We start from the raw sequence: 144,179 nt of genomic DNA, 5'->3' as shown, positions 1-144,179 counted from the left end.
TACTTCTATATTGAAATTGAGCTCTTGGTTTGTAATACCATTAAGAAAAAATGTCATCAAACAATGTGGAGTGGGTTTTAAAGTCACCATTTCAAGTATTTGGTTTTGAGCATTGACAGTCCCTGAAAGTATGGATAGGTTGTGTTCTCTGGATAACAAAGTGTCATTTTGATGCCCTTTTTGCTTTTGGATTTTCATTTAGTAAAGCAATGTATAAATTCAGTGATGTGTCTATTACCAATGGATCTTTTTTCCCAAGTCTCTTCTAATCAGAAGTGACAGTGGGTACCTTCTTCTATATTTCCTAAAAAGGCACACTTTTCATGATATTGTTTTTAATTTGTTCATCAAAACATAGAGCGTTGGCGTATTATCTTCTGTAGACCCCAAGGTGTTTTATTCGCTAAGCTTCTCTATCCCCATCACCAAAAGTGGGTGGTAATACACTATTTTGCCCTTGGGATAGTGTTGGAATAGGCTGCCTTTATGTGTATTATTTTCTTAGTCAATGAGCTTCGGAAGACAAAAGCTATCAGTCTGCTACTCAGTGACTTACTCCGACACAAAAATACCCTTAGGGGAACCACAGTGACTGGTGGAGTAGAAGGTATTACTTCATGTTTAGACTTTTCCAGTGAAAAGGAATTGGAAAGTTAAAGCTGTTGTAGCATGGGGGGCGTTCCAGGGGGAGTGCCACGATCAATTGGAAAAGGGAAATGTGAATTTGAAATAGCTATTTGGCTTTCCCACTCCAGTAACAGAAAATGTTAAAATTGTATCTGGTCTGAAGCATTCACAGTCACAATTGAATTTCGGTAGAGGTGTCTCACACAGTGCAAAAATGTAGGCAGTGTCGTCATTCCACCAGCCCTTTAATGAATCTGAAGGAGTTTCAGGGGCAACATATTGTCCCTAGAACGTGTATATAGATATATATATCTATACCCACACATATTTTTTTCCTCCCAAGGAAATGATCCCAAAGTGAGGGTCATTATTTTGTCAATATGAGTGCCCTTGGGATGTCAATGAAGTATTTTTTAATCCTCACCCCACTCCCTAATTTTTTTTAAAATGACTTTACAAAGTCAAAAGCAGTCTCTAATATGGTTGCACTGACAGTGTATAAGATTTGAAAAAGCTGTCACAGCATCAATCAAACGTCAACTCTACAGAAACTTTTCCATGTCAGTGAAAAGTTACCCATTAAGGCTCAGGATTTTCTGTTTGGGGAAAGCCTGCAAGTCACAGGGCATTCTCTATAGCTCCAATTCACTGTAATGGAGATCACTGAGGGATATTTTTGTCGTTGGGTCAATTTCCCATTGTACCTATTAAAAGTGAAGTCATAAATTTTTAAAAAAAGTTATTGAAATATGGCCGTCGCCTGGGGAACATGAAGGAGAAGAAAGGATACAAATGGATTTTTAAGAGATTGAAGATAATCTTATAATCAAGAAAAACAATGTATATTCTATATTTCTGTGATTTTTCTTTTACTCTTTTGTTATTTTTTTATTTTAGTTATTTATTTTTTTGAGGAAGTTTAGCCCTGAGATAACTGCTGCCAATCCTCCTCATTTTGCTGAGGAAGACTGGCCCTGAGCTAACATCCATGCCCATCTTCCTCTGCTTTATGTGTGGGATGCCTACCACAGCATGGCTTGCCAAGCGGTGCTGTGTCTGCACCCAGGATCTGAACCAGCGAACCCTGGGCCACCGAAATGGAACGTGTGCATTTAACCGCTGTGCCACCAGGCGGCCCCTGGAATCTTTTTAATGGTGGTAAATATCATAACATAAAATGTAACATTTTCACCGTGTAATGTGTACAATTCAGTGGCGTTAAATACATTCACATTGTTGGGCAACCGTCCATCCATGGAGCTCTTTCATCTTTCCAGTTTGAAACTCTGTTTCCATAAAGAACTCTTCGTTCCTCCCTCTGCTCAGGCCCTGGCAACCACGTTTCTAATTTCTGTCTATGAATTTGACTACTCAAGGAACCTCCTATAAATGGAACCACATTTTTTGTCCTTTGGCATCTGACTTATTTCACTTAGCATAATATCTTGAAGTTTCATCCATCTTGTGATTTTTTTCAAGATATTTGTTCTCAGTACTAAATGGTGAAGATTTTGCGATACAAAAACTCTTCTTCTTGAAACTGACTTTTTTCCCCAAGGCAGTATTAGAGGTTATTTAAGGCAATATTCAGTTAAATTTAAATCAGAAAAATTTATTAATCCCTACAGACAAATCACTGTCCTACGCCTTCCAGTATAGTAATAACAGCAACACTCCTTAGGGCTTTCTATGTGCTAGGCATAATTCTATTCAAACAAACTCTGCCTGGATTCGTTTATTTAATTCTTACAAGATCCCTACAAAAGTAGTCGATTATTTTCCTCCTTTTGTAGAGAGTAAACTGAGGCACAGGAAGGTTAAGTAACTTGCCTATGATCCTACAACAAGTCAGTAGTATAGCCAAGTGTTAAGCTCAGGCTATCTGGTTCCAGAGACAGTGGCTTAATCACTGTATTACGCTTCTTCTCATGCACCCTCGCACCAACAGGAGATGATACTTGAATTGGTTTGAGATGAGGTCTGAGCACTCACAGTGCTATAAAGCTCCTCAAATGATTCCAGCGTATAGTCAAGTTGAGAACTCCTGGAATAGAGCATAGGGAAATAATAGAAAACGAGCCTTGCCACCTGGCTGAATGGCCTTGAACATTAGTCTCCTCAGCGAAGCTTGGCCTTAATTTAGTTAGCACTGGAGGAATCACGGCCATTGAGGGGCGTTATATAAACAGGGTTTGTTTGAAGAAAGTTAATCTGGTAAAGTTCTCGGTTGCCAATTATCTCGTGGAACCTTATGGGAAGTCTTGCTGTTCTTGTTGACTTTGATCCGTGGAGAAGGCGCACCCTAACAGGGGAAAGTATGCACCAAAAAGGGAGATTTAAATATAGAACGGAGGGAATGATGCAGGGGAGAGACGATATCCAAAGCATAGGGCATCATGGCATGAGCCAGAATGGTGTTTCAGGACCATCCAAGAGGCAACAGAATGTATGAGAGGCATGGACCAATCAGATCAATTGACGAAATTCCTTGATTAATTCTTTAAAATTTATTTTTATGTTTTTGCAACTCAAATAAATTCTGGTGACTATCTTGCTTATATTATTCACTTTCTTCTCTCTCAAAATGCTATACTAAGTATCAGTATCTACAATCTCAGACATGTCACCTGTCTCATTTTCCTCCTTTGTAAAGTATGAAGTCTCAAGGGTCTCTAAGGGCATTTCTGCATTGACTTTATGCCTCTGAGATTTGGGGTTTATTCCTCTGGATTTTTAAACCCCTTACCTTGATGCAGAGCTCCAGGGGGCCTAAGGCCTGAGGAAGGGAGCTTTTTCAGAAGATAATGTTAGCACGTTAGAATTGGACAATAATGGAAGATAGAATCCTCGTTTCTCTTCTTGGTGAGACAGGCCTTGGTGATCTATCTTTTCCCTCTGTCACCCTAATTTAGGTCATTCCTATTGTGAGGCTTCTCAAATAGTACCTGTCTGGACACAAAATTTATGTTGAAGAAGCATTAATGCAAGCTCTTAATAAGATGAAGAACTTAACAGTATGCTGTTATCTGGGGATGATATATTTTATATACTCAAGACATGTTTAATTAGCTTTGCAAGAGTCAAATTGGCTTGGGCAATAACGAAGCTTTCTTTTTACGCCTTTCTATGAAATCTGCTATAATAACAGGCAATATATTCAAGAAATCTCGTTTCAGTTTTGGTGTATTTGTAAATCAGTCTCTCTCTCTCTCTCTGTTTCTGCAAAACTAATGTGTTTTGAAAATTCAGTTTTTGCTAAGGGTGGAAGGCAGGGAAGAGCTCCTTGAGAACTACACAATGAAAAAAATAATAGACCTGAGAGGTGTTAGAGCTCCTCAAATATTGAACATGCATCCTTTTGAAACAGAGTTACTAAATATTTAATATGCATTTACATCTACCAGCACTCAAGGGTTTTAAGACCTTTGATACTCACTCCCATTTTGCAGATGAGGACACTGACCAGAGTTCGAGTAATTTGCCCAAAGCTTTAAGTATTGGAGCCAAGACTCAAAATAAACCTTCTGCCCCAAATCTCTGCCTTCTTCCAACAGAAAGATCAAGTTTAATTTATGAAGGCCATTCCCCTACATAATGCATAAAGGAAAGGATGAAATCCACCAAGCCAGCAATACCTTTGAACTTCAGGGGGCGGATGGGGATTGTTTCTGGTGGGTCTACCCATCCAGAGCCGAGGAAGAAATGTAATGAGCATGAGGATTTTTAATTTTATCCCAAATCACTGAGATGTTTTCATGTTTGTGGTCTCACTTATTCTCTCAACATGCCTTTGAGGCAGCGGGGTTGGCCTTTTGATCTCAGTGTATTTTTGAGAGACTCTTGTCGAAGATCACACACAGAGTCAGTGTTGATGCACGGCCAGGAAAATGCTGCTCCCAACGTCCAACCAGGGCAAACAAGAAGTTTTATCAAAATCTTCAATAACTGATATTTTGATGGAGACAAGACTAACGAATGAAGCAGAAAAATGATGATTTGATCAAAAGTGGCAAAAAACGGAATGATGTCATCTGTTGTAACGTATTTTTTAAAAAAGGAAGGGAGCAATTTAGAAATCATTGGAAGAATAAAAATCTTAGCAAGAACAGTTATTTCCTTTGATAAAGACAGGTCTTTGGGTTGAAATTTTGATGTTTAAACTCCTGGAAAATGTCTGTTTTTTTTTTGTTTGTTTGAAAGAACTACAGGAGGTAAAATATGGGGAAAATCTCTTACAATGCATATTTCTATTTTAAGATATAGAGAGTTGCTACGTTGTTCATAAGGAAGACTAATTGGGATTACAGGAATGCATTGCTTCATTCACAAAGTGCCGCCAAATGTCTGCAGTGTAGTGAGAGAATTCAAGAATAGCGGGCTCAGAATTCCTTTACAAGTTAGGTATTTGACACACGTAAACTTATTTTCTTGCCTATTCCTGCTGAGTTCATTTCCTGGGTGTTTGAGCCTTTAGAAAGCTGAGTAAGCAGAAATAGGCTCAAATCTCTTTGTCTAGCAGTGAAAAACGATAGAGTAGTCTCCCCTTATCCACGGTTTCACTTCCCGCAGTTTCAGTTACCTGCGGTCAACAGTGGTCCAAAAATATTAAATGGAAAATTCCAGAAATAAACAATTCAGAAGTTTTAAGTTGTGCACCGTTGTGAGTAGCGTGACAAAATCTCGCGCCATCCTTCTCTGTCTGGCCCAGGACGTGAATCATCCCTTTGTCCAGTGTATCCGCACTGTATTCGTGACCCCCTCATTAGTCACTTAGCCATCTTGGTGATCAGATCGACTGTCGTGGTATTGCAGTGCTTGTGTTCAAGTAACCCTTGTCTTTCTTAATGGCTCTAAAGTGCAAGAGAAGTGATGCTGGCAATCTGGATACACCAAAGAGAAGCTGTAAAGTATTTCCTCTAAATGAAAAGCTGAAAGTTCTTGGCTTGATAAGGAAAGAAAAAAAAAATTATATGCTGTGGTTGCTAAGATCTATGGTAACTTTTATTACAGCATATTGTTACAATTGTTCTATTTTATTATTAGTTACAATTGTTAGTCTCTTGCTGGGCCTAATTTATAAATTAAACTTTATCGTAGGTACGTACGTATAGGAAAAAACATAGCCTATATAGGGTTCAGTACTACCCGTGTTTTCAGGCATCCACTGGGAGTCTTGGAACGTATCCCCAGTGGATGAGGGGGCACTACTGTGTAACAATAATTTGGGTAAGTTTTTAGAATGTATTCTATAGGCCTTTTACCTTTTCCAAAACATTTTTATTTATTTATTCCACAATCATTGAGCATTTCTCAGTGCAAACGTATTCCCATCAAGATTTAATCTAGATGCGGGGACAATAAACAATTGTCAAAGCACATACCAGTCTGGCTACCTGGAATGGTGGCATAGAAGGATTTAGAAGTTACATCTGAGCTTTCTAGGCAAGAGTCCCTCAATATGATACCTTCCATGGCCTCATGCATGGGGGGCATGGGGTAGCACATGAGTCAAATTATACCCTCAAGAAAATGTAGATGGAATAATGTGGTTGTGTGCTTATGAATCACGAGTGATATGCATGTAGTAATTTATAGAGGAGGTTAGAAGAGAAGCGTCTTTAATGGGATGAAATGCTCTGAAGAGATTAGTGGGGCTTGAAGAATAAGGAGTTTTGATGAGCAGGAGGGGTAGAGACCTTTAGTAAAGAGAATGCTAGTACAATATGCCAAATTAGGAACGTCTGGGGCAGTAACTTAACCAAAATAACTGAAGCCGAGCTCATTTTGGAAAAGCCTGGAAGTAATTTGGAAAGGTAGCTAATAATTCTAGCTACCAACCAGTGAGCGCTGACTCTATGCCTAGCTTTCCTCAGTGTTTTGCACGCCCTGCCTCTGATTCTCAGGATGATCTTGCAGGAGACACCATTATTAACCCTATCTTACAGACGAAGACTGTAAATCTCCAAGAGGTGATATCACTCACCCAAGTCACACAGCTGGTAAGTGGTAGAGTCAGATTTGAAGCCAGATCATTTTGACTCCAGAGTCCACACTCTTATACCCTCATGGGTTTTTTTTGTTGTTGTTGTGGGAGGATGAAACCAGACTTTGTAAGGTCTTAAATGTATGATTGTAAGGGTTTTTTTCAATTTTATTTGGCATATCAGATAATTCATCTTTTTTTTTTTTTGATGAGGAAGACTGGCCCTGAGCTAAGATCTGTTGCCAATCCTCCTCTTTTTGCTTTAGAAAGATTATCCTTGAGCTAACATCTGTCCCAATCTTCCTCCATTTTGTATGTGGGATGTTGCCACAGCCTGGCTGGATGAGTGGTGTGTAGGTTTGTGCCCGGGATCCAAATCTACAAGCCCTGGGCCACCGAAGCAGAGCATGCAAACTTAACCACTATACCACCAGGCTGGCCCCCTAATTCACCTTTTTCAAGTGTACAATTCCAAAAGTTTTTAGTAAACTTACCAAGCTGTGCAAACATCACTCTAAACCAGTTTTAGAACATTTTTATCATCCCAATATGATTGCTCATGTACATATTTACTTTTAATTCCTTTCCCCTGCCCCCATTCCCATTCCCACCAACTACTAATCTACTTCCTGTTGTTATAGTTCTGTCTTTTCTGGGTACTTCCTGTAAATGGAATCATATAATATAATCCTACAACATGTAGTCTTTTGTATCAAATTTCTTTTATTGATCATAATATTTTTGAGGTTCATCAGTGTTGTGACATGTGTCCATAGTTCACGCCTTTTTATTGCTAAATAGTATTCCATTGTAAGGATATACCACATTTTGCTTATCCATTCACCAGTTGATGCACATTTAGATTGTTTCCAGTTTCTGGCTCTTATGAATAATGCTGCTGAGAACATTCATGTCCAAATCTTTGTGTATACATATGTTGTTTTATTTTTAAAAATTTTTTTATTTATTTATTGTTTTTGAGATTAGCCCTGAGCTAACTACTGCCAGTCCTCCTCTTTTTGCTGAGGAAGCCTGTCCCTGAGCTAACATCCGTACCCATCTTCCTCTACTTTATATGTGGGACGCCTAGCACAGCATGGTGTGCCAAGCCGTGCCATGTCTGCACCTGGGATCTGAACTGGTGAACCCTGGGCTGCCGAGAAGCAGAACATGTGAACTTAACCACTGCACCACTGGGCCAGCCCATATGTTGTTTTTATTTTTCTTGGGTATATACCTAGAAGTGAAATTGCTGGGTTAAAAATTGTATTGTTTTATCTCTTGCATTTAAGTTTATGATACATTTTGAACTAATTTTTGTATATATTATGAGGTAAGTGTCTATGTTCTTTCCTTTTTGATTGTTTTTCTTTTTTTGCATATAGATCGCTTATTGTACTGTTTGTTAAAAAGGCTATCATTTCTCCAGTGAACTTCCTTGGTATGTTTGTTGAGTATCAATTAACCATAAATATAAGGATTCATTTCTGGATTCAGCTCTGTTCCTTTGATCTGTGTGTCTATCCTTATGCCAATACCACACGGTCTTGATAACTGTAGCTTTTTAGTAAATTTCAAAATTGGGAAGCAAAAGTCCTCCAACTTGGTCTTCTTTTCCAAAATTCCTTCACTATTCTAGATCTTTTCCATTTCCATATAGATTTTAGCATCAGCTAGTCAATTTTCAAAAACAAAAAAAGCTTGATGGAAATTTGAAAGAGATTGCATTGACTCATACGGTATTTGAATTTCTCCCTCTGACTTATTTCACTCAGCATAATACCCTCAAGGACCATCCATGTTGTCACAAATGGCCGTATTTCATCATTTCTTATGGCTGAGTAGTATTCCATTGTGTATATATACCACATCTTCTTTATCCATTCGTCCCTTGATGGGCACCTAGGTTGCTTCCAAATCTTGGCTATTGTGTATAATGCTGCAGTGAACATAAGGGTGGATGCGTCTTTCTGCTTTTACGTTTTCAAATTCTTTGGATACATACCAAGCAGTTGGATAGCTGGGACATATGGTAGATCTATTCTCAGTTTTCTGAGGATACTCCATACTGCTTTCCATAGTGGCTGCACCAGTTTGCACTCGCACCAGCAGTGAACAAGGGTTGCCATCTCTCCACATGTGAAAGGCATTCTTAATTTTATTTTTGGATTGTTCATTGTTTGTATGATGAAATAAAACTGATTTTTGTATATTAATCTTATATTTTCTGACTTTGCTGTACTTGTTTGTTAGTTCTAAATTTTTTGTGTATATGTAGATTCCTTAAGATTTTCTAAACACAGGACGTGTCATCTGCAAATACAGACAATTTTACTTCTTTCCAATCTGGATGCCTTTTATTTCTTTTTCTTGACTGATTGCACTGGCTAGAACTTCCAGTACAACATTGAAAAGAAGTTGTGAGAAGGCATTTGTACCTTGTTCCCAATTTTAGGGCACTTCCTTCAGTCGTTCACCATCAAGTTTGATATTCATTGTAGGTTTTTCAAAGATTCCCTTTGTCATATTAAGAAAGTTTCGTTCTATTCCAAACTTGTCAAAGTTGCCTGTGGCAATTTAAAAAGTGACAATTTTCTTTTAGACTCTTCTACACTGAGTACTCACCTAGAACAAAAATTTAGTAAGTTCTATATCATTGGGATTCAGAATTTGTACAAGTCTCTTAAGAGATTTTCTCTTCCTTCTCCTCCAGCGAAAGAGAATATTGGAAATAGGTAACTAGATATTATTGTATTTTGTGGATACTATTTGCTCTAGTTGACTTCTGAGCTAGCCTTATCTTACATATCAGCACTGTCCAACAGAAATATGAGATGAGTCTCAAATGTGAACTATGTAGGTAATCTCAAATTTTCTAGTAGTTAACATTAAAAAGGTAAAAAATGCAGGTAAAATTATTTTTAATAATATATTTTATTTAACCCAATATATCCAAAATATTATCATTTCCAATGTCATCAATATAAACATTCTTTCTTTTTTTGTACTCAGTCTTTGAAATCTGGTGTGTGTTTTACACTTATGGCCTATCTTAGTTTGGAATAGCCATGCTTCCAGTGCTCAATAGTCACATGTGGCTAGCAGCTACTGTATTCATTGGACAGTACAGCTCTATATACTTGCATATTAAACTGTAGTTAGCTAACAAATAAAATAAGTAGATCAGTGGAAACATAAATGGCTTGTTATTTGCTGCGTCGTAATAGGTACAGAATATACAGTCTGTGATTTTCGTATTTAAGTAACACTTGAGCACAACTCTAGCATCTTCTAATAGATGATCTTCTTGTGAAATGCCATAAACGACAATAAAGACCATGTTTTAATGCAGTATTTTCCAAAATGCAACTTAGTCCATATTTTCACAGCCTTTGGACATGATGAGCAATATACGGTCTTTTGAACAATACAAATCTAGTAAGATGCCTATGAGAACGTGGTGACTGAGAGATTGAGCTGAGAAAAATATGGCGGGAGTACTCCTTTCAACTTCCGCTTAGGAAACTCTGGATTTTCTCCTGCTAGGAGATCTATATCTCTTGGATATTTGTTCAACGAAATGCATCAGCTTTCTTGCCAGCATAAAGAGTGTTAGGGGAACAAATGGGCATCACAGAACCAGATGAACATCAGCACCGATTGCACTATGACACTCTAGCTGCTAAATCTTTCATGGTAATGGGCTGTGCTGGAGATGGCTGCTGCGATAGACTTCATGCTGGAAGACGTCTGTGGTCATTGCAGGTGGTGCTAATGTCGTCTTATCACTGAATTTGAAGGATCGCTGGTAATGAGAGTGGTTAGAGCTATTGATTTTGGACTACATCTGAATGTGAAAAAGACGATGGTTTTGAATCTGGGAGAGCCACTCTCTCAGGGAACAATACCACCCTCAAAGAAGCAGTTTTAAGCAGTGAAAAATAAAGCATTGTTTCTGTGCTCAAAGATGCGCTCCATGAAAGACCCATGTATTCTGAGTCAAGGGTAAAGAGTGCTCTCCTCATGCTTTTGTATTTCATCTTTGCGTGTCTTGGTTAGAGTACTAGTTCGCAGGCTAGAAGAGTTCAAGGGCACAGGTTCAGTCATCACACAGGCCAGTGAACTTCAGTATTTCCCAGCCACAGATGCTCTTCCTTCATCCAGCAGCTGTCTTGAATGAGTGCGTAGTTGGTCCCAAGGGAATTAAAGGAGACAGGGGTGATAGATAAGAACCATCCATCACCCCTATTGGCAAAACAACTCATAACCTATGAAGTGTGGGCCAGAAGTGGTACCTTTTAAAGAAAAACAGCACATAGAGCTTATGCCATCAGGAAGAGTCATATGCTTCTAAATTGGATCATGGTGAATTTTAAATGAAAGCATTCCTTGGCGCTAAGGCTGAGAGTGGATGCAAAGCCAGTAAACAAGGCAGCAGAAAAGATTAGCTCTTTGAAATATGGGACCATCAGTAGATCCTAAAAGAATACAAGCCGGTGTGATCAATGAGTGCAGATAAGAATGCTGTTAGACTTAGCATTGGTAGCCAACATCAGCACTAATGTTTCCATATCAATACTTATTTATAGCCCCTCTTTTTAACATTAGGCTTACTTAGAGTGTTCCCAATAGATAGCATCATTTCTGCTTGTACATCAATTTATTAGCACATTTCTTGTTATGTTTACAGTGAATTTTAATTTCCTGTACTATTCTAAAGGGGGTTGTTGATTATATTTTACCAAAAAACAACGGGTTACACGTGGCACTCAAACCAATGTCTTTGCTGATTCTTGATTGAAGTTCTCCAGCTGTTTTCTGTGTTTGCTAGTTTCCAATTCAATAGCTGTGTGTTTATCACTGACTATGCTAAAATTGCTCTAGTAACAGAAACCTTGTAGCAACAAGGTGCAGACATCAAGGTCCCTGTCCAGAAAGAGCTCAGTATCTAGCTGGCGAGGAAAACTCATTAAACAACTAAAATATAAAAGGAAAGTTGCTATCATGAAAAGTGGTTTTGCACACGTGTTTAATGTCAGAGATGTGGCGGAGAAAAGAAATTTTGGATAAACTTTTGGTTTTGCTTATATCGCTACCTATGAATAATCTTTCAAGGCAAAAATCCTTCTCAGTTTTTAAGATAGAAAATATCATTTGAAGAAGCTTAAAATAAACATAAGTATCAAATACACTATGAAGTCATTGAGTGAAGGCTATTCAGGCACAGCTTACAGGATATCAAAAAAAGCATACGATGTTTTATACAAGGAGAATTTGTGCCTTGTACTTCAAAAACTTTATGGATTTCAGAAAATGTTTGTATTTCTTATTTGGTATGATTTAGGGAAATATTTCTTTAACATCTCCTTTTCATATTGTGCAATTCACACTAGAGACATGACTATGAAATATTTACACATGATTTTTATTTGAAAAGAAGTAGCTGGTTGCTGCAGGAAAGCTTCATGGCGAAGATTCCTCGCTCTCAAAAGAAAATTGAAGCGAAATAAAAAGATTTCAAGGAGAGTTTAGAGAGGTTTTTTTTTTTTTTCCTTTTTCAAGAGGTAATTGATTTGCTCCCCCAAAGGGTCTTTCTAGAACTCTAGGTAGACAATGCTCTAACCTTGTCAGAAGAGGATAATAAATTTAGAGGTAGACTGGTTTGGAAGGAAAGGCTTAGAATGAACTACATTTTATAGAAACAGAGCGCCGAGGGTCTGTTGTTAGTTTATAGGGCCTTGATTGGATAGGTTATTGATTTTGGCTGCTGGCGATACGGTTCATGTTCAGAAGGTATCAAACTCGTGCTGAATAAAATAGAAGCAAACGCTTTAAAAAAAAGAAAACCCAGAAAGTAGCGAGACACTGGCTCGCAGAGCAGTTGTAGTTTTTCAAATGGAACGGGCAGCTGTGCCTTACTGCCTTTAGCCCTCTGGAAGCAGTTATGTGTATTAAATACTGGAATAACTTGATATTTTAAAAGCTTATATGCTCATCCAAGTAAAATGGTTTTAGAAGACTACCGGGAGTTTTTGTGATTTTATAGTTAAATCAATACCCAGATTTATGCCTTTTGGACAGAGAAACTTGAATTTAATTGAGAAAATGGATCTAATGAGGATAGACATATTTTGTGCAGATGTAGGAGAGTTTTTTTCCCCCTTATTATCTGAAAAATGAAACAGGTACTTTTGGTATGAAGATGAATACAGCTTTACAGGAAAAATGACAAATGTTCAGAAACTTTAAAAGAAGATTTGTGATATTATATAGAGGTTGCTTATTGTCTGGAATCTGAAGGAATAATTTTTTGTCTCCTTTAAATTTTTGAATTTAAGATTCATTAATTATACAGAAAAGCACATAATATTTTACTTTGTGCTGCACAATTAATGGCCATATGGTATTAAATTGGCAACCAGACTTTCAAAAATAACAATTTTAAGCAGAATCACTTGCAGTCTAGATTTTACCTTTTCTTATTATGTATTTATTGTGCTTCACACAGACATTTGTATTTTATTCACTAGCTAAACAGAGATAAAATTTAAAAAAATTTAAAGGACATTGCTAATTTTTTTAGAGCTGGCTATAAATAAAAATTCTCTAGATATTACTTTCTGTGTTCTCAGAAGTCTTCTTGGCATTTTCCAAGTGGAAGGAGAAACCCTATAAGAAAAATTAGCAACTGCAGAGATGTTTTGCTGATCTGCAATTTATTTTCCACTCACCCTGACTCTCCACAGTCTTTGACCACATTTTGCTTTGGGAAATATTCAAATTCACCATTCTTACACAAACAAAAATTCAATTTCATGGTGATTCTGTCTGTGTAATAAGTACGAGATTAGACCTTGAAATGCAATGAAGCAAATTCAACTTCTAGAAACATATGGACTCAAGTAACTTTAAGAAAAATCATTGGAGGGCAGAATTTGGCTCTGTGATATTTTAATGCAATGAAAGAGTTCCAGAAATAACTGCCTGCTTTCCTGCTGTCCAGAAAACATACGTTTAAAAAAAAAATTTCCCATGTTACTTTTCTCTATACTCCTTACAAATTAAGGAGTCTCTTCTCTCAGGATACTCTATGAACATTATAATTTTAAAAGTGGAATTTGTATATCAAAGCGTCAACGATGGACTCTCCTATGTTTTTCACAAGTGTCGAAAGCTGATCACTGGTAAATTTGGGTGTACCTAAGAGTTATCTCTCGAAGGTTAGCGGAAGCTTTACTTCATTGCTATATATTTCTGCTGGAAGATATTGTGAATAGAAGCTAAAAAAAATCTTCAGACATATCAAACCCATACTGTTCAGAGCATTTACAGGTTTTATGTATAATGCTATAAATAAAAATACACTTTCAAAATGGGCACTGAAGAAAATGGAAAATCTGAGTATTACTTTTGGCTGAAATAATTTTGAAAAAGCACCAAAAAACTGGACACTGGTGTAACTTAAAAACCACAGTCTTTGGGGGAGTTTTACTCCTAGTTTTTTACTCGAATATGAATGATCTTCATGAAAAAAAGAAAACATGAGAGATATTTATATTCTTCTACTATAACTTCATGTAGCGTATTAAGATTTTTATATCTGTTGTCCTTTGAACCTTTTCTATTCTTTTCAAAGAACATAATCGCTATCCCAGAAAATCAAAATAAGAATCAGTGGATATTCAAAATGAACGAATTTCCCACCCTCCACCATGAATTTTAGGAAGGCACGTGGCATGTTAGACAGAGATACAGAATTAAGTTGAAGACACTTCAAGTTGCAAGTTTCTGTATTTTAAAGCTCTATTGGAAGTAATTCGGTTTGTGCCAACAAGTGATTTGAAAAGGAAGCAACGACTTGGTCATTTTGTCTCCAGAAAGTAACCTGACCAGTTTACCATCTAAATGACAATGATTTAATCTGGACAGCTGATCTGATCCCTTAGAACTACGCTTACCATTACAGAGAGCTTTCTATTGTTTTGTTCAACTCAATTTTATTTTTTACATATTTTGCCTTTATTCAATAGGTAACCACAGGACAAGTGAAATATTCTTAAATTCCTTATATGCTAGTTAGTTATTGGAACTCAAACAGATTTTCTCCCGTAAGTTGTGACTTTGTTTCATGAATGGTCTTTTTTTTTTTTAGGTGACAGTCTCCTGTTGGCCATGGGGAGTTTTCTGCGTCATGCTGGAAAGATTTTATGGTCCCACCTGCATCCATGAGAAAGAGAAAACAAAGCTTCATTTTTAATTCCTTGGAAATTTCGTGCCATTAAGGAAACTGCTATTGCCAGCTTTCTCATGTTATTTAAAGGGGTAAAAATTTCGTTACACTAGTTTGCTTGTACGTGCTATTTTATTTTCTGGTAATTTGAAGAGATATACTATTTAATAACAATAAATTGCTTAGAAGATGTCAGACTCATGTTTGGGTGAGTGATGGCTTTGGGCTGCAAGTAAGGAATCTCAAATAAGAATGGCTTACATATAAAGAAGGAGGAAGGGCTAAAGATAAAGGCATACGCCTGTGGGAACTGTCCCTTATAAAGAAAACCAGGTTTTTCCTAAAAGCTCATTGAACAGAACCGTTTCTCATGGCCTATCACAGCCCAAAGGGCACCTGGGAAATTCAGAATTTGAACTAGGCACATTTACGATGCTGAACAAAATCTGAGGTCTTAATCTAAGGAAGGGAAGACTATCAGGGAGATGTATTCTCCATAGTAGTTATTTACTTGTTTATCTGTAATAAACATCAGTTCAGGTCAAATATTAGTTTTACGTCTAAGTTGTTTTTTTCTATATTGGAACTTGATAAAAGTTCTAAGAATTTTCTATTTTTAGTTAAGTTCACCTCATAGCATCCTCAGGAATTAATTTCATATTGGTTCTCTCCTACTGAAGATGATCCAGTGCTAGGCAGGGATTAGGAGGGTATATAAATTATTGCTTGCATACTTAACCACTAACAGTCTACTGCATTTTTCTTCTTGGATAAATATAAGCAGCTTAAATTTAGACTGATAGAGACATTATTACCCTATCGTATTAATGCATTGAGAGTTTAATAGATTGTAATACAAGCTACTGTTTCTTCAGCCATTTATTTTTCAGCATGGATTCCCCTTAAAATAGTCTCTGTTCTCTTTGTCACATGGCCTGTGTGATGCCGCATTAATCAATTCAGTTTAATTCTTAAAAACATTTATCGAATGCCTACGATTTGCTGTGGCTTTTCAAAATCCATTTTTAAAAATGGCTTTTGAATATTTCAAGGAATGGTGTAAAATTTGCCCAAATTTTTCACAGCAGTAAAAAACAAAATCCACTTTAACTAAAAAAGCAAATATATGTCATAACTTGTAAGTCACTTTGTGTAGGCATTGTATTATCTTTGACACCCCTGCCCCTAACCCTACTGCTGTGTGTGCTCTTAACACATAGTAGAATTTATATATGCTCAAATGGAATGATTCTTGCAAAACATTTTAAAATATTTTTCTATGAGTTGTTGTTGATTGCTCACAGTAATCATACGCCAAAATGACAAAGCCTGATACTTCTTAAAATTTGGCCTAATGTGTTTTCACTGTCTTGTTAATCACATTTGCCAGGTAAAAACTATATGTCTGTTTAATTTTGTTCTCTAAACAGAATACAAAAGAGGGTTATTATCCTGAATACTCATAAAGCTTTCTCCTTGAAGTGATATTTCCTTACTTTTTTTTCCTTCTTTCTTAAAGCCTCTACTTTAAGACACGGAGAAAAATCTTACAGGTACATGTGGAAAAGTAAGACACGATCACAGTTGAAAGTCAAAATAAGAAACAATTTTAGGCATTTGAGGTTCTAGGGAAATAATCTAACTGTATCCTAACATGTTAGCAAGTTCTGCAGTTATGTATCTGGGAATGCAGAATGGCTGGAAATTAGAATGGCTGATTTAAAAATTACAACAACAAAAGAAAAAAACAAAAAACAACACAAACTCCCCAGGAATGTTACTCAAGGCAAGAACCCCAAACAACATCCTCCCTTTGATTATTTGGGCCTTGTTTTTGTGAGTAAGATTGGCTCTGAGCTAACGTCTGTGCCAATCTTCCTCTGTTTTATGTTGGATGCCACCACAGTGTGGCTTGACAAGCAGTGCCAGGTCCGCGCCCAGGATCCAAACCTGCGAACTCGGGACCGCTAAAGCAGAGCATGCAAACTTAATCACTACGCCACTGGGCCAGCCCCTGGGTATTCTTTTTATGAGGTGCCCCATCCAGTTTAATCTCTCACATATTTCCTAGGTGATGAGTAGGTGCTGTTTTCTTTTTACTGAATTTCATATTTTTGGAGGAATTACATTAATTTGTGTTTGTTCTCCGGCTTAACCCAAACACCTGTACACCTGAGTGTTTATAAAGATGGTATAGAGCATGGTGAAAACAGAAATTGTTTATGGTAGGAAACTGCATTATTTCATCTCTTGGAAAAAGTCTAAATGGTAAATTTAATCAAATTTTATATCTTTTTAAGTATGTTTTAAAGAACTTAGGTGGCTGAATAGGGAAAGAAAAGTGTTAGTTCCCTTATGAAGCAGTTGTATCTGAAATCCAGGCTCAGACTCAAGCCAAAATGTACAGCATGTGCTTGTACAGCCTTGGAGAATGTACAGGAAGGCATGCAGAGGAGAGGAGCTGAGAAAGATACAATGTGGAGATAAGGAATCTTGGAAGTGGCTACAGATATTTAATAACTCTAGATTTAGGTAAATAGCCATTAATTGTAAGAAAAACAATTATGTGAGTTAGAGGTACTTCATGGTATCTAAAAAGAATTATTTTTTTCAACTCTTCTCAATAGCATATCTATTTTTCTTATAGAACCTAGTTTCATTGTGTTCATAAGCCTACAAATGAAAAATCTAGAAAAGGTTAATCCTCTATCCTTTCAATTATCTACTCAATTAGTATCAATGAGGTCTAAGATTTTTTAGGCTGCCATCTATGAAGAAGTAGCCACTGAACTGGAACCACTTTTAATTATAGATCATAAATCCTAAGTGGACATTCTAATTTCAAAATCATGAACCAGGCCAATTCTAACATATTTTTGTATTATAGCTTATTTCCCAAATTCTACACCCCCCCTTTCCTATATATATTATAATGTTTTTAAATTGAAATACATCTTAAAATCAATAGGGACACTTAATGCAGTAGTGTTCCTTTTATATCACAAAAGCTGGTGTTTAATTGGCTTAAGTATAAGGAAATTTGTTATCTCACTTAGAGAGTCTAGAGATGAATAGATTTGCTTTTTAGTTGACACAGTGGTTTAACAATATTAGGGACCTTAGTTCTTTTCATCTCTTCTCTGCCAATGCCATGAGTATAGATAGGCATTGATTTAATCATGGCCATCAATTGGCTGTCAATAACAACCAAGACACCTTACTTCCTGATTCATGCCAAATGAAAGTGAGAAAGAGTACTTCTCCCCTTAGCCTAATAGGTATGTCCTTTCTTTCAGTCTGACTGGGTCAGTTGAGATCACCTGGCCACCCTTGGACCAATTAGAGTTACCAGGGAAATGCCTCACATTGATTGGCTCATGTTTATCAGGCTCTAGACCTGAAGCTTCACCTGAGTCCCATGGATCACGTGACCCATATGAGAGACAAGAGGACGATGACTGAAATTAGAGTTCAAGGAGAGAGGTGGAAAGAAGAGATCTGGAAAGACAACTCATAGTGTCCACCTTAGGGAAGTGGATATTTGGGAGCCAACCCTGATCCACAAATGTAGTGCACTTAAATAAATAAGTAATAAATAAATAAAGGCTGAGACCTCATAGATATTATCCAAGGATTTGGATTTATCCTTTCTTTAGCCCCACTCCCTCTGCAATCTCCTCCAGAAACTCTGCCAAATGACTGGATAATGAATTTCTGATGAGGTGATAATGGTTTGGAAAGACAATACGATAGCCTTCTTCGGATTACTGCATTGTAATAAGGAACTCTTGGCATAAAACTCCCTTCTGATAGTGGTAAAAATTTGGGTCCTGGGTCCCGCTAGGAGAAAGTTAGTTTGAAGATGGGGTGCCTTGACGATTCATGGTTGCTCCTTACATGGGCCCCCAAAACACCTTTGCACATAGTAATTAGGCTTGACTTTTTATTGTTTGCCATTCAAGAGCACATTTCATCCAGAGACATTCCTGTCCCTGCTCCAAGACTCAAATTCAGCATAGTCCTCATACCCTCGTGCATTAGGGATTCACACTTCAGGTAAGAATTTGAGTTCACCGAATTCACCAAGACACAAAATATTTACAAATGGAATGGAAAAGACGTTCATTGCTTTCATCATGCCTTAATATATTTCCTTAGGTGAAATTTAGGAGTAGGCAAATCAGGGAGGTAGAGTTGGGGGTGTAGGGATCTTCAAACCATTTGCACTTCACAGCACTATACCTACAAAAGGCCATTTGGTAAAATTCTCATTGCTCAGGGGGAACTGGGGAGATGTGCTGGAAGGGAACCCTGTAAGTCTTGGTTATGCCAAAGTCATCAGAGAAGGAAGAAAAGCAGAAGTATCTTGTGTGGGTAACATGGACTCACTGTATATGATGATATCACCCTTTGAGAATTTAGCCTTAGCAATTGTTCATCAATGCCTTGGCCTGACATGATTTAAAAAATATTTCTGTAATGTGAAATTTGGAATTTTCTTCTTCTTTCCAACTCCCCCCAAAAGAGATGTTTTATGAATTGTCCTAAAGATAATTAAACAAAAGCTTTCATATCTGACCCCGACTTAAGCAACCTTCCAGACTAGTAATTCTCTATTTCTTCTGGAAAACATAACTCTGATCACTTGGAATGACTAAGCTATTCTAATACCCCTATCATTTAATATGTATACTAACAAGAGTCAGAATCAGCTGACTACATTCCCAAATCTGTTAGTGCCTAAGGTACTTGTTATATACGTAACTAATTAAATATTACATAAACTGATAAAATAAAAGCATGAAAAGATTTTTTTTCCCTAAAAACAAAGTTACATATTATGGAAAGGTTTGCTAAGGGCTTAAATTTAAAATTTCTCTCCAATTAGGTGGACAAGAAGACTAAAAAGGCCTGGGGGTTTGAGTACCATAAATATGTAGAAGAATTCTTCACACAGGTTTTTTTAAAGGATCTATAAGATCCTTGCTTTGAGAGCTAAGGCTGAAAACTTTAGGTTATGCACTAAGGAGGCAGGAAATGCAAGTAAAATGATGCCAGACTTCAACAAACAGCCACTTGTCCTTTGGCATTATCCTAAAAGATTAGGGAAAATATGGACATCTATGTATTCTCAGTGAAAAAAGTGTCTAAAGGGAATATGTCTTTTCTTCCACTCTTTTGCTTTTTCTGGACTTCTTTGTTTAAGAGATCAGCTTTTACTGTGATAATTTATATTTGTACATCTCTCTGACTAACCAAATCTCGCACTTCCCACTGGCAGTTCTTTCTGCATAGGGGGTGTCATCATTCACAATAGTTTGTTCAATCAGCATTTATTAAGCACCTACAAGGAACCAGTCTCTGGTCCAGAAGATGGGCAGACAAAGATGAAAAATACGTTGTTCTTGACTTCAAGAAGGTCATAGTCTAATGAAGAGAGAGATCTACAATAGGGTAAGTACAATGATAGATGTGTGCCTGCGGTGTAGTGAGACCTACAGGAGGGACACTAAGTTGTCGAAGGCTCCAGATGGACACTGTATAATATCTTGCCATTTGTTTTGACCCCTCTTGGATCTGAAAGAGTTTTGGTGGTCACAACCTGGTACGGTATCTGGTATTAACAATACTAACATTTACTGAGAGTTTCCCTTGCCCTTGACCATGTGCTAAGTGCTTTGCATGCATAATCCCATGTAGTCCTCACACTTACACCATGAGGAAGACCCCAGTATTATTCCCACTGTATAGAAGAAGTCACATAGGCAGAAAAGGTAATGCTGGAATTCACACCCACTTCTGTTTGTCTTTAAAATGTGTGCTCTAAAGTATCTACTATGGCACCTTGAGCAACTTTTAGTAGAAAGAGATCCTTATTTGTTCATGCTATAGCTTAAAAATTGTTTGAACATATGGGCAATATATGTGCGTGTTTGTATGTCTGCAAAATATACAGTTGGATGGTCTCTATATGTACTTGCTGTGAAAAATGTATGGTGTATGTATATATCTATAAACACTCCCTCCCCATATGCTGAGCTTTATAGTTAGCAAGATGAACCAGTTGGCCGGTACACATGCTGGCAGGGCCATCCTAGGAGCAGTTGCTGGGATGGATAGCACCCCCAATTGTCCTATTGTCTTATGAGGGCTCTTCAAAAACAGTTCCAGGCGCTTCTCCAATGCCAGCATTTTCGTAGCCAAAGGATATTTTCTGCTCTTCTCTTATGCTGGGGATGTGTGGAGGGAGGAGGGGGTATTAAAATAATTTTCTGCCCTAGGCTCTGATACACTTAAGACAGCCCTCTTCCTGGAATATATAAATGCCAGCAAATCAGCATTTCTTAAGCTGCAGTATCCTTCCTGGAAATCCTGTTAAAGGACATACCCTGGCTACTTGTCTCGGACTGAATGAGAATATAGTGAGCCTCATGATTTCCACGGCTGAGATATTAGCATAAATCTCCCACTAATGCACCTCTGCCTGTTAGTGGAAGAGTCACTGCAACCCAAAGAAATACATTACATCGAGAAGGGGCTGATGTTTCGCCACTGGGCCATGGCACCGTGCAGGAAGCATTTGCCGAGAGTTTCCAGCTCTGCAAATATGACTGGGGAGGCCTTTAGAATTCTTCCCTAATTGCGTCATGTGAAAAGATTAGATGCCTCCCTAGGAAAAATGATTTTTGAGTCGCTCATGGAGCGATAATAAGAACTTGACAGCAGATAGAGCAGTTTCATCCGATGTTTTTTCTTCTGACACCACACATCACAACAAGCTCATGAAGAAGGCAGGGTAATTACTCCCATTTTAAAGATGGGGATATTGAGGTACAGGAGATTAAGTGAGGATGAAATTTAGAACGTCTAAACTGGAAGGATTATCCGAATTCTTCTAGACCCATGGTGCCCACCCTTGCGGCTGCTCTCTGTTTTCTTTCCTTTCTCTCTTTCTCCCTCTCCCTTCCCAAACCCTCGCTCCCCTTCTTTTTAGAAGGGACATTTTTAGGCACGTAAATGTTGTCTGCAGCATTGTACTCAATACACTGTACTTTTGGTGTGTGTTGAGTGAATGTTAAGATGAATGGAAATGAGGTCATATGTGGGACCACGGTACCTAAGACAGAGAGAAGGAGAGTTGCTGGGGCTGCAAGGGAAGGGCTGCCCAGTATCTTGTCCACTCAACTGCCCTTGGCCGCCGCCCGGTCTCCACCAACCGGCCAAAACACCATCCTGAGTACCCGCCTAATGGCATCCAATACCTCGGTTTATTGAGGCCGACTTATTTGCTGAAGGCCAGTATCACTAGGACCTTTACCCACCAGCTCAGGGCTTTGCTTTTAAGCAAGTCTCTACTTGTAAATGAGAAGGACTGTGTCTCAGAGCTGGAGGAAAACTTAGAGCTCACTGAACCGCCTGGTGCGCGTTGGAATACCCTCTGTTATCTCTGAATGGGGCTAATGGGCTTCTGCTTGAACTCTTGGGCTAAAGCGACAGGCTGGCTATGTCCAGAAGTTTTTAGGGAAAAGCTCAAATCACAAGGAAGATGTACTTCTGGAGTGGATGGATGGCTATGGCAACAAGATGCTCAGCGGACCGTTTCAACAGTACTGAGGCCTTCATCGTCCTGCTTTTTGTTTTTCTCTCATCATGGAACAGATTTTTGTTGTTTTACTTAAGTTTGGTGTATTTGTGTGTGTATGTGCATGCAAGAAGAGAAAAGATGGATAAAGAGGAGAGAGTTTTGTATTTTGCTTTCTTTTGAGGGTCTGAGTGATGGAATAACGAACTGGAAGTCAGTTGTCTTTGATGATAAGTGATTTTGAATAAACTTAGATTTTAATCTTGGGTCTAAGAAATCTCAGTCAGATATCGTAACTGTTCTAAGCCCTAATTCTTCAAATGTAAAATGAGAGCAGTAATACCTTTTAATGTATTTTTTTAATGAAGATTGAACTAAACAATATATATGAATTCCTTAGGCCAGTGCCTAGCACATAACAAGTTCTCAGGTCAATGGGGACTATTCCAATAACAGTAATAAAAAAATTATAACAAAATAATAATCAAGTTGATAGTTATTAATATATATGTATATATTACATATAACATACACACTATATATAGGCAGTATATATAACACCTATATACATACTAATATAGGTGTTATATATACATATATATGTTATATAACAACTGGGCCTTAGAAAATAGATATCTAATACCTTAGCCTTTTTACAGTCCAGACTCTCCTTTACATACCTTTTATATACCTAAAAGGTGCTAAGAGAAACAAAGGCCTCCTCATCTAAATGGAGGTTTCAGGGGGGAAGAGACCCAAATCAGTGAGTTGAAGAGTGATTTGGAGCTAGCCAGACGAAGGAACAGCAAAAGCAAACGGCCTGCGGTAGAAAAGAACTCCTTGTGTTGGGGGAACTGACTGCGGTCCTGCTAAGGCTGGAAGCTTTGTGCAAAGATCATGGTGCAAATCATGGTGAAGAGCTTGGAACTCATCAGGGGAACAATGCATGAACCTTGAGGTATTAAGCAAGGAGGTGACCAAGTTGCAGTTTACATTTTTAGGACTTCGTTGGCACCATGATCCCACCAGCAGCTGCTGTCCTCTTGTTCCATTCCAATATGTAGAAGCCCAACGATGCTTCTGCCCTCTCTATCTATTGAAACACTCCCAGAGAGAAGGACTCCATTTTTTCACTCCTGATAAGGTAAAGTGGCTGATGAAGCTGTATATTTTGTCTTAAGAGAACATTTATATCTTAACAGAGATCCAAGTTGATGCCAAAGGAATGAATCTCTAAGTGTGATTTTTCTTGCATCAACCACTGCAAGAGCTGAAGGGGCTTCTCTTGGAGAGGAACATGGCCAGCCTAACAGTATTTGAGAGCTGAAAGACAACGAGACCAGGGATCACATCCAAGCCCTGCCTCCTAGGAGTGTGACTTGATTATACTTAACCTTCTTAACCCTCAGTTTTCTTGTCTATAAATAGGGACAATAAGAAACCTCACACCCCTACCTTGTTGAATTAACTGAGACGGCGCATGGGAGGAAACACACTCCTGGGCAACTCTTTATATTCGATACCACCGTGCAGGGTCCGAGGGGGAGCTCCCTTCCCATGAATTCTCCTTCTTTTGAAAACATTATCGCAAGGTTCCAGGATAATTTCAAATTGACTTTCTCATGATCTGTATCATGTCATCTATGTTTAGACATTTTCACACTTTCATCCGAAAACATTTTGGGTGTTCTTCCCTTAAGAAACATATACTTTCTTCCACACATATTTTTGCATGTTACAAACTGTCTCAACGTGCAAATTATTTCCTTGAAATAATTGGCAATTTGGTGTCGACGATGGGCAGGGGTGATTCATCTGAGAGTTCAAGAAAGAGAGATGAGACAGATAGCCGGGATGGGGCAGGGGAGGAGGTGGGCTTCAGAATCCACGGTGACGGACGATGGGATGAGATGAATGTCAAGGAGGCTCAGATGCTCCGAATTCCACTATCAAGATTGGCTAGAGGTCCTCATTTTGCCTTCAGAAGGGGGCCTGGGCAGGAACGAGTGTCTAATGGCGGTAACAAGTTTTTCAATTCCCATGGCATATGCCCTCAGAAAGCTTGCTTATCTCCCCAACACCCGCCCCGCACCCCCCTTCAAAAGGAAGGGGTAGGGGAGCTGAAAAACACTTGGCACAGGTGCAAGAAAGCTGAAAACGTCTGGCAGAGCTCACAGGCGTCTTTTTCCACTCGGCACCAAATGTTTTACAGTCTTCGTGAGCCCATATAGATCCTGGCTTCTGCCCAGTCGTTTGTTTGAAACTGTAGGCTCCGAGAAAAGGCTCCACACTGCAGCTGGCCTTTAAACCGTATTTTACGGCGGAGAGCGTTCAGGGTACAATTGGAATGAGGAGAGCTTGCCTTTGACGTTGGACGTAAAAGTAACAGATTGGAAAGGGGCGGAGCTAACGCTAAGGAATTGTTGGTCTGTTCATTTTCCCCACGAAGACTAAGCTTTTGGAAATTTCACCTCCATCTCAATGATTTCACAGGCTAATTTATAGTGAGGCCCCCAAATGTGACTTTAGCCCAATTTAGCTCAATTTTACTCAAACATAAATCTAACAGTTCCAAGTAATGGAGATGGCAGAGTGGTTCTCGGTGATGTAAATTTCTCGCTAATTTAGGACAATTGTGGCTTAGCTCCCACCTACATACAAGTTCATTATGAATGAACATTTAATAGTTAACGATTCGTCTTTCTCCCTCTCTGTAGCCTTTTTTGGTTCCTTATCAGGCTATGGCTCATAATTTCAAAGGACTAATAACTAATTGGTAACTATGTATTAATGATGCAAAAGAAAAAGACTCCAACATGAAAGTTAATCAAAACTGAAACTTGAACATGAAAAGTCCGTCTTACTCTGACAGTTTAGGGAAAAGCAGGGTTGAGTCCTCCTCAGGCCTCTGGATTTAAATAATGGTTATTCTTTATTGAATACTCGCTATGTGTCAGTCACTCTCCTAAACGCTTCCCACGCACTTTTTCATTTTATTATAACTATGAGGGATGAGTATGATCTCCATGTTCCTGGTGAGCAAACTGAGGCTTAGAAAATTTAAATGACTTGCCCAAAGAGATTATTATGAACATGCATTATAGATTTATTTGTCTGGTCCTTTTTAGTTTTTGGAAACCATGAACAAAATGTTCCACAATTCCCAGAGTGAGTGTGGCACCCACTTCTCTGTTCTCCGCGTTTACCCTGGAATGAAATTGCAAACAATCCCGATACCCCAGGGGTGAGGTGCTTCTCAGAGGTCAAGACTAATTTCTTTTTCAAACAGATGAATTATTGAATATGCGACTGAATCTCTGACAACGAATTAGCTAATATGGAAGTTTACAGGTTCTTTATTATTTGGGGAGCAGCTTTCTCTGAAAGCCAGCAGGTATCCAGTATACCCTAGGATGTCGGGATTGTGTGAAAAGCTGGGGGCCATCTTGAAACAAGCTAGTTATCACATAAGTGGCATAATGTGAATGAAACTCCCCAAAGTTGTGACTCCATTCTATTCTTACGAATTACATTAGTAAATAAATGAGCATTTTGCCAATTCTTAAATTGAGAGCAGTTAAAAGAAAAAATAATAAGAGCGTAGATATATACTTAGAGGCATGGAGAGGCTGAGGAGGGGAGAGCAAGTTGCATACCATGAAACAAAGAGAAAGATAAGAAAAGAGAGTGTCACTATTTCCCCGTGGCAGAATCAAAATCTTCTTTTGGATGTCATATTGAAAAGATTCCCAAATTTTAGTTCTGTGAGCTAAAGCAGATGGATGCTCCATGTTGGTGCAGATTCCTATTTGAAGCAGTGTGGTTACAAAGATGGGGTGGGTCATTTGATTTTCTCTGAAAAACTGTCTTGTACAATTATCTAAAAGAATTGCAATACCCAATGAAGTGCATCATCTGTATGCTTTAAAAACATTAAATAAATACTTCAACCAATGTTTCAAATACATTTGCCCTTAATAATAGGCAGGCTTCTTTATTTAATATATGTTTGGAAAATGCTGAGTTAAGTATATTTATACAGATTATTTTTACTGCAGGACTTCTCAGAGCCTTTAGTATGCCCTATGAGCCTCCAAGCAGGAGCAATATTATACCATTGATCTTAGAATGCTTCTTCCGCAAAGCATCTGCTTGAAATTCCTGTGCTGCCAAACAGCCTTAGGGAGATGCTGGAATACTATCGCTTAGCTAAAGAAGGGTTTCACTTTTTAAATTGTATTTAGAGTAATTGTGGCTAAGCCCCCACCTCTGTAGAAGTTCACTATGAATGAATTTTTTCACAGTTGACTCTTCTTCTTTTTTCCTCTCTTTAGTCCTCTTTGGTTTCTTATCATGCTTGTAGCACATAATTCCTAAGGATTAATAACTAATTAGATTTTTAGACAACCATAAATTAAAGATGGAAAAGAAGAAATGAAAACGGTAGGGTAAGTTAAAACTGAAATTTGGAGTCTCAGCTCCCACTGAATAATTTAGCTGTAAGCACTTGCTGGAATAACTATGTGCAATTATGTCACCTTTATGGGGAATCCTTGGGAAGAATCCTGAACAGGAGCCGGAGACACCTCTTGGCGCATTGTATTTTACTTCTCAAGTTGTCAGATGAGACTGATGCCTGGGGTCCTGTTCTGAAGCACGATGTGCCAGGTTTGCTGTGCCCTTGTCCTGGAGGACAGAACTGTCTACGCCAAAGGAGAATGGGAACACATGCAGATCCCCTGCTGAAGTCCTTTCTGATTCGACGTCTCCATCAATAAATGGCAGGAGAATTTGTTCTATTGTCTTCCAAACAGAAGTTATTTACTTTGAAGCTAATGAAACTTAAGCTTCCAGGATCCTTGCTTGTGCTGAGCCACTTTCAACGTGCTAATATGTTTTTGTAAAATTGCAAGGCCAGGATATTTTTGTATTCATGATTCTTAAAGAGGTTGTCCCAAGTTTTAAACATCAAGCCCCACAAATGTGGATCTGCCTTCATCCCAAAGAAAGCCTTAATTGGATTTTACCACCAAAGGGGGGGGCCATATTGAAATTTCACCCATGGCACACACCTAACCACAGGGAACATAATGAAAAGGCTCAGAACACCCCTTCCACCTGCTGGAAGGTTCACTTAAAGGTTTCATACAGGTGGTCAGCTGTAGCTGTGAATGTTCATTTTGTCTTTTCTCCCCTCTAATTATGGGGCCACACAATCTTCAGAGCCTAGAACTCTCCAGTAATTGAAATTTCCCACCCACCTCTAGACAGAGGATTGAAAACCTTGTAGAGAATATCTAGAGATAGTATAAGCTTTACAGGACAACGGAAAGCATGAAGAACCTCTGGGGTGTCTCTGGCACCTGCTTTTTGAAAACTCCCTTTTCGTGGCAAGTAAAAGAATCAAGTTTTGAGTCAGCCCTGATGGTCTAGTGGTTAAAGTTCGGCATGTTACACTGCGGCAGCCTGGGTTGAGTTCCCAGGCGTGGAACCACACCGCTCATCTGTCAGTAGCCATGCTGTGGTAGCAACTCGCATAGAAGAACTAGAAGGACTTACAACTAGAATATATACAACTATGTACTGGGACACTGGGGAGGAAAAAAGAGAGAGAAGATGGGCAACAGATGTTAGCTCAGGGTGAATCTTTCTCAGCAAAAAAATCCCAAAAAAGAATCAATTCTGGCAGATCCAGAACATAGCACCAAAAGTCAACTTACTTCTATTTTAAACTCTTCCATGGGACATTCAAGTAGGTGGTGCCATAGTCCTGACTCAATGATGCCAGGAGCTTGTGATACCACCTGCAGAGGCCCCTTCACTCCATCATCATCTCAGTACTCCCACCTGAAACACAGATAGATCCTTTCCTCATCACAAGGTATGTTATACAAAGCTTCGTATACTCTAATAAGCAGAGGATTTGTTAATACTACAGTTTTGCTTACCTTGTATGACCATATGTTCATCCATTGGAAAAGAAAAATCCTGATAATGTTCTCCTCGTATTCAATAATAAAATTTTTATTTGAAAAATAATAGTTTATTTTGACAAAACTAATAGTTTCCTAATAGTCAGAAGAGATTAAATTGGCAGTAGCGAGTTAGAGGATGGCTAGGAAGAAAATCAGAAACTGAACCTCTTGGCCCTTTCTTGGCTGAGTTGTGACATGATCGACACAGAAGAGCCCCTACGAAGCTTTCATGGGGTTATAAGAAACAAATGTCACCAATATGTTGAGCAAGTAGTATTTACGGCACACAATCATAAAAGCAACTTTATATTTGTCTCTCACCATCCTTTACATTTTTTCCACAGAGTGAGTTCTTCCCTGGCCCTTGGATGTAAACTCAGGGAGGCCCCATGACATCCTGTTTACTGTTCAGAACTAGACAACCTGTAAGTCATAAACACAGTCTCAATTCATAACTTTGACCAATAATACATAGTTCTGGTTCATTCAGCCAGTGTCTTCTCCCGCTCTAGTTGATGACTGCCGTGTGAACTGGCTGCTGGAGGAGAGGTATGTGGACCTTTTCTCTTTCTCCGGCTACCATTTTTCCTTCTGAACTCCTTTGCACACCGTGGTTGCTGACTCTCCCCAGGCTGAACAGGTTGAAGTGAGAGAGGAGGGGAAAGAAGATAAAAAGCTCCTAATTTGATTGATACCCTTGCAAGCTAGTGTCATCTCTGGATCTGGCATATATGTAAGGTGCCAGTTTCATTCATAGTGTCTTTTGTGGGTTCTTCAGAGACCCCATCATAGGGAATGTTTTCCCACCTGTAGTTTCTTTGACCTGGAAAAATTAACCCTATTTCTCCAGGATGTGGTGTTGCACACCTAATTTTGTTTTTGCTGAAGTCTCATACACACTTTGGGTGGCCCTATGAGACAGGACATGAGGTAGCTCTTGGACCAACTCTCTCCCATGTGCCTCACTCACATCTGAAACACCCACACAAATCCTTGCTCATGCTGACTTGGGAGGGCAGGCTTTCTCTGGGTGAAGGCCACTCTCCCTCACTCTGCTGCCCAAACGGCTCACCCTTCTGATTTCCTGAGTGGGAGTTGGTGCAGTCCATCTCTTTCCCATAAGACAAAGGGCACATGTCAAGCTCTCTGAGCGTTCACACTGATGCCCCTCTGATCAGGTTGAGGAGAAGGGCAGGCACTCCCACTGCCCTCCCTTTTTAAATCCCCAAAGTCTTGAATTGGCCAACCTGGCCTTCAACCACGGTCGTCTTATGGCTTAAGTGGTTAAGAACCAGGGCTTTGGAATCAGATAAACTCCTAAGTTCAAATCTCCACTCTGCCTCCTGTGACCTTGGTATTAGAAAGTTATTTAAATACTGCAAGTCTCACTTTCCTCATGAGAAAAATGGGCATGGTAATACCTTCCTCAGAGATTGTTGAGGAAATTCGATGAGATAATGCATGAAAGACTGCTCATACAGGGCTTGGCACAAAGTAAGTGCTGGTTAAATTTACCTACTGCAGTAAGTATTATCCTAATCTTGAAAGAGAAGGGTACAGTATCACAAGAGAAGGAAAAATAAAGAGATCCGGGAATTAGAGGTGCACACTGGCTGGAGAGTAACCAGGGAATAACGAAAAAGGTTGTCTTAAAAACTGGCTATGATGTGGAGCATTGCAGAGGTAAAGCACAGACATTCCTCATGTGTTATAGAAACAAATGAAGTGGGTAGTGATACTAATAATAATTATAGCTGAAATTTAGTGAAATTTACTGCATGTACTAAACCCACATTAAAGGTTTTGCTGAATTCTCTCTTTTACTTCTCACAAGGATCCATAGGGTAGGTATTATTAACCACATTTTATTGATGAGGGACCTGAGGCTCAGAGTGGTATAGTCAGGAACTCAACGCATTTAGGTAGTAAATACTTGGAGGCAGGATTTGAACTCATGAGGGTTTGTAGACCTTGACCTTCTTGTCTACTGTGACAGGCTAACATGAAGTCTTTTCATGGAATATACTTGCATTATAATAGTGTATTCTGGAGCAGGCATCTCCTAATAGCACAAACACCCCAAAGACTAGAAGGGAGAGTGCTTAAGACCGTGAATCTTTAGGATGCTCCTCTCGTCCAGAGTGCCTAGGAACTATTCGGCCCCCACTCACGGAGAAGCTAACCCTTCTAAGATAACATTAAACCAAAGGATGTCCTCTACTCTCCCACCTCCCTCTGCTCCTAGGGGGAACTTGAATGACTAATAGTTGCTGCATTTATGACAGATAAAACCAGAGAATTGACAGGGATTTTCCCTGTATAAATGGTATTAGTTATAAAATTTCTGCTCACTTGCTCTAGTGTTTCAAGGGGAATCCTGATCATGGCATTGGTCTCCCTCATGCAGAAAACCCTCAGCAAGGGCAGAGAGGGAAATTTCAGCCATGACCAATAATATATAGACTGGGTTCTAAGCCAATGCAAATGTGCTGAAAGTTCATCAGATGAATTTTCCCTGATTATTCCTATAGGACCAATCCAGCTATTGAGAAGTCAGTTTCCATTATTCTTCTCCATGCAGCAGAACTTGCCAGAGGCCTGGAATACAATTTAGGCTATAGTCTGATGGGATTTGCACTTCGTCCAACCCTGCAAAGTCACTCCTTGGCTATTATTTTTCACTCTATTGCAAATAGCAAGAGGCAGATGAAAAGGTAAAAAATATGTTGGTTGGAAGATACTTATTCTCGCCTACCTAGGTAATCAAGGGGAGACATCAGCTCCAGATTTGGTAAGTGATAACTCACATTTGACTTTAATACACTGTGATAAACTTTGAGGAATATATCTTTTAAAGCATAAAATGCTTTACCTCTGATTTAAAGTTTGGGGGATTGGTCCTGTACCACAGGCAAGTTAGATTTAGCATCTCTGGAAATTCCAGAGCAATTTTAAACCACTCTTTTTGATCACTTGCTGCAGCTCCAGCTTTCAAAGAGAATGAGATGTTTTGGGAATGAATTGTGATGGACTTATATGAAAATTTATATGACCGAGAATTGGATTTGTTCCCCTGGAATATTATAGATTATGTTTTATGTTGGAATTACATCAGTGTGCAGAGCAGCAGAAGGCTGGCTTAATGTAGCTAAAAATATACCTTGACTTTCCACTTGGAATAGAACTCCCCCCCTCCCCAACTCATTTCTTCCCTAATGAAAATAATGGCTTCATGACTCATATATGTGATAGACAGTAGGGAATATTTGAGTCTTAAAATAAGAAGAGTTTGAGAAAGGACTAATGGTCCTTTTCTAATTTCTTTCCCATCCATCTCTTTCCTCCTGTTTTCGCTGTCACCATCCTATTTCAGGCCTTCATCACCCCATGCCTTATTGCAAATGCTCCTTTGTCAGTCTCCAGTCTCTCCTTGCCTTAATTTGTCTTGTGCGCTGCTGCATGGTCAGTCTTTCTCCCACACAACTTTAATCGTATAATCCCCTGCTACTCCTCAGTGTCTTTTCATCTGCTCCTAAATCAACAGCAAACTAGCATTCAAGGCCCTTTCTAGATATGACTATTGCCTCTTCTTTCTCCCCCACAACCACTCACCCCACAACCACCACCTTAGTCCAGGCCTCTGCTAGGTCTTGCCTGGAGTTGGTCAATAGCCTTCTGACTGGCCACCTAATTGGTCTCCCTCTTGCTTTCATCTAACCTAGCGTTTCCTGGTATATTGTGCAAGTATCATTGGTGGCACGCACAGTGGCTTTTGGTGCTACGTAGACTCCTTTATTCTCCAAATTATTTCTAATACATTGCTGGTACATTATTGTAAAAATGTGACTAGGAGATAAAAACTATGAATTTAGGCATATTACTGCTTAAAATGAGAGTCATCAAAAATGTGAGCTAAGAGACAATTTCATGAGGTCTGTGGATCTGTTGAGCTCCTTCTCCAACATGTAGAACCCGGTCTCCACCTCACCTCCCAGGGGTAGTTCCCTAAATCACCTCCTGAGCTGAGTGGTTTACTGCCCTGCCCACATCAGCAATTATTTGATTGTAACAATGGCAGAGTGACAGCACTGGCACCATCCTGCCTTCTTGCCTTCCTCCCCCATTGCAGGGACCTGCACCCAGTATTGCAAAGCTGTGCAGAAGTGATTCGAAACGTTAATGCAGCTTTCCGAAGAGCCTCAATTACAAATGATGAGTAGCTTAGCTATTCGGAGACCCGTGTTCAATATTCTTATTTTATTTTTTTAAAAATTTACGGGAACTTGATATTAAATGAGGACTACATAGGCAGAAAGTGCTGAAAGAGGAAACAAAGAGGATGTTGGAGAGTGCTGAACCTAGTGAAAGCTCTGTATCCACAAAATAAGTTGTGGCTTTGTAAATTCACTCTAAGTACATTTGAGGAACAATAAACCATAAAAGAGGTTACTGTGACCTTGGTTTCTGCATAGCTTTTGAGATAAAAGGTCTAAGTATCAGAATGCATTTCGTTGACTGTAGTGTTGTTGACTGATTAAAAACAACTTACGCTCCTAGAACCTCTCGCGGAATGCTGATGAGGGGCTGGCCTGGGTGCTGTGTGCGGGATGGACTTTGAGGCAGAGATCAAAGTGGCTCTGCTAAAATGGAATGCTAAAAGGTAAGCCTTCAGAACCGTAGATGAATGGGGCAAAGCTAGTGACATAAAGATTAAATTGCAATACATTGACTTTGCATTTATTACTTATTGGCTACATATCTTAAAAGCATTTTGAAGATGTTTCCAATTCTAATCATTGCCCAGGATAACAACTTTTAAAACATTTGCTATCAGTGAGTGGTTTCCTTTGAATATAGTCATTATATTTTTCTGATTACTTTTGCTTTAGAAATGAATACTTGAACTTTATCTTGATTTGATCATTTTTCGTGCGTACAACTTTTAGACTTTGTGATTCAAAGCACGGGCTTTGGATTGTACAGATCTGAGTTCAAACCTTGTGACAATTGCTTATTTGGTGTGTGACCTTGGGCAAGTGATTTAATTTCTCTGTCTCTATTTCTCCTAGGAAAAGAGGAATAGTAATAGAACCTATTTCACAGGACTGTTTAGAGAATTGCAATAATGTAAATAAAGTACTTAATCAAATATTTTGTACTTGATATTTTTCTCATCTGTAAAATAAATAAGAATAATTTGGTGAAGGGTAGATGTTGGGTTCTCTGGTTCACTCCTAGCAGTGTAACAAGAGTGCACGGTGAAGTTGAGTGTTAGGAGGTGGTACTGCAATCCAGGTCCAAGAAATGCTCAGTCTGACCCTCCTACTCACCCCTTTTCCCCACAGAGCTTTGACAGAGGGAGCTTTATGGAAAGGAAAGTAGCTAGATAAGGGAAAATTCTCCCTTATAGCTGTGCCAGACCAACCAAGATGGGTCTTTCTGACCAAGACTGAATCAGAAAATGTGGTTTAGATGTCAAGGCCTAAGTGAGGACTTCTGCTTTCTACCCCTTGAATAAAGATAGCCCTTGGCTGAGGGGCCTTCTCAGTTGCCAACAGAGATGTGAAGCGGAGAGAAGGAGCCGTGGCCAACTTAGTCTAAGGCAGTAGGCCCTCTGTAAGCCTGGGACAGAAGGGAAAGTGAGAGCGTCCTGCTTCGGAGCTGCTGTTGAAGCCAGGCTCCCCCGACCTAAATTACACTGCGCTAAAATGTAGGGCAATGAACATCCTGACCTCTGAACAAAGAGATAAACAACTCCTCCTCTCTTGGAGGCAGGGAGGGAGTTGAAGGGTCGCCACTTCCATAAACTCCTTCTCAAATTGTGGAGTCTTTTGAACAAGGGCTGCTAGACTTAGCAAATAGAAATGTAGGACAACCAGCTCAATTTGAATTTCAGATAAGAGAGGAATCATTTTTGTAGCATCAGTATGTCACAGGCGATGGTTGAGACATGCTTATATTAAAATGTTATTTGTTGTTTATCTGAAATTCAAAGTTACCTGGGCATCCTTTATTTTATCTATTGATAAGGCAACCCTGTTGCCAACAGTTTTTTAAGGTCAGTTTGGTGATGGTTCATGGAGACTAATAGAAATACTTTCAGAACTCTTTCTTTGTTGTTAGAGGTTGTCCTGGGTATTGTAGGATGTTTAGTAGCATTCCTAGCTTCTACTCACTCAATGCTACTAGCATCCTCCCTCCTTCCATTGTGACAACCAAATATGTCTCCAGACATTGCCAAATGTCCCCTCCAGGAGGGAGTGGGCAAAATCACCCCTAATTGAGAACCATTACTTTAGACATAGTGGCAAAAGCAGGACTGTGAAGTCTATCAAGATGGTAGACCAGAAGGTGGCACTTTTATGCAAATAATGATGCAGGTCCTGCCCCTACCTCCACTCCTCACCCCCTCCCTACAGTCTGGGTTCCTTCCCAGTAATGTGAGGAGCTGTCTTCCTCTGTAGAGGAGCCCAATGATACAATTTTAGTCCCATGTTGACTATAATCACTAGAAAATCGTTCTGCATCCACTTTGCCTTTCTAAATAGCTCACATGAGGCTATATATGGCAAGTGTTTAGATTTTAACTCAGATATTTTCTTCAAAGAACACCCAACAAACAAGTACTTAGATTTCATCACAGGTCATCAGTTCGTGTGGCCTGGAGGAACTTAGCATGCGATGGGCAAAAGTCTTACAGTCAAACCAATTTACGTAAGTGTGCATATTATTCTTTTGCTCCATTTTATAGATGGAGTGATTTGAAGGCACTGGATAAAGAATTCTGTCCTCCTAACACTTCCACCTACACATTTATCCTTGAAAAAAATGCTAATTTTCCACCACATGATGTTTCCTATTTGTAAAATTTCTCTGCCTGAATATGTTTTCTTACTCCCTTGGAAAAAACTGTAGCGACTTTCACTATATTAACTTTGTCCAGCATTGATAATTAATTTTGAAGGCCTATCAGCTTATGTAGTGGGAAAATTTCATTAGCAAGTTAAATGTAACTTGATTTCTTTCCATATTTTGTAGTGTTTTAGAGAAGCAAGGGTTTTATAAAAATCCATTGAGCAAAGCAAAGACAATGTAACTATCTGGTTATATTGCTATGGGAAAAAAAAATCTCTGTTCTCCACTCCCTACAAAGGTTGTATATTCTCAAATCTCTTTTGTCTAGTCTACTTCCTTAAATAGGAATACTCTGTTCCCTAATAAGCTCACCTTAAAGAATAACATTATCTTTATTTGTAATCACAGGCCTTCATCATTGCCGGAAAAAAATTGAGCTTTCTCAGATTCTGATATTTATATTTAATCAATAACCACATTCCTTTTTCATCTGTCTTACCTCTGCAATTGTATTTTCCCAGCTGCGTGTGTTTTATTGTGTAAGAATTCAATTGAAAGAGCCATTCATGTTTGCAAAAAGGATGATGTTTTATTATTGGTTATAAAGAAAAGAAATTTCACACTTTGTATAACCGACCCTTTCTGTGATAGCATGGTGAATTCTGGAAGTGGGGAACAAGTTAATAGACCATGGAAAGAGAGGCCACAGAAAGACCTTGTAGTATTCTGACCACCTTATAAAATAGGACCTGGCAATTTTTACGTCTCTAATTGACAAGCATTCAAGTCACATTTGAAATGTATAATCTTTGCACAATTTAAGGGTATATAGACCAGAAAGAATAAGGGGATGATAGTCAAAATATTGAACACCAGTATGGCATGGCTTGACCAATGACACCAGATACCATATTATTGGGACAGGATTCCAGAGACTCTCTGCAGGTTCTTTTCATGGCTGAACCATGGGAAGGTGGGGTGGGTGCTTAGAGAGGGGCCAGGATCTCTGGAAGTATGGGGAAAGCACTAAGGAGGTTCAAGGTAGCAACTGTTTATGAGCCAGGCTAAGGGATTTAACATTTGAACCATTGGAACAGCCGTACCACTGTGTCCCAGCTGGACTAAGAAGTGGAGAACTATGGAGCAGTGCCCTGTAAGTTAGAAAGTTAGACCTCCAGTAAGAGTTCCCGACACTGCCATTAACTCACTAAACAGTCTTGGATAAGTCAGTTCCTGGGACCTCTATTTTCTCTTGTGAATAACGAGAATATTGGATAAGAACAGCCCTAGTTTCCCTTCCTTTCTGAGACTCTACTTTTTTTCCCTCCTAAGGATCTGCGAGTTCCATGCGTAGCATATAGAGCTGTCTGAGCTTCTGAAAAGCAGAGAGACTGCTTTCCAAAGGAGGGTGGGACACTCTCATGCTCTGTGGCTTGTGAATAATGATAGACAAGAAGCCGGCATTAACCACGGATGCACTGTGCTATCAGGAGCAAGACAGGAGCAGTTAGATACATTTTTAGAGGCAGTTTAAAAATATTTTTTTAAAGGTTACTAATTTTCAATGTTTGGAGGAATTTATTGCAGCACAGAAAAATGTGCTAGTTTGCTATAGAAACAAAACAAGTGTTTTTGCCTGAAATTACTAAAGTCAGGCAAAAACAGATATTTTGGAATTTGTCGTCGTTTGCCTAGATTGCAAAAAGTTCCTTCTAGTCTCTACTTCACTTTCATGTCCTTTGTTTTGATATTGATATCTTCTGCTTTTTTATATTCAATGAATATATTGAGATATCTCCATGGGAATATATAAGCACACATTAATGAGTAAAGTCATGCCTACCAAAAGTAGAGAAGATTCCAGAGTAACTTCAACCTACATGTGTTTTCCTCCCAAATTATTTGTTATAATTTGTTTGAGTTGAAAATCACTTTCCAAGTTTTTAATCAAATCTTTAAAAAACTGTTTTTGTAAGTATGAAGAAGTGCTTAACATAATTATGAATTACTTTAATTATCAGAAAAAGAAAACAAAATTATGCTTTTTGAAGCACATGCTGTATTAGGAAAGTCAGTGCTGAATACATCCCTGCACATGTATTTCTTTTGGGTGCCTATACAAATGATAAAGTTTAGTAAAATGAACTGATTCTGTTTTAATGTCCTCTTGCTTATTGTACCCAACAGAAATGAGGAAAATGAAGAATTGATTATCTGGGGTCATTTTCTTGAAACTTGCACATAATTCCCATTTATGCTCATTAGAATAAAGAAGAGCCTTTCTGTAACAAATTAAGAATATGCATAACCTGTTATGACATAGTCATAGAAGTATAATAATATGATCTAGAATTACAGTACTTTCTCGAAGTACATCATATTCAAAATTCACGGGAGATGTCTTAGAGACATCTGTTGTAATTACAGGAACATGGTTTCTAATTCATTTAATTCCCTTTCCTACCTAAACTGTACATATAAGTGAATTTTAAGAGACTGTATAAATAAATTTTTAATTACAAAATGATGTTATACAATACATTATTAATAATAACCAACAATGCATAATGTTTATGCATGAGTCCATTAGAAAGACAAGCTAATGTGTGTCAATTCTAAAAGAATGCACTAATTTGTCCTGAATTTGTGAATGAAGTTGAATCCATGATGCAAGCCAATGAGCGCAATAACAAGAGTGTTTAGCATGCTATTTGTAGTCAAGAAACATCTTGTACCTATGGCATTTAAGAGGTTTTTAAGATTTGTTCATCACGTGTGATCAAGATCTTATTTTTCAGCGAGCCATGCGGTTGTGGAATTTGGAATAAGACGGTTGAGTTGACAATACTAGCTTTCCTAGACAGGTGCAGAATAAAATGGTCGATAGCATCCAAAAAATGTGTACAGTCCTTACAGATCAGCACATGGAAATCACAGTCTCATTGCAATGCAATTTCCCTGTGCGGCCAAAGGGTCTGCCAGCACGTGGTTCCTTCGTGGCACTAGCGGTAACAGATTTCTGAAATCTCCATGGCCAGCTCCAGACACTCGCTGGTCTCGTGGCAAGATTCAAAAAGGCTGCAGTCCACATCACAGTTACAGTTACAATCATTCCGAGAGTGGCTTTCATCTGAGGTATGGTGATACCTGTGAGAGGGGCAGCACAGGTTGATACACACCGTTTCGCACGTATCCGGGAGCATCAGCAGACAGTCCCAAAACTGGCAAAACAGACAGGTGAGGATGAGAGAAGCGCACTCCTCTGTTTAAAGAAGAGGAAAGAAAATTAACAGGGGCACATACGGGGGTGTTGGGGAAGGGCAGGCGTGTGAGCTGGGATGCTTGATAACTTCATAGCCAACTCTTAATTATTTATCCGTATTAGGGGTTATGTACATCGCTAACCTCTCAAACTCCCCTCCCCCACACCAGCACTCACTCTACTTAAGTAATTGCTTTATTAACTTGCTGAGCATTTCCTATTGATTCTACATAATCTGGTTATTTAAAAAGTGCTGTCACTTTTCTAAACTCCTGTATTTACTTTGCCTGCAGAGGTGCTGGGAAGCCACACAATTAGCCACCTATCTGGAAAGCTTGCAACTGTCTGAAAAATCGCCAGTCCTCCCCAAGTGCAGGGAGCTTTCAGGAGCAATTAGAGTTGGGGACAAGGAGAGACTGTGCAAATTTCTGGCTTCTTGTCACAAGGCTTTCTTATTTGTTTGATGTGGATTCCCACAAATCTGCCACACCCAGATTCAAATGCAAGCGAAAAGCACATTTTGAAACCTAATATAAATGATTTTTTAAATAATCATATTTTTATTGTATTTTATTTTTAATCCCTGTCTCCTTTTTCCTCCAGTTATGTAAAACCTTGATTTTTATATTCAAGTTAAATGAATTATGTCATCATTTGCCTAAAAGGGTATAAATCTTATCAATCCTCTTTAAGAAAATTGGTTTAAAAATTTACTATGCACACTTGCAAAAATCTGAAAAGTATCTCTAAGGCATTGAAGGTAATTGGTAATTCAAGCCAAACAGCTGTGATGGGTTATAAATTATTGTATTTTTTGTTTCCATAAAGGGAATTAGTTAGAAGATGTAGCAGTTCTCTTGTTAAAATTATAACTTTTCTCTTTTTATTTTAAGTTAGCAAAGTCTCAGAAACTTGTGAAGGTTTTGTAAAGGGTGGCAAATGTTCCCATGATAGATCACCTAATTCAATAAAATCAGTATCCTAAAGATAGCCGATGGTCGAAGGTAACATTCTACCATGAATTGGAGCAAACTTTCTCCTCCTTGATAGGCTTATCAATTGATTAAAGTTAGATTTTCATAAGGATTTGTTTTTCTTCCCAGTAAGAATGTTTGCTTTTAGTTTTCGGACTTCAGTCGACTGAGACTGTGTGAGCCCATAGGAGAGACTTGCTCTCTGAGTCGTGTGGTAGGCTGTTCTAAGTGTTCTTAGAGCCCCATTGGTTTACTTCTAACAGTGTTTTCCAGAAAACGGTTTTTCTTTTATTATTCATATACTTGTTAATCTTTAAGAGAAGGGAGAACCTGGAAATTTGCTCTGAAAGGGAAAAAATGTTTTAAAGAAAGCCATTTTAATTTCTCTTAGAAACACTGTACAAAGGCCCAAAGCTAGACCTGAATGTAGGTAAACAGGAATCTTCCTTCCTCCCCCATCTCACCCTCCCTCCATCACTGCCTCTCACCCTCCTTTCCTTTCTTCCCAGTAAGATGGTGGTAAAGAACCACACCATGACTTTTACGACGACTTTAATTGCCATATATTGTTGCAGGTGCTGTGGCCATTACTCAGTATTTATAGTTTAGGCAGCATATCCCATAATACCTTTATGATGTATGTACTCATCTCTTTGCCAGACGGGGTGTATTTTATTCACTTGGAGCCAGCTTCTAGCATATGGCCAACTCACCCATATTTCATAAGTCGCCACAAGCCACCCACAAAAATTCAGGAGTGAGTGAGTACAGTACCTAGACTCTATTTTGCCTGTGCATTTCTGAAGAGAGCATGTTGGTGGTCAAAGATCGGGGGCATGAAGCCTCATCAAGTTTTACCAATGCCAAGACTGCTACTAGAGCAGCCCCTGGCAAGGAAGAGCTTCTCAGTAGAAAATATTTCAAGCAAATACTCCGTGATCCCTTAGGCTCCAGGCTCAAGAGACGTCCTCAGGCAGTGAGCATCTAAAAATGATGCCACTAGATTCTGTCCTTTGTAGAGGCGAGGTTGAGATTTTGGTTGGGAGGTTAAGCCGGGTTGGGTGCAGGGTGACTTGTGAGGATAGGAGCTGGTGTTTCCTCTCAGAGTGTGAAGAACCTGCTTGTAAAATGTCCTTACAATTTCCTGAGGGCATATAACCTTTTGGTTCAGTTCCTCTTGCCAAGGTCCCCTCAAGTTGGCCGGCTCTGGAGGGCTCCGCTTCTGATGTATACCCTAGATTTTATTTACCAAAAAATATTTTGGCCTAATCCTTTGGCCAAATTGGCATTTGTTTCCTTCCACTTCTGTATTTTGCACTTGAGAATAGAGCCCATTTTTTTTTCTGTTTATAAGTCAGTTCTTTTTATTTGGTTATAAAAGGTGGAGACTTTGCCCAAAAAAACACGGCCACATTAATGAATTGAAAACAGATTTTTCCAAACTTTCAAGTGTGTCCCATGCTTTTCCTAAAAGACAAATTAAATAATTCTACCCGAGCAGGCAAAACTGTTTTGCATATGGCCAATTTTTGTTTGCATAAAGGAACAGAAGCGGTTCGACGGAAAATCTTCAACTGTTTGAAAAGAGTGTTAGACTTCCCCTTCTCCTGAGAGGGTCTATTTTCCCTTGCCTGCACTATTTCTTGGGGCTTTAATGTTTAGTAAACAGGATATTTAAAGTCATAGCCCATGATTAGCACTCCTTCTGTCATACGAAAACGTATGCCGTGCGTCTAACCACCTGCTCCACATGTCGGCTGCAGTGTCTTCAAACATCCCCCACTTAGCAAGGCCCAATTGCATTATGAATCTCCCTAGCACCCCCATGGTCTGCAAACCTTGCCCTCCTCTGCTTTTCTCTTGGAAACAGCTCCTGAACACTCAGATGAATTTGGCAGAAAACTGGGACTCCTTCTTGTCATTTCTAATTCCTCATCCTACCCTCTCATCCAATTCTCAGCAGAGTTCTGCTGATTTGATTTCCAATTCCTACTTGGAATTCGTATTCTCTATCCACCTCCAGTGCCACCACCTTAGTTCGAGGCACCATCAGCCATCATCAGGGCAACAACCGTAGCCTCCTGTCTAAGATGCTGCTTCCGCATGAACCCATCTCAAATTCATGAGCACCTGTGATATTTTTAATCATAACTTAGAACCACTCACTCTCCCCTTAAAGTTGCAAATCCTTGCCCTAGCCAGCAAGACCCTGTGTGACCAGGTTCCTGCCTATGTCTCTGACTTCCTGTGCTACTCTCCTCCTTACTTGCTGCATTCTAGCCACACTGGCTAAATTTCAGCTCCTGGGATGGGCCTAGCTCAGGGCCTTTGCACATGCTCTATTTTGGCCTGCGTCGCATACTCTACCCTCACAACTTTACCTAACTCCTACTCAACCTTTGGGTCTTTAGCTTAAAACACCTTCCTCTAAATCACATCCTTGCTGAAACTCTCACAACGCTCTGCTTTATTTTTTCTTTGTAGCACTGACCACAGAATGATATTAAACTAGTTTATTTGTTTCTTCCCTACTAGAACCCTAGTTACAAGAAAACCATATATTTTGTTGAATGAATGAATAAATGAACAATAAGATATAAAGAAAGTGCTCTCCATTTTTTAGATGAAAGGACTAAGCCTAGGAGATTATCACTGACTGTCCCAAATCTTTCAAGTGTAAGGTGCCGAAGCAAGGATTCAGATCTAAGTCTTTCTGGATCCAAAGCTTGGGCTCTCTTTCCCATTGTTACACATGTCAACTGTTTCATGTGAAGTAAGTTTGGGGTCCTCCACCCTTTATGTACATCTCACATAGGTCTTTAAATAACCCTGAGCTGAGTGCTATTACTATTCTTGTTTTATCAATGAGGAAACTGTGACTCAGAGAGTTTGAGAAACACTGGGAGTGGTGGGGCTGTCGTTTGAACCCAAACTGTCTCCTCCAGAGCCCGTACCTCTGAAGCAGACTGCCCTTCCTGACTCTCACACTTTCTTCCATTCACGTTGGAGCATGGCGCAGGACGCTACAGGCTTCCTGATCCTGCCCTCCCTCCATTGTCTGCTCTTACCCTCCTCTGCTCTGCGTTCCCAAGGCGGCTAAAGTCTGTCTTCCAGGTTCCATCGAGTGGCGTCTGGCTGGCTTCAGCTGATAGGAGACAGTGGCAGGAAGTGGAAGGGTGGGAGGAAGGGAAAGCCTGGGGTATTTCTCCTCCCGCCTCCCTGCTTTGAGTGGTGTCTTAGGAAGTGTTTGTATCTTCCCCTTGGTTTTATCTCTTTTTGACTGCCTTTTTCTCTATGGCTCCTGCTAATGCTGCCTACTAGTGGTATGTCCAGTAAAGGTTAGTTACTAGTGTTCTATGAGCTAATGTCAGTACTAGTGGCCTACTAGCGACTGGGAGGGACGAAGGAAAGAGGTGGCAGAGCTGTCCTGTTGCCGAGTTCTGGGTGGCCTCACCGTTCCATTACTTGGCTTTCCACCTCTTCTGACACCTTGGTGACAAGTTCTCTGTATATTAAATTCCCTTATGGAACCACCTGGTATCCTGGCATAGGCTCTCATCGCTGCTGTCAGAGAGCCCATCTCGCTTTCCCACTTCTTACTTTCTTAAACTGGATTAAAGAAGGTTTAAGATGGATCCAAGACCTGCAGGCCATACAGCCAAAGTGGAATTTGGCCGTGAGCAAGAAGCCATGACAAAACCCTCTTAGGGTTGTTTCACTTCCTTTTACACCCCTAGGGTACCTTCAGGACATCAGGCTGTAACGCGCTAAGTGATGCCCTAATGACACTGAAGGACTAATGCAGCCTCCAGAAGTGCTAAATGTACAACTGGGGATTGGCTAATTAAGAGAGAGAATCTGCCTCATTAGAAAGAATCATGTTTAATTATAGCAGAAAAGGTAACAATGCAAAGAGTTTCCAAAAATGCACCTGAGCTCAGCCTCATGGAAACGGTCCTCCAATTCCCGAGTTCTCCCTCCCAGCTGTCCATCTTGACCCCATGATGCCTGGGATTAGGAGGAGGGAGGGACAAGAGACAGCTGTAGCTGCCCACTGTAGTTCCTGTAGCCTTCCTCAACTCCAGAAATGTCCCTCCAGCTGCTTTGGGAATCTTTGTCTAAAGCAGTGAGAAAATAGTTCTTCCAGAAGTGACGCCACATAAACCACAATCTCTCCTCCAGTCACCCCAAAACAAAGTAAGGAAAACAAAAGGCAAAATGAGCCTGACCCAGGCCCAGTGGCACAGCAGTTAAGTTCACGTGCTCTGCTTTGGCAGCCTGGGGTTCGCCAGTTCAGATCCTGGGTGCAGAGCTATGCACTACTTGGCAAGCCATGCTGTGGCAGGCGTCCCACATATAAAGTAGTGGAAGAAGGGCACGGATGTTAGCTCAGGGCCAGTCTTCCTCAGCAAAAATAGGAGGATTGGTGGCAGATGTTAGCTCAGGGCTAATCTTCTTCTTCTTCTTCTTCAAAAAAAAGAACTTGGCCCAAACCCAGAATTCTAATATGTTAGTGGTTAACATGCTATCATAGAGAATTTGGTGTAATAATGAGATTCATGATACAATGGCTCGGACTGATTCCTAAAAGTTTTTGGTCAAAAAGTATAAAAATTAGTTCCCACTCTCCCAAAATTATGTTCTTTGGGGGAAAAAAACCCTCTGTAATGTAGAATGGGAATAAATAAAGTATGACTTCATGCCTTTCTCTAGCTGGGGTATCATCCCTGATGTTATCAATTTTAATAGCTATTTAAATATGTCAAGATCTATTTAAGTTCAGACAAGCACAACTAACATTCTAGTCAATTCTTTAGAACTAGAATGACTAGATTTGGGTGATACTTAGTAAATTTGTGCTTATGTTTTTTTCTGAGCAAATGAACTGAAATAATTATAAAATTGAAACATTTTATAAGGTGACACTATTGCATTTAATTGTATGAAATTTACAGTGTAGAAAATGTAATCATTTTATTCAGTAGTCCATGGTGTAATTAAGACTATTCTTTTGAGGTATCTTGTATTTATGATTTTCCTCTTCCACCTGGTTGAGGCGTCTCAAATTCAAAATTATACATCAATTAGGTCTACTCTCAGGATTCTTTTTAAGGAGGCTGTTTTCTAAGATCGTGTGCATCCCTGGTTTTATTATCCATGGGGATGCTTTTGCAATCAGAGCACAGAAACAGAAGCAGAGACACAGACAGTGCTGTGGACTTTTTCCATTTTATTGGGGAAAGGGACCACACAGGATGAGCCACAATTTCATAATAAAGTAATGTTGCAGCACATAGCGTGTGATGTGCAGTAAAGATCCTTTTAAATTCCCATCAGAGCACACACCATGAACTGTGCTAATGGATGTAACACATTTTACAAAATCTGCATGTGTGAGGTTTTTCCATCCTGTTTTAAGTGGGGCAATGTATATAAATAATAGATATTAGCAATTAAGCATGCATTCCTATGCACTCATTTATACATTTGAAAATAAATTAACCACAAACTACATGAAAGTGGATGCAATCTTCTCTTTTCCCTTCTGTTTCCCCTGCTGTTCCCGAAAGATATTTCTGTATTTATCTCAGTACGAACAATGACCCCAGCTCTCAATTTCTGCATCCTTAAATTAATTACTATCAAAATTTCCCTAAAAGGAAGTGAGTCTGACTTAACTCTTGATTTCCTTGATGTTTGCTCTTTAGGATAATGAGAGTTTCTTAACACTATTTGTGAGCCTTAATCTGGATTTTTCACTCTTTCTTTTATCCAGGTACCAAAAACTCTTACCTCGGTGTTTTGTTGGTTTTTTTTTACATTGCAGAGGAGATGAAGGATGGGCTACTACATGTGTCGTCAGCTTAAAACTGGAATTTTTTGCATCCTATTGGTCTCAGCCCAGGCCTTAAGGAAACAATCTAATTGAACCATCCTCGTGAATCTCCTTTGATCTTTTGATGAAAGAGTAATTGGTTCTTTTCCTATGTGAAGGCTCCTGGATATGAGTTGCCATTTGAATGGAGTAGTCATTTTGGCCCTTCCCTAAGAATACAAGGGTTCAGGTATCATGCTAGCTGCCTCAGCCCTTCCCATTCCCCAGAATCCCTGAAACAACAAATCAGAGTGGTTGTGGAGGGACACTGGGTTGTGCCGTGTGGCTACATGCAATGGCAATTCCTAATGCTGGGACCATTATGGCCAAGATCCATTGCAAGTAAGATCCATGCGTCCCTGATACAATCTGATAAAATGCTCTAGCGTCAGAATGCTTTTGCAGAGAACTCTCCTGTATTGTCTGTTTTCTTGATTAGTGTCAAACTCTAATAAAGCCAGAAACTTACGAATCATCTTGGATTTGAGGTCGTAACCTGGCAGCCTACAGGCCAAAGTTGGCCCAAAGCTGTGTGTTGTTGGGAGTGTCTGGAGCTTCATAAAAGGAATAGAACTAATGTCAACAGTTAAAAATTTGGAGATTTCAAATAACACTCTAGATCTGGCAACACTGGGCCTGTATTTCCTTTTGGCAGCAAGCAGCTGGAGCTGAGTAGAGGCATCGACCTTTCGATGAGACATATGTTCTTCACTTTGACATAGTCCTCACCAATCCCTATTATTTACTTCCAGTTTACTTTATTATTCATATTATCTCCTGGCAACCACAGGCAATTGTGTCTGTAGCTTCTGATCAAAAGCATCCATGACAACATTTGAACAAGACACCACATATATAACATATGTTAGAAATCTTCTCTCCCCTTACTTTCTAAAACTGTAATCACAATAAAAGCAAAAATTGAATATCTATTATGTGACAGGTTTTGTACTAGATGCTTTACACATGTTATTTCATTTGATCTTCAAAACACCCTATGGTGTGTTACTAGCTCCATTATATAACTGAGAAACTGAGATTCAGAGATGGGGAAAAACTTATCCAATTTTATACAGCTAATAAATTTCAGAGCCAGGAGTTAAACTAACGTGATTCCAAAGTTCTGTTATACAAAGTTTATTTAATTTTTTTTTTGATTTTCAAAAAGTGGATATGAATTTAAATGTAAACCAGAAACTATACCATATTACATTTTCCTTTGGGAAACTCCTAGCGTTCTTTAAATGCAAATGTAGATATTGAACACTACAAAATTCTTGAATGGTTTATGTCTCTTGTAAAGGTTACTGCAAAGTTAACCCGAGTACAATTCCATGCCTTGGTGTGGAGACCATGACTTTGAACTTGACTATGCTGATCACATAGCACCAAATCAGTTTGAAATTGGCTTTGCAAATGGAATGTGCCTTTGATGTCGTATACAGGGATGGTTTGGTGTAGGTTTGCACTGATCGGAATGCCGAGGAAATGATATTACCTAGAGGAACCAACACTGTTTCACAGGTTGCTATTGTAAGCATCTTGATATTTTATACAGTCTGTATTTATACATTTCCAGCATCTCAATACCATTCCACTCTCCCTTCATTTCCTCTCATCCTAGACTCATGGACTGAATAGTCCCAGATCTGAGAAGAGAAAAAAGTTTGCCGTTTTTCTTTGTCCACTTCATAGCCCCATAGCAAGAATGATTACACCTCGCCCCAGCTTTTTAAAACACGTTGCCTCTGATGCCCAGCTTCAAGAGCAAACAATCTGCCAAGCACCTCATAGTTGCAAAGTGACCTTGACATGTGTCATTCACCAGGGTTTTCAAATAGAAGTCTTCCTGTTTAATATTCATAAAGACTTTTCTTTTTGGTAACAGCATATGTGATGATCTTACAGGGGCTGGGGGTTGAGGAGCTTTGTTTAGAGAAAGGTTGATTCTGAGAAACATACCATCAGTGTCTCTCTGATGAACTGAAGTATCAGTTTGGAGGTAGGAGAATTTCGCTTGGCATTCTTCAAGGGAGGACAGTGATGTGCTGGATTCTGACAGTTTTTTCTCACTGGGGGTTTCCTTGGCTGGTCCATCTGTGATATTGAATTCGGATACTGAATTTATAACGATAGCATTAATGGGTTTCTCCTCTGCATGCTTTTCATTTGTGAGCTGCGTATCTAGATGAGAAAAGAAAACACACATACACAAACCCACGATAGTTGACATGACCTAGTGATCTAAGAATGGACGTTTACAGAAAATTTCAAATTCTAGACTTTGGTAAGAATAAAGTCTTATTTAAAAGATTAAAGCATTATTGAGTAGGATAATTTTGAGTGAAAATATAAGTGAGAATAAAAGAGGGCAATAATCACAAAATTTTACACACAAGTTTCATGTATCACAATAATTTGTAACCCTTATTTCTACTGTGGACTTTTTGTTGATGGGTTGGGAGAATCAAGGAATTTATTCACTTGGATCAACAAACTCTCGAAGTATATTGTCAGCTTCGTGTCATAGGGTATTATGGATCTAAGAAGCAACAAAAGGGTCTTAAATGCTGGGTAGTACTATTCGGTAATGTATGTGATGTCAATCACATCGTTTTATTTCTTCGTTTCTATAAACCTCAGTTTCCTCCCCTGTATAAAGGAGGTATTTGCCAGGTCTCTTTCCAGATGATAGTCTAAATGGCTTTGGGAGTGTGCTTCTTGGGAACACGCTTGGTTTCCGTAGACCCACCTGGCACAATTGTTAGAGATGTTCAGGGAAACTCTAGCAAAGTCCTTGACTGAGATTCTGGTTTGGAGGGGCAGAGAGAAGGCTGAGAAGGCCTAGGTGCTTCGAGTCTTCCAGAGCGCTCGTCTTTATTCATTCATTCCTACATAATAATTGAGGGTCTGTTATATAACAAGCACTGGACCGGGCACTGGGGGTATGGTGGTGACTAAGAGGACGTGGTCCCTGGCTTTCACAAGTATCAAACAAGTCAGCAGAGAAATAACCACTTAAGTTACAGTATTGAGGAGTGTGTAAAAGAGAAGTGTGCCGTGGAAACGTGTTAGAGAACCAGAGTGGGTAGTGGTGCAATTAATTTGTAATTTATCTATACTCATTAAACAGAGTCCTAAGATCAAGAAAAGTGTTAACAGAAGGTATTCTCAAACACACAGCCAGACTGATTCCCAGGGATATCTTAAGACTAAAACAAGTAACAGTCCTGGTGACTCGGCAGCACTATGAAGAGATGGTAAAAATGCATTCTGGAGAATACATTCTCCTTGTTAGCCCAACGCCTGGTTAATTCAATAATGTTCATTGAGTGACTGAAATAAATAATAACATTGGCAACCTGATTTGATTTGACTATGCTTACACAGCTCAGTGCAAGAAATATATTTTTGCCAAGTCCATTTTCATTGTCCTTTCAAAAGTAGCTTCTTCGTTTGGGGCAGATAGAAATCGCTACTTGGTCCCATCTCCTAGGGCAGCGATTCCCAGACTTGTCTGCAGAGTAGAATTACCCGGGAAATTTTTTAAAAACTTGGAAATTTTGTTAAAGCTTGGACTACCCCTTCCCAACAGATTAGATCACAATTCCAGGGGATTTTTGAAGCTCCCCAGGTGGGGCAAACTTGCAGACAAATTTGGGAACCACTGCCACTTTTCAAAGTGGAGGAAGGAGAGAGAACAGGCCCTGAGCTGTGTGCATCAGTGATTTTCAGGAACCACTCATGAGATCATTACTCTCCAAAGGCTCCGAACGGGCACAGGAGCCTACAGTATGGCATACTCAATTGTCTTAGGCCATTTTTATTCTCTTCTAAGCCTACAAACAGCTTTGGCTTTCTACAATGTTTAATTTTTGTTCCCTGCCACTTATGCTGCTGGCTTTCAATCTCTTAGCTGCGATTTGACTCACCCTAAAAAGGATTGGCAGAAATAGGGGTTCAGGAAAACATCTATTGTTGATAGAAATTAACACAATATTGAGTAGATAGAATTAGCTCAACAAGTTGGGAAACTCTAGGCTTCCTGTAACCCAAGGGAGATTTACCAAATTAATGATATAATGATGATGATGATAAAAATAATAATTAGTTTATTTTTCTTACTTGTGTATCGAAGTGTCCAGTAACCAGCTAATATCACATACAGCCATTCAATTTATGCCTTAGAACACTTAGAGCAGTATTGATATTTTGGGCTAGATAATTCTTTGTCTTGAGGAGATTGTAGGATGTTTAGCATCATCCCTGTCCTCTACCTACGAGATACAAGTAGCGCCCATCACCCTAGGTGGTGACAAACAAAAATGTCTGTAGATATTGCCAAATTTCCCCTATGGGGCAAAATCGCCCAGGTTGAAACTAAAAGAACCCCTTTACACACACACGCACGCACACACACACATAGTTGCATGCACTTTCTATCAATTTCCGTGTTACCACTTATGTACCTTATTTAATTTAAGCATTACAAAGACTCTAGGAGGTAGATATTGTCAGCCTCCTTGAACAGATGGGAAATGTATAAATTGGCATCTTCAGTTAACAGATGAATGATGGTAACCAAAGCTTAGATAGTTTATTTAGATAAGTTGCCCAAGACTTCCTCATTAGGAAATGGTAGAACTGAGATTTGAACCCAGGCCTAGTGGATTCCAAAAGCTTTGCTCTTATCCTGGTCCCTTTATATTATACAACATTTTCTCTGATTTGTTCCTGGCTTTATCTCTGCTTCCTAGCTGCTGAGACTGCTCATCAGCAAACTGCTCTTCACTCTAAATCCAATGATATGTCACCTACCAAAATTGAGCCTTGCAAATAGCTCAGCTTTACAGATGCGTCTTTCTCTGAACAGTCTTTGCAAAGCAAGACTACCTTCTTGCGAACTCGGGGAACCCTGCCTGTTCAGTTGCAGCCGTTTTATACCGTACATTAAAGAGCAGCTCAGAAAGAGCTGATAGATAACGAACCCTTGATGAGTATAGAGATTGCAGCAGCTATTTACTTACAGAATTAATTAACAATCAGTTCAAATTATCACACGTAGTCAGGCTGCATGTAATTTAAATTGCTTTTGCACAAAGTAATTCAGTAACAAAAAAAAAGTTGGATAGAGGTTACTGGAATGTAAGAACATGCGGAGAATACAGTATACAGCCAAGTGGTATATGATTCTCTTTTTAATTTTGCAACAATTATAAGTATAGCATTTTGAATGTAAGTGGTATGCTACATTAAGCAACCATTTGGAGACACTGAGCTTGTACTGAGAGAATTTTACGGAGAAGTTAAGCTGCCATTCATAAAGTTATTTTAATTCTATATCTCTGTTTATATTTTTATTTTTTTCGTTACCCAGTAGGAACTATCTGTTGCTCATTAGAAAATCATCTGACATACACACATTTCAGAACCCAGTCTGTTCAACCCAGAATTCTGACATCTGAAGTGAGTCACAACTTTTGGGTGAATGTTGCTGACATCTTCCATCTTTTTTAGATGGAATGCTAGCAATAATTTCCCCAGATTCTTTCTTTTGCGGTGTTATTTGACATCGTACCCAAAGTATTATAAAGTAGCATAAGCTAAAAGGAGAAACACATGAAAAGTGGAATCACATCTTCTGCAGAGAAAACTATTTTGGAATTAAATAAGGAACTCGTGAAACTATATTTGGGATGTTATACATAGTTCTTGACATTAACTTAGAGAAAATAATTTTTTTCAACAGAAAAAAACCACCAAAATTAGGACAAAAATTAGAAACTCAACTATACTTCTTAGGAAAAAAATTAAAGTGTATCTTGAAGATCAGTGAAATAGAAAATTCATGTTTGGGCTGGAGGTAATTGCAGAACCAATGGGCATAAACTTAAGTAACAGAAAAGACAGACAGTTAATTAATATTTTATTACCATTGAGCAAATGTTATTAATTTAATTCAATTAACATTTATTGAGTACCCACATGCAATAGATGAATCAATGTGACAGGAGCTATTAATTTATTTACTTTAAGTTATTAAGGAAACATTTTAATGATTTTCATTTTTGCTCACTAAATGTGACTGTAATTTTTGCATCCATGTATTCTCTATTTAATTCTATATATATAAATGCATTCAAATTATGAATAAGTAGCATCTCTTCTTTCCCAGCTCCTCTGATTCCATTCTTGTTTATTCCTTCCCGTCCCTTCCCTTCCCCTTTCTCTCTCTTGGTTTAATTCTCTGACTGACCTTCCCTGTCTCTGTTATTGGTTTTCTTTTTTCTTCCAGTTCCTTCATTATATTTATTCCTCAAGACTTTGTCCTTTTTTTTTTTTTAAAGATTGGCACCTGAGCTAATGTCTGTTGCCAATCTTTTTTCTTCTTCTTCTTCTTCCCGATGCCCCCCAGTACATAGCTGTATATTCTAGTTTTAGGTCCCTCTGGTTGTGGTATGTGGGATGCTGCCTCAGTGTGGCCTGATGAGCTGTGCCATGCCCACACCCAGGATCCAAACCAGTGAAACCCTGGGCCGCCGAAGTGGAGCTCACGAACTCAACCACTTGGCCCCAGGGCCGGCCCCCTCTCAGCTCCTTGCTTTGTACCCCACCCTTGAAGGTTGTGCTTGTCCACACTCACAACTTAATTATTTTCTTGTTGAAGTTGGCCCCTGAATCTCTGTGCAGTCAGTCAGTCAGCCAGCCAGCCAGGCAAACTTACTGAGCGTAAACAATGTGCACAGCCCTGTGCAAGGTGCAGGGGAACTCAAACAAGAATGACAAATAGTCTTGGTCCCCAAGAGGCCCATGGTCATCACGAATTGCAGTGTCCATCTTGTAACTGACTACTGGATATTTTATTTGAGATACTGGCCAAATCCTTACAATTGTTATATCTCTTTCTACTTATCCCCTCCTTCTTCTCCCCAGACTAGGTAACTCTGGATATCCCTAGGCAATTCACAATTCAATTTCTTTTTATTGTGTTGTTTTTTTCCAGTTTCCTAAGCTTAAAAATAATCTTTGACTTGTCCCATCCCTCCACCCAATAATTTACCAGTTCTTATTTATTCTTCCTTCTAAATATCTCATAAGTCTATTTCTGATTTTTCATTCCCATCACTATCACTCAGGTGTAATTCTCTGTGTGCTCAAGTCTGGACTATTTCAGTAGCCATTGGTCTCAACTACAGTGACAACCCTCCCCAAGACATCTTATACATTATAGTCAAAATGATGTTTTGAGCAATATTCTTCTGATAATGTAACCAGTTAAAAAAAAAAAAAAGCAAAGCAACACACACACACAAAATGTTAATAGCTCATTATTACCTGAATATTTTCCTAGTCTCACGTTCTCAAGTAACCTATCCATTCTATTGCCAAATTGCCTTTTGAAAAAAGTAGTTTGTTGCTAAGATTTTCTTGTGAATGGTAAACTCTGGAAGCCTATTTGAAAATTATTAGATAAGCTATTAAGGCAGGGTGATTTTAATTTTAATTCTACGCCAAAACACTTAATGTGAATGTGTATTTCAAATATATGGACCATTTTTAAAGCTATAATGGTGAATTATATTTTCCTTGCATTTAAACTATACTCTAGCTTAGAATTTAATACTGTAATTATATATAGTTGGCATCAGATCAAAGTAGACAAGTGACATTTCAAGGTATACTCTACCAAACCACTAATAAATAATCATGGTTAGTAAAAGTAGTTAATTGAAGTGACACTGTAGAGGGAAAAAAAGTTGTTTCCTTTGTATGTAAAGTTTGTAAAGTTTACACCAATGTCAGAAATGTTTTTTGTTGTTGTTATTATTAGAATATATGGACTGTATTCTCCAAAGCTTGATAAGTAACAACACAATACACAAAATATGGGAAAGCATTCAACATGATCAAATATGGTGGGAATTATTGGAAAGAACTAGAGTTACATTTTCTAGCTATGTAGAGTACTATTATCTTTACGTTAAGCAAAATTTGAGAACTGATACTATGGCTAAAGACAGAACAAAATTGGGAAGGTAAGAATTTCTCGGTACTGACAAAAGCATAAAGAAAGGTCATTGATACTCAAAGAAGCTGTGTTTTCAAAAAGAAGAAACCCACATTTTCTTTTTTGGAAACTGAATGGGATAATTTTCTCAAGCTGAGGGATGAAGGCTTCCTAAAATATCCTCACCTTTTTGAAATGAATGGAAATAATTCATGGAGTGTTCCATTTCTACATCCTGTTAGTTAGATTGGACAAAACAAAATCTTGGGTTCATTTAATTCATTTTTTGGAGGGGAAAGAGGAATAAAGGAGATAAATAAATTGCACCTTTTTTCTTTAGTTTTCAAATGCCAGCTCTGGTTGGAAGATGTCCTTTAAAGACTTTCAAGTTAAAGCTGCAGTTTTATATATCGTGGCTTTAATTTGTCTTCTGCAGCACTTCAACTAAAACTCTGCCTCAAAAAAATGTTAGATGGAATGTTTATCAAGGGCCCTGACAAGAGGACACGTTAAGCCTTTTCCATCAGCCTTAGTAAATCTTCTTTCAAAAAAAGAGAAAAAAAGCAAAAGAATATTATTTCTCCAGAAATAATAGCAGTGAGTGTTCAAGGTGAAAAGGATTAAATGATAAGAAAGAACTAAGAGAAGAAGGGCGAACACAGCCCCTCCCCACGCTTCCTTGACATCTGCAAAGCAACTTTGATCTTTGGGGTCTGAAATGGGTTTTTTGGCCTAACTCCTCTAGATAATTACCTCAGTTTTCTGCTCATGACTATATTTTGCAGTGTAGACAGACATAGGCTAAGTGATATACTTTTATAGCCAGATCCTAAGCTGTAACAAGGAGTAATTCGCTCCTAGGAGGTGGTTGAATCTTCTTCAGACATGAAAACAGTTTGCAATTATGAGCCTCCATTTCATTTTTATGCAGTTACCTTCAGTTTAATGTTTGTATAAAGTGTCTCAAGAAATAAAGATTATGTTATTTCAGGAAAAAGAACTGGCTAGCGGTTTTTATAGCTTGGTGCACTTGGCTTGGTGATAGGTTTAGGGCTCTGAAAAAAATAAATGAAGCCAATCAGGCTATAAACTCACGCACAATTGGTATTACATATACAGTTGAATTTTTTTTACTGTCAAAGTTAAAATATAAATGTTAAAAATTAAACTATAATTGTTCAAAATATTCTCTATTATGTTAAAACCATCACAATTTATTCAACCCAACTATTTGAATGTCACTTAAGGTCTCTTACTTGCATTATCTCATTTGAGGCTCACAACAGTTTTGCAAAGTATTATTATCACTATTATATGAATGAGGAAGTAGATGGAAGGTCAGAGAATTTAGTGGTTTGTCCAAGATTGCCCAGCTCGTAAGGGGCAAAGGTAGTACTTGATCTTATGTCTTCTAATTCCTATGACAGTTCAACTTTACATTCACAAATTGCTTTATGAAACTAGGCACTCTGCTAAGAGATCAGGATTCTTTTCTAGGGTGTAACTCCTTTGTCCCTTCTGACTTTGCTCTCTCCAGGTTAATCGATCTTGCTGATATCTGATTAGGAAGCACTGTACGTATGTGTTTGCTCAAAACCAAAACTCCTACTAATGATTCCGTTTTCCAAACTTACCCCTCAAAGCCCAACGCAAGTGTCATCGCCTGTGTGAAATGTCCTCCACTTCAGTTGAAATTAATTGTTCCCTTTGTGAGCCCCAAGAAGCCTGAGTTAACATCCCCATTCTAGCCCCTACTTCAGTTTATTGTACTGTGCTTGATTGTGGATGTATTTCTCTCCCCATTCTGTTGTGAGCTCCTTGAGGAAATGCATGCTCCATTCATCTTCAATTCCCCGGCACCTAGCACAGAGTCTGGCAGAAAGCAAGTGTTAAATAAATTTCACATGACTGATGAACTGACTGACAGATTGAATGTGGGGTGTCTGGGCTTTCAGTTGACAATTGACTCATTTTGCCTGGGACAGGTTTTCTGAGCACCATCTTCCATCGGTCTTCCTCCCCCACGCTTGCTATGCCAGTTGATCCTGGTGCAAGTCTAAAAATTCTCTCTTTTGTGCTAAAATACATATTGATTTTTATTTTTATTTGAAAGCAACATTTGCATTTGTATCTGTAAAACTGTGAAGAATATAAAAAGACACATAAAATCCCCTATAATTCTACCATTATTAACACGTTATTGTATTTGTTTTCCAAAAGGAAATGGAAATATCTGGTGTACATATATCAGATCTGGAATTATATATAATATATATTATATTTAGAATATATATTCTAATTATAATATATTACATATGTGTCATATATATAGTGCTTCCAAGATATGTTACTCACTCTTCCAGGACCTTTGCATGTATTAACTTATTTAATACCCAGCAACCCTGTGTGGTAGTGTCATCCTCAGTTTTTGGTTGAGGACACCAGAGCATAAGGAAGTAAAGTAACTTACCTAAGGTCAAACAACCAGTAAGTGTTGGAGCTGGGATTTTAACGAAAGCAGCCTGGGTCCAGGTCCATTCACCTACCCATTGGGCTACAATGTCTGTCTAGATAGAGACTTAAAAGCAAAAACAATGTTGGATTTTTACTGAATATATTATATGTTACCATTATATCATGAGCATTTCCCTATATCCTAAAGATTATTTAAAAACATACTCAGGTCTCAGCTCAAATGTCACCTCCTCAGAGAGGCTTTCCCTTGCACTAAATCTAAAGCAATGGTTTTCAATCAGGGGAGATTTTGCCCCCCAGGAGACATTTGGCTGGAGACATTTTTTGTTGTCATAACTGGCGTGGGTACCTTTAGTGAGTAGAGGCCAAGGATGCTGCTAAACATCCTACAATATACAGGAACGCCCCCACTTCCCCCCAAAAAACTATAAAGAATATGCTATCAAATGCCAATAGTGCTGTTCTTGAGAAATCCTTGTATATGAGGGTCCCAACCCCTCACCGCCAGCCACTTCTATTACATACAGTTTCATTGTCTTCGTAGTGCTTTTCAGTATTCTGAAACTGTTTTTGCATTTATTTACTTGTTTATGGAGTATATGTCTCTTTTACTCTTCGCTAAAATATCACCTTTATGAAAGCTTTGTCTGTATTAATTAATTGCTATATCCTAAAAGAGTGCCTGGGATGTAGTATGTACTTAATGAGTAAGGAATCAAAAAGTGCTTAGCATTTCTTGCACGGTATATCATAAATTACTTAACAATTACCTCATTCAATAAAAATGTAGATTGTTTCCAATTTTTGCTATTATAAATATTATTAAATATTATTTTGATAAATCTTTTCACATGTCTATTTGTTTATGTAGGTTGAATTCATAGGGAAGGATTTATTGAATTAATGACCAAATTTCTAAAGCTCTTAATATAATTTACTAATTGTCTACCAGAAAGATCACGTCAATATATACTCACACCATCAGTGATTGGGAGAAGTTTTTCTGCTGTTTTCTGGCCAATTCTAGGTTTTACAATAAAATAATTAATTTTTGTCAATTCCAAAAGAATTTTGATTCAAGTCTCCAATTTTCTACACCTGAAAAGATAGTCTTTCACCATCATGAGAGGTAGAAGATTTTTTCCGTATTCATTGCCTTCCTGGGGAATTTTGTTACACAACTAGATTCATGGGTAATTCTGAAATCTCCTGCATTATACGGAATTAGGCAGTTAAAGACACACATTCTGTGTTTATAGATCAATAAGTTCTTGTTGAAAAATATTTATTGGATGATTGATGATTGGATTTGATTTATTTGGCTGGTTCTTGTCTTTGTGTCATGTGGGCTCTGAGGTGACATATCATTTGACAGCCTTTCAGGCCCCCTGTGGGCTTCTAGGCCTTGAAGGGTTAGTATCCATCTGTGATATGCCTGTATAAATTTAAGATAGGGATAAATCTATACAGAGGCCCTGGAGAGGCCAGAAGTCAAGCCACAATAGAAGGAAGAGGCAAGAGGTAAGAGGAGGAAGTGAGTGGAGAAGCAATCACATGCTTGTTCACAGCTCCTTTTGCCCATCGTGTGCCCAATGTATCATGGAATCTATCAAAGGCCTAACTGGGGGCTTAAGATCTATTTTCCTGGTGGACCATCTGGTGAAAGTTTAGCCCAATGGTCTCCAAAGTGGCATATATATACCTAGGGAAGGTACCAGTCTATCCAACGGGGTTGGAGCATCTATCTACATTTATTATTTTTTAAAATCCTGACATTGTAGGTATTTTCATATTTTATAATGTATATAGCAGTTAATACAGCAGCATATGTATCCATTGTGTGTGTGTGCATATACATATACATAAGATGGGCTTGCTATTTTCCCCTTTTTTTACTGACAAAGATTTACAATAAAAACTTTGGAGACTACTGGTGTGAGTAATAGACTCAACTCTCTACATCCCTCTTCACCTGAAGAAAATTCAATTTTCTTATGCTTGCATTGGTACCCAGGGTGTGGTTGCTGGAACATTTACAGCCACAGCAGCTGCAGTAGTGGCCTGAGTAGACTTTTCCTCTGAGTTTCTATAGTGGTAACCGGATTAACAGACTCTATTCTGGAAGTACTTGGGTGGCGTAACACCTCCCAGCAGAACTATTCCTGACAAGGATGTGCAGATGGAAATGCATATTTATGTCACTTAAAGCCTACCAGAGACACAAGGATTTGAGCTATAACAATAAATAGAAAAAAAAATCTCCAGCGTTTTTGGTAACCCATACTCAAGTGCATTGACTGTGCTTGGCGAAAGACCTACAGTTTGCTCTTTGTCCAAGCATAAAATATTCAGCCTTCCAGCCTGTTAAGGTAGACTATTCTGAATATATTTTAGAGTGTTAAAACAAGCTAGCACAAAGTTAGGTTAAAATTTCAGGTCTTAAAAATAACAGGACAATTCTATGAAGTGTTTGGGCCATTTCAAGGAAAAAAAAAGTCTCCTTTATAAAAGAGTGTTCATTTGTTTCATTTACTAATAATGATAAGTTTTATAAAATTATTTCCAAAGGTCAAATAGTCATTGCAGTCAAGGCTTCCAAGTTTAAAATAGTCTTTACAGCATTCCTTGATACTCTTTCTTCTAGCTTCCTCCTATAACACCTCTGACGATAGAGAAAATGAAAAATGCTCACATCCACAAAACGTGGGTCTGGGAAAAATTTACACTTCATATCAAACCCATCAGAAGTGAGCTGAAGAATCCCATGAGTCTGGCTCTGCTGAGAGTGAGGTGAACATCCTTTGTGTCCCCTCTTCCTGGTTCAGAAATCACCAGAAAACTGGGCTGCCACCTTTTTGGAAGAGGTATGCTTTTTGATCTGACCAGAGAGCCACAGTTTTTTGTCACTCTCACCAATCCAGATATAGTTTGTTACAATAAACAGAAGAAGATTTTCAAAAATTGTTTGAGGCTCTCCTTAGGTTGCACAAAGAACTCTGAAGAAAAGAGGAGATATCTTAAGGAGCAAAAAATTGAGATGAAAAACCCACAGGATAGATCCAAAGGGACACGGTGAAGTAAGAAAGATTCTGAAGAAGTCAAAATTGTAATTACAGAATTAAAATCTAAATTAGGGGCAGTAAAACACAGAATTGACACTGCAGAAAATACCAATGGTAATGTGGAGAGCAAGTGTGAAAGCCCTTCCCATGGTTAAAAAGCAAAGGACAAAGTATTAAAGTTATAATGATAAAAATGATGGTGGATCTAGAGGTCAGGGCACAGAGATCTTACCCAAGACATAAAGAGTTTTCTAAAGAGGGAAAAACCAAAACAATTTAAATATAAACTTTGTTCAAAGATAATCCTGAAGTGTATGTTCTAAGTAGAAACAATTTTTGTGTGTACCTCACTGCTAAAAATTTAGTGAAAAGGGACCCACAGTCCTGGAAAGTATTTGAGTTATGAAAATAAAGATCATTTTCAAGCACCCAGACGAGCAAAACTAGGTCATGGAAGAGAAGTGTCCTGAGGTTGTCACCCAATTATTCCTGCACAAAATTAAATGCCAAACAATGGTGCGACATTTTTAAAACTTTGAGGGAATAAGATTATGCCTTGATAATTTTATCCTCAGTCAACTTGTCTTCTGTGTGAAAGTACAGTAAGGTGTTCTCATCATATGTGGTCAGAAGAAAATACACTACTCTTAAAATCCCAACAAAACCTTTCTTGAAAAAATTATTTGAAGTCATATTTTCACTTCCTGAGACAGCAAAATAAGATTAGGAGTGGAAGTTTTAAGAAGCTGAGGCAAGGAAAGAATGACTTATTGTCCCGAGGAACCATCAATTGGTACCAAATTGAAATTACAATGAAAGCGTTGAGGTGAGTTTCAGCATTCAGAACTAACTCTGACGAATGGCGACAGAACCAGAAACCAGAAATGTGTGGCAGTGTCGGGTCTCCTTTTAGGATGGTGTCTGGGTGTAATGTACAAGGCAATCTTTGCATCATTAATTTTTATTCTTCATTATGGCGGTAACCTGGAAATTACATGTAAGAAAGATTCTCTGACAAAACCTCCACTCACGAAAGTATTTTCTGAATTTTCCAAATGTTTGTAATGAGCACGTGTTTTCCAAATTTCTTGAATCTTGCAAGTTTTCTTAAATGAGCATTTCAATGGAAAAGGCCTTCATAAAAGCTAAGAAAAACATTTTTCTTCATTGAAGAAATATTCCTTTTCAAAATAAGTTAAAAATAGGGATCTTTAAAATGAGTGTATTAAGGTACTAATGTGATGATATAGATTAGAAACCAAGACGGTCAAATGGAAACATTAGTGGCTGGAGTGGTCAGTGTGCCTACACTGATGCATTGATAGCTGTAGTCTTTGGAAAGTGTTATAAGTATTTCCTTTGTTTAATGAAAGGAATGATGAAGGTGAGTATTGTAGGTCTTTATTCTTTAGTGATTCTCCAAAATATTTTCATAAAGAAAGGAGGAAGAGAAAACTAGGGCATTTTGGAGAAGGCCCTGGAGCTAGTGAATATTTGAGTGAGGAACCCATCTCAGAATTATGCGGGATGCTAAAGAGGTCAGAAGGAGGGCAGCGACCAGCACAATAATAACAAGGCTGTACAGCACTTGCAATTCACACAGCGTTTTCATAGCCACAATCTCATCTGATCTGCAGCTCTTTTCCTCCGGACAGCACCCTCCCACACACATACATTTGCGTTTCCCAATTTTGTGAATGCCCTTTACAAGAATCATTCTTTCTGCTTAGAGTTCCCTTCTTCCTGTCTCACCTCTCTGGACTCCGAATCATGACTCAAGACTCAGAGGCAATGATATTTTATTTACACAAGAACTGTTTGTCAATTGCTACTGTACTTGGAAATCCTGCCAGGTACGGGGAAGATGGAGATGAATGAAACCGGTTTCCTGCCCTCATGGACATTTCACCGTCTCTGAAGCCTTCCTTGATTTGCTAAATAGAAGGTCAGTTCTATGCTTCCATGGCGTTCTGTTATAAGCATGTCTTTCCCACTATGAGGGAAGCGGCCTATCCCTTGGTATCCTGAGCTTGGTGCAATGCTCGGCATAAAGGTTGAATGAATGTAGACATCTATCAGCTTACTAAGTGGTAGGTATGGAAATGTTTAAATTCTGGTTCTCTAGCTTCTACTCCTATGCACTTTCCCTGTGTTATATCGCATCCCAAACAGGCACAATAATAGCCAGCACTGGTGAAATATTTCCAGGTAAGAAGTTTTCAGGTATGAAGTTCTTTGGAAACTGAATAGTATTATAGAATTTTGGATGTGGAATAAACCGTAGATGTCAGTTATTTTCATCTCCTACACACCAATTCATCCATTCATTCATTCATTTAGCACCTGCTATAATAATAACAATAATGACAGCTAAGATTCACTTCACACTATGAGAAGCTCTGGCTAAGTGCTTTAAATGAATTCTCATTTAATCCTCACAGTAACCCACTGAGGAAGGTCTTATAAGTTCAGTTCTCCTAGTGAGGAAAACGCAGCTTAGAAAAGAAGGGGGCTGTGCCTTATTCATGGTTGTATTCCTAAACTAGTAAAGAGTGGAGCAAGAATTTGAATGTAGGCATTTGGAGGCTGCAATCCTTCCTCTTGACTGCTGTGCTATGTGCGGGAGAGACAAAGATGAGTGAGGCATGGTTGCGCCTTTGGGGACTTTGTGCTCTATTTACAGGAGGCAAACATGTCAACAGATAGACTGCCCACAGGCATCTCTTCTAGGCCATCTGTAACCTGATTTTTGTACCAATGTAATTCCCCTTAATGACTAATGGCTGGTCAGAAATCCCCAATGAGGCCAAGGTTCAAATGGAGGAAAAAAGGCAATGAGATAGATCTTGTATGATGGGAGAGAAGGCAATTTGGCTGTTGTCCCACTCCCTGGGACTCTGATGCATATGATTATGTCAAGCTATCATTGTTAAGGCGGTCTTCAGTATTTACAGGGCACTGCTAAATGAGATGATGAGTGTTGGTCCTCATCCCATCAGCTGGGTAGATTAATCACCTGATTCCACTTTAAGACCGTCTATCAATTAGGGTGTCCTAGAAAAAGGATCACTGAGCCTGGCTGAAGTCCTGTGAGTCTAGTAGGTGAGTTCTCTGGCTCTGTCCCGCTTAGGAAATAACAACAACAATATTAACCATTACCACAGCTGCTCTTTATGTCTTAGATTTCTCTAGGTGATTTTATGTTCTACACACTCTCCCTCCGAGGGTATAGGACAAAGAAGTTCTGCTGGCCTCTTTCTCCAGACATCTAAGGTCTGAGGTAGGAGAGCAGTCAGAGCACTAAGAGTCAGAATTTTGGGTAAAATTGGAGTTGCTCTTTGCGACTGGAGATGAAGACTCTGAAATTCTAGGACCTTGGCTTCTGAAATACTTTTCTGTTGCCGTAAAGCTAAAGCTGGTCATTTCAGCTCACTGGTGTTTGTGTTTTTGTCAAGTGAGTTATATAAAACTATGCATTTTAAATAATTGATACTTATGGATTTGTTTGTGTCTGTGCTTATAATTTAGTACTTCGGATGGGTAGGCTTTCAACAAAGCGATTCTTTCCTACTACATCTGCTTTGGATTAATCTCACTTTAATTGAATGCCAAATACATTTGCAGAAGCTCAAAAGGTTGAAAACAGTAACAGAAGCTCTGAAGGAATAATACTTAAGATGGAACCGTAGGGCCTCCTGGGTTGCATAAGCTTCCTTACCACTGAGCTAATGGAATATTTCAACCTGAAATGAGCCAGCCATACTTTGTTTGAAGTCATCCCTCGGTGATGCAAACAAGCATAAATATACCAGGCGATTCCAATTCAATAACTGTGGCAGACTGGAAAGAGGATTTTTTCTCTATGAGAGCTCCATAAGTCATCCGAAGATATCGCTGATGTTTTAAAGGAAGTACATTTGCTATTGTCAAGGTTGCTCTCAGAAGAATACCTTGATGGTTGATCAGCTAATTGGGTCTAACTGGTATATGCGCATGGTTTATACATCATGCTGGCGTGAGCCCACCTGGATCTTGTTTGATCATACCTAGTATCACACCTAGATACCTAGGAACCAAGGACATACATAGGTTCTCAAACTTCAGCATTCATCAGAATCACCTGGAGTGCTTGTCAAAACACAGATTGCTGTGGCACACTCTCAGAATTTCTGATTCTATACATCTGAGTTAGGGGCAGACTTCTAATTTTGAATAAATTACATGAAACAGAGAGCAATGGAAAACCTGGCATATCTTATGGCCAAAGTGCCACCTTCTTCAGATGGGTCTCACTATTCTGTACTATCCTTTTAGTCTGACTATTTCCTTCAGGATGTTAATATGTGAAAACGACACTTTGCGTCAAAGTTTTCATTTATTGTGCACCTGTTATGAGCCACAAGGGAACTGAAACTCAGAGAGATGAAGCAACTTACCCAAGGTCACACAGCTAAGACTCAAACCCAGTTTGTTGTAGCTCTGAAGTCCTATCTCTTGCCACCATCCATCTCTGCACAGCTTCCTTAAAGTCAGCTGAGACGGGGGTAGAGCACTGATAGAAATACTTGTATCCAGTACTGTGGGCCCATATATGCTTATGAAAGTGTTTCAGTTAGAATTAGAAATGATTCCATCTTTTCCTTTCTGAGCAAAATGTACTTTTCTAGACTTCAAGGAAACTAGTTGCAGTACCTCAATGCGGAAAGATCGACATTCTCTCCTCCTAGAATAGGAGAAATCTATTGACAAATTCTTGTACTCTGGGCCATCATAACGAGTCTTAAAGGCTGGTGCCCTGTCCCAGCTTCAACTCAAAAACTCAAGTCTGAGAAATTTCCTTTCCCGGCCTACTACCCAATTTTAAGAGCATCCCAGAACAGAACCAGGTTGCATGCAATCAATTTAATTCACATACAAATGAATATTTAGCTGCTGTGGATTCTTTCAGTGTGTTTTTCTCAGAGAGGAGTTTGTTTTTATCACTGTTTTACACCTAATCTTTGATCCTCTTTTATTGTGCTCTTCCTCTGACAGCACTTGGTCAATCTGACTTTTGTACTCTCTTTCCCCCCCACTCCTTGTGGTTGTCTTTCTTTCTTGACTAAAACCTGATTTGCTCTCTGCATTGGATATGTATAAGAGTGCAGCATCCATAGCCTTTGTATATTTCCCCTGTATCTTAACCTTTATTCTTGATCACAACGGACGCTGTAGGAAACACCAGGTAGGTGTAGAACCCCAATCCCCGTGTGTATCTTTATCACTACTAACAAGCAGAGGGAAAATAATTGAGTGTGGATAAAACCGAATTAGTAAACTGCAGGAAATAGCCAAAAGATATTTTCTTCTAAGTTTGTAAATAGGGCTTTGGCATACTGATTCAAAGTCCCAGCTAAGGACTCGACATGGACCAGACACATTGCATTCTTCCTCCATCTTCCAAGGACATGATAATGGCAGATGGATAACCCCAGTTCACATGCAGAAATGACTCCATGCTGCAGCTGATGTTGCAGCCTCAATGGTTGAGCCTTTTTGCTTCATTATGTTCTATCACCTATTCTGGAAGCCATTTGGATGGGCTCCAGATGTTCCATAAAAGGTGGCACTTTTTATAAAGAAAAACGCTTAGTTTTCTTGTTGGCAGCACTTAATGAGTGTGTTCTCTGAAGATAGCAGAGCACCCTGCAGAGGATTCATTCAACACACTATAATTTCCGCCATGCTTGCTCACTGTCTGACTTTACAACTGCCCCTTTGCCTTCTCAAGTGCCAGAGGCAGTAATGGGGTCAGTTAGAGAGCTTCCTTCAACACTTGCGAATCTATCCTCTGAGACTTCACTCGAGTTAAACGTCAGGAGAAAATTCACCCTTCTGTTTTTTTTTTTTTTTTCATTCATTTAGAAGTTCACTCAGCAAAATGCCATTTCCAATTCTGTTCTCTATTAAAACACTGCCGTTGATAACATCACCGTAATTTTTACAGTTTTTTCCCCCTTAACCATCCAATGAAGAAAGGAGATGGGTGAAAATGTATGTTAAGTGAAAACATAATATTATATCTTCTTTTACTTTCGTAAAGGGTGTTAAAACAGATTCATTAGTTTTGACTAAATACAAGGTTTCCATGAGGATTTCGATAAGTGACATGACAATGTTGATACGTGCACTCAAGACAATGGAGATTAAAACTGTTTTGAAAATATATTTCTCTAATATAGCTTGCATGTTGGGAAAGTTACAGAATAAATATATGGTAGATATTTTTCAATGTAAGAAAAGGATTTTCAAGGCAGGTATGTCTTTTCATGAAACACCTTTTGTGCCATGATGAGCTAGCCAACAAAAGATTTTTTTTTTTGGTTTCATAAGAGAAAGTAATTTATAATACTGATATGTCAATATGTTTTTTCAATAAACTTTTCCCCAGATTTTCTTGAATTCTCGTCAATGTAAGAATTCTAATTATATGTCTTCCTCCCACTTTGAAAGTGGCACAAGGTGCTCATTTGCAGTTCTGCTGTTGAAGTCGTCACTAGAAGTGTCACGACTCAGTTAACAATGCTTTATTATTCACATTGATCTTTTTTTATAGTGTTCTTTATCTCAAAAACATTGTAAATCAGATATCTACCTCCCACTCTTTTGTTCATTTGCAAATTTTTTATTATTCTAGTTTAAGAAAGCAATGGTGTGTCAAGAGTCAGTGTATACTGTTTATGTTCTCCTTGCTTCAGAATACTTTTCTCTGTAAAAAGTGAAGATGCCAGGAGCACGCCTAATTCCAACTTCTTTATACACATTTGTAAGAAACTTTTGTTTCTCTTCTGGATCAAAAGAGGTTTGGTGTTTCTTGAATCCATGAAGATGAAACAATGGAGGGAAAATATATTTTAGTGATAAGAACAAAAGTCCTTTAGATTGATGTTTAAAAAAATATACCATTTGCTTCTGCCTCAGTTTCTCCCTCTTTATCTAAGTATATGGCTTGTACTGCGGCAATGCTATTTTACAGTTCAAGATATATAGTGGTGCTATTGTTGAAATAACTTTAAAATGAGCCCAATTTAGACAAATGGTGCTAGTGGAAAGAAGGCCGCCCTCCTAGGACTTAAAAATCGTGGTATCAAATCTTTGTTCCATCACCAACTACCAAGTTGTTCATCAATATGAGGCTTATGTAATTTAAAACAATTTGAAGGAGTTCATGTGAAACATAGCACCTTAATCCTGAATTCATCTCTGTATGGAAGAGTATGGTAATCATGTGAATTCATCAATCTTCATTAAAAAAAGATCTCTCAGAAAATGCCAAAAAATATCCAATCTAACAGATGAATTCAGAGCAACACAGCAATCAATAATTCACTCACTCGTTCAGGAAACATTTATAGAAGTTCCAGTAAATATCCTAACTGCTGGTAGACACAGAAAGATGAATAAGACCTGGTCCCTGCCTTCAGAGTTCACTCTTCAGTGAGGTGACAGGCACTAAGACAACTTCAATAGCAGGTGATAAGTGGATAATAGAGGTATGTACACAGTTCAACATGGAAGGATGGAAAACAGTATTTAGCAGAGCATAAAAGAGCTTTGTGGGGAGAGAGAGAGAAGGGACTGTGGGAGTTAAGGTGAAGCTTTTTATGTTATCTGTGGATTTTAAACTTTAGCCATTGGAGCTGTGGTTCTTGATCTCGGGGGGGTTTAGGGAGGACCCTAAGGAAATATGTGGATCCTCTCCTTGGAAAAATGCACCATATGCAGACATACAATACAGATTCCCCACCCGTGCCCACCCCCTCAACACACAAACTATATCCAAGTTTCCTTAACTCCTATTTAAGAGCCTGAAATAAAGGTTTTAAGTAGCAATAAAATAAGATCATATTTTTGTCTTAGAAATGCCAACATGGAGGATGAATTATAGGGAAAGTAGAGTGAAATCAGGATTCCAGTTATTCTTATTTAGCTAGTCTCCTTCAAATTAACCTGTAAACCAAGCACAGACTTCTCCCCTTCACCCACACTATTTTTCTCTGAGCTACTATGATGTCAGTCTTTCTGAAGTTTTCTGCACCTCTTTCTCCTCACCGAAGAAATAGGAGCATTTCAAGAAAAAGGACCAAATGCTTTAATGATTAATGGACCAAATGCTGCAGAGAAGGCAAGAATACTCCAGGCTGGAAAACAAACCACTAAGTTTGGCAATTGGGTGACTTTTGCTAGAACAATTTAAATAGCTGGGTAAGGGTAGAGGCAGGTTAAAATAGGATGAATGGGAGAAAACGGAAATAAGAAAGCAGAAAAGTTGAACATATATTGCTCTCTCAATAGGTAGTAACAGCTAAATACTTCTAGAGGCTTTTGATGGGCCACACAATGTTCTGTGAGGCTTTCAATGTGTATGCTTACATAAATCCTCACCTTAACCCCATGGGCTAACAGCTGTTATTATCCACATTTTATATATGAGGATGCTGAGACACAGAAAGGTAATGAAGTAAAGGTAAAAAGTTGTGAATTATAACTACAGCTAGTAAGTGGCAGAGCTGGGATTCAAACCCAGGAGTTCTGGTTCCAGAAAAGATGAGCTTTTAACTGCAATCGTGCACTGCCTTGGATAAAGTAGACTTCATAGGTAAATAGTAACATCATAGTAAAAGTAATATAATAAGTAATATTGATAATATAGTAGTAGTATAACAGTAATTAGTAAGCAATATAAACTATATGCAAAGGAGGAACTTTGATGATATCAGTTTGAATAGGTCACCCCTTTTATTTGGATAATGTGTGCTAAATATTTCAATATTTGGAAGTGAAAATGTGCAAACAGTAGTCTTTACTACCCCTAAGTTTTAGAAGTTTTGGTATGAAGAAAGACGTTTTGTAGAGGTGAATATCTACAATAAGATCTAAAATACTACAATAATTTAAAAATATTGAAGAAAATATAACACTATATTATTTTGTGTTTCACTGTGCCTGGAAAAATCTTTATAAACAAAAATCTTTTCTCTGATCAAAGTTTCATTTGAAATATAACCCATATTCAGCATAAGTATTTTTTTCCTATCTCTTAGAAGGAACTGTTTGTCTTGTAACTGGTGTTAAGCTACCCAAAAAATCATGTTTCACTAACAGAGAGGTTCAGAGATGGTCTCTGTTTTTTTAAATATAGCACAAAAGTTTTGGAGAAGGATCCCTGGTATGTTTGTTCTAAGTTGTTTGTCCTTTTTCTGCCTTCTAGTTATATTGAATGAATACACATAGGAGAGGAAAATATTTCCAAAGTCAATTTACTGGAATTTGGTGAAACACTCAAGATTGTTTGCCTTTTATAAGTATAGTGCTAAAAATGTTAAAAATTAAAAACAAAAAAACAAGAGTTTCATACTTTTATAAAGCAAAATGTATATCCCTCCGATTAATTTTCTTCATTAATCATTCTTTGTTAGACAGCACTCAAGTTTCATTTGTATTATGGTTTTCTTTACCTACTAAGATATATAGCTGGGTTATACCACAAAATTCCTTAATTCATTCAGTAAATGGTATTGAGGTCTAATATGTGGCAGATACTGTACTAGGTGAGTAGAAACTCAGATAAAAGATGTAAGTCAGTTTTCACACAGCTTCTAGTCCAATAGCAGGGTCTAATAAAGAGACGCTGAGAATTCCATGTACTAAATGCTGTGACAAAGGTTATGGGGATACCAGTGAGAGGCACACAGCCCAGGCTCTGTAACAGAAGAGGTCTTCCCAGAGTAGATGAATTAAGAGCTGAATCTAGAGGAAGAGTAGGGAAGATGCCCTGTTTCTTTCATAAAAGCATAAAACTTTTTGCGAAAAATTTGTTTTAAAATTATCAGCATCCTGGTACACATGTTAGAAGAGGAACCAGCAAAGGAGACTGAGGAGGAACAGTCAGGAAGTAGAAGAAAAACCCAGAGACAGCCAAGGAAGGTGAGTGTGTATCAGAATTTAGTGGTCCACAGTGCCAGTGCATATATTAGGGACATTGTATATTCAGAAAGCTCCTTATTTGCGTATAATGGTGTAGCCAATGCTTCAAATATGGCTAAGGAAAATACTGTCAATTACTTTATCTTTAGCTCACAAAGATTTACGTTGGTGACAGAGACTGGCTGGATGCATACTGAGCCAAATCTACTTTTTCTTTCTGGACACACAGTGAAACTACATTTTCCCTCCTCTTTGCACCTAGGTGGGGTCATGCAAATAGTTCTGGCAGAAGGGATGTGGGCAGAAATGATGGGCCTCACTTCCAGGTTTGTCTCCTAAAATATGTCACATGTTTCTCCACATTTTTTCTTTACTTATTGGGAAACTTTGAGCAAAGAATACAGTAGTAAACCCTGAGAAGCCCCCTAGGGATCGCAGAGGCACAAGATGAAAAAGACCTGGATCCCTGAGTCACCACGTGGTAGAGAGCAACCCAGAAAGGTCTACCGGCGTTGAGCTTTGGGTGGCCAAGAAGGGACTTTTATTAAGTTAGGCCACTGAAGATTTGGGAGCTGTTTTTTGTAGCAGCTACTGTTAATAAATCTGAGTAATGTTATGGAATACAACGCACGTGTAAATTAATCAATAAATGTGTTTCAGTGTTTATTATAGAATACCAATGATAAAAAATATTTAGTATTTATTGAATTCCAGGATTTGTACAAAGTACAATATATTTATCAGATTTTATCCTATAAGAAATGCTAGGAGGTAGGTACTCTTACTGCCATCCCCATTATAATAGTTAAGAAATCGGGGGCTTGGAGAGTTGGAGACATTTACTTAAGATCATAGAATTAACAATAGTGTGGCCAGGATTTGAATCCATGCTATAAGATATGAGAGCCATCCACTTAACTGTATATTGTCTCCCATTGGTGGATACCATAATACATGTTGAACAACTAATATCTTGTATTATTTCTTTCAAGAAAGTGAACATGGTTTACCAACACACAGTATAGTTCCCTTTATTCTGTAGATGAATGTAGGATATCCATTTCACCCTTAGTATAACAACAGAAATTCTTTTCACCAGTATCTTCCTTCAGAAAAATACGTATTTGTTTGTGGGCTGGTGTCAAACTCTTACTTTTGACGAGTAAAACTATTTGGTTCTCAAAACGTCTACCAACTCATTGTTATCATTAGGCAAATAACAGATGATTCATATATACACTCACTTTTCTAACTCTAGCCAAACGGATGTTTGAGTAACAACAGAAACCTCTCTTGATTTCCCTGATATAAGTTGTCTATTTATTATTTATCATTAGTATCTGGTTTCATTTAACAAAACCAAAAGGAGCTGTGATAACAGCAAGCTGTAATGTATTAGTCAAGGATTCTAGTGTTTTGGTGGATACTTCTTCCAAGTGGTGGTTTATCTATGGAACAAGTTATCTCATCTCTTCATCCTCCTTGGGCTTTGAAGGCAAGGCTCCATGATGACTCCAAGAGCCAAATACATATGCAAGTATGGGGCAGCTGCATGCCCCCGACCCCCATGCTTGTACAATAGCTTCCTCCTCCCAGGTGAGAGAAGAAAGTCTGAACAAACAAAGCTCTTTATTAAAAAGGTGAGCTTCAATTTGAAGAAAAAGACCACAACCTGATCACATTCTGCTCCTTTTCCCTGCTCACTGGCGGGATGGATTGACCCTTACCAGGGACCGGCAGCCCTTAAGCACAGCAACACTGACCACTGCTCTGCATTTGTAGCAATCACTTTTTTACCTCTCCTGCCCAAACAGCCCTATTGTTATCAACTGTAAATGTATTAAAAACACAAAAGGGCATTTTAGGATGTGTATCGTGCATGAAAAATATTATTGCCTAACAGGCTCCAATTGGCAAGGGAAAAGAGGTTTTACTGAAGGAAACAGCGGTAGCAAATAGCGAGCAGTGCACAGGAAGGTAATTGTTCCTGTAACATCGGCGGCGCACGTTCGCTTAAGACCGAGGCTCCTGCGCTGCCTCATCCACACCCAGAGGACCTGCTAGACGAGCCGCCGCCGCCTCTCTCCGGGATCAAGCTGTCAACGCAAACTTGCGTTCTTTTCCTTTTTCTGAGCTAAGCTCTGCCCCCAGAGCTCCCGACGCCTTCCTGAGTGAAAGCTCGAAAAGAGCTCCCTTCTAAATTGCATCCCGCGCGCCGCACTCTTCAAACTGACAGAACAAAAGAGCCAAATTCCAAAAGTCTGGTCTGAGTGACTTGTTAGTTGCGCGGGATGATTACCTCTTAATGGGCTCTGAGAACAGGCTGTGGTCGTCTCGACGTTGCTTAACTAGACCTTGAAGAGTCCTCTCCTAGTTAATTACTAATTAAGGTTGATTTCCTTAGTCAGCGAAACACACACTAAAGTGGGGGTGGGGGGGGAGAGAAAGAGAGAAGAGAGGGAGCAAAAAGAAGTCCCTACTACGCTCCCTCACCCTTCCCAATTAGTGGCAATGAAATTACTTGGACCAGGAGTCGCAAAAATTCTCATCTGGAAGGACTAAACAGGCTTGCCGTGGTGTGTGTGTGCATGTGTGTGTAGGTCTTTCTCCCTTTCAGAACTGATGCTACACCAAATAATAGCCCTGTTTTCTTGACGGCTGTTTAGCGCTGTGTGCTCCCAAAGCCTTATTGTCTGCTCCTTCCGCCCTGCTCCCCCCTAACCGTTAATGAATATGTTCGACTGGCCAGGGTCACTTTATTATTCTGACATAATGAAGTGGGGGATGCGATTTCCAAGTTCTGAGGCTGACACTGGCAGGGTGATGCTTTCACCTCGAGGTGCCCCAACTGTATACTCGGCACACTTGGAAGAATAAACATTGATCTGCTTTCTGAGGATGTGCGCCATGTGAAATGTTAATGCTTTTAAACGACTTCGGACATACAAAGTAGCTATTATTACCTCTATTATTATAAGGTATAAAATCGCCGAGAGTAGCTCATCTTTACCCTTTATCATCATGATTAGTGCAACACGTGTTGCGCGCCCACTGTATTCACACCACCGCTCGTGGTACCGTGATGACATTTGGAGACAAAGACATCGATTCTGAGACTCCCCAACAACAGAGATAAGGACCATTCTCAACAATAAGGTGGATACATGTTGTTTTGTGGACTACCAATAATTAATGTTTATTCCTTCATGGGGCCTCGCTTGTTGTTATGGGGTGGGAGATTTTCCGCTTGTCTTCCCTGGGTAATTCATTCTTTTGCACAGAGAGAAGGAAAAAGTTGCCCATTGCCTAAAATCCTTCTTGCACTAAATTAAAATCATAATTGGCTATAAAAGTTTGAGGCCCCTAAAAGGGATGGGGTTAATATCCGATCTTTGGTTTGGCAAAATAATTTCCTGGAAAGTTTGAGGTCTAAAAGTGAGTTCCCCCCAAGCCTGGTGTAGGAGATGGTCATAGTTAAATTGCTCTACACAGGAAAAAGCTCAGATTTGTGGTTTGGGTGGTGCTGGTGAAGCTTGAGGGAAAGAGGAGTTCAGCAAGATGACAAGAGGCAAGGTCTCAGCGTGGAATAATGGCCAATGAGGAGGCCAAATGCCACAGTTAACAATATGGCTATCTAATACTTGATTTTAAGTCACTTGCTAGCTGGTGCTTTGATGGTAACACCCTCTTCCCTGTTATTTTCTCACTTTTGTTGAAATTTAGTAAAAATCTATTACACGCACAATCTATTGTTGATGGCATTAAGAATAAAGAGATTGAAGTCATATCCAGTGAAGCCAGCTGAGGCTCTAGGTAGACCTGAGTAAGATGTGGAAAAGTATTTGCAACGAGTGACTTGGGATCAGTTATGGGACAATTCTGCTTTCCTCAAGGATTCTAGACACTTGAAGAGAGGGCTAGGCTGACATCTGAGTTATACTTTTATTTATTGTTACTCATTCAACTAATATTTATTGAACATCTGCTATGTGCCAGGGGCTCTGATGGCATTTGGAAATGCGAAAGTGAACAGTACTGAGAAGATTCTTTTACTTAGTACAGCTGATGGTCATAAGTAGTGAGAAGCACATAAATCTACTTTGCTGCAATTTAGAAATTTGTAATGATCCTTTGCGATCTGCCCACAGGCCAGCTTTTCTATTTTCTTCCCCATTTCCTCCTTGCTTCCTTTGTTTTAGGCAAATTAATTTCTTCATTGGCCCCTAGTTTTTCAGATTTTGCTCAAGTTGTTATCACATGTAATGGCTTCCCCTCCTTTTCACCTAGTCAAATCTTTCCAGCTCCTCTTTAAAGCCTGCCTTGGACCCCCTCAGCCTGAAGAAACCTCAAGTTTTTCTGATTTAATTGGTCTGGAGTCCAGGCTGGGCGTCACAATTGGTAACAATCGCCAAGATGATTCTAATAGGTAGCCAGGGCTGAGAACCACAGTCCAAAAGTGTACATATAGTCTTATTGGTGCACTTTCCTACGCTTGCATTTTACTACAAAATTCCTCTGGTCCTTTGCATTTTATTCCATCCCCTATGGGAAGAGAAGGGGCCCTCCTCCTTTTAAAGATGAACCTCTACAAAAGGGGTTTGCATCCTTCTCTCTTTCACCATCCACAGGTGCGTCTGTATCCACCAGCATCCCCTTTCCCTGCATTTTCAGTCTCACTCTACTGACTCCTTCCTCCCTCTGTGTGGATGCTGAGGGCACCATAGCCTGAAACCCTCCCTGCACTAATTTCCCCATCACTAATTCCTCAGAGGAGTCCTTAACACATACCGCTTCATTATCCACTCATTCCTTAATCCCTCACAATTGGTTTCCATCCCTACGTAAATGAAAGCGATCTTTCAAAGCTCATGTGGCACTACCTGCCTATTTGTTTATTGGCTCCAAGTTAATCCCACCTGCCAAATATTATTCTTCCTAACATGTAGCTCGAGGTATTAGCTACCTGCCCCATTGACAACCAAAAATAATCATAAAATTAATTTTTAAAAGACCAGACTCCTTATCCTGCCAGTAATTTAACCCATGCTTTAATAGAAAGCTTTCTTTTATGTAAACAATATTTATTTATTAAGCAAGCAACATATAGATAGATTTTGGGTTTATTAGGAAGATTAGCCCTGAGCTAACATCTGCTGTCAATCCTCCTCTTTTTGCTGAGGAAGACTGGCCCTGAGCTAACATTGGTGCCCATCTTCTTCTACTTTATATGTGGGATGCCTGCCACAGCATGGCATGCCAAGCGGTGCCATGTCCTCACCTGGCATCCAAACCAGCAAACCCCGGGCCACCGAAGTGGAATGTGCGCACTTAACCACTGCACCACTGGGTCGGCCCCTAGATACATTTTTATTGTGAAAAAATAGCTCAAGCAATACAGAAGTGTAAAATTAAAAGAAAAATCCCCAATTCCCCACTGCTGCTGGCATCACTCTTTCTGCTCTTTACAGAGGTGATTCCTGTTATCAGTTGGAAATAACTCTTTTCCAGACCTTTTGCTTACATTAGTGAACATATGCATGTTTGATTTTCACTTAGTGCAAATGGGCCATCCTGTATTTATTAATGTGAAGCTGGATATTTTCCCTCATTAATATGTCTTGGAGGGGTGCTCATTTAGATCTGCGTCTTCATAGAGAGCTACTGTGCAGTCCTGCCTCATACAGAAGCGTCGTAACATATTTAGGCAGACTTTTATTGAGGAATGCTTAAAAGCTACCTTGCTGTTTATTTCCCACCCCTCTCATATGTGTGATCTTCTAACTAAATGAGAAAGCACATCTCACACTTTTCTCTCTTGGCCTCTTCGTGCATACCGTTCTTTACTTATTCCTGAAAGAAACTTCTACTTAGCCTCCAAAACCCAGCTCAAATGTTAACTTAGACATGGAGTCCTTTATGCTAACTCTAGCTTAACATGATATCTTTAAGAGATTTCCCAGTCCTTCGAGGACAGAGACTGAGGTTATTGTACTCCCACAAAACTTAACATAGGGTCCTACATGTGGTAGACTCTGAATCCATGTATTGTGTAAACAAGTACACAATTTTTAACCTTTTGTTCTCTAACATGTATGCACAGATAGGCTATAAGCACCTTCAAGGTAAAAACATATCTGAGTGTGCCTTGAAAAATGCAGATACGTGATGACTTGTATGCCAGTGCTACAGCAACTGTACTGTGGACATGGGCAAAGATGGAGTTCTCCTCTCATCATATTGCACCAAAAGTGCCCGTCAGTCAGTATAGAAATGTATACACAGAAATAAGGATGAACCTACCAGAATCTGCAAGAGGATTTTGAATTGAGCTGGATAATCCTAAAAGAAGGGAAATTAAAAAGAATTATTTGCATGGATATCTATTGTTTTGTTTGTTCATTTGCTTTTGCTTGTCCAAGATCCCCTTCCATTATTTTTTTTCAGGAAGGAGAACCCCACTTCCCACTGCAGGACCTATTCTATGTAGCTTGAGTGGAACGGCCTTGCCGACCTCTGCTACATGCAGAGTGACGTGGTAACCCCAGTCCTCTGTATCCTAGCCATAGTGTTTGTATGGGATGGTTGAGAGTCAGGTAGTACCCATCAGGGTGTTCTCTGAGGCTTGAGATTAGCATGCTGAGGATGAGTCTGCTCCTGCTTTGTGTGGTGGAAAGATAATGTACGCTCATGACTGACAGAAACCCTCCTTCCTACCATGTGTTAAAAGTCTGAGAACAAAGCCAAAACAAGGGGCCAAAGAGCCTAGAAAATAAGGTAAAGGCGGAGCACTGAATTCCTCTTTGGGTCCCTGGACTTACTTGCTTCGGAAGCTTGTCTACCTGAACATCCTAAATATGTGAGTCTACAAATGCCCTTTACCGAAGCTAAGTTGTCTTTCCATGATCCATAATGGAAAGAGACTCACAAAATTGTATAGGAAGTTTAATTAATTTTGGATATCTCTTCTGACTCTATTTTCTTCTTATCTCTTTTTAAAGCATGTATCCTGATGAAATTCTCTAAATTTAATTGTTTAGTCTCTGCTTTCTAACTCTGAAAATGTTCACAGAGTGGAAATGTTTAATTTTGTGAAGGTGTGCCAAAAATGATTTATAAAAATGGCTTCAAATTAAAGACTGGATCTTATGCTAAAATGAGTAGTAAGAAACTGAGATGTGGTATCTACTGACCTGGTCTTTCATCAGTCCTATTTAATTTACCTCAGTGAAAAGAGGGGATGGGACTTATATACATGAGTACCTACTCAGTTCCACTATTTCATGAAATTTACCCCTTTCATGTAGATACTGGTATCCTGATTTGAAAAATTTTTAAAAATCCAAATGATTTTGAGTTCCATTCTTGCCCAACATCACCGAGCTGGTTAGGTACAGAAGATTCAAGACTAGAATCCAGTTGAGTCTGACTTCTAAACACTCCCTCTTCACCATCCAGGATGCCATACAATTGGGGGATATTGACTGTGCTCTCTGTTCTCGAAGCACATTTCCAACTATTAGTCCACCGACTTGACTTTCATGGCTTGGCCATTACTGTTCTGGGGGGAAAAATCATTTTCTGGGGAAAAGTATATTGCTATACAGAGAGTATGAGATTGGAATTGGGAGACATGAATTCTAGTCCTGTGATCTTTCCATTAGAGAGCCCTGTGATTTGGGAGCTCCACCTTTCTAGATCTTAGTTTCTTCCTCCATCAAATAAAAGATGTGAGAGCCTATCATCTCTTGAGTCTATTCCAGCACTGTTCCACTGCTAAGTGCTTCCCCAGAACCCTGTACTTCCCCATTAGAGATCATGTCGCCTGTATTATGATTATATGCCAGAAGCAGTGATGTCCTGTTTGACTCAGCATTCCCCAACCACGAGCCCAGGGCCTGGCAAATAGTAGACGATCAATAAATATTTGTTGAATAAATAGATGAGGGAATGAAGTCTATTCACTTTTGTGTATAAAACACTACTTCTTTATTTTATTTTTCAACTGACCAAAGAGTGGTCTTTGAAATTGCAAAAAATACTTCTAATTTTGCTCATGAGAAGTAAAAATAGGTTAATGATAGATTTAAGGACTACCATACTCTAAATATCAGCATGGATTTTAAAGAGGACTTTCCTTTATTCAAGGTTCAAGATAAGCAGAGTTAACTCAAATTTTTAAAATACGAGATGTACTTTAAAGTGTAAAATGGTCATTTTAGGTGGCCATTGTAATTCAGCTTTTAAAGCTTGGTAACTGAGCCATCCTGGTGAACCTTCTGTGTGAATGAAACCTCGCTTAATCGGCTTTTCCTACACTATTTCATCCTGGGAAAGAAAAGCAGTAGCTAAGCCAGAAGCGAGCAGGATAACAAAAAAGGAAGTCTGCGGCCAAAGCAACAGAACTACTTTTTTTTTTTTTTATCCTTTCACTTGTGTTTGTGAAGGAGAAGTAAGAAACATAATTTTTTGTCTTTGTTTAGACATTGGACAATACAAATCACAAGAACATATATTTTTGACATACTATTTTTTGGTGTTCTTTGGAATTTGGACCCTAATTAAAAAATATGTGTTTCCTAGCCCTTCTTACTGTGAAAATGCTTGGCAATATAAACAGATGCACTGGTTGGCTTTTAATTCTGACACCAGACTGTCTGAAATAATAGCTCTAAGAAAGTGTGAATTCTTTCGTTCCTCAAGCTTTAATTATAAGTACTTAATTTGTTTCTCTTTCTATCGCTGACTATCCTACCAATCTGGTTTATTTCTCATCTGGCAAAACATGGTGCACCTTAGAAGCCCCTCATTTTGAAAAGTTTATTCTGCCTCGGAAGACAGAAACAAGCTAAAAGTTTGAGTTATTTTCATTCTCCAGGGCACGTCACTGTAATTTAACAATTAAGATATTAAGTGATGTTCTAAAAATTTCGGTAATATAGGCCTGTAAGATGACAGAATGAGGATCTTGATAAGCAGTTTGAAAACACTGAATATTTCTCATAAAAGTTGATTCGTCATTTGAAAAGTGAGCCAAGTTAATAGGTCACTAACTCATCTTGACCTTTCACAGTCAAAGATATTCCTCACTTTCTGTGTCCACCGTTTTTTACACCTCATCTCCAATTTGCTGCCACAATGTTTTTTAGCTGTGGGACTGACTGTGATGATACTGATTTCTGTAATTAGATGAGATACCACATATGGCACATTAGCCAAAAAATTCATCAGGTGCTGAGAGTAGGGATGTCTTGGAAGAATCACTAAGTCTGATCTTCCTGAACATTGTCGTATTTCCACTTTTAACACTTCATTATGTAGAGATGTGTTTTTATGTTCTAAGGGCAAAAATAAAATCAATGAAAGGCAAATCATCGCTGGAACTCATGAGAAACGTAATGAAGAAAGGCTCATGCTTTTCCTTCCAATTGGTTTCTTTCCAAGTCTATCTCTATCTATGTATTTACATTCCGAGATACTTTCACCAATTATTTCGGACTCTACTACTAAAGATGTTTGTATCCTCATTGTATATATGCTGGAAAGAATGACTATGGCTAAAATATAATGAGATTTGTATTAGGAATTGTTAAGCCCTATATTTTTATTATCTCATTTTAATCCCCATAACAATCCTTTAAGGTATTATTATTATTATTAGCTTCATTTTAGAGGTGAGGAAATTGAGATTTAGTGTGGCTAAGTAACTTACCCAAGAACACAGAACCAGGAGGCTGTGGGAGCAGAGATTTGACCCCAGGAGGGCCAGAATGTTTCGTGATGTCCCTGCTGCTGCTTGCCATTACAGCTATTAATACACCTAATGCTTTACACACATTCCTTCCTAAAAGGATTTTAGGAATCCTTCCTGAAGGATGCACCCTGTTTATTCCTTCCTAAAAACCCTTAACATGGGGAATATTATACCCATTTTACAGATGGAGAAACTGAAACTCTGATAAAGTAATTTGCCCAAGCTCACTTGTTTCATAAGTAGTGGAGAGAAGCTTAGAATTGAAGTCTTGCCTGATTTCAATAACGTGCTCAAAACCTTCATCCTAAACTGCAGAATAATAACATTCGTTTAAGGCTTTAGAGTTTATTACCGAAATATAGTAGACAGCAAAAAAAAAAAAAAAAAAAAAAAAAAAAAAATTCTTCAGGGTACAATGACTGAATAAACTATCTTAGATGCCAGAAAGATTAGAGAGAAGGGTAAGGGCCAATGACGTGTATTGCTGTTTTTGACATTTTTACAACAGTAATGAAAAGGAGTCTTGGGGGACATGTATTTCCAGTGGTAAAAGCAGAGCCTGGGGATTTGGGCTCCTGGATCATCTTTACAACTCTCTTTTACAGGACACATCATTTAACTCGTTTGCCTCCAATTAATCTGCCCCCAAATTACGTTGGCCATGATCATATCGCTTCAGAAACACTGGGGAAAACACACGGTGAGACTCTCTTGATCTTTTTTGCAAAAATGCAAGTATTACTTTGTCCATTTTTTCCTCTTTCCCATAAGTAGAAAATTTGTTTATGTGGAATTAGATTTTTGAGAATATGACGTCTCCGTGGCCCTTGGATTCCATGACACGCTTTGGGGCAATAGCTTGGACAGCAATGATAGCTTCTAAGTTGTTTCCTGTTTTTCTTGGTCTCCTTGCAATCCTTGCCAGAGCTTCCCTCCTTCTCTGCCGCATTAGTAATGCAAAATGAAATTCATTGTGCCCATTATATCTGTTAAATGGTTTCCATTTTAACTTGAGAAAAATGTATTGACGTTCATGTGTTTGGCATGGAAAATGTGTATATCTATCGAAGATAGCAACTTGTCTGTTGGAATTACAGTGCATTATGTATAATGCTGCTTTTAGCTGTGCATGTACATTTCCTGGAATCTTATTGTGTCAGAGCTTGGAAAGTTTACACAAGCATTGGTAATCTAATTTTTGTCTGGTGGGTGGCTGTGGAAATATGGAGTATTTGAGAAAGCAAATGTCTTGGCCATCTGTGCCAGGGAGTGGTTTGGTGGCAGGGGTGTCTAGTCAGGTGGGGTAAAAAGCATCCATCAAAAAAAGGTTTTAAAAATATTGCCCCAGGCCTAACCTAAATATTAATTTCCCAAGAGCAGAAAGATATAACAGTTATTGTGACATGGTTTTTAGCACATTTCTGGTTATTCTTTTTAGGAGTTCTGATTGTAAGGTTGAGGAATCTGTTTTATCTTTCTCCTGCCTCTTAACAGTAATCCTCCTCTAGACTACATTGTTTCCTATGCCTTTTGTCTTCTGCAGACATGAGTCTTTGGCTCATGAACATCTTGTTAAGGTCTGTTGAGGATTAGGGGCTGTGACACAATTTTCTTGCTGAGTCTTTTTATTGGGGATTTTTCAGTTGGTTTGTCTTGGAGGTCTTTGAAATGTCTTCTATCAAGCAATGATTTTCATTTTTCTTTGTTCTCCTCAAAATTGGGGTTATATTCTGCTCAACTGTTCCTGGGGTCTAGGTAATGAATTGTATTATTTAATAGGCGAGTGTGAAATTCTGCGTGCAGCTGCTGTACTGCTCTGTCTCTCAGAGTTGCTTAAATCTCACTGCACTGCTGCTGAACTGTGATGTCGTTTTTTGTTTTTTAGCTTGAAGTGTATTTCCGTCATCCATCTAAAGTAGGATTTCTTAACTTCGGCACTATTGTCATTTGGGGCTGAGTAATTCTTGGTTTGGGGAGCTTGTCCTGTGCGTTGTGCAATGCATAGCAGTGTCTCTGGCCTCTACTCATCAGATGGCAGTAGCACCTTCCCTCTGTGTCTCCAGGTGTTCCTAATGTCCCTAGGGGTGGGGAGTGGGGGATGAAATCATCCCGTTTGAGAATCACTGATCTAAAGCAAGGTTGAAAGACAAGGTTGGTGCAATGTAAAGGAATTTCCATAAAAAGCAGTGAACTCAAGCAATGTAATGACAATGCTGAGAGAGCTTTGTGTCTTGGAGGATACGTGGAGGAACTGTATCACGCATCCCTGGAGAAAATACTGCCATAATTGTCTATAGTTTTAGACTGAGTAATGGAGGAGGTAAGGGTCACCTTTTAACTGCTTTCCTTCTGATCTGCTAATTATCTCCCCACCCTGCGATGCCTTTTATCTCGGCTCTGCGAAACTGGACTCACATAAGGAAGATTCTAATTCTTCGAAGATTTTCTACCTTAACTACTTTTCTACCCTAACCTCCCTGCTCTTCTGTTTCCCTCACTGGTTTCCTTTGGCTCAAATGGGATCATGGTGCCCATTTATTTCTTTAATCCATTTCACCACCTAATAGTACATTCTCTTCTGAGGATGAATTTTAACAAGATGCTGTCTACTCATAATACACTTCAGTAAAGAACTAATGTTTACCATGATGAGTATCCTCTGTTCCGACGGAAAAGCAGAGATGCCATTGACCACTGCCGTATAGACTTTTTCATGTTGAACTTTTTCTCAATGCCTCTTTGAGTGAGTTCCATCTATTATATTTAATAGCAATCTTATGGGCCTGTCAAAAGGGCTTCTTCTTGCTACTGAAATTGCAATTAAGATAACAGGCAAACGAATGAAGTAATCAAATGCATCTGATGATAATATGGAGATTATTTTTTATTTTTTTTTAATGCTACAAAAGCTGTGGAGGTATGCTAACAAATCTATTTGATCAATATATGGGATGTAAAAAGAAGAGGAGACAAGATTGACTGATGAATAAAATGAAACTGACACAAACAGGCTGACAGCCAGCTGTAAGTCTCTTTAGGGCAAATGCAATTAACTTAGAATAATAGACTCAAATTTGATGGTTAGAAATGCATTTTTATTAACAATCACAGGCTGAATCCTTATGCTCTTATGAATAAAATGGTACTTATATTTTGTGCATGTGTGTGCATGCATATATAAATACATATACATATGTCTCTGTACGTATATATCCATGCCTCTCACATTCCTATGTGCTCTGCTTACAATTTGGGTGGAAAAGTTGATTTCTAGAATAATGTACTTTAAAAAGGAAATTCATTCATAAATTGTCTCCAGGACTATAAATTCTGAATATTCTCCCAAATTACGTATATAAAAATCACGCTACTTATCTGGTGCTATTAGACATGAAGCCAGTGAGCCCTAGTCCCAGAACTGCTGGTCCTTTGGGGATTGGAATTGCAATCAGGGATTTACAGATTTCATTTTGAAGAGGAGAAGTCATTACTAGAAACCTAAGCTCATTTCCTCTCCTTTAATAGCTATTTTAAATCATTCATTTAGAAAATACATTAACTATTTAGGGTACTTGCAATGCATTTCTCTTGGCGTTAAGTCTGCATTTTTTAAAGAGTTTTCTTTTCTAAAATTATTTCAAAAGAAGATGAGAATTAGGAAAAAGAAGACCAAATGACTTTTTGGTGGTATAAAATTACTTTTGCATAAAATTTTCCTCTCTCATCACCTAAGAGGAAACAACTTAAAACTTTAACAAAATATTAGAATAGTATTAGCAAACTCCTTGAATGCCAAAGAGATGAAAAAAAAAAGTGTGTGACCCTTGGAAAATTACAAACTGGACTTTGAATATAATTAAGAAATGGCATATGGTCGACAGCCTGTTTAAATGAATTTGTTAATAATTTAAAGAGAAAACAGTTTTAATTCTGTAGTGTTTACTTAACATTGATTCCAACCTTAACCAGTAATTGGGTAATAAAAGGAAAAAAGATTATCGTAAAAAATAAGTAACTTTATAGTGGAAATAAGTAACTCAGAATGTGGAGTCTTGCATAAGACAGCAAATTGCTTTCTATATGTATTTTTTTTTCAAATGCAAAATAAAGCTCCCTGAGTTATGTAATTGCTATTCTTCAAAAGGACATCATGAAGGTTGACAATTTAAAATGTACTCTTCCTGTCATCATCCAATTTTTTTAAATGCCTACTGATGGTGTTAAAAACAATCTCCACCGAGGAGGGCTGCCATTGCCAATTTAGGACACTGGCTTTGTTATTAGCGTAGGCATTTTAGGTGATCCTCTTGCTCTTCCCGCCTGCTTTGTTCTTTTGATATGGCAGGGAACTGAAATTGACAACAGCCTCCATTTATATAACAATAACTTGCATTGTTAAATATATATGTGTAGATAGACAGATAGAGAGTTCTTTTATTCCCCAAAGATATCAAAGTTCACTACACACCCTGAAAAAACCCACAGAAATATGCAGATGCTTCTGGGGTGAACCATGGCAACTATTTAAAAGCATAAAGTATTGACAGCCTCGAGATTCTTGAAATAGTTCATAGTCATTTTAAATTTTCAATATTTTTATCCCTTTAGAAAATTTCTGTTTTCTTCAGGAGGAGGAGAGGATAAAGGTCACACTTTGTGACTTGTGCGATAAACCAGAAGCGTTTAGGAAAGAAGCTGGGAATATAATTGTCTAAGTCTACAAGCTTAGGAAACCTTTCTGCTGTATACACAAGGCTGAGGAGGCTGCTTTCTATCTCAGTCATCGTGTGATCCATTGCATCCATTAAAACAACAGAGAGTGACCTCAAAGTGGGGAGTCTGAGGACTGGATGGGCACCACTATAAACAGAGTTACCAGATTTACTAAATAGAAGTACAGACTCCTCAGTGAAATTTCAATTTCAGATAAATGACACATAAGTTTTTAGTATGAGTATGTCCTATGCAATGTGTGGGATAGACAATACTGAAAATGACAAAAGCCTACATTTATATTAAAATATGTGGGATATTCTTAATACTAAAAAATTAAACATCATTTATCTGATATTTAAATTTAACTGGTATTCTCTATTAAAATTTGGCAATCCTAACTATAAAAGCAAGGCTTAGTGTACTGTTTAGAAAGTAGGTTACAATTGGGGTAAAGAAAGTTTTTAGGAAAAAAATAGAACTTTATTTTTTGTTATCCTTAAAACAACATTGCCATCTTAAAGATTTGTAAATCTCTTTTTCTCACAGAATAGTAACTCACAATATTATGTTTAGATGTGACTCTTTGCTCAACAATTCATGATTATAGGTCTCGAACAGAATATTCTTGAACAATATAAGGTTTGGGTCACAGCATAATAATCCATGGATGTCTGTCTGTCTCCCTGACTGCCCATGAAGGATAGAGAATTTTTTAAAAATTTATTTTCCGGAATACCAGATATGGTGCCAAACAGATGGTGGGAACTCAACCCGTGTTACTTGAATGAATTTATTTTCTGATCATTGAATTTATTTTCTCTTCTTTCCCTGACTTTTTGTCATTTCTCTCCATTTTCAGACATAATGATAATATTCCCCTCTATAGTTTCATTTCCATTTCAAGATATTCTTCAGCATGCACGAGATAAAATTTGACACCCTCTTGGCAGTAAGGTAGAGGCAGTATTTCTCTGGCAGCATTTCTTACAGGGCTGGGACTAGTTTAGGTTTAGATGGTTGAGGGTGACTCTCCTAGAGTTGGGGAGAATTAGTGAAGTATTATTTTTTAGCCTACCAGGAAAGTAGGATTATAGAAACATTTAACTTAAGATCGTCAACTGTACCCTTGGGCACTTCATATGTATTCTTACTTGTGTAACGTACGTTATCTATTATATGAATGTATTAAGAGTTTTCTTGGAAGACTTTAAATTTATAGAATTTTTATCTTAGGCACTGTACCAACTTTTGAACCACCGACCCAAGCTGAAACTCCATTGTGTTAGAATTTTAATATGTAAGATTATATCTGTCTTAAAACTCAGAATTTTATGACCTTTTAATAGAAAAAGTAAGTCTTTTTATCCCCATCATCATTGCCATTGGTTTTGTTCCTGTTGTATACATGCTATGGGAGTTTGCCAAGGAAATACGAAGGAGGAGGGGTGAGGGTAGCAAGAAGCAGAATGAGATAGAACCTTAAGGAAGAGTCAAGGTTACAAACACACAAAGTGAGATTACAGTCATCAAGAAAACAGAAACTAGAAGTATTCAAAGAACACAAAAATAACGTCAAATTTTTTTTCTCTTAAGTTGTAAGTTTCTATTTTCTGTGGTAAAGAGTTGCTTACTCTACTTTTAGATTATATTAGACATTACATTAACAAACGAAGTAAAATTTTCAGTCAAGATGATCAAAATGAAAGTTCAAACAAGTCAATTTAATCCATATTTTTTATTATTTGGAGGGCAGGGAGGAGAGTGGTAGAGGAGATGGGCTAACATTTATTGAGTACCTACTACTTTCAGGCTCTATGCCCAGCAGTGGGAATACTAAACCGTAATCTCTGACCTCAGGACTCTTTGACTCATAGTCTAATGGGAGAGACACACAAAGGAAGTAAATGATTGTAATGCATTGTAGTTAAGTGCTATAAAGACAGTATATTGTACTGCCACGGTCCCATGTAGAATGTTATCAACCTTCTAAAGAGATTGGGGGAATGTCTTCACAGGGGAGATAACACTCGAGTTGGGTTCTGAAGGAATTTATCAAGTGGACAAAAAAGCATTTTATGTAGAGGGTATAACAATTGCCAAAGCATTGAGTCATGAAGCAGCATTAGAAGCAGACTGATTTGATTGGAGTGTAAGGTTCAGGGTAGAAAGAATTCCAGGAAATGGGACTTGAGAAATACACATAACTCAGAACTTGGAGGCCCCATATATCATAGAAAGGAGAATTTAAAGCAGGAAAATACATGGTCAAATTTAGAAAGAGAATGCTGGCAGCAGATTGGAAGGGACAAGAGCAATGTTTGGGCTCTTGCAATCAATGGTTCAGACAGGAGGTAATGAAGGCTTAAACAAGATATCCATTCAAAATTGGAGATGGACAGGATGCAACAAATTCGAAAGTTAAAGAATTCAAGAGCTGAACATTCTGGGGAGTGGTGATAAACCTGGTTAGTGTATAACAGGATCGTATTGAGTAGGCTGCCATGTGTGATGTGTTTGCTGATGGTGGCCTGTATGACTCAGATGAAAGGAAATCAAGAGAAAGAAAGCAAATTAACTTTGTTGATGGTAAATCAACTTAGAAGGAAATGGGCTGGGTTGTTTTACAAACATTATTCCAATTGATGACTTCACAGCCATCTTTTCTTCCTGTGAATTTTATCCCAGTTACCTGAAGAAGAAACTGAAGCTCAGAGACGCTATGTGGGATGTAATAAGTTCATAGAGCCAGAAAACTACAACACGGATGTCTGTACTCAAGTTGGTCTAGCCACAACATCTCTGATCTTTCCTTTAAATTTCAAAGCCTCAGACTGACTTCGGACAGATGTGCGTGTTTGTACCAAGTTGAACAGAGATTTAAGTAATCTATCCAAAGGTATGAAGTAGGTTTCAAGAGCTTTGTGTCTTTAACATTTCCTAACCAATTCGAGAGGACAGAACTAGATTCATTCATTCATTCCCTCAAGATTTCTTTTCTGCCTTCTTTCTTATTTGAGTCAAAATTTAGAGCTACCTCAGGCTTTCATGTCTAAGGGAGGAAACTTAGCATGCTGTGAAAGTATGAACACTGGTTTGGATGAAATTTAGCAGAAACTAACAGATGCCGCCATTGTTGTGACCACCATGTCCCAGGAGAAAAGGGAGCAGAAAATAATTAAATTTCTATTTATTCCCTTATATCTTCTGTGTTCTGATTAATCATCCTTTTCCCTCTCTCCATCAGGGCTGTCCCTGTAGGTCTAAGTGAATTTTTTCCTGAAATATATCATTGCAGGTGCCCCTACTGTGAAAATGGAAAGAAATGTAATGTTTTTGGCCATGGGAGAGCTGCCAAGCCCAGAGTACCAGTGTGATGAGAGTCATCCTCCCTTTATTCCTCCCTTTCCCTTTTTTGGATGTTGATGAGACACTAGCGTGGCATGAAGCCTGTTTGCTCCTTGCTGTATTTATTTTGTTAAGATTAGAGTTGCTAAGATACGGTAGTTATTTCAAATGGTAACCGCTGATGCCAGTGGTCATAAAATAAAGAACTAAAATTCCTTTATTTGCTAACTCTAATGAAAAACATTCTTGAGGAGGCGAGGGAGTTTTCTGGCAAAAAAGTGAACAGTATGCCAAGTGGCCTATGTTATAGCACATAGTTAGATCCACTGATCCAGCTGATGTTGAGCTATTTTGGTTTAAAATCTAGGGAGAACTTCTAGTTTCAAGTTGCTTATTAAGTTATTGTTTTTAAACAAAGGGCATGGTCAGGTTGTGCAAATTTTATGTCCCCTCTTCCATTTACTGGTTTAAGCCAAGGGATTTCTTTTACAATCTGTTCTAGTTATTTTTCTCTGTTCAATAAATATTTTGAGAGATTTGGAGTTTCAACACTTTCTCGCAACTTCTTGAGTCAGGCCTCTTAATTCTTGAGTTTGGGATTCTTGATTCTTCTCATCTTGTGTAGCTAAAGTCTGAAATCTCTCTCATTGTACTTATTAATTCTATTCTCTTAGTATATAATTTTTAAATTACTTATAACTTTATTGGTGTCAATGACGTTTTTTAGGTAATTGAGAAGAGGCCACACCCTATGTTTCAGATTTTATTGTTATTGACAAGAAAACATTCTGTATTTTTATTCATAATGAATCATTTTTTAAAAACTCAGAATGTTTTCCAAATTTCAATCAACTCCAGGACATTCCTTTGAGCTTGTAGGTAAATATTTTCAACTAATACTTAAAAGAAAAACCATTAAACTATTTGGGCGGAAAAATAGTCTCTGAGCGGCCAGTTTGGCAAAAGTTTGTTCTGTGAATATGTGTAATTTCAAATTACTGTATGTTTTTGTTTCACAAAAATTTCCAGCGTCCCCAGAACACTTCAAATACTAATATCCAGAGTTTCCACTGGCAATCCTTTGTTTGTCCTGGAAGCATCTTGCAATCTGGGACCAAGAAAATATTGTGTTCCCTTTGGATTTATAGACATAAACATATGTATTTTTCTTCAGCACACTGTTCTTTTCAGGGGAAGCCAGGTTTAGTGGGCAGATTGTCAAATAATAAGAAGACTTCATCAAAACTATATAGCACATTTGGCTAAAAAAGTGATCTTTGATAAAATTTAGTCTATTTAGAGAAAGATAAACCATAAAATAATGATATGTGCCGGTGTGATCTGATTAAAAGTAATATTTGTGAAATCACTGTTTAAATACCTTTCCAGAGACGCTTAGAGACTACGCTGTACACTATTGAATTGTATTCATTAAGCCAAACTTGTAATACCCAGTGGAGCCTTATTCCACAACAAGCCTGTGGTTAATTGTAATTCCATTAGAGAAATTGCAAAAAGGTGGTTTCTGCCCACATCTTTGGAGACAAAGTGACTCCTCAGGTTCTGTGGTTATTGCTGTCTCAGGATTTTGAGATGCCAGTGCTTTGTAGAGTTTCACTTCTACCATCTGCGTTCTTAGAACTTCATGTCCAGAAGGTAAAGTGATTTACCACAGCCTTCAGTCTTCATATTCTATGTTGGGAGTTCATCTTAGCCGTAATAAGGGCACTGTGTGAATTTCGTTTGATCTGACTGTGCATAGTGAGGTCTAGGATTACAGGTATACTAGGTCTCTGTCTACTTGCATATAATAGAGTGTATATTAGATTAATTTATTAGTCTAAAATTTTCACTCACCAAAATAGCATTTTACTTGCACACTCTTGCTCTGGCTCATGATGGGTGGAGAACACATCCTTGCTACTTTTGGGAGAGTTTAACGTTGTGACTTGACTTGGCCAAGATCAAGAATATGATGAGAGCAATCTACCTGCAGATGTGGGCTCCTGCCCTTTGCGTTGAGAATAACATGCCTAGATAGTTGCTAGTCCAAGAAAGATGAGGGACATGTAGGGCAGACCTGGACCCAATCTGCAATTTCCAGCTAAGACCTACTGCACCCAGCCTAGATTAGCCAAATTGCAACTGACTCATAGATATGCAAGTAAGAAATAAATGCTGTTGTCACTTGCCATTGAAATCTGGGGTGGTTTGTTAGACAGTATTTTTATGGCAATATCTGACTGATACAGTGTGCCAATTCTAGTTCCTTAACCGGAGTCTTCAAAATAGCATTCTGCGTAGGTTAGGAGGTGCTGATCTAAAGGGTGACATCTTTTCTGTTCTTAATTAAGTCTTTTGGTTCTATGCTAGCTTTGAAGCTGCAATTTGACTTCAGCTCATATAGATTTGATTTGATTCAATGAAGTTATGTGTCATATGTAATTGATCAATCTTCAAACCTGTTACTTGGTGAAAGAGAACAAAGTAGAAGGTTTTTGCAAACTTGAAATAATTTTGGAAATGGAAATACACATAGTCTGAGTGGAATTCTTACCCAATATATCCCTTAGGCTTAAAGTAAAGTAAAATATTACATGCTGTGATTTTCCATTTGGATATGGTGGGTCATGCTAATGTCACGTAAACCTTTCACAAGTGCCACCTCATTTACATCAATGAATAACCTTCTTTTGATGGGTAGAGCGGGGAGCGAGTCTCAACTGAGGATATAAGCTGTTATAGTAATATCTGTCAAATGGATTATTGAGCTAAGTAGTTCCCTTAAGACGGGTTAGAGAGTAATAGGTTAGACTCATGATTCCAAGGTTATCATCTCAAAAGTTAAACAAAGCCAGGCAAACAACATAAATCAATAAAGTGGGCCAGCTAATAGGAATGAGACATCCACGGTAAACTGGAGAACATGTGTCACACTTATAGGAGGGAGCTATTTGCCTCCAACTGGCTTTGTTGTGTAGGCACTGTATTGCCTTTCATTTATTAAAAAAAAATGTTTGGAACACCTGTTACATGCCTAGCACTGTTCTAGATTCTGTGGATACAACAACAGAAAAACCAAACAGAAATCTTCATAGAGTTAACATTCTGTTCATGAAACACACCATAAAAAAAATGAAAGTAAAATGAAAAATATTTTAAGTTGTGCTAAGTGCTAAGGAGAAGAAATATAGCAGAAAAGCAAGACGTGATATTTTAGAAAGGGTAGCAGGGTAGATCCTTACTGAAATATTTTAGTAAAGACCTGAGTGAAGTGGTAAAGTGAGCATGTGGACAGGAAAGATCATGTCATTCGTCGGGAACAGAAAGTGCAAAGATTCGGAGGTAGGTGTATGTGTGGTGGCCAATGGGAAGGTCAGTGTGGAAGGAGCTGAATAGATAAAGGTGAGTGCGACATGAAAGGTTGTCGCATACCCAGAGCCTTGACTGCTGTAAGTGGGAGAGGGCAAGGATTATCTGTCCACCTTATTTCCACATTGAAACTGTTTCATCCAGACCTTGAACTCTGAACACGAAACATCCAACAAGACCATGTCATAACCCATTTAGAGGAGTTTGAAACTCTTGCATCAAGTAAACCTAAGGGAAAAATTCTGTTCTAGGAGATAAAAATATTTAAATATATTAAAAATGTACAATCACATCTAAAAACAAAACAAAATAAAATCCAGAAGCTTTTCTATGATCATCATTGGTATAATATAGCTAGTTCAGCAGAATAAAAAAAAAAAGGGTTAACAAATGCAGAAATAAGGTTAATTATGAATCTATATAGTTTGATTTAAATAACAGTTATTTAGTAGGCATATTTATATTTTTAATATTCTTTTCAGAACACTACAATTTTTGGGTAATTGTACATAACAAAACCAAGTTCCAATTACAAAAAAATTGTATGCTAAATAGTAATGATAAAACATTAGTGTCAATTGCATGATTTTAACAGCTATAAAGTCGGTACTTGAATTCTGTTGAATTTAATGGATAAATTAAAGCCATATTTTAAGACTACTTAAAAGAATCTTTTTTAAAAAAGACTCAACCCCAAACATTCTAAAATTGCTTATTTTTATTCAATCTTGTGCAATTATTCTCAATTATTATTTTGTTTTATACGTTTTACGTTATTATAAACAGATGTGAGTACAAACTGAAATAACATAATCCATCTTAGATACAAAGGATATAAAAGCAAAAATAAACTTTTTGGGGGCTTTCCTTCCCCTGAACATTGGGAAAAATTACTTTTCACTTAGAATACTTTTGGAATAATAAATACAAGTCTGTTTTCCCTAATAGGTGGCAGAGATAGTTGCGCTTAATAACCAAAAAGTGGAAATAAGTTTTCTTCTAAAAAATAAGGATTATCAAGAAGTCCATTACTTAAGTTAATTATAGTGGTGGAAACAGGTAGTTTTTTTCTCAAGATTATCAAATGAAAATGAGAAGTCCTACTGTCACTCAACCACCCCAGCTCAATGGGGTGACCAGTCACCTCTCATAGAGATTAAAGTGTGGGTAGTTTCTTGCGTATTCTTCTATACATGATTTATGCATATAATAGCACCCCTGCTTTTATTTAAAAAGTGAGAGCTTATTATATGCAATAGTTTTTCTTTTTCTTTTTTTCTACTTTAACATTTCTCTTTAATAATTTCATAATATTCCTATGCATGTGACCGGTAATAGACTTAGGGCATTTATATTGTTTCCTATAATTTTATAGTAATAATTTTTGGAATGAGTCGGGAACCAACTTGAAGAAGTGAGAAGCGCAGATGAAAGATATGGATCAATTAACGGTGCATAGTTCAGTTAGTGAAAATAACAAGCAAGCGAAGTTCTTAAACCAGGCTGATCCCTTAGTATCGAGGAAGTTATTGTGAGATATGTCATTACGAGAAAATTAAAAGGAATTTAAAATACATATTAATAAACGACAGCATAAAAAGTAGAGTGTACTAATGACTGATAATTTTCTTTTTTTAGTAAAACAAAACTATGAAAAATATTTTGTAATGTTATAGGCATCACAAGTACACAAATAAAGGGGCCAAAGATGAATCTGGGCTGTTCTTGACATTTGGTTCGTGATAAGCAGGAATAAGTCCGTTGGTTCTGTGATTCGGGAGTCTGTAAGCAGCCTGTTCCTCAACTGTGCTTCATGTTCTCTCTAAACACTGGGAATTAGGGACAACGCATAGCAACTGAAGGAAGCCTCTGTCAGCTTTGAAAAATACTTTAACTCCTTGGTTATGTCTAGATTGTGGAGCCTGAGAATTTTATGCAAAAAAACTTAATTATCTAGAGAATTAGTACAATTTGTAAATTACACTCAAAATCAGGATCTACCTTCTCCTCTCTCTCTATTAGAATAGAACCAATTTAAGGTGTGAAAAGGGTAACCGAAATTCTTTTTTTGTACAAATAATAATAATATATCAAAAATTCAGGGTTCCCGGTAATGGTGCAAAAACTAACAAAGTCAAAGAATTTTATCTATTAGTTTCCCCATGATAAGGAATAATTCTTTATGACAGGTACTTGTAATTCAGATGGAAATGTTAAGACCTTAATTATATTATAAACTGTTGCTAGTGAAAATAAAGCCACTTTCTTGGAATCAAGATAACATGTATCTATGTTTCAGGTTCTCTGAGTCATACATAGATGTGTATATCTATGTATCTATGTTCCAGATTCTCTGAGTCATACAGAAATGTACCCATAATTTGAGGGACATGGTTTGGCCTTTTTACCAACACTCCCTGTGATGATCTATTGTGTAAACTAATTTCTAAGGTTTCTGTAAGATGGAATGCTGACTGTAAACAGTAACTATTAAAAGCTTATGTTACCAATTCTAATTTAGGGAGGTATATTCACTCTTTGAGAATCTCAGGACCCAGTTGTTCAGTTAGTTCTTCTAAGTGTTGTATATTGGAACGCTAGTGACATTAAAGAAATTAGTATAATATTGGAAAATCTATGCCACTTTCTGTTCCATCAGTAAAATAAATAATGCATTATACAGGAAAGCCTAAGGTTATAAGATATGCCCCTCCTTTTCTAGAAGTGTGGAGAAGCAACGGAAATGGTCAAATGATAATATATTGGTCTTCTCGTTTATTCTGACTGTGAGAAATTCCCCTTTTAATAATTTACGTCCAAATTAAGAGCTTCTCAACATGTTTAACATAATAATACTACAATTCAATGTAGACAGGCTATTTCCTCTATGTTGGTAAATAGAAGCTTAAATAAACTTCTTTAGATGGATACTCGCGATTTTAGCAGATGCTTTTAATTCCCTGGAAGTGGATTAAAATTTGTCCTCACTGTGAAGCCCAAGAAAAGCCACACTTTGTGGGCTAAGCAAAGTCCACAAAGAGAGGAGGGCAAGATCAGTGGTAGGAAAAATATCTAGTCAATATAAAGTTCAGAGGTTTGATGATGAAAATCAAATAGAACATAGATCTATGAAAAAAGAAAGAGACTATTTGTACAGTGTTTATGGAAGTGTAAATCAGCACAACTTTTCTAGAAAGCAATTTGACAACATATGTCATGATTATTATAGAGGACTCGATTGCCTATCCTTTTGTCCAGTGCCTTTCATTCCAGTACTTTTCGTCCATATTGGAAAGGGGTTTCTTTGGCAAATTCTTTCCACTTCCTGAAAACCTGTTATATCTAGTCCCTCAGGCAGTTCAAGGATAGACTTCTTTGGGAATTTTTTGATGGAGCTAACAGGGAAAACTCTCTTCCTTTTGGATTATGAACTTTAAACAGTTACGGTTTAGGAATGTCAGTGGTCATTTTTCCTCTTGGAGAGAACCTGTTTGTGGCAGGAGAGAATATGAGCAAGAGGCAAAAAAAAAAAAGGAGAATCATAGACAGGAGGGCTGTAAGATGGAGGGAGAGAGAAAGAGAGAATTGGAAAATAAATTTGAAGTCAATGCCATTTACAATAGCATCAAAAACTGTTAAATACCGAGGAATAAATTTAAGGACATACGTGTAAGATATGTGCGCTAAAACCTACCAAACAACTGATTTTTGACAAAGATGCCAGGTTAATTCAATGAACGAAATGAATAGTCTTCTCAACAATTGGTACTAGAACATCTGGCTATTCATATGGACAAATTAAAAAAATCCTAACTTTCATCTAACATCATGCACAAAAAATTAACTTTAAGTGGATCTAAATGTAAATGCAAAAACTGTTCTTTTCTAGAATAAAGAAAAAGTCTTTGCCACTTGAATGTTAGAGTTGGCAAAGATTTCTCAGGACACTAAAAGGATGAACCATAAAAAAATTAATAAATTGGGCTTATCAAAATTAAAATATCTGCTCTTTAAAAGACATCATTAAGAAAATTTAAAAAGTCATATGTGGAGAAAATATTTACAGTACACTTATTGGACAGATAACTTCATTTGAGAATACCACACACACATACACATCTATATGCACACACAGATACTCATAAACTCTGGATGCAGCCATAACTCCAGATCAATCCCTAGACTATCCGGTCATACAAGCCAGTAGAGTCTCATCTTTAAGTTAGTACGATCTGAGTTTCTCTCAACTGCGGATGGAGAGTACTGATTGGCACAATCTTTTGAAATATTCATACGCTCTAACCCAGCTCTCACACTGCTGGAAATTTATTGAAAGGGAAAAGAAACTATGCAGTCGAAGCTTTATGTATGAGTATGTATCGAAGCATGTTTTAAATATTGAAAACTCTAAAATTATATAAATAGCCATCACTAGGGAACCTTACAATAAAATGTTATTTATGCAATAAAATATAAAACTGGAGAGAAACACACAAAAATGCTGACAGTAGGTGATGGCTATAGATAATTTCTTTCTTTAAATTTTTAAGGGCATACTCTAATGGTGAACCTGTTATTTTTATAATTAAATTTTATGTGTAAAATTGAGAAACAACTAAAAAGGTAAAGAAAGCTACAAGAGATCTAATAGAGAAAGATCCTGAAGTTAGCGTTAACTAACTAGAGCAAGATAATGCACGTATCAGGTCAGTCCCTACTTAAAATTGACCGGTGGCGCCCAGTAGTTCTCAGTTTGTATTCAAATGTCCCAGGATGGCAGACAAGATCCTTTATTATGTGGCCCTTTGTCCAAGGGCTCTACAGCCTCAGCTCTAGCCATTTCCCAGGATGCATTCTATTCGTAGTCAATGTTAGAAACCTAAAAGAAAGAGTAAGGGTTGGAACTTCACGTTGTCATTCAAGAACAACTGACCTGTATCAGTCTAAATAAAGCAATCAGTTGTCTTCCACTCAGGTCTTGGTCATGTTGGAAGAAAATGGAAGCACTTGAAGGGCAGGGACCTGTCTGCTCGATTCATGGCTGTCTCTGAAATTAGAGCTGAGCAGGGTTTTCTAGATTACCCCTCTCCTAGCTAATTTTTATTTGCTCCTCCAGATTCACTTTCTACCCTTTTCCAACCATCTCTGTGTAGTGAGAGTCTGATGTGAATGGACTGCACTGGTACACTCTTGTATTAGATTCTTGTGGCTGCCATAACAAGGGACCACAAACTAGGTGGCATAAAATAACCAAGATTGATTGTCTCACAGTTCTGGAGGCTGGAAATCCAAAATCAAGGTGTCAGCAGAGGCATGCTCCCTCTGAAACCTATAGAGGAATCCTTCCTTTCCTCTTCCTAGATTCTAGTGGCTTGCAATCTTGGGCACTCTTTGACTTGCTGTTGTGTAACTCATCTCTGTCTGTCATCATATGGCATTCTCTCTGTATGTCTCTGTGTCTTCATGGCCATCTTCTCATAAGGAGACCAATCATATTGGATTTAGGGACCCATTCTGCTCCAGTGTGACTTCATCTTACTAATTACATCTGCATGTTCCTGTCTCCAAATAAGGTCACATTCTGAGGTTCTGGGGACTAAACCTTCAACATGTCTTTGGGGGGACACAAATGAACTCATACCAGTTTCCTTGCCTTTCATCTTCTGATTGTGTTAAGGCAATGGCAAGGAGTTCCTATCATGAGATTAGAGGGTGGGAGGAGAGAAATGTCTTGGTATTTTATTTATTCCTCAATATTCTTCCTTTCAGGTTCACCGGGGGCAGCATCCCTCTGTGAAGGGTCATAGCCTCTGTCAGACCACCATCTCTATACAGCTGCTCTCTCCAGATGCAGCACCTGGGGGGCCCATAACTGCTGCCTCCCCTTTCACTTTCAGATGTAAAGATGCTAATGACTTTCTTCCCTATTTTTGCTAGCTCCAAGGTACTGAGCTCTCTTGTTGGTTTCCCTGACATCTGCCTACACTTTTGAAAATAGTCCATCTATAAAACTCTCTTCCAGTTAGAGAATGTGCCATCTTTTTACTGCTGGAAACCCGACTGATAATACTCCCATTTGATGGATAAACCAAATCCAGAGGAGAGAAGTAATTTTCTCAAGGTGATAACATTTGCAGAACTTGCAGACCCCAGATTTTTTGAAAAATTTCCTTTAGTACCAAACAGACCTTGCAGAAGGAGTTACTCAAACGGTAAGAATATAGGCACTTCAGTGCTGGATTTAAAGTTTAATTCCATCAATTCTGGATAAAAGCACAGAAATCAGATGTCCATAAGCAGAAAATATTGTATTTCAGTTTAGTTCTCTTTTGCCTTGTCTGATATTTACTCAAAGACTTGGAGTGGTCAAAGCTTTGAATCATTCACAAGAGTCAGTGCTAGATTTTTAAAATCAAAGGCATGACTATTGCTCTTAAGGAGTCAGTGCACCGTAGCTTTTTCCTGACTGCTCTGTTGGCTTGTCCCTTCTTCCTCATATTCTAACATCTATGCTTCAGAAACAGTGCATGTGGAATACACATCTGCTAGATCAGAAACCTCAGCAACTTCACTCTCTCTCACCTGTGGCCTCTCAGCATCTCAGTTGCAACTTCCCTTGATGGTTGTGACTGTATTTTCCTTGCTTCATTCTCTACCTCCTGACTGTTAATGTAGATTTGAATCTTCTTTTCTGGGTATTGACCCCATCATCACCCCTAATACTTTGTAATTGTTATACTCATGCACCCAGGATGTACAGAGACTGGATAAGATAGTGGTTAAAAGCATAGGCACTGGAGTCAGACAAACCTTTGAGCCCTGTGACCTTGGAACGTATCTAACCTCTCAAAGGCCTGTTTTCCTTCATCTGGGTGGCAGAGAAATAATACCCCTTCCAGTGTTGCTGTGAGGATTAATGAGATGCTGCATGTAAAGTCCTCAGCACGGTCTTTGGTACATAGAGGAGTTCAGTGAATGAAAGCTGTTGACATAAACTGGTGTTGAATGGACTTTCTTCACATTCAATAATTTTTGCTTTCAATACAACCATTAAACAAAGATGAAAGAGCAAGAGCCAAATGAGGAAAGATTGGGAATCAATAGATGTACAAGTAACTTTAGAGTGAAAATAGGCACTGGACTTGGAATAAAATTTAACTCTGAGATTCCTGGGAGCCAAAGCAAAATGGAAAATAATGCGTTGTTAAAACTCATCATCTGATAAAGTAAGTCATGATGAGGAAAAAAATCTAAGTGGAATATAACTTGAAAAGCATAATGGAAAATGTCTTCAACAAAATCTCTTTAAAAGATGTGAAAACATTCTTAATAGGTCTCTTTCTTTAAAAAGAAATAAGACACCTTTAGTAAATGCAGAGGGGTTTATCATGGGGGATGGTTTAGGGGGACCTGGAAGGCCATTTCATTTGGGCCTTATTTATTGTCAAATAATTTAAAAGTTATTTCTTTATAAGTTTTGTGTAACATACGTAAAGATGTACTGCCAGATGCAAAACAAATAATCATTCACTCTGCAGTTTTATACTTGTGTCACGTAACTGGACTTTATGATTTGTGCATGCATTTTGCTTATCCTGCTTGAGGTTATTTGACATTCTTCGGTCTGTGGCTTTATACTTTTTATTAAATTTGGAAAATCTTTAGTCATTATTTCTTTAAATATATTTTTTTCTGTCTCTCACCTGTCTCCTCTTTTTGTAAACTCCAATTACACGTTAGACTGCTTGATATTGTCCAATAGGTCAATAATGCTCTGTTTTTGTTTTCAATATTTTTTCTCTGTGCTTTGCTTTGAATAGTGTCTGTTGCTATTTCTTCAAGTTCACTGCTATTTTTTGTCTTCAGTGTCTAATCTGCTGTTAATTACATTGGTGAAAATTTTTATCTTAGGCATTGTATTTTTCACCTCTAGAAATTCCATTTGGTTTACTTTTATTTTAATCACCTCCCTTCTTATTACATTTGTGTCTTCCTTTACATCTTTGATCATAAAAGCAAATTTATAATAATTGTTTTAACATCCTTGACTGTAAAAACCTATCATATTTGTTATTTATGGTTCTGTTTCTAATAAGCTGATATTTCCTTCTGGTTATGGATCACATTTTCCTGCTTCTTTGAATGTCTACTAATTTTTATTTTATGCTGGACATTGTAAACTTTATGTTATTGAGTGCTGGATATTTTTATACACCACTAGGTGTGTTAGACTTGTTCTAGTGGCAATTAAAATTAATTGTGATCAGCATAATTCTTCCAAGTTTTACTTTTAAGTTCTTTTAGGGTAGGCCTATAGTAATATTGACTCTAGGGTTAATTTAGCCCTTCTTCTACGATGTGACCCTTCTGGAATCTCTCCTGAATGTCCGTGTAGTCACAGAAGTTTTTCCACTTTGGCTGATGAGAATTCAAGTAATTCTCAGCCCAAAGTAATGTCTGGAAAATGTTTGGCCTTCAGATCTTTGGTAATTGCTCTTTCCCAGGAAGTTTGTCGTGCTTAGGCTCATCGGGTTTCATCCTGCTATAGAAGGTATGCCTCGAGGGACTTGTATGCAAATTTCTCAAATATTTCTCTGCATAGCTTCCTCCTTTTGGGCTCTCTGCCCTGCAAATCCTATCCTATTTGGCCTCCCCAGTCTTCAGTCTCTAGCTCTTCAGCTCAATGACATTACCTGGCTCTATTTGGGTTCCGCTTTCTATACCACAGTCCAGAAATTACCCCCAGGCAGAAGGTCTGGGTGATGGTAGGATTCACTTTGTTTCCTTTCTCTCAGGGATCACAGTCATGCAATTCCTATCATCCGATATCTACAATAGTTATTTCCTACGTTTTGTCCAGTTTTCTAGTTGTTAATATTAGGTGGAAGGATGATTCAGATTCTCCTATTCCCTCATGTCTGAAAGCAATAAGTTCATTTTGAATTATTATTTCTTTAAAAATTCTCTAATTATCATGTGGCTAGCACAATCATTTTGCATTTTATCTTTTTGCATGAAGCCTTACTTTGAAATGATTAAAAATATAAATATTTAAAATGCAGCATAGATTTTGCAACAAGGTCTTGGTATTTCTTCATTTTTTAAAATATACAGATTGCTTCCGGAAAAATGGGAATGGCTTGAGCCTCTCCTGACCTCCCTTGACTTCTAAAAGGCTTTGCTATTGTCAGGGGGATACTAGTTGTTTCCCTTGTTCAGTTTATTTTGGTCATTTTCTGCAGGACCTCATCATCTTTATATTAGCAATCTGCTTTTGTTTAATCTTCCAAGCGTGTATTTGTTTTTCAGGGACCATCTCACAGCAACCAGGCTCATTAGGTGAATGTCTAAGAGCTGAATATCACTTTTTCACAGAACAACCACAAAAATCTAAGTGCCTGAGTCCACATGACCAGTGCCTTCTCTCCCTGTGGGAGAGGCAACCTGAAGACTCATTGGTGAGCACGGAATTTGAACAAAGTGAGTTAGGTGAATCAAATAGTTGCTGGCATCGGACTATACATTCCATCACTCATCTATGCAACAAATATTTACTAAACACCTACAATATGACATTTACTTTGCTAAAGACTCACTTTGTTAAATGCAGTGAGCAAGGCAAATACAGTCCCTTGCTCTCAGAGTTCTCAGGAAAACATTAGACAGGGAGTAATAGCATGTGATAAATCTTTTGATAGGGAAAGTACAAGGAGCTGTGGGAACTCTTGGGGGTTGTGTATCCAGTGAGAAATTAAAGTAGGCTAGAATTCAGGTAAGACTCTCCGGGAAAGTCATGTTTAAGTTGAGATATAGGGGATTAAAAAGAATTATCTAGATGAAGAAGGCAGGAAAACTAACCTATTAAAATATTCCCTGAAATATGATATTCTTTTCACTAATAGTAGGCAGAACCAGGGTAGAGTGCAGGTTTTGGAGCAGGTGTGAATGATGAAAGAGATAAGAGAGGAATTAGGCAACTCTTTTGACTTTGGGACTTTGATGAACACCACCCCCACCTTCCCCCAACCCCAGCTCATGCCACCTCGCCTCACCACTCTCCATGCACATACTAATACACAGTTCATGAAAGAACCTTCCCAACCATCTTGTGACTTCTGAGGTGGGATTGAGCTATCAAGAGTGGAGATAGTTGGAGACAGCAGTGCATGGATCTCTAGACCTGAAAGGGCCCCGAACTATATCCATTCCTTGGTTCAGAGGTCTTGGGAAGACTCAGGAGGAATTGTAACCTTGAAATATGATTCAGCTGAGGGCAGTAGTTAAGAGCCCAGCTCTGGAGTTAAAAAATGTGTTGCACGGTCTTCAGCAGATCTTGCACTCAGTTTACTTAGATATATAGTGAGGATAATAATTGTACCTATCTTCTAGAGTTATTGTGAGATTTAAATGAAGTGATGTAAATGAGATTGAAATGAGATGTGTTAAACACAATGCCTTAGATCTAATGGGTGTCTAGTAAATGATAGCTTTGTTATCTTTTTATCCTGCACCAGGAACAGTACCCCAAGAGAGAGAGTCTGGAGAGAGACTGTCTGAGAGAGAGTCCATTAAAATCATTCATCCATTAACCAATCCACAAATATCAAAAGCTTTTTCCCCACTCTGAACAGCCTTACTTCACACTCATCTGAAGTGCTTTATGAAGATATTTGACACATTATGTAAAGACATTGGAAAGATATGATCAAGTTGCTTCATTAATATTTTTCCCAAACTGAATGGCAACATTAAATGGATAAGGGACATTTTCCATAATGTCCTTTGGACCTTTCTAAATGAGTAGGTATTTTTAGAAGAAAAAGAGAATGTGAGACTTCTGTCTTTTGAAGCAAAAGTTGATTCAACAAAAATCTCTAACATTATTTTGTTTTTTATATCTTTTTCTCCAATTATGTAGCCTTAAACAGGATTTCCCTTTATTACAAAGTATTTATAAACATGTCTGTTCTTTTCATTGAGGAACTTATTCTTAGCTACACATTTTTGTGAATTGATTCAATCTTTTATAACTTGTATTTAATTATTTATATCTACTATCAAATTTTTAATTTATAAAGTTGAATGACATTTTATTTAAGCTGTAATTGTTTTTTAATCTAAACTGTTTATGGCAACTATGACTCCTTTGCTGTTTTACTTATCATGGAGATATACAGTTTTCTTTTAAAATACATGTATTTATTTAATCTCTGAAATATGAATCAGTTTTTGAGAAAATTAATAACTATCAATCCAAATGGCATATGAATATGTCAAAAATCAGTAAGGTAGAAGTTTGGGAACATTGAACCCATGCATCTGTCTTCGTAAGAGGCATGCTCTGGCACTGGGATGGCCTTATTGGAGCTCTATTGGCTGAGGAGCCTTCCCATATGGACACACTTGGATGGATGCTGCCAAAATGTGCCTCTCGTAGATTTCCTTAGTCGAGTTCTCATGAATGACCAATTCTAGCTTCCTTCTGAGCAATTTTGTATCAATGGATTAAGTTGGGTCATTCCCCAAAATTGCTAGCTAGGAGGGTGGGGAGCAGAGAAGGGAGTGTGAAGCTTCTATTTTTATAAGTTTTTTTCTGACCAATTATACAAAGATTTTACACTTATTTTCCCTTATTTCTCAGATAGTAAAGGAAGCTTCATTTTTATCAAGGGCAGAATGAAAAGTAAGAACTCATACATCTTAGCATTGTGAAGGTATTTCTATCACATTTTAAAATAATGTAGTCTAACTTTATAGAATTGTGGACTGTACTCTCTAATACAGATTTTTTTAAAAAACAGTATTTTCATGGCAGCTGCATAGCAAACATTTTAAGACAAAGACCCTTGCCAGGTGAGAGCTAAGTTGCTTTTTAGGAAACAAATTTTGTTACGTAAAAATGGGAATCTGACATGAGTACTAATCTATTCAAAGGCTTATTTCACCTTCTGAAAGGTGGACTTGGGCATTTGAGCTTTGGCTCTAATTTCTGAGCCTTCCTTTTTAAACCATTAAATTCTCAGTGTCCCCTTTGGTTTTTTTTCAACTGATTAAAAAAAATGCTTTTGATTCTGGCAACTCCTCTGGAGAAGCACCTCAGTGAAGTTTGCACGTTATATTTGATTCTCTGCTTCAGAGATATTTTCCTTTCATTTACAAAAGAACTTAAATTATTATTGCCAAAGATTTTGTATCAATAGATTTATAAAATCTCAAATTATGAGAATTACTTTTTTCTGAAGCACTTATTGTGTGTGTCCTCTGTAAATAAGTAACAAGGGAAGCAAGTAAAACATGGTGCTTTCCTTTGGGTCAGAAGAAGGCTTCAGCCCCGTGTATATCACAAGGTTAAATGTAAAGAGAAATTGAGAAAAATACTGTTGTGGTGGGAGATCTTACTATCCCTTTATCAATCTGTCAAAAGTTAAAAAAATACATATATTTATGCATAAGTAAAGAAATAAAGATTGCAATAACAAAAGTTACTTGGCTGAATTATGTCAGAAAATACATATTCTTTATAAACATCTGTGGAATATTTATTTGGAATATCCACATTGAATATTTACAAAAATTAAAAGTTACTCACCCATTACATGTGAGGTCATAAGAAAAATACCAATAAATTCCACTAAGCAGAAAATGTGCAGGCCATATTTTTACTACAGTGACATAAAATTAGAAATTAATGATGGCAGTTTAAAAAAGAAATGCCTAGGGGCAGGTCCAGTGGCGCAGGGGTTGAGTTCCCACATTCTGCTTCAGTGGTCTGGCCTTCACTGGTTTGGATCCCAGGTGCAGACCTATGCACCGCCCATCAAGCCATACTGTGGCAGGCGTCCCACGTATAAAATAGAGGAAGATAGGCATGGATGTTAGCTCAGGGCCAGTCTTCCTCAGCAAAAAGAGGAGGATTGGTGGCAGATGTTAGCTCAGGGCTAATCTTCCTCAAAAAAAAAAAAGAAAAGAAATACCTAGCCAATTGAAAGTTTAAATATCATCCTCCAAATTGTTATTAGGACAAATAAGAAATTAAAATAAAATTATACTGTATTTAGAGCACAAAAGCAGTGGTACTAAATATCCAAATTTAAAGCATGAATCAAATATAAACGTCCAGGGGCCAGCCCCATGGCATAGTGGTTAAGTCCAACACTCTCTGCTTCAGTGGCCTGGGTTTGCCGGTTCAGATCCTGAGCACTGACCTACAGCATTCCTCAAGCCATACTGTGGCTGCAACCCACACACGAAATAGAAGAAGATTGGGACAGATGTTATCTCAGGGCTAATCTTTCTCAAGCAAAAAAAGAGGAAGATTAGCAACAGATGATAGCTCAGAGCAAATCTTCCTCAGCAAAAAAAAAAAAAAAAAAGTATGTGTATATGTGTGTATATATATATATAAAAGTAAACATCAGAAAATTCCTATTATTAGGACAGTAACTGGAATAGGTATTCAATTCAAGAAAATTGAAAAAGAAAATGATCCTAAGAAAAATAGAAGGAAAGGAAACAGGTTGAAGCAGAAATAAGAATTGGACAAGAATACAAAGAAAAATAAATCAAAGAGTTTATTTTCCCTCCAGGGAAGGAAAGACATCAAGAACACAGACAGAGTTCTGAGAAATATAATGCAAACCACAGAATTGTGCAAATAAATAAGAAATTTTAGATTATTTTAAAATTTGCAATACATAGACAAGCAGAGTAGACTAACAACTTTGGAAAAAGCAGTCAAGTCTCAATTACCAGTTGATTTTACAGATGAATCCTTTCAATTTCTAAGGTACAGCTAATTGCAGCACTTTAGAAAATATTTCAAAGCAGGATAAATAAGTAAGAACAGTTTCCAAAATGATTTTATAAAGAATATGTAATTCTGAACTCAAAATGATAACTTAAACAAAAAAGAAAAACACAGAGCCATCGCATATAAATACAGGATCTGTTTCAGGCCTGTTTTGTGTTTCACCCCCCTGTGGATCAGTGGCTGACTCAGAGTGTACGTCTTGGGCTGTTTTAATTATTGAGTCTTCCTCTGGCCATGGGTGACTGCCTCCTTAGTCCTATTCCAGAGATTGCAAAAGGCTGGCTGGAATTTCACAGCTTACGAGCGCTTTCAGTATGTATATACACGAGTGAAAGACTTCACAGGACAGATTTTTAATGCATTAAAATTTTATTCCTAAAATTAGATCATAGGTCATTTATCAAAGCTTGGGAAGTTGTTTACATCTTGAGGATCCCAGTTATTCATCATTGATCTAGCTTAGGGTTTCTAAACTCAAAATGACCAGGGTCTAGGCAGGTATGTAAATGGTGAAAAGGGCCTGGTAGGAAGCTAGGCACGCTGGAGAATATTATGCATGGATAAACAGAGTTGTGGCTAATCGGTTCCAGCTAATTGGTGACATTTGTGATGTAGATTAAGTATCATCAGCTATTTGCTTTTGAAGAGAAGCCAGAAGTCTGGAATTTCTATGAAAATTTTCTGATTCTTAAATATTGATGATTAATTCAAAGATTTAACAAGGATTATTCTGCAAGAATTACGTGGTACTGGACTTGCCAGTGTTGACCAAATGTGATCCACGGGCTACCAGTTTGCAAATTGTGACGGAGTCCATTACCCTCATCTTACAGCTGAGAAAACTGAGACCAGGTAAGTAACTAACCCAGCTAAGGAGTTCTCACAGAGAGTTGGGGGCAAGGATGAGCTTGAATCTCAGCCTCTTGACTCAACGGTCACCAAGGCTGTGTTACACTGAAAATCCTATGAGAAGGTACAAAAGAGTGACCTGCTAGCCCTCAAAAACAGTGATTTAAGTTGGGATGGTTCAAACACTTTTTTTAAAGGAATAATGACAATCCCCATCATAAGCCAAGGTTTGCCTGGCATATTTATTATGGTCAACTTTATTGAAGTATAGTTTACATACAAAACAATGTACCTATTCTAAATGTACGGTGGAGTCTTGACAAATGAAAATACCATCACGATTAAGATGCAGAACACTTTCATCTCCCCAGAAATCCCTCTCCTGCCCCTTTGCAGTCACCACTCCCCCAACCCACCACCAGCCAGCCCCAGGGAACCACTAATCTGCCTTCTGACACTATAGGTTAAATTTGCCTTTTCTCGAATTTCATATAAATGAAGCCATACAGAATGTACTCTTTTGTGTCTGGCTTCTTTCGCTCAGCATATTTCTAAGCTCCATCTAAACTGTTGAGTTCATTCATTTGTAATGCTGATGCATAGTTCACTGTATGAATAAACCACAATTTGTTTATCCATTCTCTATTGGTGGATATTTGAATGTTTCCTGTTTTTGCCTAATATAGAGAAAGCTACTGTGAATATCATGTGCAGATCTTTCTTTGGACAGATGTTTTCATTTCTTTTAAGTAAAAACCTAGAGAATAGGGTAGATTTGCTGGGTCATATGGTAAATGTATGTTTAACTTTGTAAAAAAACTGCTCAGCACATTTTAAATTGCGAGTTCAGGTAGAATATGTAGCATTTCTGGAATGTAAAAAACCCCTTTATCTTTCCTCTAAATTCTTCCATGCTTTTCTCCAAGTTCTCATTGAAAAGCCTAAATGAATATTTCCTGTGTCACTAAGTTAGAATTTTCTTTCAGCAAGATTTTGGGAAGGAAAAGAAATGGAAAAGAGACCAGAGGAGATCACTGAAATAAATCACTGCAGAGACAGCTAGCAAGTAAAGTTGTGCAAACACTCTTCAAAGAGCCATTCATGGCCATCTGCCTTCCAATTCTTGCCATTAAGGCCTCAATCCAGGTCAAATAGCATCCGCTCTCATTCTATCTCCAAATATTCTTCTCATAGTTCTGCCTACCTGTTGCCAAAGGAAGTCCAGCCAGAGACCTGAGTTTTGCCTGAGAAAGGCTGTCTGAGCAAGGAAGATGAATAAGATCGTACGAGGACTGCCAAATCTAAGATTTACCCCAGTGATCGGTGAGACTTGAAAGGCATGCATGAGGCTTCATGCAGATGCGAATGCTCATCCCAGAGGTGGAGTAACGAGTGTGCTAAGCCCAGCTAGTTCATTAACACTTACTTAACTCAACAATTTCTCTGAAGATTACTCTAAAGAAAATATGTGTTTATGTAGTACTTATCACCTCTTTTTTCTCCTTAAAAATGAGATGCTAAGACCTTTAATCCAAAGGAAAATCTTAAAAGCTCCAGGGTGAGATCACAGAATTGTTTCTCTCCAGGAGTATTTTAGGATGATTGCCATCACCCAGGAGATGCTTCACAAAAATCCTCCCTAAAACAGTAAACTCCAGATAATACAGGAACATCATCTAATTGGGAAAAAGTCTGTCTTTATTTCAAGTCCGAGTTATGAGGATATTTTTAAAAAAAGAAGTATGGGCTCTTGTTTTGGTTTATAAGAGCATTTTGATAGTGTTGGAGGGGAAAAAGCCGATGCACAGAGATACTTGGCACACCTATGCTGCCATTCTCCATGTACTGTGCCAGTGGCAGGCATTACTAATCGATTGTAGTTTTTGAAAGGTGGCTTTTCAAGATTTACTTAGTAGTCAAATGTACAATGTGGTCCACAATTTGCTTTTTGATACCAAAATTTATTGGCCTTTCAAAAGCAAGAGGTTGCTGTCAATACTGTAAATAAAATGAAGACATAGCTGCCTCTGTGTGTGTGTGTGGAGAGAGAGGTGATTTTTTTTCTTAGTCTCAGGGAGTTCAATTAGGCAATTCAGATTATAATATTTTGGTGCTTTTGATTGCAGATAAATTATGACTGATCAAAATAAAACAAGGTTTAGAGTCATCATATTCAACAAAATAAACAACTCTTTTGAAATATAGAGTGAATATCTGACAGAAATGAGCACTGATATATAATTTTTAATGACATTGTTCATCAACTTGGTGTTATAAGGTATATTTCAAAAATATTTCCTGCAAATAATTAACTTTAAACTGACCAAAGAGCTTAGGGGCCTCCAAATTGAATATGCATTAAGGAATATCCTGAAAATTATTAGATATTGCAAGTGATTTAATTTTAAAACCCAAATTTCTTACTGCTCTTCCTGTAAACTCTGGATTAGTTCTGTTAAAGATTTTTTTTTTCACCAGTGTTACAAAATGAGTTGTATAAAAAGGGAGAATAGGGACCAGCCCAGTGGCGCAGTCGTTAAGTTCGCACATTCTGGTTTGGCAGCCCCAGGTTCCTCGGTTCGGATCTTGGGTGTGAACATTTGCTCAGATTATCCAGCCATGCTGTGGTAGGCGTCCCACATATAAAGGAGAGGAAGATGGGCACAGATGTTAGCCCAGGGCCAGTCTTCCTCAGCAAAAAGAAGAGGGTTGGTGGCAGATGTTTGCTCAGGGCTAATCTTCCTCAAAAAGGAAACAAACAAAAAAAAAAGGAGAATAAAATCCAGCACCATTTGAAACTACTTATCTGTAAGAACGAAGATTCACAGTAGTTTGTCTTCCAAAGCAAACTGCTGAAATAAGCGGTCTCTTTGGGTTGATAAAAGTCTGCAGCTGTCATCCATGACTTCCACACAAAAATTCCCATAGTTATCAGAAACGCCTCCACATCATTCTCACTCATCTTATATAAATGTTAGAAATTTTAATTTACCAAAAAGTTGATATTAATAAATTTTTATCTGTTTTATATATTGTGTTTCCAAATAGTATTTATGATGATTGAAAATACAGGCCCTGGAACCATATATATATATAAAATAAGTGCTATTTAAGAACCTGGTAAGTAAAATAAATTTCATTTGAAATAAGGACTTTCTGCTAAAAAATTCTAAAACCCAAGTTTGACCTGTGAGTGTTTAATTAGGCAATAATTACTTAAAATCAGATGATTCATTATTGACGCAATTCATGTTAACTAATCAGCTTTGATAAATATTCTTAACCAAAATTAAGTAAATAAAATTTCCCATGATTTTATTTCCCCACAATTAATTTTTTTAATGTTTTGGTGAAGAATAGTTCAAACTTTTAAAAAACGTCTATGTATACTCTTTTTAACAAAATAACAATCATAGATAGTATGATATCAGCTCTATGTAGACAGAATTCTTGTCAATGTTGTTTCCGCTGTATTCCAGTGTCTAGAATAGTGCTTGATTTATAGTACGTATTAAACAAATATTTGTTCAGTGGAAAATACTTGTTTCTAATAAAATTTTTTACTTCATATATTTGAAGTTATTTTAAAGGTGTTAAATATTACTCTTCCAATATTACAATCATCATTTTTAATGGCTGATCAATATATCTTATTAATATACGTATTTTCTTCATCCTCTTCCCTATTGTTGGATATTTATGTTACTTCTATTATCTTGGTATTTTTAACAAATATTGTGACAAGTACTCAGAGCAAAATATTTGATTTACCTCTGACTATTTTCTTAAAATAATGCCCAGATATGGCTGGTCAATGAATTCTATGGACTTTTAAGGCTTATGATTCATTCAAGATTTATTTAGTAAATATTTACTAAATATCTGACCTATGCTCTGTGCTGGACACCTACCTGGGGATCCTATATGAATAAAGCAGATATAGTCCTGTCCACATAGACCTTATAGCCTAGGGCAGAGGTAAACTATGGTATGTGTCAAATGTGGCCTATGGCCTTTTTTGTTTTATAAATAAAGTTTTGTTGGAATACAGCTATACTCATTAGATTATGTACTGTCTATGCTCTCACACCGCAACAGCCAAGTTGGATAGTTATGACAGAGACTGTATAGATTACAAAGCTGAAAATAGTTATTATCTGGCCCATTACAGAAAAAGTTTGCCAACCCTTGGTCCAGAAGATTGTAACTTTGTCAAATTACGCTCCATAAAGTTTGTGTTTTCACCTATAATCTATGAGAAGGCTTCACATTAATAAGGCAAACATATCTTGGTTTCACTGGGTTTACTTATTTTTTCTTAAGGAACTCCTAACAAACGAGTCATTTTTAACATAGCATGCATGAGTAATTACCAAATCTGAAATTAGTCCAATCAGAATTATTGAGATTTGCTTTAAATGAAACATGAGAAATATTGGCTGAGCCTGTGTAATGGACTGAGCCCTCAGAAGCTGTATCAAACTTTCCTTACAGACTCATAAGGACCAAGAAGGCTTAAACAACTAATGTAACCCATATCTTCAACTGCCTGGAAATAAGATTTTAAAAAATGCTGGAATTATTGAAAGGGATAGTATATCATTTTACATACGAAATCCATTTTATTTATTCTGAAACTAACCAACATTACCTTAATGACTTCTGTAAACGGAAATATCAGTTATTTGACTTTTTTCCCTTAGCGCTGGCCTCACACAGGCACGCTAATGATTATTTGTCAAAGTCACACTGTTTGCTTACAGGGTATGCAGGCTTTTTAGACACTATAATGACGGCTCTTGATTCACTTGATAATATTTAGAATAAGCCATAAAAGCTGATCTCTGAACGAACAGACCGCTTTTATTGGCTTTTAGTGCTATTACTGCTGTCATAAGTGGAAAATTGGCCTAATGTAAGCAATACTGCTGTGTCACACTGCAAAGTTGCTGCTTGGTTTTATAGTTTATTTCTTCTAATTAAAGTATGGCCAGGTATGAGCATGGCTCCACCACCTCCCGAGCTATGGAGACAGATGCCACCATAGTCTGTCGTTCACCTGAGGAACAGGGAGAGATCTACTTAAAGATGGGTGGGAACTTGCTTAATGTCATAGGCGTGTGCTCATTTGTTACATAACGCTGTTGAGTCCTATTAAATGCCAAGTGTAGGGGATGAAAGAGAGAGACAGATCTGATTAAGATGGAACTCAGTTTTAATCAGACATTGATGATTGAGAGTCTGCTGGCTAGATTTCATTGACCTATTCAATGTTTTAAATTACATTTTTATTGAGATACAATTTTATATAGAAGAAAGTGCACAAATCTTAAGTGTACAGATTGGTTTAATTTTTTGTGTGCGCCCACGTAACCACTACCCATCAAGATAAAGAACACTTTCAGCACCCTAGACAGCTCCCTTGAGCTGCACTCGCAGTCAGTACCTTTGCCCCAAGAGTAACTACTATTCTGACTTCTACCAAAATAGATTATTTTTGCCTGTTCTTCATATAAATGGGATCATCCAATGTATAGTCTTTTATATCTAACTTTATTTGCTTAACATCATGTCAGTAAGAGTCATCCACATTTTTATGTGTACCAGTAGTTCATTCTTTTTACTGCTGTGTAGTATTCCTTTTAAGGATGGCACCACAATTCATGTACCCATTTTGTTGTTGGGGTACATTGAACCTTTTTCCAGTGATTGGCTGTTTTGAACAAACCTGCTTTGAACACTCTTATATATGTTTTTGGTGGACATAAACACTCATTTTTGTTAGGTATAGACCTGGAGTAGAATTGCTGCATTGCAGAATAGGCATATTTTTAGCTTTAGGTAGACACTGCTTAGCAGTTTTCCAAAATGGTTCCAATTTATACATCCATTAGCAGCATATGAGAATTCCAGTTGTTCTGTGTTGTTGCCAGGACTTGGTATTGTCAGTTGCAATATTGCTTTAATACATTTGAATGACTTTATTTTTTATTTTTATTTTTTTTGAGGAAGATTAGCACTGAGCTAACACCTGCTGCCAATCCTCCTCTTTTTGCTGAGGAAGACTGACCCTGAGCTAACATCTGTGCCCATCTTCCTCCACTTTATATGTGGGACGCCTACCACAGCATGGCTTGCCAAGTGGTGCCATGTCCGCACCTGGGATCCAAACCAGCTAATCCCGGGCTGCAGAAGTGGAATGTGCAAACGTAACCACTGCACCACCGGGCCAAACCCCATTTGAATGCCTTTATATGCTGCATATACAGAAAATTCAAGAAAAATATAGTTGACTTTAGAATACATTTTCTGTGTACACCTGAGCGTGGGTGGAGAATATGATGGTGGGAGGGGAGGAAGTGAGAACACAAGTTTTAGAATCAGAGGCATTTAAGTTCATGTCTCCATCTCTACCAATTTATAAATGGATAGTCTTGGTAAAGTCACTTATGTTCCCTATGCTTCAGATTCCTCTTCTGTAAAGCACGGCAAAACACCCCAAATCAAATGGCTGTCATAAAGACAAATAAAATAACACATGTAATGTAGAAAATTAGTGTCTGGCATACGGCTGGGGCTCAACGAATAATTTGCGTCCCCTTTTCCTAGTGGTCTGGGCAGTCGAGCAAAACAGTGAAGCTGCTCTGAAAAGATCCATTTCTATAGAGTTGCCTATCAGCACCTTATTTTCTACCTCGTCAAGTGTTCTGCACTCCTTAATATCCTCTCACTTGCCCAAGTCAGACTCCTGAATGTCTTCCCTCATTCTCTCCTCTGCCTCACTCACTACAGGCAATAATGACAACAATGAGTACCATTTCTACTTTTTATCTAGCAAATGCTATGTGCCAAACACTGTGAGAAGTGCTTTACAAGTATTCTTTCTTAAGAACTCTCTGAAGTGCATATTATTTTTTCTATTTTACAGATGGGAAGAAACTCTGAGAGATTGAATTATTGTTGATCACATATAGAGTGGGCAGTAGGACTAAGATTTGAAACCAAATCTGTTTGACTCCAATCCTTATTTGATTAACTACAATTCTATACAGCAAATTAGTCAGAAAGTCCCCTTGAATTGATCTCCTACACATCCCTGAATTTTATCTTATCCCTTATGTTGCATGCAAATCTTGTACACCTTCTCAGGTTCCCTTGACAATGTTCTTGCCAAATGTGTCACCCTGCCATCACCTTACTGGCACCCTTTGTGAGCTCCCAGTCTAGATGGAATCAGAGGCGAAGACTCAGCGTTGCATGTGTCTCTCGTACCACATTCTGAGTCCTATTTGCATCAAGTAGCTCCTCTATTTCTGCACTTACATGAAATTCACACTATGGGGTACAGAGTCAAGTTTCTTGAGTAGTTGCCTAGGGGCTGGATGACGCACTCAGGCACATAACTCCTCACCCGTTTTCCTTTCATGGGATGCTCTGGAGTATGATTTCTCCTTGCATACCTTCTCAAGAAGTCTCTTGGGCTGCAAAACTCCACCCTCCAACCTGCCAACCCACCTGCCAGGTCATGTCATGATTCTAGTTCTTTGCAAAGTGGTGGCCAGCATGGTAAGGCAGCATAATACATTATATCCCATTGCTTTGCATCCTTTCCTTCCTTGCTACTATATTAGTTTCTTGGGACTGCTATAGCAAATTATAACCTTGGTGGCTTAAAACAACAGAAATTTATTCTTGAGGCTGGAAGTCTTAAATCAGTTTCACTGGAATAAAATCAAGGTGGCAGCAGAACTGTACTCTCTCTGGAGTCTCTGGGGAGGTGTCATTCCTTGCCTCTTCCAGCTTCTGCTGGCCATGAGCATGCCTAAATTTTGTGACTTCTCCCCTCCAATCTCTGTTTCTGTGGTTGCATCACCTTCTCCTCTTCTGTGTGTCACATCTCCCTCTGCCTCTCTTATAAGGACACTTAGGATTGAGTTTAGGGCTCACCCAGGTAATCCCAAGATAATCTCTCCAAATAAAGTTCCTTAATTTAATCACATTTACAAACACCTTTTTCCTTACAAGGTAACAGTTATAGGTTCCAGGGCTTAGGATGTGATATCTCTGGGTGGCCATTATTTAGCCTCCTGCTTTTACATTATTTCTTTACCTCCACCACCCTAGTATGCACCTCTCAAATAAGCCATCAGCACTTTACCCTTGCCTCAAGCTCTGCTTTCTAGAGGAGCTAAGCTAAGGCATTGTGTTTTTCATTAACTTAGTTCTAACCATCACTACTTCTTGCCTATATTCCTGCTACTCGAGGTCACGTGTCAAAACTCACATCTGGTCATTTCACTCCCAGTATAAATTTCTTCAAAGTAATCCCCCATGGATTTCGTGTCAACATGTGAATTCTTTGGCTTATACAAAGGCATTCAAAGGACTTCCTGATCTGTTGTGTTACTTCTCAAACTTCGTTGTTTGACTCTCCTCGGTCTAATTAATGGTTGAGATCACAAGCTTCAGAGTTAAACCACATTGTCTTGAATTCTGCCTTTGCCATTTACTAGCCAAGTAATCTTAGGTAGGCCACTTAGTTTCTCTGACTCTTGCTCCCTTAAAGTCCCTTTCACAGTGATTGGGGTGATAAAATGAGATCACATAAATGCCTGGCATAGGGTAAAAGTTAAAAAAAAACTTTCTCCAGCTTTGTCAAATCACACGGAGAAATCTAAAGGTTGGGTGATATTTTATGTCTCTAGATATTTATCCATGATGGTTCCTCTCCCTGAGGGATCCTCACCATCATTACTCTCTTACCTCCCCCACAAACTAACTCTTTCTTGTCTTTGGAACTCAGTTCAAGAGTTCTCTTCTCTGCAAAGCTTTCCCTGACTCCAGTGGTTGTCCCAAATTTTTGCACATGGAGTTCACTGGGACTTGTTTGAAAGACAGATTATTTAGGCCCAGCCACAGAAATTCTGGTTCATCCTATCTTGAATGGAGCCCATGAAATCTTCAGTTTTAAAAAGCAGTTCGGGTGATTCCAGTGTGGGTGGCCCCTTGATCATACTTCAATACTCTGTGAACTGTACATGGCACGTCCTGGCTGGGAATAAGCTCTTCTGGACAGACACATCACTCAAGAAGATCTGTCCACACACATGGAATCTAATGAGTTCTCCCACCGAATTCCCAAATGTCCACATGTCTTATCCCTACAATCTAAATTTTATAAATCGGATCATGTTACCCACACATGATAATGATTTCCCATTCCTCTCGAACTAAAATTTAAAACTTTCTGTGATCCAACCTCTGATCCTCTGTGGCCTTAACTCCTTGCACTCAGCCAGACTCATCCTACCTCCCTGGCCTTGAACATGGCAAGCATTCTCCTGACTCAGAGACTTTGCACTTGCCTGTTTCCCATGCTGGAAATTCTTTCCCTCCAGATATAAATATGGCTCTTGCCTTCATTTTATTCTGGTCCCTGCCAGAATGTTACCTAACCAAGAGGCCTTCCTTCACTACCCTATTTATACCCTCCCTGTCTCCACTCCTTAGCACTTCTCATTATCACACATACTGTATACTTATTTGCTTGTTTGCTTATTGCCTATCGTTCTCCACTAAAATATAAACATCGAGGCTATTTTTTTTTTTTCCTTCCACAGTGCCTAGAACAGTACCTGGAAAAGGGAGGTATTCATAATATTTGTAGAATAAATGAATCTGCTAATACTGTTTCACCAGTACAAAGTAGGAAAAGGGGGAATAAAAGATGAGGTTAGCAATTCAGTGTCCAAGGTAGGCCTGTTGCAAAGACTAACCCTGGTAACAAGATAAAATGGAGCAGGAGACTGAAGAAGCAGTTGAATACATCCTAAGCTCAAGGCTTTTGAGGCTAGTGGTTTGGGAACCTCAGTAGGATTCTCTCCACCCATGGCTTTTGGGGTGATTGATAATCAAACAACAGAATCCATTTATCTTGGCACTAGCAGCAGCACGAGGTGGTTGGGAGCATCAGTGGTCCTGTGGCAGGAGATGCCCGTGAATCCCAGCTTCCTCAGGAAGGAGGACACTGGAATAGATCTGTGGAAGCCTTGTAAAATCAGCAGTCCTCTGATTGATTGCTCTTTGGTTGGTCTGTGTTTTTAATGCACTGTGCCTGGCAGATAGTATGTGCTTGGTAATGGTGGGATGAATGAGGCCTGGATTTGGCAGAAGTTGAGACTGGATGGTTGCTGTCGAGACTGATGGATATCATTATTCTTCCCGGATATTGTAGTCACGTGCAAAGAATAAGGACTTTGAAGACAGGCAGAGCTGAGTTTAGATCCCACACGTGTCTTTTACTAGCCTGAGCAAGACTCAGCCTCTCCTAGCGTCTGTACCTCGTCTGCATAATGGGCATCACTGTGCACCCCCCCCCCCCCCCCACCATGGTGTTTGCACAGATTAAAGGAATTGAGTCTTGGGTCAGGCTCTTTGTGGTTATTATCATAATAAGAGTTGGGGTTTAGGTGTCTGAATTTCAAGGGGGTTTCCAGTTAGAATGCTAATTTCATGCAGAGTAAGAGAGAATAAAGAGTAAGCGATCCTTATTTCTTAAAATAAAAAAAAAAAAAAGGAAAGAAAAGAAAAAGGATCTGAGGCAAATATGGCCAAATGTTAACATCTGTTAAATCTGGGTGGTGAGTAAATAATATATTTTTAAAAGAATGTGTAAAATGTCAAAAATTAAGTAGTTAATATATGTGCTGTTAATAATCTTGCAAGATTATTAACTCTGCTTCTGATCCCTGATCGCTGGTCTTCCCACCATCCTACCTTCTCACCAAACTGTTTTCCTTGCCGTTTCCTTTGGGTGGCAGAGATACCGGCTAACAGCTTTTTCAAATCCTGAACTGAACTTGGTTTTAAAGCCCAATTAGACTTGTTTTCACGAGTGCAACTCTTAAAACTGTAAACTTGCTCTGGTTAAAGTTCCATGAAAGCAAGGGTCACGTTGTGCTTCATTTATAGCTTTTTTCTCATTAGAGAGACTTAATGAAGGTTGACTAGCAGGAAAAGTGACAAGGCAAGGATATTTCTTGTTGCTAATCCCTATGATTTATTTCTGTAATCCTGCCCTATGATTTTATAGAGTGAGGTTAGCTCAATTCCAAATTGTAAACTAGTAAAATTTTAGTAGACTTTTCATATATTTCCTGCAAAACTCTGTTAACCTTTCTGGAAAAAAAAAGCAAAAACAAAACCAAAAAGAACAATCTCTGTCCTTGAAGAATGACTAACATCAAGGGTACATGGAATTGGTATAGCTGATCCATGTTTTTGAAGTTTCATTGACAATATTATGTGGATTGAATTTAAATCACTATCGTTCCAAATTACTTGTTTCTTACTAAGGAAAAGAATGTTCTTGAAGTTATTTTACTTATCTCTGTAGGAAATATACCAGTGCAAAAAAGTGTTTTTCACATATTTTACTGGTTACCATTCTAGGGCTCTGGACCATCTGGGATTTGCACCCAGCTTCCCCACCTACCGTGTGATCTTGGGCAAGTTAGCTTACATTTTCTAGCGCTTAGTTTTCTCATCTGTAAGGTGGAGATGGTAATAGCAGCCATTTCATAGGATTTTTGAGAGAATTCAGTGAATTAAAACATGTAAGTGCTTAGGACAGTGCTAGGTGAATTGTAAGCATACAGTATATGTACACTCTTATTGTTATCATTATAACTAATAAATTGAGTTATTAATTTCTCCAAGCAGAACTCCTGTCTCACTTCTCTGGACTGACCCAGAATCTTGAACATAGCTCTGTTCCTGTACTTGTCACAGTGTATTGTATGTTTTCTCTTTCTTTGGCATTATCTCCCACTACACTCTGAGATTCTCCTGAGAAGGGACAAGATAATCCCCTTAGCACACTGCTGGGAAGATCAGTGGCCAAGAATGGCAAATCTTTGGCAAACGTGCTGTCCTTCTCCCCTCTGGTACTCGTGACAGTGTTGCTACCCTTATCCCACTCAGAGTCCTCGTCGACACAGTACTCCTAGGAGGCACTGAAATAGATGAGAACTAAGCAGTTCAAGATGCTATGTGTTTGTTACCATATAGTAGATGCTCATCAAATATTGAATAATATAAAGTATTTCCCTTGCCTTTTTATTTATAGTTTAAAAAATTTCAAAGATGATTTCTTTAGAGCAGTTTCAGGTTTACAGCAAAATTGAGATGCAGGTACAGAGATGTCCCATATACCCCCTGCTCCTACGCGTGCACAGCCTCCTCCATTGTAAACATTACTCACCAGAATGGCCCTTTTTTGTTTGTCTGTTTGTTTGTTTTTACCAAGGATGAACCTAACCTTATTCCAAGATGCATAGTCTGCAGATCTTGTCTTTGGCTTCCTGAAAGAATGTAGGAGTGTAATATCTTTTGTTCTCCCATCTTTCACCTCTGACTTAAATTTTGTCCAGTGTTTTATTTTTATTGAGTCATCATTCATTAAAGTTTGCCTGTCACATATAAGACCTGATAGTTTCAAAGATAAATAAATAAACGATCTCTTCCCTCAAGAAGGTCAGCATTAATATAATATAAAATTATTTTATGATTAATTTTGTGTATTTCAACCTCTCCTGTTATACTAGTAGCTCTGTGGCCCCCTTATGATGCGGGGCAAGTTACTTCATGTCTCCGAATTCAAACTTCTTTTTATGAAATGAAGATAATAATACCTATCTCATAGAGTTGCTGGAAGAATTAAGATCATACACTCTAGGATTTTCTTTCATAATATTGATAACAACTGTATTTACTGGATTATTTGTAATATATAGTATCTGCCTTACTAGACTTGAGCCTCTCAGTGTTGTCACTATGCCTGTGTTGTTCCCCCTGATAGCTATAGCTTCAACCATGGTACCTGACACATAGTAAACCCAATTACTGTTACTTACTGTTAATCACTATTAATGATAGTAAGGATGAATCTGGAAGCAATTGCAAAGACGGAATTCAAGCTGTGTGTGTCTGGCTGCTTTAGTTTCAGAGACATTGGGAAAAGAAGGTCATAAGCTGGTGGTTTTTTTAAGTAGGAGTATTATGTATCCGTTATGTATTTTTATGTTTTTTTTTAAAGATTGACACCTGAGCTAACCACTGTTGCCAATCTTCTCTTTTTTTCTGCTTTTCCTCCCCAAATCCCCCAAGTATATAGTTGTATATTTTAGTTGTGGGTCCTTCTAGTTGTGGTATGTGGAACGCCACCTCAACATGGCCTAATGAGCGGTGCCATGAAAACCCTATGAGCTGCAGTGGAGCATTGTCTGAATCAGCACTGGAAGGTGAGAGGGTGGCGCAAAAACACCAGGCAGGGTTCTGCTCTGCTGCACCCAGGGTCACTAGGAGTCAGAATCCCCTCAGGTCCTACCAACAAATTATATGATGGAAGGAGCAGATGTTCAGTGTTGGCCAAACCTGCCTCTGCCCCTTGTTTTTCAGATTTCTGGAAGTGTTTTGCCCATTTGTGTTCTTTAATTCAAGAGGCCTTAACATTATTTTTTGTACCATGAAAGCCTGGTGAAACCTCTAGACTCCTTCTCAGAATGATGTTTTAAACACATAAAATAAAACTATTTTTTAAACAAATAATGTTTTAAAAGCATAAAATAAAACTATTGTGATATTGCCTATATTTATGATTGAAGAAAATTCTCAGTTTTAATTAGAGGTTCGTGAAAACAAAACACTTGTGTTTTAGTTGGGTGTTAGAGTAATGTAAATCAGTGGTAGCTTGGTTTTTGTCTCCAAATGAGACTTTTTGTTGTAGATCTGCTCCTTTTTCCCCCATTTTCTCTTTTCAACACAACACTTGACTTCACTAAAAGTAACAGGATTTTTTTAAATGATATTAATATTCACCAGACAGTCTTAAGGAAAAAAAATAAAGATGAAAGAGTGTCTGAACCTTACTGAAAAGAAAGAAAGAAAACCTTCTTATGAGTGTGGTTATATTTGCTAATTGGTAGAATTAACTGTACTACTTTCTATTTGATCACTTTATTTAGTTTTGTGTTACACATTGAGACCTAAAGGGACTTCTGAAGCCAGAGAGAGAGCAGAGTTATCTAGTGAAAGAAGGAGCATACAAACATAAAAAGTTCAAGCTATCACTCAGGAATATGAATATAAGATCAAGGATGGTACTTTGGGCAACAGTTGAATGAATTTTTAATATTTATCCATTTTTATTACAGATACAGCTTGGTTTTACCTGGATATTGTCATATTTTAAGTTTTCTCCTCTTAGTTTCTTTTTCTCAGTGCTTTAGAATTCAAAATAATATCGCTCTAGCATTTAAAACTCAGTTCATAGAAATGTATTTTTTTTAGAATGAAAAATGTCATTCTTTAGAATGAAAATTATATTGATTTTTCTCATACTGTTCTTTATAAAATGTTCTCTCTTTTTGCTGGTGAAATCTATCCACTCTAGCTCATTAATAGACCTTACAGTACAATATGTGAGGATGTTTAGATTCAATTATATTTCAATTTGACAATATTTACAAGCACTTACTGTTGACAGACACTGCTGTAGGTCTGTAGGGGAATACAGAAAGGACTAAGAAACCACACATTCCCTGATGGCTTCAAAAGGGTCATAAAAAGGCAGAAGGAGACCTAAAAAGTTACTATCAGAAAAAAGGTAAAATAATAATAACAGTCATTCTTATTGGGTGCTCAGTACTGTTCATTCATTATTGCTTATTCTGCAAAGTAGCTTTCGGCTGCAAATAACAGAAAATTCCAACTCAAACTGGCTTAAAAAATAAGGTGATTTGTTACTCACAAGTCAATTTCAGAGATAGGGTAGCTCGAGGATTGATCAAATCAATGGCTCCACGACATTTATAAGAACCAGTTATTTTTCCATTTTTCTCTATGTCATTCTGGTTTCTATGTGTGGCTTTATTATCAGTCTTGCTTCCCTTTGTGATAATAAGAGGTTTCCCCATGTTCAGGCATCACATAAAGACTTGACAGCATCCAAAAGAGGAAAGAATGTTTTCCTGTGAACTCTTAGAAGCCAAAACAAAACAAAAACAAACCAAAAAGCAAAATAAGTGACAAACCAACTCACCTTCCCCCAAACAAAACAAAATAAAATGAAACAAAGCAAAACAAAAACCTTTACCAGAAGCTCTCAGCAGACAACCACTCATATCTCATTGTCCTGAATTGTTTCACAAACTGTTGTCTGAAACGATCACTGGCCAGGGTGATGGGACCACCACCACTGGGTTAGACCAATCAAAATTCATCCCACTCCTGGGACTCATAATGGAACCCGCCTCCCTGGAAATGCATGATTACATTGAGATAGGTGGGTTGATGAACAAAATTGAGCGTCCTTAAGAAGAAGGGGAGAGGGGCCGGCCCAGTGGTGCAGCGGTTAAGTTCACACGTCCCGCTTTGGCAGGCCGGGTTTCACCAGTTCGGATCCTGGATGCGGACATGGCACCATTTGGCAAGCCATGCTATGGCAGGTTTCCCACATATAAACTAGAGGAAGATGGGCACAGATGTTAGCTCAGGGCCAGTCTTCCTCAGCAAAAAAGGGAGGATTGGCGGCAGATGTTAGCTCAGGGCTAATCTTCCTCAAAAAAAAGAAGAAGGGGAGAATGGATGATGGGTAGGCAACAAACTCTGTCTGATGAGCAACCTTTACTAATTTTTATTTATAATTTTTGAAACTGAAACTCAATGATGTTAAGCGATTTGACTAAGATCTATGTTTAATTAGTAGTAGATCCAGATTTTAAATACAGGTCAGTGTGGTTTCAAAGACTCGACTCTTGACTGCATCATTCCCAAGGGTATAAATACTGCAATGGAAATATTTTAAAGTGCTGTATCTTTTGATCCATGATATCTTTTGATTCATGAGGAATATCTCGGGCAGAGATGTTGCATTTTGTTCTCGATATAAGACCTTATTTTATGAAACTGAATATAGTTTAACAAAAACATACATCCCCTACTTTATTTTCTCCTTACTGCCCATACTTGCTCATTATATTCCTTCATCTTCATGGGAATGACAAAGCTAAACTGTGTTTAAAAATAGAAACAACCCTGACTTGCAAACCTCACAACCTCTTTCTACACCATTTAAGGTTGCATCTAAAGTGCGTGTCAACTTTTTGAAGAGATCAACAAAATCCTAAATCTGTTTTACATCTTGCAATTCATTCAAAGCAGCAGCATTTTTACTGATGGAGAGAGGGTGAAAGGCTTGCTCGTCAAGACATTTTCTTCACTTTGTAACAAGGCAAAGATAAAATGAATGAGTTGTTTACACCTATCATGAACCTTAGATTTCCTTTTCCGGTAAATCCCCAAATAAGTTGTCATTTAAAACATGAGATGCTGTGAAACTTAATTTAAACCCTATCCTTCTTTTGCCTCTCCAAATCTTCAGCTTATTCTTCCTGACTAAGAAAGAACTCTAAACATGAAACAAACTCTAAACATGATACTTTTCTCCCTACTAACTATTGCTTCCAGAGCCTACCAGAAAATATGATAGACCTCATTTTAGTTAATTAAAGTCCAAGAAACACTCAGTTCCAATTTCCAGAACCTTCACTTCTAACACCTTGACAGTGGTTAACATACTTTTCCAACTAAGGTAACCTAAAGAAAAATCATTTGTTATTTAACTCACACCGGGTGGCGTATACTCTATACTTCCTGTGTTTCTAGTTGAGCAAAGAGCTTCATCATTTACTCAATAGCTTAGATGCTGTCCTTGATGTCTCCATCTCCTTCATCCTCACAACCAATTTACCGGGAAGTCCTGGCTTTTCTCATTCTCAATGCATTTCAAAATTTCTCTTCTTCACATCATCATTCTTTTTAATTCCTACTTCAGCTGCTGCAAGGTCTCCTACCTGCTTTCCACCAATCCACTTTTTCTCCTCTCCAATCCACACTGCTACCAGAGTGGTCTTTTTAAAAGGCATATCTAAGAATGACCTCTCTGTGCTTAACACAGTTAATATTTTCCCATTGTCCTTAGAGCAACTTCTTTCCCATGGCTAATGAATACTGTGGGATCTGCCTCTCCGGTCTAGCCTTTTGCCAGGCTCTGGTCCAATACCTCCCAGTGTATCGTCACTTTACCAATGTTTATTGATTGACTAATTAGAGTATATATTATTCCTTATCAAATGGTTCTTCTGAAGTGACATAAACCTGTTTGTCTCTGAACTCTGCTTACTTTAAAGAAGAGAACAAACAATTTATATTTAAGCACAATTCTCTGCTTGTTGAATTTAATATTGGACAATTTTAATAAATGTCCAAATTAGTTTGCCTGGCTCTGAGTAATTAGTTACTGCAAAATGAGTCCTTACAAAAACAAAGTGAAAGAACCAAAGAGCCTACCTGTTTACTTAAATATGCTGGGGAAAGTTGAGATAGAGCTTGTAAGATAATTGCCACAGACCACGAAAAGACTGGTTGTCTTAGTGGAAATGAACAGTTTGGATATTTAAGCCACTGGAGGGCTGTAATTAGACTATACTTCTGTTTAACCCCCAAGTTATTCATTTACTTTCTCTTACTACTAATGCCAAATTCACAAAATCTCTATAGTTTCAGTTGGTTAGACAGAAATATGAATGCTTATTATTGCATATGTCTGGGTGCTGTGTGGAGCAGTAAGTGTGTTTGTGGAATCAGAATTCTTCGAGTTGCATTAAATTTCTTCTTGGAAGGTAGAAAAATATTTGACTTAATTTCCTCTGTTATGTAGAACGAGGAATTAAAGTCCTTCCTTCAGCATTTTGTTATCGCTGTTGTTTCTCTTTTGTGGGAGAGATATTAAGAAATCAGGTGATTTGTAAAGTATCACTTGATTACCTAAAAACAAAATGTTTATAATTTTAACTAAAAAATATTGTTGTTGTAAACTCACGGGCTTCTGATTACCAAAGGATAATTGTATTCAATTCGTGATTGAAAAATACAATGGATTCAGTATTCGTGATGGCTCTCTGAAATACGTTATGTTTACCTCTGGTTTCAAGCTTTTACAGAGTAGTGTCTTTTATTCTTTGCTAAATCCTACTATTTAAAGATTTAAGAGAACAAATTTTTTAAAATTCTATATATAACAAGGAAAATCAAGGTCACATCTAAGGTTGACAATGGGGTGCTATCTGCTGAATATGAAAAAACAGGGCTGTGTGTAATATAATTTTCTTACTTGAGAGATGATAGGACCAGATAGGGATATTTGAAAATTAAAGTTAGATTTGGCATCCAAACATCCTTAGGTTTGCAGGTTTTTGATCTGTTTATTAGCCATGCAAAAATATATTGCTGTTTCTTAATCTGATCAGAGTTGATTTTGCCACTGGAGTTATTTCTCCCCCATACTTTGATGTGATATGTTTTATTTTCAAGTGCTTGTTTTACAAAGATCAGCAAACAAAATAAGATTTCCACTTTCCTCCTCCATCAGCCATGTCTTTTGTTGAGTGAGCCATCTTCAATGGGAAGATATTAAAATGATTAATCCTTATACCTTGCCTGTGTCTTAAAGGACTGGATATTATGAGAGCTGAACTCCAACTTTTATCTCTTAAATATGAATGCAGTAATATTACAAAGTTGTAATTCGTTCTGAACTATTTAATCACTACAATCTGTAGATAAGTCAGCTTCTGAATCTTCGCCTGATGTCATAACTAAGTCCTCTTTCCCATTCAAATCACCATGACTGCTGAAGAATAGGTGTGTAGAGAATCCAACTAAATGAATAATAGGTTTAAAGATGCATCATCTGTATGACTTCCCCCAAACTTTTCCAGTCTCCTTTAATTTTAGTTGTCAAAATGAGTGCAGATGAGGGGTTATTGGTTATCTACCTTCGAGTATATTTCAAAGAAGAGTCTATGATGGAAAAGCACTGGATTTGGGAGCAGAATATCTGGCTTGAGACCTGGTCCTGTTGTCTATTACTTGTGTGACTTGGAACCAGATTATTTCACCTTTTCTGACCTTGACTTTCTTCAAGTGTAAAACGAGAGCATGATAAGGCCTTCTGCACATGCCTTTTATGAAACTGAACTGAAGCGCTGATGTGCAATACGTTGTGAACTGTCACTTGAATGCCACAGCTAAGATGTGAGGATTCCACAAGGTGCTTTTAGTTAGTCCTCTTATAAGGAAATTCCAATACATGCAGAGTGTATTCCTTTGAAATTTAAAAGCAAAAACTTTGAAACAACCTGAATATTTCAAAATGGGGAATTGGTTACATATATTTTATTATTTCAATAGTGGAATACCATGAGTATACCATTTAAATGATGTAAATCTATGTTTATTAATCTGGAAATGTATTCATATTCATTTATGAGTAAGGAAGACACAATATTAAATATATTCCATCATCAGATTTTATTAAAATTACTACTTCATATGTGTGTGTATACAAACACACACATACACATTGATATGGGGAGATAAAACATATAAGAAAAGATGTACAGTGGATATCTCTGGGTGTTGAAATTTGGGATAATTTTTTGCTATATTCATCTTCTAATTTTTCTAAAATAAACATAGAATACTTACATAAGGCCACACAAACACACACACAGACACACAATCCCAGTTTCTTTCCAGAGGCTTTCTATAAACTCCCTCTCTCTCCTTCCCCTTAATACCTAGTCCATGGCCAAGGCTTTGAGGTCAGCACACTTGGGTGCTAGTCTCTTTGTTTCCAATGCCCTCGCAACCAGTATCCCAATCTAGAAATCATTCTTTCTCATCTGTAGATGCAACAACCTTCCAACAGGTTGCTCTATTTCTACCCTTCATCTCTGTTTCTACGCTTCCAACCCATCCTCATAAAGATCCTCAAACGATAAATGTTTTCTAAAGCACAGAGTTGATTCTGTTAGCTTTAGGTCCTGCCTGCCTTCCCTCTCCAAACCCAGATATATTTGATAACTTCTCTTCATTCTAGAACATTCAGTTTATGCTCTTCAGCCTGGCATTAAAAGCCTTTCATAATGTAGCCAAGGTTTATTTCCTGTTCTCCCATACATACCGTTTTTCCAGCCAAACATAACTGCTGTGCTCTAAACACCTGACATACTTTTCTGTGTCCACTTTAAACCATCATATTCCATCAGTTTGTAATGCTACTGTCTATTGAAATTCTACTCATAATTTACAGCCCAGCTAAATTCCCAATTTTTCTGAATTCTGGTTGTGCTCTTTCCTACCTCTGGATCTCATATCATCCTTGAAATTTATTTATTCATTCATGTGTTTATACCATGTTTGGGCATCTGCTCTGCTCCAGGGGCTATCTGGATGCTCAAATACAGAGCTAAGTAGCCAGATACCCCTTACCCTTGAACAATTAACAATTTAATGCTTAACATTTTTCCTTTATTTAAATCTATTGACTTATGGTGAAGTTTCCTTGATTACTCCCTCCCCCTGCAACACCACACATACACTAATTGCAGGTACCTTGAGTGTTATATATGTTTGATTCTCTCTCAGAAACTACTATGTTGTCTTACAAATAGAAGATAGTAAAAAAATGTATTGTTGGAAGGCCAGAGAGAAAGAAGGAATAAACTATTTTGTTTCAGTAAGATAGTTATTTATATAACGTATGTATTATATACATATATATATAATACCAATATGTATATATATTTTAACCATGTAACTTTTCCCTCTATGGTGTTTTTGAAAATTAAATTTGATTCCTAATTAGCATTATTAATTTGGTCTTTAAAATGATGAGAACAAGTTATTTCTGCTACTTGTATCCAGGAGAGTCCAAGATGAGATCGATTCCCTTAAGTAAAACTGAAGAAAAAAGTTCATTCTTCTATTAGAGAATAAGTTATGTTACAGAACTCATACTTGGCAATTTGGCCTAGAATTCAGAGGCCTGAATGTTGCTTCCTAATTAATGGGTTGGCCTACAGAATTTAGAGGTTTAGTAGCGTACTGAATTTGGACATTCCAATGTATTCATACCCTATAAATATACTGTGCTTCCAAGTTGTGTTGTTACTAAAGAAAAAAGTCCTTAGTGCAATTTTCCCTCCTCACTAAAGAAATGATTCACTTAGCAATTTTCCTTGGCAAACTGAGCTCCCTTACTATCTATTAAGTATATCTATTTCTGTTATTGTTTTTCCTCATTTTAAAATGAAGGTATTGTTTTCCTTTTTTTTCTAAAGAAAAAAAGATTGGGTAATAAAGAGTATTTACATAAAAATCTTTTAAGAAACATATGTAAGAAATCTAAGTTAATATTTTTAAATGAATCCTGCTCTTTTCAAGTGACTTTTTAGTATAGTTGTTTTAGCCCAAATTTGCTAAATCCATTAAAAAGAAACCAACAAGCTCTGTTTTAATCTCAAGGGAAACCTGCGTGTCTCTAAGGAATTGGCTGTACTCATATGGTTTGGTGTGTGAAATTTAACACTGACAAATTCCATCCAGATTGGTTGTGCACTTTCTACTGAATTTCAAACACAGCTGAAGAACTAGCTTTTGTCTGAATCATATGGCAAACAGGATGTGTTGTTGCTATTTTGTTTCCTCACCTGAATTATAAGTTCCTTGAGCACGGTAGTCATAGTATATTATTTGTGTAAGTCTGTTCCTTGCAGGAAATCAAAAGATTTCTTGATTTGGGTTACTTAATTTATATTATTTTATACAACAAATGCTTCTTTTATAGTATGAATGGCTTGTCTTAGCGATCTGAATTTTCACTTATTGGTCTAAGAAATTAGTTTTAAGACATAAGTTTAGAGTGGAATCTTTTTTTTTAATTAATTGTGGTCTGAAAATAACTTTTGATATATTTTTCATTCTCCAGAAAAGTTTATAGATTTAAGTATATGAGTGTGTGTATATATATATATATATATATATATATATGTCTATATAAACTTTCAATATTTTTATGAAATTCACATTCAAGATGCTTTAGTCTTAATATATATCTTTTTTTAATTCTAGAATAAATATTATTTCCTATCTATGATGGTGAATATTCTAAATATAAAAAAGAAAATAAATTTGTTACATGAAAGAAGAGCTAACATGTAGATTTTCCTTTCCTATTGTCTGTTATTTGAGATTAGACATCATGAAGCGCCTTTCTTAACTTCCGCAAGGTAGCTGTTTCTTTTCAAATCGTATTGGTGTGGAATTTCAGCTCAAGACGAAGAACTGCCTGATGTCTTATTTAATGCTACGCCTCTCTGAGTTGTCCTCTCCATTTTTTCTTGAAGTTATACACTGGCAAAACTACTGTCATTGCCCTTGCTTTTCATCTTTGCTGCACATTTACTTTCCGACAGGCTTAAATAATGACTAAAATGGTTGAAGTGATTTATGCCTGTAGAGTGATGTCTTCATTTGCTCTGTTCACATTCCTTTTTTTACTAATGGTCTGGTGAACACCTAGTGTAGGTGCATTTTATTAGAGAGTATATTCCCTCTAAATGCTGTTCCTAAGCTGAAAGAAATGGGCCATAATCATATAAAAATAAAGTATCTCTTTGTAGAATTTACAAGAAATGGAATGTCCTTATTCCTGAGGCATAGAACATGAGGCATTTTTTTTCTTTCACTACAAGACTGCTCTTTATACTAATGTTGATTAAGTGTACCACATCAACAGCTGTTGTGACATATAGGAAAATGAATAAGTCTACCGACATCTCAGTTGAAAGGAGTAAATGTCTTGAAGTTTCTAGTTATCTATGATTTTCTTCTTCCTGTTGAGACGGGAGAGATCAGTTCCCAGTCTCTACAGATTGCTTCTCTCCTAGTTCATAAAATTGCAATTAATAATGGTGAGCTAAGATCATTCTGGATTTGATGTACTGCCCTATCATCATTGAAAGAGAGTCTTTAAATCTGCTGTTTAACAACGTATAGGGACTTTGCACTGATTAATTCATCTGGTCATAGTCTCAAGGCTGACATGGCATCTTCTAGGCCTTCCATTCCATTGGGATCAACGTCATCATTTTATAAGAAATGAACTTACTACTTTATAGGCTTACTTGGAAAGAAATTTCAACCGTCAGCTGTAGAATGTGCCACTGGAATTTAATTTGTTGACCTATGAGAACACAGAAGATCTCATCTTTTACTGAACTTTCTAAACATAAAATAAGATTATCAGAGAATCAAAATCTGACATTTGAACTTCAGTGGAAGGCCAATACATCTAAAGTAAGTACTCTCCTTCCTGAAATGTGGAGCACTCCATCAACAGCACATGTCAGATTTTTAAGAAAATATTATCCCTTGTGGAGAAAAGTACTGGAAATTGGGTCATGGGTACTGGCTCTCAGAATAGACATTATTTTGGGGCCATACAGCATCTGTTCATCCCTGATTCTGGTGCTAGGACCCTGTAAAGAAACACCTCTCTCCCTTTATGTGTAGTCTTGTGGTGCTGTCAGTCAAGGTTCCCCGCCTTGCCTAGCCAGGAGGGCGACTCTTGGCCAACGCTACTGAACCCTCTTCCTTGGGATTTAGAATCATGAGTATAGGGGGATGAGAGGACAAAAAAGCACGTGGAGCTTATTTGCTCTGGGAATGTTGACCTGAATATATTGTTAAGTCTTGTTATCTGAATCGCCAGAGCTAGATTAGTTTCTGCCTCTTCTGGACCTGGATTTTCCTTCTAGATTGTGAGCCACCTCCAAGCCTTCCAGTAAACTCCTCTTTTCATTAATTGAGCTAGAATCAGTGTCTGCTACTTTCCTCTCGAGAACTATGTGATGATTAATTTTATGTGTCAACTTGACTAGGCTAAGGGATCCAAGGTGGCTGGTAAAACATTATTTCTGAGGGTGTCTGTGAGGATGTTTTAGGACTAGACTAGCATTTGAATTAGTAGTCTGATTAAAGAAAATCCCACTTTCACCAATGTGGATGGGCATTACCTAATCCATTAGAGGCTAAATTGAACAAAAAGGCAGAGGAAGGGCGAATTTGCTCTCTCCGCTTCAGGTAGGGCATCCATCTTCTCCTGCCCTTGGACATGATCACTTCTGGTTCTCAGAACTTCTTACTTGGACCAGGATTTACATCATTGGCTCTTAGAACTTGAGACTTAGACTGGAACTGCACCACTGGCTTTCCTGAGCCTCCAGCTTGCAGATAGAAGCTCCTGGGACTTCTTAGCCTCCATAATAATGTCAGCCAGTCTCTCATAATAAATCTTTATCTATCTATCTATCTATGTATCTATCTATCTATCATCTTTGTATCTATCCATCTTTTTGGTTCTGTTTTTCTGCAGAATCCTGACTAATACAAACTGTTAAAGCTTCATTTTGTAATTGTTAAATTTTTAAAATAGTGTATTATTCTTTGATAGTCTTTTATCTTACATTCTTTTGAGTATGTAAGGTATGTCCAGGGTAAAGAGTTTATTGGAATTCAAAATGCTGGCCAAGGTCTATGAAAGCTTCTAGGCTCTGTTCCTGGGCAAACTCCCCACACTTATCAAATGCCAACTTTATTTTGGGTCAAGATGCTCCAGCCACACGTTTTCATTCACTTCTTTGAGGATGAAATGTTCTTTTCTGCTCCATTTCTTCTACTTGAAACTTTGTTTCACTTCCTTTACTCTCCCCATCCACAGATGCATTCTCAATCTTCAGGTCTGAGCAAAATTTCTAGCAGAATTTCCCTGTCAACATTACTCAGAGTGGACAACTGATCTCATATATCCTATTGCCCAACTGACAATTTTCCTGGGGATGCCTCCTAGGCATTTCACCCTTAACCTGACCGACCCTGATCTGCTCGTATCCAGCCGGGTTTTCTCTCGTTCTTATCCATTCAGCATTATCATCATGCACTGTCTCAAGCCAGAAGTCAGCCCTAACTCATTTCTTTCTATTGCCCCACACCAAGGCACCAACCAGTTCAGTCAGCTCTACCTCCAAAATAGATCCCAAATCCTATTCTCCCTCTTTCACCTTCACAGTTTTATCCTACATTTATCATCTTTTGCTCAGTCAACTACAATATCCTCTATTGTATTTCTGTGTACGCTCTTCACCTCATACAATATAAGGGAGTGCTTATATTCCCCTGCTTAGAATCTCCAGTAGCTTCTAATTCCAATTAGGAAAAAATATCCAAATTCCTGACTGTGGCCAGCAAGCTCCTACATTATTTCCAACTTAAGCACCTTCCTTTCCCTCCCTCCCTTATTTTCTTTTAGCTTCCTTCCCTTTCTCCTTCCTTCCACCCCTCCTTCCTTCCCATCCAGCCATTCTGAGCCATCCTATCTTTGCACAGGCTCTTCTCTCTGTTGGAATACTCTTGCAAGATTTTTGCACAGCTGACTCCTTGTCGTTTAAGTGTCAACTCAGATATCTCTCCCTTAGAACTTCCTTGACCACTGATTCTAAAGTGCTTCCCCATGCCCATCTCTATCACATCCTCTTGTTCCAAAGCTTCAAAAACAATTGCCCTTGTGAAATTATCTTGTTCTTATGCTTACTTTACTTATTTATATGACTTGCCAGGGCATATTTTCACATCTAATTTCTCCTTTCAACTATGTTTAAAAACAAAAAAGCATTCTATTTGGCTGTTACTTTTTTCTCTCCTGTAATTTGGTTATTAGGTAACACATTTTCACAAGTAATGGAGACTACAGAAATAAGAGCTAATGATTCTGCCTCCTGCGTATACATGTAAAAGGAATCTCATGATATGCTATTTGTGGAAATTAACAATTTAAAATAGGCATTAGTGTGGCTTAATTTTTAAGCTGGACAGAAAAAGGAGCCCTTTTAAAAATGAGAATTATCTGAGTGAGGGAATTAACATGGATTAATATTTACTCGTTAAAATAAAGCACTTAAATACACGAGTTCCTTGAGGGCAGGAACGGGGGCATTTTCATTGTCTGACATCTTTGTTTCTTTACCTAACATGTTGTCTGTGAGTTCAAGAGGAGCCTCATCAAATGGTTGCTGAATTGAATAAAATACATATTTTGAAATTGTCTTAATGCTCATGATCTGAAACTATTTTTTGAGCAAATAAAGTAAATTGTCTTCACTTAAAATTAAGGGAAGTCCAGTGAACTTACGAATGTCAATAAATGGAGGTAAGATTTTCACTTTCTCCATCTCATTTGCAAACAGACATTGGTCAGGAATGAGATGGAATTCTTGTATTATGGACCTGAGGTTTTACATTATATTGAGAAGGGAATTTTTGGAACACGGCTTTAGGTACCTCTAGGCTATTTTGCAGTATCTTGGATAATCAGTCTCTAATGTTCATTAATTCTGATTAAATGATAACCAATGCATTCAAGATGCCAAGTCACTGATGACCCAACCCCTCTACATCAATACTAGGTAAATTTGGGGGAGTTTCTTCTAAAATGTATCTAAATGATGATTCTGAAATCACCAAAGACTATGGTCACCATGTCATTGCTTATAGAACAGAAGCTATACTTAGCTCAAAATAACTGCAGAATTCTCTTCTCCCATACTCTTTTATTCCTGGCACTTACGAAAGGTGGGAAAAAAGCTTGTTCATGGCCCTCCACTCCCTTTTTTTTTTAATCAAATCTTTTCTCTAAGTATGAATTTTCCCATTGGGGGCTTACGCAATTTAGCAGTTATTGGACCGAGTCAACACCTGGTTAGAAGATTACAGAACTACACTTTGGTACTTTGAGGCTGCATTTTTAACTCAGGATGATTTTGTTTGTCCCTCTATCTGTTACACCCATAAAGAGAAAGCTTCACTAAAACAATTATAGGTAGCTAGTCTTTTAAAGGCTGGTTTTATTGCAATGTTGTTAATTTCACATTTTTTAGTCAATTTCTTGACTTTGCTCATACATATAAATATGTGTGTATATCTATACATACACAAATATTTTACATATATTCATTTATTTTATGTGCCAGTGTAGTAATGTTTATGGAAAATTGGTTTTCAGGAAATTGTAATAGATTTTGTTTAGAGGTACAATCTCTTAGAACCAAAGTTACGAACTGGTAGCCTATGGGCTGAAATAGACTCACAGAACCTGGTTTCATTTGTCGTGCATGGTACTTTATTATTGTTATTGTTGTTATTACTTAACCTTTAGAAACCAAGGGCATTCACATAGAAACCTGGATTTCCAACTTTTTCTGAAAAAATCGGGAGACACTGTAAGAAACTGTGTGCAGTTCAAACAGTGGTGATGCTGTGATTTTAAACTGCAAATGACAACAATTTAAAGGCTTCCATCCCTTCATTTTGATATTTCTCTTCCGTATCAAATGGTGTTAGGTGCAGGAACTGAAATGCTTACCCAGAATGCTCCCTGGCTTAATGGGGTATTACATGCCATCTTATTCCACCTGTAATTTCCCCCCCAATTTCTATGTTATATCAATTTTTCCTTCATAAAGTTTTTCACATTCAGGCCTATTTTCTTCCTCTCCTTGTTATGACTTTTATCCAGGTCGTGTTTTCCTCACTTCAGGGCTACTGAATGTATTGCTGTCTTAGCCATCATCATCTCTCCTGCTGTCGCCTTTCCTCTCTGCCTGCCCCATCCCACTCTACACACCAGTTACAGATTTATATTCCCAAACCATTCTTCCGTATGTTAGTCCTGGTCCTCAGACCTGGAGTGACAACCCAGAATCCGTGTCCAACTACTGAACTATAGTTGGAACTCAGTCTGTCTTTCCCCCTCGTTTTGAGTTAATCCATCCACAAATAATTAGCCAATCTGCCCATTTCCCTAGCTCCAAAGCAGGCATATTCCAGCCTCTTGTGCCTCTGCTCCAGCATTATCTCCTTCTTTCCTCCTGTGCAAGTAGATCATGACTGCCTTCAACACTGGCCTTTCTGGTCCACCGTGGTCCACAGTTGCACAGTGCAGCCCCTCTTGCCTGGTGCCTATATCAAAATCACATTTTCTTTCTCTGATTGTCTTAAAACAGGGTTTGCCAAAGTCTAGTCCCTGGACATTTTACTCCAGAATCACCTGTTTGGCTCTTAAGTATTTATTCCTGGGCTCCACCTGTATCCTCCTGAATTCCTTAACTTGGGACCCAGGAATCTGATAAATCCAAAATTTGAGAAGTCTAGAATTTAAAGGCAAGATAACCAATAGTGGTACAGGATTGCCTGATGGTTTGATAGAAGGTAAAATAGAATTCAATTAATGTTATAATGAGTGCATTTTCAGGTCTGCCAAAGTGTTTCTCAGACACTGTTCATCCTAATTTTTGATAACAGCTGTGGGTGTGGCTTACACGGCTCTTTGACACCATTGCTGAGGCCATCAGGCCCATGATTCGTCCAAGGAAAAGTGGAAGGCAAATCAGAGCTTCTTTAGCTTTCAGGCAAAAGCAAGACAATTACGTAATAAACTTGTTGACTGCGAGACTGTGGTTCTTTTTTTTGAAATTTTTCTCTACCACACTCATGCCTTATCTCCAGTAATGCCGCTATTAATAAATGTTGAATCACATTGGATAAACTGAATGAATGTTTGAGGATGAGAAGTTAGAATGACTATCAGTACGAGGTTGGCAACGATGGCGATATTCTTGCTGAGGTTACATTGCACTCTGTGCTTTACGTAGCTTGTCGCAGTGGGTGCCTGCTCCAGCCCTGACAAGGCATTGCTGTGACTCCCTACATTTTCACAATGGGCAGTTTTTAGCTGAAGTTCCAGCGGGAGGCAAGAGACTGTGGTGTGAGAACCAACCACTTTTGTCATTCAGGAACAACTTTTTTGAACAACTTTAAAGCATCTATTTCATTCTTTTTTTAAAGGGGAAAGGGCTTGATAAATTTAAAATAGTGATTGATAACTGTTGGAGAAGTCACTGTGATAAAGCGGTTTAAGGCTAAGAACAGAATTTGGAGCTAGAGGACCCGGGTTCAGGATTCTATTTGCCACTGAGCAGCTCTGCAAGTTTGAGCAAGATCCAAAGTCTCTCTGAGCCTCAGTCCGTTGGTCTGTAAAATGGGGACAATACTACTACTGCGTACCAAGTTGTTGTAGGGACCAAATGAAGGAATTTACATAAAATACTATAAAAATATACAGTGCTATTCCTATTGCATATTGTTCAAAGTGTCAACCAGGCTCTCGAAAGACATAATATTATTTTGAAGCATGCTTTAAAAAGAGGGAAGGAAAGAGAAATAATGAAATGTCTTCTCCATAAATTCACAAAGAGCTGTTATAGTGCCCGGGTAAGGAATCTGGGGCTTGGGACGTTAGGTCACATGGCGAAGTCACACAAGTAGGGAATAGCTGAGCTCAGATTTAAAAACCATGCCTGCCTGCCTTCAAATGCTGTGGTCTTTCCACTGCACCATTTTGCCTTCTTTTTCTTTTTTTTTTTAACAAAGCAACATATATGCTTTTTCTTAACATTAAAAAAAGAGATATTTAAATTCGAAACCTACTCATCCTGATAATTCCCAATTAAGATGTTGTCATCTAGCATCTAGTTCAATTTCCTGTTATGAAATATAGTACATATAATTTGAGCGTAGCTTAAATGAAGTGTCCAAATGGGATAAAACAGGTCACCTGGGAAATTAGCATTTACAGATTATAAGAATTCAATGCCTAAATTGTACTTAACGGACACAATTTTTTAAAAAGAAAATTCTTCAGGAAACAGTTGATTAATCTACCAATTTCATCATTATTTCTAGATGAGACACCTATAGCATGAGCAATTAAAGCAAAATGAAATCATATAAATAACACAAAGTAGTTGTGAAGAACATCTCTGTCTTCACGGATTTTGGGTTCACAAGTAAAACAAAGGAAGATCAATTTCTTACTTCAACATTGTTTTTCAAAATGTTCTATTTAAAGATCTTTTTATAGAGAGAAGTTAGAGAATTTTCTCGCCCTGTGACTTTTTGAAGGAAATGATTCCTCAAATACTTCATGTCTGTACCAACTTTTATCCTAAAATAGGGTTTCTAGTAGAGACGAGCTCCAGCTATTAATTTTGATTACTGGGCCATAGGGCAGAAGGAATGATCTTTTTAACAAAAGGTAAACATTTTTAAAATGAGGGTGAGGGTAGGGCAGGATTAAGGATAAGAATGAACGTGAGGGTGTGCAGGAAGGAGGAGGTGATGATTTAAGCACTGTAGGAAAACTTCTGAGCACAGGTCATGCCTTGACAGGTAACGGAAACATCTTTCCTGTGGAACACAGTGTAAGGTGGTGGTTACATTCACGTGCTGTGGAGTCACACAGTGTGGGATCAAATCCCAGCTCTATCACTTCCTAATTTTGTAATTTTAGGCAATTTAGTTAAACTCCTTGAGCCTCTATTTTCTCATCTGAAAATTAGGAATAATTACTGCTTCCTGGGGTTGCTATGACGATTCAGCATAATCATTAATACACATTGTCAGTGTGGTTGATATTATTATTATTGTTTTGGTGTTATAGGCCTTACTTGACATTTATGAAAGATGCCTATGACCTTATAAAACAATTTTGAGAGATGATAACCACGTAAGAGCTGTCTCTACAAGTGAATGGATTCTTGAAACAGTGTAAAAGACACATATATCTATTTCGATAAAATATCAAATCAGTTTCCTTTAAGAGACATTAAAACTGTTCACAAAATGAAAAGATTATAAAACCAAACCTTCTAGTAAACAATCATGAGTTTATACATTTTTCAAAAGTGCCCAAATTTGTATTCCATAGGAGAACATATCGATTTGTGTGTGTATTTCAGGCAACCATCTTAACGCACGCTGTGCCTGTGGCCGACAGCATTGTCCCCTGGGAAAGCGGCTTCTCTAATTGCAGTGAATGGCGATTCTATTTGTAGATATTACTTCCTACAGCGTGCATGCCTTTCTGTCATTATTATTTAAAAAATACTTGTCCTCAACTTTTTAGTCTTCTTGACTGTAAAGGAGAAAATTCTACAGCACGACAAGAACCCCACAGATAATGTATATCTGTGTTGAAAATGTGTATTGTCTTACCAACAATTAATCTATATTTACTGCGACACAGGGAATACAAGAAACAGTTCAATACTGAAGGGCCTCAAACTACCACTTAGCCCTCTCCCCCCCAAAAAAGAAAGAAAAAGGAAAATCAGAAATACTAATATCATCTAAACTGCTGGGGCATTTTCCTCCTTCTCCCACACTATCTCTTGTTTATAAACAAAAGCACAGTTTTCACATTGATAGAAAGTTGACAGCAAGAGGACTTACCTTCCTTCAACCAAGAAATGTTATTTTTATCATTTTCAAAATGCTCAGCTGTTTTTACTTTTATCTTTTCCGACTCAGTTTCTGACATCTAAGTGGAAACAGAATTTGTGATATAAAAAATTCATTAAGAACCCAAATTTATAACATTGAGCTTTATATTTAGAGACTACTGCCGTGCTATAGGAAATTTTATCTCTGTAGTTTTTCAGTTCACTGTCTAATGCTAAGCCTTCCCTTTATCCACGTGCAGTATTTTAAAACATTGACATTGAAAACTAAACTTTATATGATATTTCATTTTTCCCCAATAAAGATTGCTATAAGATCTTATAATTTCTGAAGACGAAAGAATAACATTAACAACTAGCTACAGATTTGTAAAAAACATTCAGTTGCTGTTTTAATTTTTTTTCATGGTCTATAGAAAGCATGCTGCAAAGTGGCAGAAAAAGATATAACGTAACAATAAAACACAGAAGAACCTTTTTAGCAATTTATTGGGTCAAATAATAACCTTGCGACCTAAGCCAGGTCAAGTTGAGGTCCCCGACGGTGTTGGGGAGACCTATTATGCCCCTTTACGGCATTGCACTTGACTTCCATGGCACGCAACCAACAAGCTAGGATGCTCCACTTGAATCAGCACCTCAGTATACTTACCTGTGTGTTCCAAAAGGAGGAGGCCCAAGGCGTGGGACCGGGGAGCAGCGTGGCGATGCTCTGGGCAGCCTTCCTTGTTGTCTCTCAATGTCCAGCATTCCTCTACCCTGCCAGAAGTGAGCGAAGAAGCAAATACACTCCCTCCCTGGGTGGTGCTAGATTTGTATTGCTGCCAGAAGCATCCAACTTGCGGCTGAGAGGGTTTTTTTTTTTTAAGGTAATATAAAGCTTGTGGTTCAAAACAATAAAAACCTTCTCCAGGCTAGCACTTATTTAAAATGACACTCTGTAAAATAGAGTAAAAATAATGAACTCTTTTCAAATTGACAGAGTTTCTTCAGTCCCCTTCCTTCCACAGCCGCCATTCATCACTTAGGATTAATATTAAAGGGTGTAGAAAAAAATACACTGAAAAATATACACAGACTGTTTGGGTTAAAAAGAAAAGGAAAGGGAACCTCTATAGCTTTATTCTCTGGAAGTTCATCCTGCAGCCGATATTTTGAAAAGCAAGTTTCTCTAATATTTTATAGGCAAGAAGAAAACATTTCAAGTTCTTTTGCTAGTCTGCAGATATTCCAAAAAGGATTTGGAATAACATTCCAAAGAGGATTTGTCATTAGATTCTCAGTCAAAGATAACACTATTTTCAAAGAAAGGTTAAAAACAAAAAAAGCATAACCCTTAGGTATGCAGGCTGGTAAGTAGTCCAACAGTCCTAAATGTTGTCATTTTTTTACCTTGGAAATTAATCTTTGTTTTTTGTCCCGTAATGGTTTGCTTCCTCCAGTGTCTTTACCTGGACCACGATCTGTTATCTGATCACCTTGTGTCCATTTCACCTCCCTTCCCAATTCATTTCTCATTGTACTTTGCTCCCAGTTTCCATAGTCTTTAAAAACTGCCTTGATCAGTGAGATAACGTTCAGTTCCTTCCATTATCAATAAGATAAATTTCAGATTCTTTAGAGAGCTAAGGAAGACCTTAAATGGTCAGATTCTATAACGTAATTTTCAAACTGTGGCTCAAAGTCTTAAGATTTCTCTGAGGTGACTAACCTTTTACTCCAAGCTAATTGTGATGCTGCTGTTCCTTAAACTTACCTGCATCTAACATTCCAGAAATATTTCCTCAAAATTCCCTCTCCACTCCCACTTTGAAGCCTTCTTGATCTCTCTGGTCTGGAAATGATCTTTCCCTTCTCTGATTGGGATGGACTTGGGACTCCTGGTATAGTTGTCTCCATTTTAGTCTTATGTAAACATGTCTTAGCTTCCCGACAAGACCCTAAACCCCTTGAGGTGTCAGCCTCTATCTCAGTATGTTATGCATCTTGCTCAGTGTTTGACATGATCACCTATAGATTAATAATTGTTGAATAAACAAATCCAGCGTATCAAAAACGACAGTGTTTTCCTTTGTCCCAAAGTCATAGGATACACCTGACTACAAAGTTCCTGTAGGTTGTCTCTTTTCTATAGTAACAACATTTTATGTCCTTGCTTCATACATTTGGAGACCTAAACTAATTCCTTTAATAGTTTAGTCTAAGGCAGAGAACCCGTTCCTGTGAACTGCAATGCTTCTGGGTTTATCGTGAGGCCTTTCTTCCGATTCTGTGATCACTTTTATATATTTACTGATGTCCAACTGAACTGTTTTCCAATGATCTGACCCAAGCGCAGCCCGTAACTCAAATCCTTATGTGGACAAGGATTTGAAGCTTGTATGGATTGCTCTTGATTATGGCTTATTCTTTGATTATTCTTGATTTATACATATTTTCCACTTGTTTTACTTTTGCACTTAGTGTTATACAATTATTTGTGGCCCAGCATTAAGAAAATTGCAAATTTTAAAATCCTTTTGCAACAACTGTTCTGAGGAGGAAATTTTTATGAAGATAAAATTCATTTCTAATTTGGAAATATCAAATATGGGCTAATAAATTTTCAACATGTCCTAACACTTGGATTTTTTCTAGTGTTTTGGTTTATCGTGTTTTTCTGCTTAGCCTCTCAGTTCCATTTGATTTTGCTTTTGTCCTTTGAATTGGCTTTTGTCTTCAAGAGTGTGTGCCATTACTTGAGTTTTCTATATGGGATTTTCTTTCATTTTGAAAAGCACCATTTTTCGAAATTAGACAACTTGTTTTGAATTCTATTCCTGTCTTTGTGAGTATTAGCAATCATTCTTTATGAGAGTTGTAGATGTTAATAAGCATCATATTCATCTACTTTGTCAGTAAAGATGATCAAAATAGGCACCAAGCACTTTTTCCCAAATCAACTCTATATCACTAGTGTCCTAGTTGGACATTAAGTTGGCCATACTGATGCCAACCTTTAAACCATTTATTCATCCCCCTAGAGAGGTACTTGGGCCACAAAATTCTCCATCTGGGTGACGGAGACTGGTGTGGATTGGAATTTTAATCTCTTGAGCTGAACTGGACCCTGGGATGAATGAGATGAACCACTGTTGATGGTAGCAAGTAGAAAGAAACCAAATCTGATGAATCCTAGGCAGGGCAGACTGGGAAACAATAGATAGTCCCAAACAAAGCTCAAAAGTGAGAGGCCAGCCTCAGAAGTCAAGCTAGTCTGACTAGAATCCAAAGAGAATAAACATGTTTTTAAAAGAATTCCCTGTCCCACTTATGTTCGTTGCACCCATTTGAAATAATAAGCTAAATAATTCAGACCCAGGCATGCAGTCCTGAGGCCCAAGTTTTTTTGTTAAGTTCTATTTTCATTTCTTTTCTAAATGGAGATAGTTCAAATGTACTCTTATTTTATAACTCTATTCCTTTTATTTTGATGCATGCATCAATATTTCTAGTTCCTAATCAAAATCTGATCCAGAGATAGAATTTTTAAGGGCAAAGATTCCAGCAGAAGGCAATCTTTGCCAAGAGAAAAACCTGCAAGATCATCAGGTATTTCATGTTTTTGCTTCTGTTAAAATTATACAGAATGCGGGATGCTAGAGCCTTCTTTAACAAACAAATAATTATGTGTTATCGTATTAGTCTTTTTTGATTGTCTTCAAAATCATCACATTGTCACTTGCCATTCTTTGTAAAACACTAAAATTATATGTTTAATGTAATAATATGATATTAATCAATGTGTAGAGAGGTCACCAACTCAGATTATTGGATTTGAGGACTATAATTTGTAGAGTAGAGCTTTCTGAAGGATTAGTGGATTGGATCCAAATGGAAATGGTATAGGAAGGTGTCCTTTGAAAGTATGTTTTTGCTACAGAATGGAATCTCTATATTATTTGCTACAGTTAATTAAAATATTTTCAATAGTCATTCTAATAACCAATATCTGCAATTAAATATTTCACATTTTTAAAATTGTCTTTGAAATTTTGTGGGCTTGATACAAAAATACATATGGACTAATAAAAATTGGCCCAAAGAATCAAAGGCAAAGGTAAATAAAACAAGAAGAAAACTCCTTATTTGTAATATGGCCTTTCCCAGGAAAGGTCACAGAAAACACCACAAGGCATACCAATTCAAGGATTTATTAGATGTCAGATCTTGTCAAAAATTTGGGTTTCAGAAATAACACTCAGGGATATAAAATGCATTAAATTTTATCCTTGTTTCATGCCAGATCATTTTCAAAAGCTGTTTACCTTGACCAAATGACTTTTACGCCTTCTAGAGTTGCTTTTACTAACTTAGACCTTCGCTGGCATTGACAAAATGTGGAAGAATAGACACATGAATGCCATTGCTCGTGGGTTTAGCATGAAGACTTTTGGTTCCTCAGGATTACGGTATGCTTCCTTAACTTAGCACAGTCCACTTAGTGTAAATATTGTTTCAAGTCGTGTTAAATGTAATAGCTTTACAGCTGTATAAGTCCACTTACACACTCCTTCCTTTGTCCTACTATTTTCATATATTGTACTTCTACAAACGGTATAATCTCACAGGCAGTGTTTGTGGGTGTGTGTCTGTGTTTAAACAGTCGGTTGTCTTTTAAAAAATTAGGAGAAGAAAAAATATAATATTTTTAATGTTTACTCACATAGTTGCCATTTTTGGTTCTCTTCAATTCCTCCTGGTGGATCTGAATTTTCATTCTTTTTCAGCCTAAAGAACGCTTTGCCTTTTCTTGGAGTTCAGGTCTGCTGGTGTCAAATTCTTTCAGCTTTTGTTTATCTAAAAATGTCTTTAGTTCACTTTCATTTGTGAAAGATATTTACCCTGGATATAGAATTCTTGATTGCTAGTTTCTTTGCTTCCTTCTTTCCTTCCTTCCTTCCTTTTATTTTGCCATCATTCCTATCATTGTTCTCCTTTTTTCCCCTCTCTGGTCATTTTATTTTTTTTCTTTTCCTTTAATTTTCAGCAGCTTGACTATGATGTGTTCAGGTGTAGTTTTCTTTGTATTTTTTTCTGCTCAAGTTTTGGTGAGATTCTAGGTTCTGCAAGTTGATGTTTTCCATCAAATTCAGGATATTTGGGGCCATTATTTCTTCGAATATTTCTTCTGTCCCCTTCTCTGTCTTCTTTCCCTCTAGTATTCCAATTACACATTTATTAGACCTCTTAATATTTTCACATAGGCCACAAGGGCTCTGCTCACTTTTCTCACAGCCTGTTCTTTCAAATCTTCAGATAAAATAATTTCTGTAGATTTGCCTTCAAGGTCACTAGCCCTTTCTTCTATAGTCCCCAATCTACTCTTAAGGCAATCTTGTACGTTTTTCATTTTAGATACACTTTCAGTTCTAGAATTTGCATTACGTCTGGTTCTTTCTAATAGTTCCAACTTCTTTGTTGATAATACCTATCTCTCATTTATTATCACCATCTTTTCCTTTAACTTATTGATCATATTTATTATAGCTAGTTTAAAGTCATTATCTGATGACTCCAACATCTGAATTTTCTATTAACTGCTTTCTTGATTATGCATTACCTTTTCCTGATTCATCTGATGTCTAATAATTTTTTACTATATCCTGGACATTTTGGATGATATGTTATAGAGAGGCTGGACTATGCTGCATTCTTTTATAGGGTGTTGAATTTTGTTCTACCAAACAATTAAATTGCTGATGTATTCTTTGTATCCTGTCAGACTTGGTTTTATGTTAAGGTTGGGTCAATTTTAGTTATTTTCTTAGTCTTATGATGTAGTTCATGCTAAAGGATCTGTTATTATGACCAAGGAGTGTGCTTTCCTAGGTCTCAACTAAATGGCCAAGGTGCTCAGTGAGATATCTTTCCTCTGGTTGGAACAGACTGTCTTCTAGCACAGTATTAACTGTGTTACATGCATTTAGTGTTCAGCCCCACAGAAGCTACTTTTTGCAAGATACTTCAAGTCTCATCCTATGCATGAACAGCCCAGCCCTTAGGCAAGAATTCTTGTGACAATCTCTGCCACATCCCTGCTTTGTGCAGCTCCCTCCTCTCCAGAACCCTGTACTGAAAATTCTAGACATGTCAGCAGCTCAAACTCCAGTCTCTGCCTCTTCAGCTCATCAAGTCTGCTGCTCTACTTGGACTCCATGTATTCACGCTATGTTAGGGAAAGGGCTCACAAGTCAAGAGCTGGAGCAAACGTGTAGCTCATCTTTGTGTTTCTCTAACCTTAGGAATTACAGTACTGTTCTACCTGTTGTCCAAACCTTAAAAATAGCTTCCTCATTTATTTTGTTTGGTTTTATAGCTATATATGAAGAAATGCAAGTTCCATACCATTTATTCCATTGTGACCAAGAGTTGAAGGAATTTTAAAGATTTCTTTATCCCCATCCTTCCATTCAATCACACATCAGAGATAGGTTTCTTTCCCCTTTCCCTGGTGCACGGCAGATGCATCTAGGACAAAGGGTGGCTCATCTTTGAGATTCAAATTTCACCCACAACTAGAAGGACCTCCAACTAAGATAGACAACTGTGTACAAGGGAGGTTTGGGGAGATAAAGCAGAAAAAAAAAGGAAAAAAAAAAAAAAGCAACAGTTGTTAGCCCAGGTGCCAATCCTTTAAAAAAAAAAAGGAAAATTGGCAACAGTTGTTAGCCCAGGTGCCAATCTTTAAAAAAAAAAAAACAAAAAAACAAATTTCACTTTATATTGAGTTCACAGAAGAATCAGTAGTTTTGAAAGCAAATCCTTTTTATAATAAGTAGCAAAGAAATGAGATCACATTTAAACCATAAATCATATATTAGGTAACAATAAAAATTGCTTAAAAGTAATGCTTGAGCTAATCACCCCACCAAATTAAATTTTGACAAGTGAGTAGGAAGGGAATTTGAAGGGATGTGTGACTATGGTTTAGATGCTGGATGTTCATTAAAAAGGAACTTGGTACATTATTGTCTTAGATAATCTTGGAAAGATTAGGACAATAGGATCGCCAGATAATCTGGAGAATACTGGAACAGAACAGATCTTTGCTCAGTTTCCTAGAAGTCCCTTAGTGGTTTCCAAGACATAAAGAAAATCTCTACATCTATCTTGACATCTACATATCAATAGCAGATGGACAGACTTGAGTATTTCCATAATATAATGTATTATGAGACACCTAAGGAGAATCCCAAACTTCTTCCAAGTTTGAGAGAAGTCCTAAGGGCCAGCAAACAGGCAGGAACAAGGCTCTTGGTCACAAAAAAGAGATGCTGTTAGTGGATGCTGCATAGACAATGTGAGCTAGAGGCAATTGAGGGGTTACTGATTTGTGGAGAAAGAGATGATCCCCAAAAGCTAGCAGGAAGTGCTCACCCTAAGTGAAGACCAGCACTGACAGAGGATTATCTGTACTAGATTTACTACCCAGGGGGAAAGCAAAAAGGAATTGTATGTAGCCTGAAAGCCCCTTTTTGAAGCTGGAAGAGATTGAATTAACTTGAATTTGTAGGTCTGTTTTCCACCGTCAGCAAAAATGTGGGCTCAAATGCTAAGTTAATATCAGTTATGGAGAAATAAAAAGATTATACGTTTTGCTGATCTGAATACATAGCCTTGCTCTGTACTTACTTTCCCTCTACTCTCCTGAGACCTGTAAGATGAGTTCACCAATGTAGTCAACACTCTAGGAGTCCTCCTTAGAATTGCTTCCTTCTTTGATAATGACCGCTATCACAGTGGAGGCTCCAGCACCCCCAGGTGACCCTGTTCCTTGGCTTTAACAGATTGTATCAGAAGTAGGTGATTCAAGCTGGCCAATCCAGTTATCCTCTTTCCCCAAAATTTGGAACTGGGATCCAGTCATTAGGATTTAGCAGCTTAAATCAGCTAGGGTTGTCCGTGTCATCTAGGGTAGCCTGTTTGAGCTGTGGGAAAGTAGAGAAATTGGGCAATTGGGGGAGAGCTACTTTGTCCCAGTTTTGTCATTTGTGAAGTAGAGAGAATAATAATGGTATCTACTTAGGAGCTGTTGGGGAGTTTAAATGTTAATGAATGTAATGCGCTTGGAAAAGAGCCTGAGCCTGTAGTAAACATTCAGCAA

General features: G+C 37.9%; 1 protein-coding gene across 3 annotated transcripts; it reads right to left on the bottom strand.

Moving 5' to 3' along the window:
- Positions 1–35,815: 35,815 nt before the first annotated feature.
- MDFIC2 (MyoD family inhibitor domain containing 2) lies at positions 35,816–137,269 on the bottom strand. 3 transcript variants are annotated; one of them, XM_070238612.1, is made up of 5 exons: positions 136,686–137,185; positions 136,026–136,113; positions 75,175–75,213; positions 47,326–47,547; positions 35,816–38,473 (listed from the first exon to the last, which is right to left on the bottom strand). In XM_070238612.1, the coding sequence occupies exons 2-5, from the start codon at positions 136,111–136,113 to the stop codon at positions 38,379–38,381; spliced, it is 444 nt and encodes a 147-aa protein (XP_070094713.1). In that variant the 5' UTR covers positions 136,686–137,185; the 3' UTR covers positions 35,816–38,378. The 3 variants fall into 3 exon arrangements, with proteins under 3 accessions (XP_070094713.1, XP_070094712.1, XP_023475857.2); XM_070238611.1 differs by having other exon boundaries at positions 35,816–38,514; positions 136,686–137,174; XM_023620089.2 differs by lacking the exon at positions 75,175–75,213 and having other exon boundaries at positions 35,816–38,514; positions 136,686–137,269.
- Between the last annotated feature and the right edge of the window lie 6,910 nt (positions 137,270–144,179).

This window comes from Equus caballus, chromosome 16, assembly GCF_041296265.1.
Source record: "Equus caballus isolate H_3958 breed thoroughbred chromosome 16, TB-T2T, whole genome shotgun sequence".
NCBI classification, from domain to species: Eukaryota; Metazoa; Chordata; class Mammalia; order Perissodactyla; family Equidae; genus Equus; species Equus caballus.
This window is presented reverse-complemented; position numbering and strand designations above follow the sequence as displayed.

Excerpts from the sequence above, each read along its gene's own strand:
- MDFIC2 (XM_070238611.1), bottom strand. The coding sequence starts at position 136,113 with ATGTCAGAAACTGAGTCGGAAAAGATAAAAGTAAAAACAGCTGAGCAT. Across the intron at positions 47,548-75,174 it reads AAATCCTCTTGCAGATTCTG|ATACGCAGCTCACAAATGAA; the intron begins GTAGGTTCATCC and ends TTTCTCATCTAG. Across the intron at positions 38,515-47,325 it reads TCATCAGAGAGACACTGATG|AGGAGTGCGCTTCTCTCATC; the intron begins GTATGTTTCTCA and ends TTCTTTAAACAG.